The following is a 144,179-nucleotide window of genomic DNA, read 5'->3' as shown; positions in this document are numbered from 1 at the left end:
TTTGGTTTCATAGAAAACAAACAGTAAAAAGTTTCTACATGTTAAAATTCACCACTCTTGGGACGCCTATCTGGCTCAGGAAGTGGAGCATGTGAGTCTTGATCTCGGGTTGGAGAGTTCGAGCCCCACATTGGGGGCTGAGATTACATAACAAAAATCATCACTCTTTTATGCTTCCGGATTTTGTGTCATACTTTCTTTCCCATGAGGTTATAAAATGCTTCTCATCTTTCTGTCTCGTAATTCATGCTTTCATTGAAATCTTTTGCCTGTCAGAATCTATTATGATGTTAATAGCTAGCGAGGTGTCACCTTTACTTTTTTCTTCAGATGGATATCCAGTCAAACCAAGATCATTTAGTTAACATGCAAAATTCTCAAAAAACTGTCTTAAATCTATTTCTGAATTTTCTCTTTGGTTTTAGTGATCTTTGTTTCTATTCACGTTTTAATGATGTTGAATATTTTTTTATATATGGTAGATTTAACCTTCCTTGTTACTTTAATTTTTGCAAAATGTTCCTGGCTATTCTTGGTAATTTTTCCATATGAAATTTAGAACCAGCTAGTCTAGTTCCAAAAAAATACCCTTTTGGTATTTTTATTGGGATGGCATTAAATTTACAGATGAACTGTCTTTGACAGCTTTATGGCATTGAGAATCCAAGGACACTTTGTGCCTCTGCATTGTTAAATCTTTTGTGTCTTTCAGTAGCACTAAAATTGTAAATTATAGAGCCTGCATTTCTTGGTAAGTTAGTCTCAGGATTTAAAATTTTAAAAACCAATTTTTTTTTCTATTCTAAATAAGGTCTTTGCTTTCTTTGCCTTTTCTAATAGGGTACTTTTGTAGATATGAGTGTTACTTGATTTCCATATATACACAAGGGGAATTTATTGAATTCTGAGTTTGTTATATTTTCCTTTAATTCTCCTTTTTCCAGGTATACAAAGGATCTGCAGACTACTGCCTCTGGGACAAGGCCAGCCATGGACTATTTTTATACCACTGAGAACTAAAATTTTATTTGTTTATATTTTGTTGACATTTTGAAAGAATTGTTTTTTAAAAAAGGAAGATGAAAAAAATGCAACAGAGTTCATTTACTATCTGGTCCTTTAACATACAAGTTCAGTGACCTTTGAAGCATACAATTGTATTTAATGGTAATTGCCTTTAAGGGTAATTGATGTCTACCTTTCTGATTTCTCTTTCTCCTTTAACCACCTTTTCTGGGATCTGATGATAATGGGTATTTGTGTCTTGTTCTTAATTCTTTTTCACATTTGTGTGTTTAGGAGGGTACTGGCTTTTAGGTTATGATAGGTTTATGCTATCATGTTAAGGAAGTACCAGAACACCTGTGTGGCTCCATTGGTTAAGCTTCTGATTCTTGATTTCAGCTCAGGTCATGGCCTCAGAGTTCATGAGATGGAGCCCCGAATCAGGTCTGTGCTCACAGCACAGGGTCTGCTTGGGATTCTCCCTCTCCCTCTCTCTCTCTGCTCCTCTGCCACTTGCATTCTCTTTCTCTTTCTCAAAATAAATAAATATTAAATAAAGAAAGTACCTATCTATCCTTACTTTCTTAAGCATTTTACAGAAACAAAAAGATGTTTAATTTTATTTTTCAGCATCTACAGAGAATGTTATTTTTTTCTCTATTAAAATGGAGAATCATATAAAGAGCTTTCAATAGTGAATCATTTTTATAGTTCTGGAATCAACACTTTGCTTTCGTATTCATAAGTGAGAGTGGTTTTTTTTTTATTTTTATAAAAACTCTGTCAGGTTTACTTTATCTATAAATATCATTTGAAAACTTTCTAAAAGTCAAAGACATGGGATGCCTGGTTGGCTCAGTTAATTGAGTGTCCATCTCTTGATTTTGGCTCAGATCATGATCCTAGGGTTGTGAGATAGAGCTTTGGGTGGGGCTCTGTGCTCACAGCTTGGAGCCTGCTTGGGATTCTGCCCCTCTCTCTCTGCCCCTTCCCTGCTCATGCACATGCATGTGCATACTCTCTCTCTCTCTAAATAAATAAATAAACTTAAAAAATATTTTAAAAAATAAAATAAAAAATAGAAATAAAAGTAAAAGACATAGATACAAACGATTTAAAGAAGCAGAACTTTGCAAGATTTACTGGAAGAAAGAGAACGCACCTGTTCCACTCCTCATCTTACCTCCTCTCTCTAGAAGCAATCACTTCTCAAGCCCTCTGTATCAGCCTCCTAGGATGCTTTAACAAATTACCATCAGTGTGATGGCATAACAACAGGACTTGATTCTCTAACAGTTCTTGAGCCTGGAAGTCTGCAGTGAAAGTGTCAACAGGACCATACTCCTTGGGGAGGTGGGGAAGGGGGGACGGGGAGCAGGGCTCTCGGGAAGAACCCTTCCTTGCCTCTTCCTAGTTTCTGGTGGGTTGCTGGTAATCCTTGGTGTTCTTGTTTGCAACTGTGACACTACAATCTCTGCCTGTGTCACCAGTGGCTTTCCCCTGTGGCTGATTCACAATCTCCCTATGTGGGCTTCTCCTGTGTCTGTGTCTCTGTGTCCCTATGAAGACACCCCTGATAAAAATCTATCAGTGGATTGAGGCCCTTCATCACCCACTACAACCTCATTTTAACTTGATTACAGCTGCAAAGACCTTATATTTAAATAAGATCACATTATCAGGTCTTGGGTGGGCATGAATTTGGGGAGACTCTTGAACCCAGTACAGTCCTCCCTTTAGGCCCCCCAAAACTCATGTTTGTCCATGTGCAAACTGCATTATCCCCATCTCAGTATCTCCTGAAGTCTCAACTCATTAGCATCTACTTTAAGTCTAGAATCTAAATGTCGTCAAGTGAAAATGCCCCAAATCTCCTCATTTAGATCATCTAAATTTGGTGTGGATGAGCCTCTGGGGTGTGATCCATCCTGGGTCAAAATTCCTCTCCCTCTGTGAACATGTGAAACTGGAGAATTAGTTTTCTGCTTCCAAAATTAAATGTTGGGCCAGGCATAGGATAAATATTCCCATTCCAAAAGGGAAGAAATGGAAGTGATGAAGGGTTCACTTGTCCTGAGCAAGTCTCAAACGCAGCAGGGAAAATTCCATTTAGGTCTCAAGGCCTGAGAATGAGGCTATGTAGCTCAGTGCTCTCTGCCTTCTATGCCTGTGGAGGCCCCAGCCTCTAGGTCTCTGGTTCTGCCCGTTCTGGCCTCTCTATCAGTGACTCTATCCTGTGTATTATAGGATACCAAGCTCCTCTTCAAAGATCATCCATCATGTCATTAAAAAAATTTTTTTTAATATTTACTTAGAGAGACAGAGCACAAGCGGGGAAGGGGCACAAAGAGAGAGGGAGACACAGAATTTGAACCAGGCTCCAGGCTCTGAGCTGTCAGCACAGAACCTGATGCAGAGCATGAATCCACAAGCATCGAGATCATGACCTGAGCTGAAGTCGGATGCTCAACCGACTGAGCCACCCAAACGCCCCTCCTTCATTTCATTTTATCTCTGCCCCTCTCTGTCCAGGCTGATGGTGTTGAAGCTGGTCCAAAATTCTCTAAACCCTTGTTGGTCTTCTGTGAATGTCAAGAGGACCCATGCTATTAGACATGACCGGGTCTCTGCAGAGCTTTGAAGATAACCTCATCTCTATTCCTGGCTCCTGCTGAGGTGGCTGGTTGAATCCATTGTCACACACCACAGGGGTGTCCAATGGCACTGTGGGTGCTGTCTACATGAGAACATGCTTTCTCATCTTTTCTAGTATGGATGGCTGAGAATTTTCCAAATCATCCGGTTCTGGTTCCTTTTTACTTAACAGTTCCTTCCTCAACTTATCTCTCTTCTGTACTATACTGTACACTATAAGTATACTATAAGCAGTGAGGAAAAACCCAGCCTTCAATACTTTGTTTGGAAGACTGCAGGTCAGGGGTGCCTGGGTGGCTCAATCTGTTAAGCGTCTGACTTCAGCTCAGGTCATGATCTCATGGTTCGTGGGTTCAAGCCCTGTGTCAGGCTTGATGTTGACAGTGCAGATTCTGTCTCCTTCTCTCTCTGCCCACCCCCCATATACTCTCTCTCTCTCTCTCTCTCTCTCTCTCTCTCTCTCTCAAAAATAAATGAACACTTAAAAATAAATAAATAGCAATCCCTATCAAAATAACACCAGCATTCTTTACAGAGCCAGAACAAACAATCCTAAAGTTTGTATGGAACCAGAAAAGACCCTGAATAGCCAAAGCAATCTTGAAAAAGAAAAGTAAAGCTGGAGGCATCACAATCCTGGACTTCAAGCTGTGTTTGTTGCAAAGCTGTAATCATCAAGACAGTATGGTACTGGCACAAAAACAGACGCTCAGATCAATGGAACAGAATAGAGAACCCAGAAATGGATCCACAAACGTATGGCCAACTAATCTTCGAAAAGCAGGAAAGAATATCCCATGGAATAAAGACAGTCTCTTCAGCAAGTGGTGCTGAGAAAACTGGACAGTGACATGCAGAAGAATGAACCTGGACCACTTTCTTACTTCATACACAAAAATAAACTCAAAATGGATGAAAGACCTAAATGTAAGACAGGAAGGCATCAAAATCCCAGAGGACAAAGCAGGCAAAACCTCTGTGACCTCAGCTGCAGCAACTTCTTACTCAACATGTCTCCGCAGGCAAGGGAAACAAAAGCAAAAATGAACTATTGGGGCCTCATCAAAATAAAAAGCTTCTGCACAGTGAAGGAAACAATCAGCGAAACTAAAAGGCAACCGACAGAATGGGAGAAGATATTTGCAAATCACATATCAGATAAATGGTTAGTATCCAAAATCTATAAAGAACTTATCAAACCCAATACCCAAAAAACAAATAATTCAGTGAAGAAATGGGCAAAAGACATGATAGACATTTCTCAAAAGAAGACATCCAGATGGCCAACCGATACATGAAAAAATGATCAACATCACTCATCACCAGGGAAATACAAATCAAAATCACAATGAGATACCACCTCACACCTGTCAGAATGGCTAACATTAACAACTCAGGCAACAACAGATGTTGACGGAGATGCGGAGAACAAGGATCTCTTTTGCACTGCTTGTGGGAATGTAAACTGGTGCAGCCACTCTGGAAAACAGTATGGAGGTTCCTCAAAAAATTAAAAATAGAACTATCCTATGACCCAGCAATTGCATTACCAGGTATCTATCCAAGGGATACAGGTGTGCGGCTTCTAAGGGGCACATGCACCCTATAGCAGCACTATCAACAATAGCCAAAGTATGGAAAGATCCCAAATGTCCATTGATGGATGAATGGATAAAGAAGATGTGGTATATATATATATACAATGGGGTATTACTCGGCAATCAAAAAGAATGAAATCTTGCCATTTGCAACCACATGGATGGAAAGGGAGGGTATTATGCTAAGCGAAATTAGTCAGAGAAAGACAAATATCATGACTTTACTCATATGAGGACTTTAAGAGACAAAACAGATGAACACAGGGAAGGGAAGCAAAAATAATATAAAAAACAGGGAGGGGGACAAAACATATATTTAAGAGACTCTTAAATATAGAGAACAAACAGAGGGTTGCTGGAGGGGTTGTGGGGGGGGGATGGGCTAAATGAGTAAGGGGCATTAAGGAATCTACTCCTGAAATTATTGTTGCACTATATGCTAACTAACTTGGATGTAAATTAAAAGATAAATAAAATAAAAATAAATAAATAAATAAATAAATAAATAAATAAACAAACAAACATTCCAGTTCATTACTGCCAAGCTCTACCTTCCATCCAACAGTATAACACAATCCAGCCAAATTTTGACATTCATAACAAAGGGCATATTTCCTCTAGAGTCCCATAGCATACTCCTCACTTCCTTCAAAGGCCTTACCAGAAGTCCCTTTAATATTTCTGCTGACATTCTTTTTATAATGATATATATTTTTTCCAAGATGATAGATGCTTGTCTACCATTCTTTTCACTTCCTGTGAGCCCTTACCAGAATTGTCTGTAACATCCACGTTTCCACCAATTGTCTCTTCAAGGCAATCCTGGCTTTTTCTAGAGTGCACCTCAAAATTCTTCCAGCCTTGTTACTCAGTTTCAAAGCCACTTCCACATTTTTAGGTATGTGGTACAGCAGCACCCCACTTCCTGGTAACAGAATCTAGATCGATCAGGACTCTTGAGAGAAATGGAACCAATTTATTTAAAGGAGTTGGCTTACTTGATTGCAGAGAGAGAGGCAAGTCTGAAATCCATAGGGCAGACCAGCAGTGTGGAAACTGAGACAGGTGTTGATGCTGCAGTCTTTTTTCTTTTCTTTTTTTTTTTTTTGAGTTTATTTCTTTTTGAGAGAGAGCAAGTGGAGGAGGGGCAGGCAGAGAGGGAGACAGAGAATCTCAAGCAGGCTCCTCACTGCCAGCACAGAGCCCAATGTGGGACTCAAACCCATGAATCGTGAGATCACGACACAAACTGAAATCAAGAGTCAGACGCTTAACGGACTGAGCCACCCGGGTGTCCTGATGCTGCAGTCTTAGGCAGAATTTCGCCTTCTCTGGGAAATCTGTTTTTGCCCTTAAGGCCTTAACTGATTGGATGAGCCCCATCCACATGATCAAGGATAGTCTCTTTCACTTAAAGTCAACTGACTGTAGATATTCACCACACCTGTAAAAAGCTTCATAGTAACATCTAGATTAGTATTTGATTAAACAAATGGGTATTGGAGCTTAACCAAGGTAACACAGAAAACGAACCATCACATACACCCACACCCACTAAGGAGCAGTCCAAAATTAAGATGTTTTACTTACCTACTTGTTTACTTACTTACTTACTTTATGTATGTATGTATGTATGTATGTATTTACTTATTTATTTATTTAAGTAATCTCATGCCGAATGTGTGGTTTGAACTCTAGACCCAGAGACCAAGAGTCATATGCTCTACCAACTGAGCCAGCCAGGTACCCCAAGGTGTACAGAAAATGACAGTCTTTCCAAAAAAATTTACTTTACATCCACGTTTTCAGAAACTATAAATTGTGGATTATGAGGTACAATATAGACCTCATAAAGTCAAAGTCAAAATGAAAATCATGCAACTTCTTTTTTTTTAAGTTTTGAACTGTAAAAAACATTCAAAGGAGGGTATCTGGGTGGCTCAGTCAGTTAAGTGTCCAACTTTGACTCAGGTCATGATCTCACAGTTCTCGGGTTTGAGCCCCATGTTGGGCTTTGCCTGGTTGGGATTCTCTCTCTCCCTCTCTTTGCCCCTCCCCCTCTCATGCTTTCTCTCTCTCTCAAAATAAATAAAACTTAAAAAAAAAAAAAAGAATGCTGGGGCATCTGGGTGCCTCACCTAGCAGTTTGTGAATTTGAGCCCCGAGTCGGGCTCTGTGCTGACAGATCAGAGCCTGTAGCCTGCTTCAGATTCTGTGTCTCCCTCTCTCTGTGCCCTCTCCCACTCATACTCTGTCTCTCTCTCCCTCAAAAATAAATAAATATTTTAAAAAATTAGCACTCTAAAAAAATAATTCCCACTTAAAAAAACATACAAAGGAATATAAGAAAAAGCATTTATACAATTTTAAGAAAAATAATAAAATAAACTTTTGGGCACTCACCGTTATAGGACAAGAAATCGAACATTATTACCACTCAGACATACATTCTCCTATGCTCTTTACTAATTGCACTTTCTGTCCTCCTTCCTCACACAGAGCAAATTTTGTGCTAATTATTTTCTTTCTTTTCTTTAGCAATTTTACTTCCTAAGTAGTGCTATCATTTATATTATTATCTATTTATTGGAGCACCTGGGTGGTTCAGTCAGTGAAGTGTCCGACTTTGGCTTGGGTCATGATCTCCTGGTTCATGAGTTCAAGCCCTGAGTCGGGCTTTGTGCTGACAGCTCAGAGACTGGAGCTGGCTTCAGGTTCTGTGTCTCCCTTTCTCTGCCCCTCCCCTGCTCGTGTTCTGTATCTATTTCAATAATAAAATAAACATTAAAACATTTATTAATAATAAATAAATATCTATTTATTTACTTTATATGAGTACAATTCTACTGCATGCAGACTTGCTTCTTTTGCCCATGTCATACTTTTAAAAAATATTTATTTATTTATTGAGAGAGACAGAGAGAAAGCAGGGGAGGAGCAGAGAGAGGGACAGAAGATCCAAAGCAAGCTCTGTGCTGGCAGCAGTGAGTCCAATGTGGGGCTCCAACTCACAAACCATGAGATCATGACTTGAGCCAAAGTCCTTCGCTTAACTGACTGAGCCACCCAGATGCGCCACCCCTGTCATATTTAAAAAAAAAAAATTTTTTTTTTCAACGTTTATTTATTTTTAGGACAGAGAGAGACAGAGCATGAACGGGGGAGGGGCAGAGAGAGAGGGAGACACAAAATCGGAAACAGGATCCAGGCTCTGAGCCATCAGCCCAGAGCCTGACGCGGGGCTCGAACTCACGGACCGCGAGATCGTGACCTGGCTGAAGTCGGACGCTTAACCGACGCCACCCAGGCGCCCCACCCATGTCATATTTTTAAGATTTGCCCATTCTGGTGCACATGGCTATCTCATAGTTTTTACTCTCAGAGAGTATCCCTGTGTATGACAATACCTCAAGTAACCTATCTACTGTTGATGGACATTTGGTTTGCTTCCATTTTTTTCTTTCACCAACAATGCCACTATAAACCTTCTTGTAAAAGTCTTCTGGTGCATATGTGCAAGAGCTAAATAGTTTCACACAATGATGCTGACATTTTGAATTCCCATCAGCAATTAGATGAGAGTTCCATTGCTTCATATTCTCACTAACCCTTGGGATTGGCAGAATTTTTAATATTTGCTAATTGGTAGGTATAAAGTATATGTTGTTGTAATTTTAATTTGCATTTTCCTGACTGCTGATGGTTGAAGATAGTTTTATATATGTTTGGAAAATTCGTGCCTCTGGGATTTTTGTGAATTAATTTTGCCAAATTTGCGGCTGAGGCTGTTTGTCTTCTTCCTACTGATTTGGGGGATTTTTTTAAATGTTTATTTTTGAGAGACAGAGAGAGGCAGAGCACAAGCGGAGGAGGGGCAGAGAAAGAGGGAGAGAGGGAGACCCAGAATCCAGCTGTCAGCACAGAGCCCGATGTGGGGCTCGGAGCCATGAACCGTGAGATCTTGACCTGAGCTGAAGTTGGACACTTAACAGACTGAGCCCTGGGAGTTTTTGTATTTTGGATAATAATCTTTTTAGGTCTTATTATTTAAATGTAGTTTTTGATAGTGCCTTTTGATGAATAGATGATTTTAACTTTAAGAAGATAATGAGTTTTCTTATGGCATATGAACTTCTTTTCAAATGCTTACTGGCCATTTGGATATCATCTTTCCTGAGGTTTCTGTTCAAGCCTCTTGTCCATTTTAAAAACATTTATTATGGGATGTACTTGGGTGGCTCAGTCGATTAAGCATCCGACTCTTGATTTCAGTTCAGGTCACAGTCTCAACAATTGGTGAGACTGAGCCCCGAGCTGGGCTCTGCACAGACAACAGGGACCCTGCTTGGGATTCTCTCTCTCCCTTTCTCTCTGTGCCTCCCCCTCACTCTCTCTCTCTTTCTCAGAATAAATAAACTTAAAAAAAATAAAAAATAAAAAATTTTCTTTTTGTCTTTTCCCTATTCCTTTATAGGAGTTTTTAATATAACTTGAATATTTGTCCTTTCTCAAATATATATATTGTGGATAATTTCTCCCAATCTGTGACTTGCCTTTTCACTTTTTCGATGTCTTTTGATGAGCACAAATTTTGAATTTTGATGAATCCAATCGATCATTTAAAACATTTTATAGTTAGTACTTTTTGCATCCTGTTTAAAAATATTTTCCCACTCTAAGTTCATGAAGATGTTTTCCTATGCAATCTCCTAGAAACTTTATAGTTTTAGTTATCATGCATGGCTGTATGATTCATCTTCAATTAACTTTTGTGTATGCGATGAAATTGGGGTCATGCTTAATTTTTTTCCTATATGAATACCCAGTTGTTCTAGCACCACATATTGAAAAGTTTGTTTTCTCCCCATTGAATCATATTGGCACCTTTTTCAAAAATCAAGCAATTGTATTTATGTGGTTTCATTTCTAGACTTCTCTATTCTATTCCACTATTTGTTATGACAATACCATGCTGCGTTAATATCTATAACTTTATGTTGTCCTAAAATATGACAGTGTAAGTTCTCCAATTTTCCTTTCTTCTTCAAAATTTTAGAATAAGCATGTCAACTTTTTCAAAAAGGCTGCTGGGGTTTTGACTGAGATTTCATTGAAACTAGAGATCTATAAATCAGTTTGGGACAAACTAACATCTTCATAATAGTGAGCATCCCCATTGATGAACATGGCATATCTCTACATTTATTTAGGTCTTATATTTTTTCCTCAGAAATATTTAAAAAATTATCATTATAAATTTCTCGCATATATTGTTATATTTGTTTCCAAGAATTTGATTTTTTTAATCATTATGGTAAATGATTTTACTTTTTAGTTTTGTTTTCCAACTGTTCACTGTTAGTATAGAAAATAGTATAGAAAATATATAATTATATAACTATATATAAATATAGTATATATAAATACATATAAATATAATTGATTTATGTATATTAATCAGTGACCTTGCTAAATTCACTTACTAGTTAAAGCAGTTTGTTTTTAGATTTGTTTAGATTTTTTTCTATGTGTGGTTTCATAGATAAAATTCTACTTTTTTTCCTAATACTTATGCATTTTTTTTCTCTTTCTTGCCTTATTGTGCTGACTATGACCTCCAGTATAATGTTAAACAGAAGTGGTGAGAGTGGACATCCTAGCCTGCTCTTAGAGGAAACTATTCAGTATTTGACTATTAAGTTTCATGTTACTATAGGTTTTTAGAAAATATTTTATCATTGAAGAAGTTCCTTCTTACTCTCAATTTTCTGAGATTATGGGCAGATACTGAATTTACTCAATGTTTTGTATTTTTATTCTGTCAAGGTGATTATATCGTTTCTTCCTTTATTCTGTTAATGTGATATATGTTGTTTTTCAAATGTTAATCTAATCTTGCCATCCTGGGATAAATCCCACTCAGTCATGATATAATGTTCTTTTCACATCTTGCTGAATTTGATTTGCTAATACTTTTATGAGAACTTTTTAAACTTTTTTTTAAAGTTTCTTTATTTATTTTTGAGAGAGAGACAGTGTGAGCAGGGGAGGGGCAGACAGAAAGAGAGAGAGTGAGAGAGGATCCCAAGCAGGCTCCGTGCTGCCAGCAGAGAACCCGACGTGAGGCTTGAACTCAGGAAACTGTGAGATCATGACCTGAGCTGAAACTGAGTCAGATGCTTAACTGACTGAGCCACCCAGGTACCCCAAGGGCTTTTTAATATGTGTAACTATGTTTGTAAGGGATATTGGTTTGTATTTTCTTTTTTTGTAATGTCCTTGTCTGGTTTTATTATCAGTGTTATTGTTGGCTTCATAAAATTAGTTGAGAAGCATTCCCTTTTTACTGAACAAATTTGAATAAGATTAACATTATTATTATTTAAAAAAAATTTTCTTTAACGTTTATTTATCTTTGAGACAGAGAGAGACAGAGCATGAATGGGGGAGGGTCAGAGAGAGGGAGACACAGAATCTAAAACAGGCTCCAGGCTCTGAGCTGTCAGCAGAGAGCCTGACGTGGGGCTCGAACTCATGGAATGCGAGATCATGACCTGAGCCGAAGTCGGCTGCTTAACCGACTGAGCCACCCAGGCGCCCCATGATTAATATTATTTTTTTTGGCAAATTTTGGCAAAATTCACTATAAAATTATCAGCATCTAGAGTTGTCTCTTTACGAGATTTCTCTTTACAAATACCTTAACAGATCTAGAGCTATTCACATTTTATATTTCTTCTTGTATCTGTTTCACAGTGAGTGGTGTTTCTCAAAAAACTTTATCCACTCATCTAAGTTGTCAAACTTATTGGCATAAAGTTATCAGCATAATATCCTTCTATTTTTCTTTAATATCTGTAGTTTGAAATAATATCTCCTTTTCATTCCTGATACTGGAAATTTGTGTTTTTTTTCTTCTCAATCAGTCTTGCTGTGGCTTTATCAATCTTACTCATCTTTGTTTTAGATCTTCATATATCTGTTTTCTCATTGTTTAATTTATGTTCTTATCTATATTATTTCCATCTTTCCATTTCCTTTGATTTTCATTTATTTTCTAGTTCCTAAATGGATGCATTTAAAGTTATAAATTTCTAACTAAATTCTAAATTTCTAAAGCTATAAATTGCTGGTTTAGTGGCATCCCAAATTTCTGTGTTAAATTTACATTATTATTCAAATTGAAATGTTTTCTAATTTTAATTCTGATTTCTTCTTTGGCTCATAAATTATTTAAAAATATAATGCTTAATTTTCAAACATTTGAAGATATTCCATTATTTTTTCTATTATTTTCTATTAGTTTTTGTTGTTAATTTTTAGCTTAATCCTATTGTGGCCTGAGATCATTCTTGAATGATTTCAGTTCTTTGGATTTTATTAATATTTATTTTATAGCTAAGCATATAGTCTGGGTTAGTGAATATTCAATGTGTATTTGGAAGAATGAATATTCTGAAGTTGTTGAATGTAATGTTCTCTAGATATATCAATTGGGTCAAGTTGAATAAAACTGTTGTTCACCTCTTTTATAGATTTGCTGTTTTTCAGTCTGTCTATTCTATCAATTATTCCCCAGCCCCAGCCCCTTTAGCTCTGCCCATTTTTGCTCTACTTATTTTGGAGTTCTATTATTAAATGCATATGAGTTTTAGATTGCTATGCCTTTATGATGAATTGATCTTTTTTATAATTCTTAAATGCCTTTCTTTAACTCTGGAAATAATTTTTGTCATAAAGTTTAGTTTCCTCTGATGTTAATCAAACCCAGCCAAATACATATGGGTATATATATAAAATTATATATTTTTTCATATATAACTGTGTTTATTTTCAACCTGTGTTCATATATTTAAAGTATGTCTCCTGTAAACAGCACATAGCACATAGTGGGGTTATGGGTTTTTTTTTTAATCTATTTGAAAATCTCTGTATTTTAATTGGTGTTTTTCAGTCCACTTATACTTATTATAACCACTGATATGATTTAATTCTACTATCTTGCTATTTATTTTGGCTTGTCACATTTGTTTTTTTGTTCCTCATCTCTACTTTATTTTTGATTTATCGACTTTTTTGTTATTCAATTTTATTCCCATCCTTTTGCTTTTAATCTTTCATTTTTATGCTTTTGGTTTGTATCTAGTAAGAAGCATATTCCTGGACTTTTTGTTCAATTTTTGCTCACTATGACAATCAATTTTGTCACTTACAGTATTTTAAATATGAATATATCTTAATTTTTTTCTCTACCATTTTTTAAATATTTTCTACTTTTCCTGCCTGTTCTGTGTTTACATGTCTTTCTTTTGCATTGATATATATATTTTTCCATTTCCTCCTCAACTGGTCTGGAAGTTTTATACTATGTTTGTATTCCAGATGATTACTCCAGAAATTTTAATATTTATACTTACAAAATCTGGGGAGGTTTATATTTTTGTTCTCTTCTTGTTCCAGAGCCTTGGCACACTACATATCCTATATAGTCTATATGTTAATTTTATCATAGAAGAATTAATTATAGAAGGAACAAAAAATAGTGCTGAAAACTGTCAGTGACATGTAAAATGAACATTAAAAATTAATTAAAATATAAAAAAGAAAAGAAATATTTTAAGGACATGAGAGAAAATGACAGACAAGGAAAATAAGGACAATCCAAGAAATGAACAATGAGTTTCTGTAAGGAAAAGAATATTGGAAATGAAAGAGAAAAATAGTAAATAGATGATAGATGAAAACACTTCTTAAAAGATATGAATGTGTTGATTGTAACTGTGTTCCAGGAAAATCTTTAATAATAAACTGTCAAAACTGTTATGTATTTCAATAAAGTTCATGGAATTCTAGGATTAAGAATTTTTTAAGTAAAAAAGATAAAAATAATAAATAATCCTATGGGCACCTAAGCAAGAATTCTCGTCATTTATGAAGAAAATACTATCAGGCTGGCTTGATATTTCTACAGTAACATTCTAATATTGGAAAAAAGGAGGGGCACCTGGGTGGCTCATTCAGTTAAATGTCGAATCTTGATTTCGGCTCAGGTCAAGATCCCAGTATCATGAGATCGAGTCCTGCCTCAGGCTCTGTGCTGAGCATGGAGCCTCCTTTAGATTCTCTCTCTCCCTCTCCCCTTCCTGCTGCCCCTCCCCCACTTGTGGGCAAGCTCTCTCTGTCTCTCAAAAATACATACATACATACAGAAAGAAAGAAAGAAAGCAAAAGAAGATCTACAAACCCTCAAGGAAAAAGTGTCACACAAGAATCTTACGCACAAAAAACTTTCACTTTATCTGAAGGCAGTGACAGATATTTTAAAAATCCTCTTGACTGGGGTGCCTGGGTGGCTCAGTCAGTTAGGTATCCAACTTCAGCTCAGGTCATGATCTCATGGTTCGTGAGATCAAGCCCTGCATTGGTCTCTGTGCTGACAGCTCGGAGCCTGGAGCCTGCTTTATTTTTTTTTTTTTATTTTTTTTTTAACGTTTATTTATTTTTGGGACAGAGAGAGACAGAGCATGAACGGGCGAGGGGCAGAGAGAGAGGGAGACACAGAATCGGAAACAGGCTCCAGGCTGTGAGCCATCAGCCCAGAGCCCGACGCGGGGCTCAAACTCACCGACCGCGAGATCGTGACCTGGCTGAAGTCGGACGCTTAACCGACTGCGCCACCCAGGCGCCCCTGGAGCCTGCTTTAGATTCTGGGTCTCCCTCTCTCTCTGTGTCTCCCCTACTTGTACCCTGTCTCTGAAAAATAAGTAAACATTAAAGAAAAAAATCCTCTTGACTATCTACTAGATTGAGCATATTAAATTTGCATTTTTCTAGGTAAAACGGGTCAAATATTGGCAATTTCATGTAGTTTAACCTAACATCTGGTGACAAAAAGATAAATGGAAAACCCACATTAAAAGGATTTAAATATACAGTGACAGTTTAGGCTTGCCTGGCTGGCTCAGTCAGAAGAGCATGTGACTCGTAATCTCGGGGTCGTGAGTTTGAACCCCATGTTGGAGGGCCCATGTTTAGAGATTACTTAAAAATAAAATCTTGAAAGAAAGAAATAAAACCAGTTCAAAATGTGTACAAATTACTATTTCAGAAAAGAGTATAAACACTTGCAATTTGGCAATGTAGGAATAATAATATAAGTAATGAAAATATTGAGATGGAAAAAAGGGGAGAGATAAGAAGTTTACGCTTATTTCTTCATCCTTAATATGAGGACAGGGAGGTCTGGAATGAATAGAATACTGTAAAACCTTGGATTGCGAGTAACTTGTTCTGCGAGTGTTCTGCAAGACGAGCAAACATTTCTAGTAAATTTTAACTTGATAAATGAGCAATATCTTGCCATACGAGTAGTACGTGATGCTGAATGTCACCTGATCACAACTGAGACAATGGTTCTTGAAATTCACTTTGATATACGAGTGCTTTGGATTACAAGCATGTTTCCAGCATGTTCCAAGCTTTCAAACCAAGGTTTTAATGTACATGTGAAGCTGGGAACATGTATGAACTGGGTAGCTCCAACTTGTTTGTCATCATGTTTTCTTTCCCCTTCTTTAATAGAAGATGGAAAGCTAAAATTCTAGCTATACTTTAACCCCTTGCAACTAGTTAACAGCAGGATAGCACTATTTCTTTTTTATAGTTTATTCATTTATTTTGAGACAGCGAGCATGACACGCATAAGTGGAGGACAGGCAGGGAGAAAGGAAGAGAGAGAGAATCCCAAGCAGGCTCTGCACTGTCAGTGGGGCTTGAACTCACAAACTGTGAGATCTGGACCTGAGCAGAAAGTCGGACACTTAACCAACTGACCCACCTAGGCGCCCCAGATAACACCATTTCCAATCAAAGAGCTGTAAGTGCAAATCTGCTTGGAGAGGATTTCTTTTCTGGATAAAGAGACAAAATCACAAAAGGAAAGGAGACTTTGGCCCTGTTTTTTCCTTCTTGGAATATGGGTGAGACCCCAGAGGGGCAGCAGTCACTCACCAACACGGAAGTTGGTAGAACTCAAAGATGGAATGAGCTTGGGGCTTGGATGAAATTGGGCGGCCACTACCATATCCCAGGACTGACTGCCTGTCCTAAGAACTTTTATTTAAGCCTTTTGTATTTAAACCCTGGTTGTTGGTTGTTAAAGCCAAACTCAATCTTCATAGATCCTGATTTTGGTATCCTCAGGTAACAGAGTCTAAAATGTAGACCTGGCTGAGTGGGGGAAGCACAAATATAGTTTTAAGGGCATCAATCTGAAGCAAACAAGCCTGTGTTTGTATCCTGGTGCTGCCACTTACTGGCTATGTGACCCCACACAAATTGCTTAACCTCGCTTAGTTTCTTAAATCTGGATAGTGGAAACGCTTAATTTTAACATTATTTTGCACATCCAAAAAGAAATGCATGTATATAGCTTAGTGTAGTGACTGGCACATAATTGTGTCAATTAGTTGTGGCTCTCTAAAAGCCAAATGTCAGCCAGGGCCACTCTGCCTCTCTAAGATATGATTAAACCTGGCACGAACCCCTATTCCACAGTGCTATGAAAGTCCAGAGTCTATTTGTGGTAGGCAGACCTCTAAGGTGGCCTCAGTGATCCCTGCCTCTTGGTGTCCGTGCCCTTGTATAACTCCCTCCCCTGAGCCTGAGCTGGCCCAAGTAATTTGCCTTTAATTGATAAGAGTATGGCAAAATTGAAGGGATGTCACTTCTCTGGTTAGGTTACAAATGACTGTGACCTCGGTCTTGCTGTTAGACTCCATTGCCTTCATGGTTCGTGTGTGTATCAAGTTACCATGTTGGAGAGGCTCATGTGGCAAGGAGCTGAGCACAGCCTCTAGCTCATAACCAGAGAGGGGTTGACAATCGGTAACAATTGCGTGAGTGTAGAGGAGGATCTTTTTCCAGGGGAGCTTGCAGATGACACCCCAGCTTTGGATGACACTATGATCATGATTGTAATTGATTGTAAGAGACCCTGAGACAGAGGACTTGGCTGAGCCATGCCTGGATCCTGCCTCCCAGAAAATGAAAAATTATAAAAAATGTGCTGTTTTAAACCACTATGTTTTGGGGGTAATTTATTATGCAATAGATGACTAATGACTTCCCTTAGAATCTTGATATTGGTCATATTTCTCTGCTTTAGCAATCTAGTGTCTCTGCCCCTTCAGTATTTTCCACAGAAATATCCGGTCAGACCCAAATATTTTTTGAGTGAGGTATTTTTAATGAGGATTTGGGGCTAGGGAAAACTTCATCTCTTCTTTCCTTCTTTTTCTTCATCTGCTCTGAGCAACGGACGATAGCAGTTCTACCCATGGTCAGGCCCAAGCACCTGTCAAAAATACGTTTCCTTCCTAAGAGAAGCTCTGGAAAATACAGGCTTCTCCATTTTGTTACATGGTAGTATTATTGTTGTTGGTAGACCCAAACAAAATGCAAAGGGACCGTGGGCAAATAGAATAGAAGGCTGAGGTGTGAGACCAATCTTTAAACTCAAGGTAAGGGCCATAAAGAAACTTCTCTGTACAGATAGAGGATGGGTGGGGGTGGGGAAGAGTTTTCACTTTTTGGTGAGAGATAGAGCAGCCAAGACCTCTTTCCTGTAAGGCAGCAAGTTGCAGGTTATCTAGAATCTTTGAGGTATTGTTCTTTTGAAGGCCAGAGAAAGATGTGACCTTCCCAGCAGATTTCCACCAACCTTCTGAAGAACAAAACATCGGTCTGAACTCAAATGTGAAAGATCAGAGAAAAGAATCTCTGGGACCACTTAGCATGGGGCCTTGGGCCTTGGTCCCCATGTTACCTGACTCTTGTGCTGTCCCCTAGATCTTGCTGCCTGACTGGGTTTCAAAGGAGGAGGCCAGAGGATTGTCTCCTTATTCTCTTTCTTAAATTGTCAAGGGTGGGGAGGGGGGTGAATTAGCTGAAAGGAGACACATCTTGGAAATAAAAGATTTGTATGTGGAAAATAGGGAAGTACTTATACTGGCTATGTGGGAGTGGTCACAACCTGGTGCCTGAACACTAAAGTTCCGGGCAAAATGCTGGAAGATTGGGACTAAGGAGAAGAGATAGGGGCTGAAGACTCAGGATGAGGCATTAGTACTGAAGATGGTGTGGTTGTAAGTTGGGAACGGTGTGCTCAGGCACAGACCTTTCCTTTCCTGCCCTGGTGTCTTTACCTCAAGTTCAGGTTAGTGAGTGGTGGGGCTGGGATTCTCCTCAGGCCTCCCGACCCCAGTCCAGAGCATTTTCTGTGGGTATGGGGAGGACTACAAATGCTGTGGACCATTAGTGAGAAATCCGATCTCCCTTTGCATGAGAGAAGTGGAATTACCAGAACACCCAGAAAACCCCAAACATACCAAGTGTGGGAACTAGTGCAAGTCTTTCTCTTTCTCCCCAGATGTCTGCAAAGATTATTCACTTTCCCTTGACTTTCAGGATGCCTCCACTTCCACCTTACTGTCTTCTGATGATACTAACTATGACTTGAAAGGGAAAAAGGAGAAGCCTTCCAATGGAACTCACTATGGACACCAAGCCTCTTCCTCCCTCCCTCTTCCATCTCAGGTCTATAGTGACCTCTCCCCATTTGCTGGGGAGTCTATCTTTCCTGCCTTCCTGGCCACCTTGGGGCTACTGATGATTTTTCTTGTCTCTTGTTTCTTCAATTTCTTTCTCCTCCTCTAAACACTTCTCATAAATATTCAACTCCCTTTTCCATACAGAAACTTTCCTTTGATCCCACACCCTCCTCTTGTCTTCTCTTTCTCTGTCCCTTCACAGCCAATGTCTTCGAAAGAGATATCTAAAACCATTGTACTCTTTGTCTCATGCCTCATTTACTCCTGAGTGCCCTACAAGTTGGGTTTCATCCCAATCATTTCAGTGAAACTCTGGTCCCCAAGATCATGTTGGACCCCCATGTCATTAATTCAATGGAGGCTTTCCAGTACTCTTATTTGACATCTCTGCAACATCTGACACAGCCACCCACTTGCTCCTGGAAACTCTTCTCACCCTGGATTCCATGAGCCCACACTCCAAAACTCAACTGGTGTCTCCTTCTTTTCTGCCTGTTCTTTGACCTATGTGCAATTCCTCAAACTCTCTCTCACAAAACAGGCTCAGTCCTGAGCCTTTTCTGCCCTCACTTGGCACACTCTCCCTTGCAGCTTTATAATGACCTGCCAGAGGGGCACCTGGGTGGCTTAGTCGGTTAAGCATCCGACTTCAGCTCAGGTCATGATCTCATGATTCATGGGTTCTAGCCCCGTGCTAGGCTCTGTGCTGACAGCTCAGAGTCTGGAGCCTACTTCAGACTCTGTGTCTCCCTCTCTCTCTCTGCCGCTCCCCCACTCACACTCTGTCTCTCTTTGTCTCTTTCACAAACAAATAAACATTATAATGACCTGCCAGTAACTCCAAAATCTATACTTTTAACACACATTTCTTTCATTGAAATCCAACTGTCCACTAAAGTTTTCATTTGGAGCTATCTCTGGAAACTTAAATTCAACATAGTCAAAATGGAGCTCACGTTTCTCCCCAACCTGCTCCTCCTTTTGTGTTTTGTCTCTTGCTAAATGACACGAGCACCCACTCGGTTGTCTAAGCCAGAAACCTAGACATCACTCTTGCCTGTTCTTTTTTCCTTACCCTTCACAGCCAATCAGGTAGAAAATCCTGTGATTCTAGATCCAGAATATCTTCCAAATGCTTCTGTTTCTATCCTTGTCCAGTGCCACGACCTTCGACCAAGCCCATGTTTCTCACCCTTGTTACCACGATCATTTTTTTGAACTGATCTTCTTCCTAACACTGCTGATTCCTTTCCATTGATTCTCCATATTGCAGCCAGAGTGGTCCTCCTAAGGTTAGAAACCTGATCATATATGAAAGCCCTTCAATGGTCTTTCATTGCCATTTGGTCTTCTTAGCTGGCCTTGGAACTTTTCTCATGCTCCAGCCTCTACTTTTGCTCACTGCTAGCCACATCCAGCCTCACACTTTATATGCGTTTTAACCCAATGCTCCCAGACTGGCTACCCATTGGCCCATTAAAACCCACAGGTGTGTTTTATTTGGCACACACAGTATTTTTTTTTAAGTTGAGCCAACATTTAAACTCAGAGAATTTCTCATAAAAGTCCAGGTTTCTAAATTCTTTTGAAAAATTGGAATATACATTAACACCCCTCCTCCCACCATTCTTGCATGGCCACAATATGTTGGAGCTGAATACTGGCTGTCCCTTTCGATGGGGCAGAGCTCTTCCATTCCCTGCTGCCGGCAAGATGTCAAGGCTGGGTACCAAGTTAACATGCACAAAGGCAAATAACTGGAGGGAAAGCGTTAAGAGCTCTGGTAAATGTGCGCGTGCAGGTACAATAGAAATACACTTGCTGAAGTGCTGGTTTCTGCTCAAGGAATCAGGAAAAGTCAGTAAGAAGAAAGGACGTATGTGGTGCATCTTGTTGGAGAGGCAAACCCACCACAATGGAAAGCTTAGAAGGGCAGCGGGAAGGACGTAGCCTGAGTCCACCCTAATTTTATAGGTTAAAAAGAATTACGGTAACAGAGTTTCCCAATACGTTAAGTAAATCTGATAGGACTGAAAGAAGAAGTAGGCAATTCCACAAGGATTGCTGGTGATTCCTGGGCTCCTTTGTTACCAAAGCTTGCCCTGGAAAAAATCACTGAAACTTTTGCAGACTTAGTTTGCTCATCTGTAAAGTGGAGCAGTGCTATTCCATGCTTACTTTTTAAACTGAGGGAGTGAAATAGACACGGAAGAACTTAGTAGTCTTTCAAGAGCTTTATACAGGTAAGATTGATCACTTTCTCTCTGTGTAAAACACAATGTTCTTCTTGTCATCATGCAGCAAATGGACAGGTCAGTAAACTCTTGAATCCTTACTTTCTGTCAGGTACTAGGCTAGCTGCTGAGTTCTAGAGAGGGTTTGGACAATGTTAACACCCTTGGGTAGCTCACAGTCTGGTGCAGAAGGCAGGCACTGGTAATTATATGTTGTATATTTATATGTTATATGTATATATAATTATATATATTATATATGGTGTATATGTTTATACATTATAAATAATAGTTTATTGTGAAATGTTTTAACATAGAAGGATTCAGGGGCACTAGTCATCACCAACACTTAGCATTTCTCCCCTCCTTTGCTTATTCAACAAATCCATACCTACCGGGTGCAGGCCCATTCTAGGGCTGTATAAATGGTAAGTGAGGCTGCCAATGTCCCTTCATTTACGGAGCTCACATTCTTGGGGACTGAGTGGGGGAGGTGATGGTACTGATCAGATCATAAATAAGTAAACAAATACACCCATGAGATCAAATAAAAAATGACAAGTTTTTGGAAGGAAATAAAGACGACCCTCTAAGAGACACTGGGGGGCGAGGGGGGCAGCTCTAGATAGCCTCGTTGGAAGCGACCTCCTTGAAAAAGACCTGAACTGTAAAGACTCTGCTGAGTGAATGGTGGCCAGGGTGGTGGGCATGTGTGTGTGCAGAGAGGACACGTGCGTGGAGAGCATTTGAGATAGGGATCAGCAACTGTGGCTATAGTCATTATATTCTATTATTTTCTATTCACTGTGGTTGGGTGATTAACTTGCAGGAAGCATACCCAGGAATAAAGCTGTCTCTGCAAGCTTGCTGGGGTGGGGGCAGCATCCCACAAGGCAGGGGCCTTCTCTCAGTGGCCCAGATGGGAGCCCACCTTGGGCAGCGCTCTGAGGAGCTGCAGGTAGGGAGCAGCGCCTCCAGCCACCCTTGCAAACCATGCTTAGCAGCCAGCTCCCTGCTTGAAGGCACCTACCTGGCTCAGTGCTTCGGGGTGGGGAATGCTTTGGTCAGGTCAGGGAAAGGGCCATTCCCCCACCCCCGCTCCTTGGAAGCCTTGCTCCTTCATCCATTTACTCCTCAAGACCCCAAAGGAATTTATCTCCAACATCTATAGAAATTTCAGGTATCATTTCAAGAGGACAGCATGCTATCTTCTGCGGCGGGAGAAAAAAGAGAGGCCCAGCAATGTGCTGCTACGCTGCCAGCCTCAGAATAGACCCGGAGCTCTGAAGATGGGGCTCCCAGCCCTGGGGATCGCATCCAGCCTGGAGACTCTGGGATGCCCAAGGCTTCCGTCCTTCGTCCTCGTCCGGATAGTGCGGTGAGGGGAAGATGGAGGAGAAAAGGGCTTTGGTCTTAATTCAGGCTCCCGGTTGTGTCGGGGCCCGCGGGAGTTAGGGGTGTGTGTGGGGGGGAGGTGGGGAGCTGTGCGGGTGTGAGAGTGTGCTGTGTGCACAGCTCTGTGCACGGGATCCCAGTCTGGGGAACGTTCAACAGAAAGTGAACGTCTAGCCAAGTCCATTTCCGCTCCTGTTGCCCCCCCCCCCCAGCCCCCTCCCCGGCTCAAAACCGCGGCGTCCCCTCCCTCGAAGCCGAGCCCCCGGGGTGTGCGCGCCCCTCCTGCACGCGGACTGGGGCCTGGGTGGGAGCACGGGGGCACCCCTGGGCTCAGATGCCACGCGAATGAGGTCACATCCTCTCCCTCCCGGCCCCTCGGCGGATGAAAGGCGAGAGCGGACGGAAATGCACGCGGCGCGGGGAGGCGGGCTTGGCTTGGCGGGGCCGGATTACATAAGAGAGAGGGGGGCCGGCCGCCTTCAGCTGGCCCCGGCGCCGGGGGAGGGCGCGCGGGGGGCCGGGCTGGGGGGGGGGTGGCGCGCGGGGGGCCGGGCTGGGGGGCGGGGGGCGCGGCCTCCAGCGCTGTCCCTGCAGTCTGTTAGCCGGCCCGGGAAGTGGTGACAAATTAGATGGCTGGGACGTCGCAGAGCAAAACGTTCTCTTGCAAAGGGTGTGAAAGCCAGGGAAGGAGGGGGCCACCGAGGGGGGCGGGAGGGAGGCCGGGGGTGGGGGTGGGGGGCGGGGCGCGGTTCGGCCTCACAACGGGGGACAGGGGACAGCCTTGGGACTGAGCAAGGAGTCGCCCAAGTGGGACGCACCCGACACAGCCCTAGGCAGGCGTTGCCCCGAGGGAGAAGCACGGCCTTTGCATCCTCCTGAGATCATTTCGAACCTAAGTTTGAACAGGACCATTTTAAGCATCTAGAATTTCTCATCATGACTTTACTTAGTTGTAAGCATTGTAACTCTTACCCTGTTGACATTTCATGGACATTTAAAAATATACCTGGGTGCGTCACTTTAAAACGCATCAAATAGAATCTAGCTACCTGACCCGGATCATCATTCGTTTAAAAAATACATTTATAAGCTCTTAAAGGTCGAAAGGTTTATGCTGTTCTCTTTTCTCCTTGAACCCCGCAGAATTTTATCTGTGCGTGATTATTTTTATGGCAGAAAATGTTTCATTGATCATCCTGTTATGTTTCTCTGCCGCAAAAGTATGTGTATAAGTTGAAATGAAATTTTCCCTATGACTTTACACAATACACCTAGTTTTATAATGATTAAATAAAGGGTAAACTTTTATTGGAAATTAATTGGAAATTTTTATTCTCCATTAGGCCATGTTTCCGCTGATGAATATTACTTATGTGACTCAACATCCATTCCATTGGGATTTTTCACTTTTTTGGACATTTTGTTCACGTAAAAAATAGATGACAAGGGAAGAAGTTTTATTATGGCAGAGTCACTCAATTCTTTAAATGAGTTCCAAGTTATTTGACAAAACATCACATCGTGATGTGTCATCAAAACTATGTTCTGTCAGTTGATGATTTATCAACTGATAAGTTATGTCCTCCACCAATATGTTGAAAACAAAGAAATAAAAACCATTTGACTTATGAGTGGATTTGTTATTCACATACTAGAGTCAATGCTTTCGATTTCTGGGACTTCAGATACAAAGGCTTTACCCAGACATGTTAAGTGACCCTAAGTCATACCTGTTACCTTTTCACTTAAAGGCAGCTGTTCAACCAGTTCAACTCAAACAGCTTCAGGAAAGAGAAATATTTGTTAATTTCAATATACCCTTCCCAATACATCGTTGAATTAAAAATGCTTTCGTTTTTGTCATGTGCTTTAAATCTATTTTCATCAGAACCTTGGTAGCACAGATTTATCTCATTCAATTTGTGAAAAATTTTTAATGAATTGCCAATCAGCCAAATCAGACAGTTTTCTATTGGAAAGAGCTTGCTGTCATTTCTCCATTTTAGGAACGCTTTTTAACATCGTTGTCCCTTCTGAATTCTAAAGGGGGGTGGGGAGAAATGACAAGTAGATCTGCCACGAGTGTGTCACATGGTTGAAAGAGGAAGGCAGCACCGTTCACACACCCCACTGAGGGTCTCTGGGCCTTGCTCTCACAGGATTGCCCCTCAGAAGATGTGCAGCCTTTGGCAACAGTGGGAAGGAAGAGGTCATTCAATGAAAATCACTATCGTTCCAGTCCCATTCTACAATGTGTGAATTGAGAGAGAACATCCCATCATTGCCCAAAATATCCCATTATTAGGAGCAAGTTTTGTCCTTAACAGAAACATGTATGAAACAGAAAGAGGGGACATGCTGGTGCTTTGATCAAAGACCTCACCGACCCCAATTTTTCAAACTGCTCCCCTTTTGGGTGCCTGCACAAGGGTGACACAGTGCCCTTATTTGTGGACTGGGTGAAGGGCAACAGAGGAGGGACAGGTGGGCGAAGACACTCAGCCACTGAGTGATGGCAGGTACTGTAGTCTTCAACGGGTCCGTTTTAGCAAAGCTTCTATGAGGAGATCCAGGGTCTGGAGACTGAGTCCTTTCAACTTATCCATGTTCACACGCTCTGGCAAAGCCTGCGTGTACCCTAAAGGGCCAAATCACTGGAATGGTGAATTCCACGTGGACCACTGCTTTTGTCCTGAGATCTTGCCCTGCCCCTTTCTTCTCTGTGCCTGGTGTCCCTCTTTATGAGGACTGTGCGGGAGGCAACACTGTGCCCCAGTCTTCTCTAGCCCCATTCCATCAGTCACTGGGGCTACTTATTTTGTAAAAACAGTATTCTTGTGTTTGCTTTTAAATGTTTTAAATGTTTATTTACTTTTTGAGAGAGACAGAGACAGAATGCGAGTGGGTTAGGGGCAGAGAGAGAGGGAGACACAGAATCTGAAGCAGGCTCCAGGCTCTGAGCTGTCAGCACAGAGCCCCATGTGGGGCTCGAACTCACGAGCTGTGAGATCATGACCTGAGCCAAAGTCAGTCGTTCAACAGACTGAGCCACCCAGGCGCCCCAGTATTCTTGTTTTTAAACTGGACAATGCTACTTTTAATATTTTCTTTATTTTTTTTAAAATGTTTATTAATTTCTGAGAGACAGAGAGTGAGCAGGGGAGGGGCAGAGAGAGAGGGAGACACAGAATCCCAAGCATGCTCTGCGATGTCAGAACAGAGCCCCCCGTGGGGCTCGAATTCCCAAACCTTGAGATCATGACCTGAGTTGAAACCAAGAGTCGAACACTTAGCGGACTGAGCTGCGCAGGAGCCCCTCCCCCCAGCACTCTTCAACTGCCATCGACACCATCTTTGCTTTAGTTCCAAGCCTCACTATCTGTCACACCATCCACACCAGGACTTTGCAGTGGAGCTTGCTGGCTCTGTTGCACCCATTTTCCACACTGTTACGGAGTAGTTGGGCTAAAATGCCAGTTTGACCAGGTTACTCCCCATCCCCATAGGATAAAGTGCAAATTCCCCATTGCAGCATGCCAGGACTCTGCCTGCATTTCTAGTGTGATGTCTTATCTCTCCTACTTTCCATCATGTGTCCTTGCTGTGGAAAGTGTAACTTCTCATGGTGACCTTCACATCTCACAACGACCTGGGCACCGAACAGCCCCCGTTTTAGGCAGTTGGTGCTTACCCACATGACATTATTTGAGGGCTATAAGATCTTTCTGTTCACTCTCACTGGCTAAAATTACATTACACTTTTATCACTTTGACCTCAGGTCTTACTCTCATCAGTTGCCTTCTTTCAAAATACACATATCCCTGAGAGAGATAATGCATGTTGTCATTAACAACGCACCTCAGGGGGGATGAACTGTCATCCAGGCATTGCCCAGACAATTAGCTGGGGTGCAATCAAACAAGGGGAAAACAAGGGGCGCCTGGGTGGCTTAGTCGATTAAGCATCTGACTTTGGCTCAGGTTATGATTTCGCAGTTCGTGGTTTGAACCCCATGTCCCGCTCTGTGCTGACAGCTCAGAGCCTGGAGCCTGCTTCAGATTCTGTGTCTCCCTCTTTTCTCCACCCCTCCCCTGCTCATGCTTCCTCTCTCTCTGTCTCAAAAATAAATAAACATTAAAAATTTTTTTTTAGAAAGAGGGCAAAACAATTTTGGAATATGGAGTGTTGTCTAAGATGGGTTGGTTATCTATGAGTTGGGGTATCATGATGGCAGCAAGAACACCAACTGGGGGTAGTGATAGATCCCTAGGAGGGCCTTAGTCAAAGGGGACCTTTACCTGCTATTTGTCACATCTGGATTTGGGGTCTGGTTACTTTGGTAATATTAGAAGTGGGAATTGTCATAGTAAGCCTTCCAGACAGGAAGCCTGTTCTTTGTCCTTCTTATAGATTGACAGTGAGACATGAGACTGTATCATCTTTTTTTAAAAAAGTTTTTATTTATTTATTTTGACAGAGAAAGAGAGTGGGGGACAGGCAGAGAGAGAGAGAGAGAGAGAGAGAGAAGGAGACAGAGAGAGAGTGAGAATCCCAAGCAGGCTTCACATTGTCAGCACAGACCTTGGTGCGGGGCTCAAACTCACAAACTGTGAGATCATGACCTGAGCCGAAACCAAGAGCCAGAAGCTCAATTGACTGAGCCACCCAGGTGCCCTGAGACTGTATCATCTTAAAGAGAATATCTCTCCACTGGTTTCCACAGCAGAGCAGGATTGGGGCAGGTCAGGTGAGCAACAGCAGTATATGTGGTGAGAATATCTGATAAGCCACTTGGTGGATATTTATGTAGGTAAAAGCCCAAGGGACACATTCAAGTAACAACTAATCGCCTCTAATCTTCCTTCAAGGAAGGTGTTGTTAACTACAGTAGTCCCCCTTGTCCATAGTTGCACTGTCTGCAGTTTGGGTCAACTGTCCTCTGGAAAGCAGAGGGTCCTCCTTCTGATGTAGCCTAATGCCATGGCACAGTGCCTATGTCATTCACCTCACTTAATCTCACCGCATCAGTATTGTCTGATCTCACATCATCACAAGAAGAAGGATGAGTGAGTACAGTGTAGTATGATACTTTGAGAGAGAGCTCACATTCATAGAACTTTCACTGCAGTATATTGTTATAATTGTTCTACTTTATTATCAGTTATTGTTGTGGATCTCTTACAGTGCCTGACTTATAAATTAAACTTTATTATAGGTGTGTGTGTCTAGAGAAAAATCATAGTATCTATGGGGCTCGGCAGTGTCCGAAGTTTCAGGCATCTGCTGGGGGTCTTGGAATATATCCCCCACAGATAAGAGAGGACTCTTGTACTCAGCTCTTCCTGATTAAGGGTATGCAAGTATGGCCCCAGAGCTGACTTATGCAGAGTGATGGACGGCATCTTCCTCCACCCCCAGCTTTCTTGAGATATATAATTGACATGTAACACTGTGGAAGTTTCAGGTGTACATGGTGTTGATTTGATACATTTATAAGTTGCAAAATAATTGCCACTATAGCATTAGCTGAGGCTTCTATCATGTCACAGAATTATCATTTGTGTGTGTGTGTGTGTGTGTGTGTGTGTGTGTGTATGTGTGTGTGGTGAGAACTTTTAAGATTAAGTCTCTTAACAACTTTCAAGTATATAATACAGTGTTATTAACTATTACAACCATGCTGTATATTAGATTCTGAGAAATTATCTTGTAACTAGAAAATCTGTATCCTTTTTAAAAAATTTATTTTAGGGGCGCCTGGCTGGCTCAGTCAGTTAAGCATCCGACTTTGGCTCAGGTCATGATCTCATGGTTTCTGAGTTCAAGCCCCGCATCAGGCTCTGTGCTGACAGCTCAGAGCCTGGAGCCTGCTTCAGATTCTGTGTCTCCCTCTCTGTCTGCCCCTCCCCTGCTCATACTCTCTCTGTCTCAAAAATAAACAAACACACACAAACATTTTTTTAAAATTAAAGAAAAAATTTTAAAGTTTATTTATTTATTTTAAGAGATAGAGAATCCTAAGCAGGCTCTACACTCTCAGGGCAGAACTTGATGTGGGGGCTCGATCTTACGAACTGTGAGATTGTGACCTGAGCCAAATGAAATCAAGAGTTGGAGGCTCAACCAAGTCAGCCAGGTGTCCCCAAATTTGTATCCTTTGACCAACACCTCCCCATCTCCCTCACCCATCAGTCCCCAGGAATAACCACTCTACTCGATTTCTTTTTTTTTTTTTCCACTCTATTTCTATGAGTTTGGCTTTTTCAGATTCCACATACAGTCAGATCATCCATATTTGTCTTTCGCTGATAGTGTCTTTGCTGCATTTCCCCAGGAAGCACCTAGCACCTCTATGCAAATTTTGAACATCTTTTGGATCAGTGTGATCTTACCTGTTCTTGGTTAAACAGTAAGCATCTTAAGACAGATTCTAGCCCCTGTTAGGGAGGTTTGTAGTGTGGGGGAATAAGTTCAATTCTCAGGCAGTTATTAGCAGGCTAATTTGGCATGATTTAAATCATATCATCTAAAGTAGCTTTATCAGCAGGCAAGGCAGAATTCTGATATCAATTTGTTTGAGTGTAATATTTAATCTCTTAGTTTAGAACTAGGGCAGGAAAAAGGGAGTGTTATATATTTGGCCCCCTGTGTTAGCTTCCTAGGGCCACCATAACAAATTCCTACCAGCTGATTGGCTTAACCCAACAGAAACATATTCCTTCGCAGTTCTGGAGGTCACGAGTCTGAACTCAAAGCATTGGCAGAGCCAAAATCACTCTGAAGGCTCTCAGGGGAGAATCCTTCCTTGCTTCCTCCAGTTTCTTTTGGGGGCTTCTGGTGTTCTTTGGTCTGTGGCAGCATTCCTCTGCCTCCATCTTTACATGGCCTTCTTCCCTGTAGCTCTTCCTGTGTGTCTTTGTCTCAAACCTCTCTCTTCTTTTTCTCATAAGGATGCCAGTCACTGGGTTTAGGGACAACTGCAAATTGAGGATGATCTAATTTCAGGATCTTTAACTTAATTACATCTACAAAGACCCCATTTCCAAATACGATCATATTCATAAATGTTTGGGGTTAAGACCTGGACGGATCCTTTTAGGGGACACAATTCAACCCACTCTACTCCTCCAAACCCTAACATCTCATTAAGGAGTAGAGAATATGAAAAATGGATAACAACAGTTATTTGTGGAAGACCTTACATGTGTGGATGGGGGTTTGGGCATGGCCAGGAGGCAAGGTGTTAGGCTTTTGCAACTGGGATGGTCAGGGTTTTGACCTTGGCAATTGTTAGTAGTGCTTACATGATGTCATGTAGCTGGTTTTGATGGCTGTGCTGTTGGCTTAAAAAAAAATGAACCTTTTATTGAAGTACACATATCACAGGTGTGAAGAGTGATTAATTTTTACAAAGTGAACACTCTTATGTAAGCAGCTCCTGGATCAAGAAATAGAATATCACCAGCACCCCAGAAGCGCTGCTATACCACTGACTACCTATGAAATACCATTCTGGCTTTTGACAGCATGAAGATTGCTTCTGTTTGCTTTGTTGGTTTATATAAATACAATCATATGTATGAGCTTCTCTGTGTCCACCTTCTTTCACTCAACTTACATTTATCAGATCACCCATATTGTCACACGTAGTTGTATATCCCTCATTCTCATTGCTTTGTAACACAATTGGCTTTTAACAGGCATGGCCTGGGCAGGTGGCATTAGGCTTTTGTAAGCATGGGCCACAGGGGACCCTACCTCAGTGAATGTTTTACACAAACATAGAGGCAGGCTGGATGCTAGCAAGTGGGTGGCTTTCAGATGGGCTTAGGAACTAGAAACATCAAGGATTTGATTAAGAGGAGGCATTAAGGGGGCACCTGGGTGGCTCAGTCGGTTAAGTGTCCAACTTTGGCTCAGGTCATGATCTTGAAGTTTGTGAGTATGAGCCTGGCATAAGGCTCTGTGCTGACAGCTCAGAGCCTGGAGCCTGCTTCAGATTCTGTGTCTCCCTCTCTCTTTCTGCCCCTCCCCCACTCACATTCTGTCTCTCTCAACAATAAATAAACATTAAAAAAAAAAAGAGGAGGCATTAAGGAGGATTAAGAAGGAAGAAAGGGTTTGATTAAAGAGAAAAGAGAGCATTTCATGAGGTGTTTTAGGTGTTAGGGAGCAGGACAATTTTATCACGTTCCCCAACAAGATCTTCAGGCCAAGAGGCCAGGACTTTAAACCGAGGTTCTACAAAGTTTGCAGACTAGCAGTGAATTTTGCACTTTAAAGTGTTAGTGGCAGGTATCTTTAGGCAAAAGGAGATAAACTACTCCCCAGTTCTGTTCTATTTCTTATATTGCTTTGAATGTGCTTCAGGACCAAGATAGAGGACTGCAGAGGAACTAAGTTTTAATTCCTGTAACTTGCCCACAAGTTCAAGGGAAACCCCCATTCTGTGATTTAGAAGTGGTTCCAGATTTGTTACTCTTACATACTTTGTGGCTCTAAATGTCAGGGACCCAAACTGTGGCTTCCCCCACAGAAGGATAGTAGATTTTATTAAGAGAGAGAGAGAAAAGAAATGAGGCCCTTTATCATGAAAAGAATACAATCTTCCAAATTTGTGGTAGAGAAACAGATCTATATTATTGAAAGTTCAAGGTGATTTGTTCTTAAGGAAGAAATTGAAGCGATGGGCATATTTTAGATGTGCCTATAACAGAAACAGCGTTTGGATTCCAGTGAAGTCCAATGGAAGAAGAGAAGCAATTTTTTACCAAAAGCAGACTGGAATGACTTTTGCAGGGGCAGCCAGGATCCAGGAAAATTTGAGGAGTGTCTGTCTTAGATCTACAGAGAGAAAAACTACAGAGCAAAAGTCGTTATAAAAATGATTGGTAACAGGGGCGCCCGGGGTGGTTCAGTCTGTCAGCTCAGGTCTCTCAGATTGTGGGTTCCAGTGCCACAGTGGGCTCTGCACTGACAGTGTGGAGCCTTCTTGGGATTCTCTCTCACCCTCTCTGTCTCTCTCTGAAAATAAATAAGTAAACTTTTTAAAAAAGTGATTGGCAACTGTTCTTTGAAGGATGGGACAGATATCCAAAATGGTTATCAAAATGCAGACAGATTTACAATGAAGAAGAAATATCAATTTAAAGTCCTAAAAAAAAAAATCATTCCATGAACTACATTGTAACCTAAGAAACACCCGAGCCTAAAGGAATACTCACAAAATTTGTGGCATTTGGTTTCTCAAGGAAAGCCCGGGAAAAGTGAGATGTTCTGAAGTGTAGCTGGGCAGGACAGACGGAACCCACCCAGGCTGGAGTGAAGGCTGGATTGGTGGGAGGAGACCTTTGGGTGGGATTTTCCAACCCAGTAAGGGGAGGGTGTGCAAGGTTTGTCTGAACAGTGGTTGCTTTTAACAGACCCAGAATTAAGAAGTTCATATCAGTGTGGGAAATCCCGTAAGAAAAAAGTTGGTGGGTTATGTTCAGAAAACAGTTATTGGAAAACAAAACAGAGGGCTGGGTTGTTTTGTTTTGTTTCAAATAAAGTGGCCGGGGTGCCGGGGTGGCTCAGTCGGTTAAGTGTCCGACTTCAGCTCAGGTCATGATCTCACAGTCTGTGAGTTCAAGCCCTGTGTCTGGCTCTGTGCTGACAGCTCAGAGCCTGGAGCCTGTTTCAGATTCTGTGTCCCTCTCTCTCTGCCCCTCCCCTGCTCATGCTCTGTCTCAAAAATAAAAAACAAAACAAACAAACCCCAAATAAAGTGGCCAAGTTAAAAAGCAGGTTAAACTGATACAGAGCTGAACCTTCCTGAAAGGAGTGTGGGGTAGTCCAGAGGAAGACTGCACGAGGGCAGTATCTCACCACAGCAGAAAAAGGGTATGACAGAAAAACCTGCTATCTAAAGGGCTGAACACATTTTAAAAATCTATGAAGAGTGTCTTAAGAAGTACCTACAGAGTAGAATCATCAATGCAGCTTTAGTTTGGGATTTGTCCAAAGTAGTTTTGGCCCATTTGTTCCAAATGGGGGATGAGGGAGTATCTTCCTGAGGAGACAGGATTCTCTTGCCCTTCCACAGCAGGAGGTAATGGACACCCTTGGTGGGATGCTCCCCCAAATGTCTGCCCACAACAGGGAGTGGAGGCAGTCATGCTCAAGGAGGTGCTGGAGCCCAAAAAGAAATGGACATTAAGAGGTTTTGGCAATCCTAGCTAGGAAAGGAAGGTACGTCAGGGAAGAAGACCTGGTGACTGGAGCTGCCACGATCACACATTGCTGAACTCAGCATGAAGGCAATGAAGTCTCAAATCCATCATCTCAGAGAGCAGTTTGCATGGTTCCCCCCACCCCATATGGCACCTGCAGAGTGGCAAAAGGAACCTCTCCAGGGGAGATTTGACCCTATTGAGTTTAAGTGGACTCCAGACTCCTGGCTACCATTGCCTGATCGGCATCCTGGCAGAATGGAAGATGTTCTTGCTCCGTATGGTGTTTTCCTCACATCCTCTGGGCCTCTTCCATGGTCTCTGCAGCAATGCACAGGGGACCCAGGGGATATGCTTTTGCCTGTGGTAACTGTTTCAAGAGCTGGGGGTCTGTTGCATGGCTGGCGCAGCATTAATCTGTTGAGTTCACCGTGTTAGCCCTTTGGATGCTTTTAAGATGAGGCTCATGAAAGCCTTGGTCACCATCATTTCTAAGGTGCTGACGGAAGCCCACTCATTCCTACTAAAGATGGCTGAGGCTGTTGAAGGAACCCTAACTCAGACCTTCTTCAGCTGTGCAGACTCGGGAACTGGGAGGGGCTTCAGTTCATCTAAACTTTAAAACTTCAGATGTGGGACTTCATGTGATTTTAGATTTTAATTTTTTTGAACTTCACTCAGTAAGAAGATTTAAAATTGGGTTTTAATGTGTCCCACAGAAATTCACAATGGGAATGAATTTATGTGTTTATTTATTCATGATTTATTTATATCAGTATGAACTCATGAACATTTATCCTATTCAATTCTACTGGTTATAATCTATACCTATTATTTATTTCATTACTCAGTGTTCACAGGTCCATACCATATAAATAAATCACTGAATAAACATATGCATCAATAGAAAAATAACAGCTCTTTCTCAGTAGAATTCCAATTAGTAAGTGTAGAAGGAATGAGAGAAGTAGAAAACCACAACTTGGCAACATCACATTCAGAATTGTGGTGGGTATTAATCATCAATGGATACTGAAAGTACAAGGTGAACATATGATAGAAAACAGGATATATGCCTAGTCTCAAAGTATTTCCTCACAAGACATTTATTGACTATGAAGGAAAAACAATAAATTTACAGTGGAGAAACCCAGCAGACACCACCTTAATCAAGAGGTCAAAGTTAACATCACCAGTAATAAGAAATATGGATGTCATGCAGCTCCTGATGTGATGCGTTAAGAAGAACACAGTATCATATCTGTGTTAGTCTTGCCAAAAATATGTAACCTCAGTCTTTTCTTATTTTTATTTTTTTTTTTGAAGTAGGTTCCATGCCCAGCGCAGAGCCCAACATGGGGCTCACACTCAAGACCCTGAGATCAAGACCTGAGCTGAGATCAAGAGTCAGATGCTTAGCTGACTGAGCCACCCAGGCACCTCTATACAGCCTCAATCTAATCATGAGGAAACATCAGGCAAAACCAAATGGAAGGGCATTCTATTGGCATTCTAGCCAATATTTTTGGCTAGAAAAAGTGTCAATGTCCTGAAACTAAAAAGAGAGAAAGACTAAGGAACTGTATCGATTAAAGGAGATTAAAGTGTCAATGTCCTGAAACTAAAAAGAGAGAAAGACTAAGTAACTGTATAGATTAAAGGAGATTAAAGAGACATGGCAACTACATTCACAAACATGGAATGTAGCGTCTAGGATTGGATCCTGGACCCAAAGAAAGACATTAGTGAAACAAATCGGTGAAGTTGAATAGGTCTGTGATTAGATGATAGAGTTGTATCAGTGTAAATTTCCTGGTTCTGACCATTGGACTATAGTTATTTTTTTTAAGCTTGTATTTATTTATGTTGAGAAAGGGAAAGAGAGAGAGAGAGAGAGGGAGAAAGAGAATCCCAAGCAGGTTCCACAGTTAGTGCAGAGCCTGATGCCTGGCTTAAACTTGAGAACCATGAGATCATGACCTGAGCCAAAATCAAGAGTCAGGCTGACTCTCGACTGAGCCGCCCAGGCACCCCTGGACAGTAGTTATTTGTTACCAATAGTTGGGAACTCTGGGTGAAGGGTAGGAGGGAACTCTGTACTCTTTTTGCCATTTTTCTGAGTCCAAAATTATTTCAAAATGAGCAGTTAAAGAAAGAAAACAGTCTCTCAAGCATCGCTAGAGATGGTGCAATTGATCACATCCTCTTTTCTGCCTGTTCTCCACCCTGCCAGGTCACAGCTTTTCATAGTATTGATAACACTTCATCATACTTAGTTGCTTACTTGTTCATGTACCCCAGGTTCTTTATGCAAGGATGTTGTTTTTAATCTTTGAGTCTTTAGTGCATGTAAAAGTGATAAATACTTTTAAGGCACTAACAAATGCATTAGTTCATTCAACAACTTTAAGTGCCAGATTTTATGCTAGGGCCATGACACACAGTGATGGATTTCTCTCAAGGTAGCTTCCAGTCTATGTTGAGTCAGACCAATCCAGAGAGAACCCTAATAGAATGTGGTGGGTGAAGTGATAGAGTGAAGGAAGGCTGCCATGTGGGTCCATGACTGACAACACTGGGGAGAGGCTCCCCCAGGAAGTGACAGCTAAGGACATAATGGAAGGATGGTCAAGAATTACATGGCCAAAGCAGGGTGGAGAAAGAATGTTCTAAGCAGGAAAACAAAACAAGAGAATGTACAAAAATCCAGAGGTGAAAGGGAGCAGAGAACTTAGAAAATTGCATATGTGGCTGCAGGGTCCAGGGAGAGAAGGATGGCAAGAAATGCAGCTGGGCAAGCATCAGGGCTGGGTCCCAAAGGAGCTGTGTGCCAGCACAGGGGATTTGCACTGTAAGAGGAGGATTCAGTGAGGTTTCTACCATAGCAGGAAAACTCTGGCTACATGTGGAGAATGACTGGGGCACATCTTGGAGGCAATGGGCCAGTTGGGAAGCTGTTTTATGATTGATTGATACGCATAGTGAGGGGGGCAACAATGAAAAACAAAACTCCCGAGCTTCTGGCTTAGACAACTGCAGAAGGCATATGGCTCCATTCAGAGGGAAAAGAAGATGTAACAGTGATGGCCAGAAGTTACCGGGTGCTCATGCCATGCCGGCAACTATGCTAAGAACAAGTGTTTCCCACCTTCTGATTTTTGTCACTATGTCTCCAAACTCAGTTTTCAGAAAAGACCCCCAGAAGTCCATGTCTCATCTGCTTCAATCAGCTGTGATAGTGGTCTTCTCATCACTGTGCCTGGGGGTAGAGGTAGAACAGGATTAAGGAAAGTGTCAAGGTTCTCTGGTACAAGTAAGGTTACCCGGATGTATCCCTTCCATGGGGGAGGAGGGAGTGGATTCTCAGAAATGTGGGTTTATGTAGAAAAGACACCCCAGTAAGTAAGATGTCCACGTGTGAGTCAGGTAGTCCCATTGGATGCTCAGAGGACAGATGTGAGATCCAGATGTTTGCATTTAGAAATCTTCAGCCTGTAGGCAGGTGACACCAGGGAAGCTGCTGACTTTATGTAGGCAAAGGGTGTAGGCGTAACTTGACAGGGGGCGGGGGAGGATAGAAGCCCCAGGAAAAGATACATCTGAGGAATGGGTTAAGGAAGGGAGCCAGCAAAGGCAACAGGGAAGAGGTAACTTCCAGCAAAGGGGACTCAGAAAAGGGAAGGAATGTTGTAGTCACCAAGAAAGGTGGGAAGCGTCCATTGTGCTGAAAATGCTGGAAGCAATGGAACCAGGGGCTGGGACAGAGGAACCCGAGAGTCAGAAGTGGGGTCATAGCTTCCGGTGGGATAGGATGGAAGGGAGGGGTCAGGGAGGCTGCAGATGAGTGGTAGGAAGATTGTCACCTGCTAAGGCTGTGTGGGGAGGTGGTGAGAGAGGTCTGAGGAGGGTCAGCACAAGTTTGAAAAAGCTGTTGTGGAGAAAAGGGTAAAGAAAACCAAGAAACGAAAAATAATTTCCGAGCAGTCAGTGAGGGCCTGAGGTTGGAGATCCTGAACCTGAAACAACACCAGTTTCTGTGCTGTGTGGTTTTCTTCCTTCGGGGCTCAGCTGCCTGGGAGAGGGAACCGAGGCCAGGAGCTGCTCCATCTGATTGGGTTTGGAGGGCGTAGGTGCACTGGCCTAGGTTTTGTGGCTCCTATAAGATGATGACATCCACACAAGCTGTCCCCTTCGTGTGACGTCTTTGTCCCCTCTCCCTTCGCTCCTGTGTGTTGGCAGAGTGATCCTGCCCCCTCCTCAGGACTTAGTTCAGATGGCTTCTCCCCTGTGAAAATGATTCTCCTTCATCAAACTCCTCAGCGCTATGTACTGAGATTATAGCACGTGGGTTATGTCCTGTCTCCTAACATGTGGAGAGACTATGACCTGTTTCTTCTCTGGGTCTTCTCTGTTTTAGCACTCAGCATCCCTAGTCCCAGAAAGCCTGCTGGGCCCAGAGGTTCAGTGTCAAACACCCATTACAATGCTGCCATCAGAGTGGGCTTTCCTTCAGGTTGAAACCACCTGAGTGATTGTGTGCAGACCGAGCTGCATTGCAATTCTAATGCCTTTGGGGGATTGATGCTGGGGTGGGGGAGGGGGAAGGGGAAGTCCATTTATTTGCCTATGCGGCTTCCCTCCCCAGGGACATTAGAGTCACCTTGTTAGACAATTTCATTTCATAGATAAAGAAACTGAAATAAAGGTCTAGGAAGCTGAAGCATTACCCAAGGCAATACAACCGCTTTTTTTTTTTTTTTAATTAGTAGAACTTTTTGGAGAAATTTTAGGCTTACCGAAAAATTGAGGGGTAAGTCAGAAAGTTCCCATATATGTCTCACCCCTACCTCCAGATTGGCCCTATTATTAACACCTTGCATTAGTGCGGTACATTTCTTAAAAATGATGAGACAACATTGATATATTCTTAGCTAAAGTTCACAGTTCACATTAGGGTTTATTCTTTCTTGTGTTCATTCTGTGAGTTTTGACAAGTGTGTAATGACATGTGTGCATTGTTACGGTGTCGTATGGAATGGTCTCACTGCCCCCACAATGTCTGTGCCATCCGATCAACCCTCCTCCCAATCACTGGCAATCTTAGAGTCATACAGTGTATGGTGTTTTCAGATTGGCTTCTTTTATTTAACTTAAGATTCCTTTTTATGACACGATAACTCATTTTTTTTTTTCAGTGCTGAATTGTATCCCATTGTACGGAATGTGCCACAGTTTGTTTATCCACTCATCCATCGAAGGGCATCCTAGTTGTTCTCCAGTTTTGGCAATTATGAACAGAACTGTTATAAAAATTTGTGCAGGTTGGGGCGCCTGGGTGGCTCAGTCAGTCAAGTGTCCGACTTCGGCTCAGGTCATGATCTCGCAGTTTGTGAGTACAGTCCCGCATAAGGTTCTGTGCTGACAGCTCAGAGCCTGCAGCCCGCTTCAGATTCTGTGTCTCCCTCTCTCTCTCTGCTCCTCCCCTGCTTGCACCCTCCCTATCTCTGTCTCTGTCTCTCTCTCTCAAAAATAAATAAATATTTTTAAAAAAGGTTTTATTTTTAAGTAATCTCTACACCCAACATGGGGTTTGAACTTAACAACCCTGAGATCAAGAGTCATGTGTTCTACTGACTGAGTCAACCAGGCGTCCCGAGAGTTCTTCGTATTTTTTGGATACCAGTCCTTTATCAGACATGTGTTTTGCAAAAATTTTCTCCCAGTGTGTGGCTTGTCTTTCCATTCCCTTACTACAATTACTTTTTGTAGAAGAATTATACACACACACACATACACACAAACATATATATGTATGTATATGTTTTGTATATATATGTGTGTGCGTTGTCCAAAGCATAAGTGTAGAGTTCTAAATATAATTAAATGTCTTTATATATGTACTTAACATAAGTGTATAAGAAGTGTACAGTTTATAAGTGCACTTAATTTTTACAAAGTGCATACCTGCGGGTAACCACACCCAGATCAAGGCAGAATACTGCCAGCCACCCCTAAAACCATCACCATGCCCCCTTCCAGTTACTACCGGAGGCACTCATGACAACTATACTGACCTCTAACAACAGAGATTCAGGCTGCCTGTTTTGAATTCAGCATAAATTGAATTGTACACAATATTGCCTGCCGTGTCTGACTTCACTTACTCAAGAGTCTGTTTACGAGACTCATCCACGTTGTTGTGTATAGCAATCCTTCCTCCATCCTGCTTTTCCTTTTAATTATATATTATATAAGCCATGCAAGTGTTGGGTGTTTGCATATACGTGTGCACACGTGTGTGCATGTGTGTACACGTAGGTGTGTCTGTGTGTGTGTTGTGTTCCGTGTATTGCCTTCCCCTGTTTGTGGCTCTCCATCTGTCTCTGACTCACTGGGTTTACCCAACATTTCAAGTTCCTCTGGGTCATGGATTGTTCGCCTAAGACAGCACCTTCTGCACTCTGTGTTTTGTAACGAGCACATGCCAGCCCCACATACTCTCCCATTCACCCTCATGTGTCCCTGACACACAAGGAAGAGCTGTGGAGAGAGGGCCAGGGAGGCACAGGAAGCTGGGAATGTGGCCAGAGGTGCCTCACCCTGGGGCTGGGAGAAGGGTGGCACTCTCCCCTTCCATTTGTCCTTCCACATGCTGGGGCCCATGACAGGGAAGCTGGATAGAGGAAGGAGAGGGAATTATAAATCCAGTAGAGGCTTTTTCTAAAAGTTTATTTATTTTCAGAGAGACAGAGACAGAGTGAGTTGGGGAGGGGTAGAGAGAGAAGGAGAGAGAGGATCCCAAGCAGGCTCCATGCTGTCAGTGCAGAGCCTGATATGGGGTTCAAACTCATGAAGCTGTGAGATCATGACCTGACCCGAGACCAAGAGCTGGATGCTTAACTGACTGATCCACCCAGGTGCCCTGCAACTTTTTTGCTTGTGGACTTTTTGAGATTTTTTTTTTAATGTTTATTTTTGAGAGAGACACAGAGTGAGAGCAGGGGAGGGGCAGAGAGAGAGACAGAGACACAGAATCTGAAGCAGGCTCCAGGCTCTGAGCTGTCAGCACAGAGCCTGATGCGGGGCTTGAACTCACAAACTGTGAGATCCTGACCTGAACTGAAGTTGGACGCTTAACCAACTGAGCCACCCAGGTGCCCCTGAGATATTTTTTATAGGTGTTTGGGACCTGTGGAATATTCTTGTACTGAGTGCTGAGGAATCTCTCCCCAGGGAGGGGTCTGTAATTCAGATACGGGCTGAGATGCACGAGAAAACTGGGAGCTTAGTGAAGAAAGCCCGCATGAACTGAGGACTGATAGGCACCAGGAGCTTTAGGCACATTGGCTTTGATTCTGTCTTCAACTCTAGGAGACAGGTACTACTTCCCTCCATCTAACACCAAGGAAACCTAGGCGCAGAGAGATTCAATAATCTGTCCAGATCACACAGCTGGTAAGTAGGAGAGCCAGGATTTGAAAGCAGGTGCAACTGCTTTCACTCCAATCCTTTCCTTGACAGCGGAAAGCTGGGAGAGACCTAGTGCAGAATTTGGGGAGGGATTCAGATATGCACAGGGCTGGCACCTCCCGCTCCGGCACGGTGGGTGGGATAGAGGGGGGAAGAGACCCCGCAGCCAGCACCACCGAGTCTGGGCTGCTGAGCGTGCCTCCATAACACCCACGTCTCCTAGACACTTGAACCAAAGCTCACCAAATCTGTTCGATTTTTGAGACAGTTGTGTGAAATAGGCAGGTCTGTGTCATTCTTTTTCTCAGGGAAGAAACCAAGCATCTATAAGCAGCTTGCATTAGGGGGACAGTTCCAGTGCTGCCCCATCTTGTCCACGGTGTGTCTAAGAATTGCCTATTACAGCACTGGATAATGCGGGCAAAGTGGTCTCTAAGTCACCTTGTAAACTTGGGTGTCAGGAGAAGGGTGATCACAAAGAAACTCTGCTGGCCCCTGGTAGGGACCACGAAGCAAATGTAGCAACATCTACCCCCCAGCCTCTCTTCAGGTTTAACGGAGCCCCTGCCAGAAGGTGTGGTATGAATTCCACTCAGCGCATTGTCTCCCATCTTCTTCTCCAAGAGTCCAGTCCTCCACTCCACTCCCTCCAAGATTCCTCACCTGCAACACCACCTTCCCTCTGCAGCTGCCCTGGCTCAGACATCCACAAGCTCTTTTGAATGAGAATCACCCCCAAAGTGTTCCCAGGTTCTCCACAGCCCTGCTCTGCCTGTCTAGCCTGTATTGTCTGCTGTACCTCTCTTGCTCAGTAAGCACTAGGCGAGCCTCCTCCCAATCTCATCTCCCCCAGAGCCTCTGTGTCCCCCAAGCTGCCCCTCACCCACAGAGCCTTCCCTCCTGCAACCTTATAACCTTCCTCATTAGTTGTTCCTAACTGCTGATAGCTGTGCCCAGCCTGGAGCTGGGAGGGTTTCCACGTTGAGTCTGATGGGGGACCAGAGCTCACTGTGCCTGAGCCTTTCCCCAAAGCCTTGAAGTGCTCCCGTCTCTTTCACAGACTCGACAGGAGGATAGGTATGCCTGGGCCCCTCATAGAAGGAGGGTGCAGTCTGGACTCTGAGCCTAGAGCATCAAATCTTGTGCCCTTAGACTTCCGGGACCCTGAGTGCGTATGTGTGTGTTAGTTCAAGAGGCTTTACTTTCTCCTACTGAGTGCTTTGTTTTTTTTTTTTTTTTTTACAGTTGAATTAACATTATCATTTATTTTTATTTTGGGGGTGCCTGGGTGGCTCAGTCGGTTGAGCATCCGACTTCAGCTCAGGTCATGATCTCATGGTTCATGAACTTGAGCCCCACATCAGGCTCTGCACTGATAGTGTGGAGCCTGCTGGAAATTCTCTCTCTCCTCCCCTTCCTCACTCATGCTTTCTCTCTCTCTCAAAATAAAGAAACTTAAAACAAGCACAAGAACAACAACAAACAACAACAACAAATTATCATCTATGTTTAACTATTTCTATACAAGGCCCCTGACCTTGATCAATGGGGTTAGAGTCCAGATCTTGGGGACAAACATGAAGAACATATAGGAGGGGGACAGATGGAAACCCAATGAGTCTAGATTGAGTGTCATATAGCTGTCGGGATCCCCCTGGGCAGGGATGAGTCCGTGGGTGCCCCATATCAATGAAAGGGGTGGAAGCAGATGATAACATGCATTCATCCACTTACACATTTCTTTCAAGGTATCTATGGAATGCCTACCACGTGTCCAGCATAGTGATAGGAACTAGGGATGGAAAAAAGGAGATTTTGTCTTTCAAGTACAGCAATATAATGGGATCTATGAATTGTTAAAACTGAAGCTTATGCAGTGACCTGTCGAGGGTCAAGAATAGAAGCCCCTAAGTCACTGGGATGAAAAGGACAGCCCAGGCAGTATAATCAGTGGTATTATAATGGCGTTGTGTGGTGACAGATGGTGGCTATGCTTGTGGTGAGCACAGCATGATGTATAGAGATGTCGAATCACTATGTTGTACACTGGAAACTAATGGAACACTGTGTGTCAACTACACTTTGAATTAAAAAAAAGAATAAAGAATAAAAAAGAACAGAAATCCTTAAGCCATCCTAGGGAGCCAGGAAAGACTTCCCGGAGGAGGTGACTTCTGAGCTGAACCCCTGGAATGAGTCCTTACACTTTCATGGCACTTTATGGGTTATGGATTGCTTTTACATTCATTATCTTATATCATTTTCATCACAACCTTTTGATCTTACCTTGAAATAAAGTATTATTCCAATTTACACGTGGGAGGGTAGTCAGCTGTGTCCAGGGCTAAGTAGATTGCCCAAAGTCATACTCATTCACACACACACACACACACACACACACACCCTAAATGGCCAGCTTCCTGCTTCCTGGTTTTGGGCTCTTTCAGTTCAATACCAGGTGGCCTGCCCCCTACACCCCACCCCCCACCTCAGTTTTGTTGAACGCAGCTGAAGACAAGACAGCAATTTTCTGATAATCCCAGGCCGGCTTCCTGGAACTGGTGTGGGGGAGCTAGGGGACACCTCAGAATAGCCCAGGGGCCTTGCCCAGGGCTCCACCCCTAGGAAATCCCCTGGTATGTGGCCCGTCTGACAGCGGGGTTTGACCATCTGCCCTGATGCACTGTGATCCAGGGCCCGTTCAGGGCCGGTTCCTGGAGGCTTGGCCATGTGCTGGATGTGAGGCTGTGAGTGGAAGTGGTGTGGAAAGTCTACCAATTGCTGTAGCCTTTGCTTCTGGGGGATTCCACCCTCACCCCCATGGCCCTCTACAGCCATTAAAATATGCTTTCTTTCTTTAAAATTAGGAAGTAATTGACACCTGTCACTTAGAGTAATCAGAGCGCTGTTCCCCTTCTGTCTTCATTTTCCCCCCTTCTCCTCCCCACCTAGGCCCCAGGAGCCACAACCCACATTCATCATTAAAGACTCTGTTAATTCCAATCTCTGGATGAATAAGGAATATTCAAATTATTTTTAATATGTTTTAATTAACTGTTAAGTACATAAGCAATGCGAAAATAATTGTCCCTGTAAAACTTGAAGCTTGGGGTAAAATCCTGCAGAACCAGATGGAACCCTCTCCTTCTCCTGGTGCTCAGGGCTGCCTCCAATGTATGTGGGCCTCAGGAGTGCCAGGGGGGTCTCTTGCTCTCACAGATCTTCCCAGCCCTGGCTCTCTTGGGCCAAGGCTGTGCATGAAGGCAGCAGCTGTCCAGGGAATAGATCCAGAAAGGGGGTCCTTCAAGACAGGAAGTGGGTTCAGGACTCCTAGGAAGAGAATGCTGGGGTCTTGAGTTTGAGTGTGGTCTGGAGTGAGAACGTGTTAAGCTGAGGATTCCTCGGTCAGAGGGAAGAGTCTGGAGGGGCAGGAGCAGGGCCCCACTCACCCGGCTATAAGGGCAATGCTGTGGTACCCTCTTCCCCATCCCACTAAGAGACACAAGTGCTTACTAGGCTTCCCTTTAACTTACCCCCATATGGAATATATATACCCATGGGAACTAAAAGGTGCTATTTTGAAGGTTATTCCCCGCCCCCCTCCCATGAATAATATCACACCGTATATATTGTTTGGCAACTTGTTTTTTTCACTTGCTCTGCAGTGAGGATTTTTCCACATAGCTCTACATTTTTAGTTTTAACTGTGGCTTGGTAGCCTGTGGGTAGGATTATATTATAGTTCAGTTAAAGATAAATAGTATTTGTTAAGCAGTTCTTTGTGCCATAATATGGAAATTCCTAAAAATCCTTGCATTCTGAAAAATCACACACTAAAAATAACAGGCTAAAAACAATGGGGTTGAGCAGACCTTTAAAATGTATGCATCGAGGTGAGAGAACAAGACCCAAGGCAGTAATGGATGGCTTGGGAGAAAGCCTGGGCAGCTCAGGCATGCAGCTGTCCACCGTGGGCTGCCTCCGGCTAAAGCCACACAAAACCAAGTCCCACTGCCATGCAGGTGACAGGGCAGTGCAGATGGAAGAGAACTCAGAGACAGGTGGGTGCAGGAGGAAGTGCAACCTGCTTCCTGGGATGAGTCTCTCTGGGGACCAAACCCCAGGTGCATGCACACATTTTAAAGTTTCTTAAAATAGAGCTGGCAGGGCCCAAGCCTCCACAGAAGTGAAGCAGAGGGCTTCTCCCTTTCTTTCCGAAGGGTACTGCTCTATCCTGCTATTCTGGTGCTTGGCGCTAGGGAGAATTCCATAGGAACCAAAGCCAACAGCCACAGAGTTTCCCTGTTTACCAGTTGTGGATGAGGTCTTTGGTTGCAGACGAAAGGGCAGTATAAAAGTGACTACTACATTTTACATGCTCCTAAATATTAGTAAAGAGAGAGAGGGAGAGAAGGAAGGAAGGAAAGGAGGGAGGGAGGGCCAAAGGAAAAGAAGGGAGGAGGGAGGGAGGAGGGAGTTGGGAGGGAAGAGGGAAGGACTGAAGAATCCTATAAGGAAACAGATAGAAAACACCTTCAGTTAAGAGGGCCCACTCACTGGGGCACCTGGGTGGCTCAGTTGGTTAAGTGTCCAACTTTGGCTCAGGTCATGATCTCATGGTTCATGGGTTCGAGTCCCACATTGGGCTCTGTGCTGACAGCTTGGAGCCTGGAGCCTGCTTTAGAGTCTGTGTCTCCCTCTCTCTCTGCCCCTTCTCTGCTCATGCTCTGTCTCTCTCTCAGAAAATAAACATTAAAAAAAAAAGAGGGCCCACTTTCCATCACCAGGTTCATTCCCAAATGAGGGTCCACAATGGGCTTCCTTGAAGAAATCATTGCTGGTTTGAGGGGAAATAAAGACTGTGTGTGTGTGTGTGTGTGTGTGTGTGTGTGTAGAACACTCCTCGAAAGAGTGTCTTTATTTTGGGATTGTCTTACTTTTTGTTTTTATTTATTTATTTTTAGAGTTTTATTTATTTATTTTGAAAGAGTGTGAGCAGGGGAGAGGCAGAGAGAGGGAGAGAGAATCCCTAGCAGGCTCTAAACAGTGCAGAGCCCAATGCAGGGCTCAAACCCATGATCTAGAGATCATGACCTGGGCCGAAATCAAGAGTTAGATGGTTAACTGACTGAGCCACCCAGGCACCCCACTTTTTGTTTTTAAAATAGTGTTTCGGGGCGCCTGGGTGGCTCAGTCAGTTGGGCGACCGACTTTGGCTCAGGTCATGATCTCATGGTTTGTGAGTTCGAGCCCCGCATCGGGCTCTGTGCTGACAGCTCAGAGCCCGGAACCTGTTTCAGATTCTGTGTCTCTGTCTCTCTCTGACCCTCCCCCCTTCATGCTCTCTCTCTGTCTCAAAAATAAACCTTAAAAAAAAATAAAAAAAAATAAAATAGTGTTTCTTCGGGAAACAATAGTTGTAACCAACAGTATTTCCATATCTGTGTCTAACCAGCTACATATTCTTATTTGGCAAAATACAAAGTCATCACCTTTTTATTGGTCCTCAGATTTTGGTCGTGATGTTTTGCTGATCAGGAGCAAAAGCCTCGAAACCACTTAGGCCATCTCTGACCTCCAAGTAAAATGGTCCCTAAACCACCCTGGAAAAAATGGTAGAAGATGTTTTCCACTGATCCTAGGTTCCTTGCAGCGTGCCAGAGGAGAACTCTTACACTTCAGTGTTCTGGCCTCAAGGTAACGTTTATGTAACATGGTCCCCCTAAGTAGTTCTGTTTGCTCCAGGAAGAAGGGTTACTTTAAATCTTGTTTGAATTTCATGCATTGGAAGTTTCCTTCAAGCATAACTTCTTACTTTTCATAATGTAAATGGGGAAGATCTGGAGGCTAGAGGCCCAAACAGTAAACTGAACCCCTAGAGCCCCCTCACATCCCCTTGATCACTAGCCCACCCTCTGGGTGTCTCTTATGGTCTCCTGGAATTGGCATGGTGGTCCCTTGGCCTGCATGGAGGCAAGGCCAGGGCAGAGGCTGGAACAGAGTCTTAGGGAAACTGTGCTCTTGAACTTAACATGCTGTCCCTAAGCATAGGACCAAAGGTGCGTACCCAGATTTCTCTCTGCTTAAACGAAATCAAAATCAAGCCAGGGGTTTTCCCCAGCGTTTGTGGCCCAGGGTACTGCCCTGCCATCACCTCCAGGTCTGGCCTACCCCTTCCAGTAGTCCTTTGTCATGAATCCTGTTCTTTATTTTTTTAAATTTATTATTGAGATTGTGCAAGTGGGGGAGGGACGGGGGGAGGTTCAGACAATCTGAAGTGGCATCTGTGCTGACAGCAGCAAGCCTGATGTGGGGCTTGAACTCATGAACCTTGAAATCATGACCTGAGCTGAAGTTGGATGCTCAACTGACTGAGACACCCAGGTGCCCCATGAGTCCTGTTCTTGAAGGCTCCTGGGCTTATGCTGGCAGGGGTGGTCTGATCAGTCACCCCACTCTGGGTTTTGGGGTACTTACCTGTAGGTGGAGGAGAGTGCCTGCATGATCTCTAAGTCTGTTCCAGCTTTTCCTTCCCACTGCCCTCCTGCCCCCTAACCACAGGGGCCCTCCCACCACCAAACCAAAAAGAGCTACTTAAGGACAGGTTCTGTCAAGAGCACAGGACTTTTCAAAGTCAGTTACAAAGTCCCATGCACAGAGAGAAAGAGAGGGGGAGAGAGAGAGAGAGAGAGAGAGAAAGACTTCAAAATATTTATTTAGTTAGTTTAAAAGCAAAGTGCAAAACAATGGTATGTTGCCATTTGTGATAAAGGGAGTGTACAAAAGAATCTTTATATGTATTAAAATGCATATGCAGAAAATAGCTTTGGAATGGTATATAAGAGATAGACTTACCTTGCAACCTGCAGGGAAGGGGGTGGTGCTGGAGACAGGGATGGGAGGGGGGCTTTTCACTGCATGCAGTTTTGTAACACGAATTTTGAACTAATTGAACTTTTGAAATAAACTTACAAAGAACATCCTGGCTCAGCCGTTTAGTAACTATTGGTCTTTCGGCAAATGACCTAACTTCCAGTTTTAGTTCCCTATCTAGAAAATGAAGATGGTCACCCCCATCATGTTATGAGCACGAATTAAATGGGAAAATGAGACATAAAGAGCTGAACCCAGTGTCTGACGAGTCACAAGGCTTCCCTAAGCAGTAACCGATTCCTTGTGAGATAGGGGATTTCAGCTCCGAGTCTCCAGCGAGCTCACAGACAAGCTGGGAGAGGACAATCTCAGCATGGAGCCGTTAACCTCTGTGCAGGGCACGAGTGTTTACAAGGACATGTCTCCCATGTCACTGCATTTCCTCCTTACCCAGGCTGGTGGTGGGCAGGGATGGCACCGGAGACGGGGGCAGACTTGTTGAAGGTCACACCTTGGGATGGCAGGGCAGGATCTAGGAATCAGGTCTTACAACCTTCTGTCCTGACTTCTTTGGGTCGTATTTCCCTTGAGTTCAGGCCATTCTGTATTGGTTGCAGAATTGGGGTCAGGTTAGGAGAGAGGCCTGGAATGTTCTGCTCCTTGCCCTGTCCCTCCCGTGCGTGTGGGCGGGACTGGTTGGCAGGTGTCTGACTTGAGGCTGGTGGACAGCAGCCCAGGACCAGGCTGAGGAACAACTCGGTGTGGCTTCATTGCTTAAAATCAGCCCAGGGACACCCTCTCTGGCTTCCTGTCCCCTATTGTCATTTGCATGTCCTTCATGGGGCCCCTCCTAATTCCTATTTCCACTCTGGGTGGAATCAACTCTGGGAGCTACACAGGTAGTTTCCTCAACATTAAAGGAAGAGTGTTGAGTTAATCAGAATATTTGAATCCTAGGATGCAAGGCTGCAAGGGTATGAGAAGCATCCAGCCACTAGGTCCCCAGTATTACAGAGAAAGAAGTGGGGGTCTGAAGGATGAGTGTGATATGATCAGGGTCACACATCACTTAGTACAATGCCGAGACTTGAACCCAGATCTTCTGACTCTAGAACAAGTGGCAGTAGAGGTTCTCAAGCTTCTTTGCTGCAGAAATCAGTGCCAGAATATTTTATGAGGGTTCAGCTGTGTCCCTGCAGAGGTATGAGGGGGCTGGGATAAACAAGCATGTACTGGTACTAACTTGCCAGGCAGGGTGCCAAGTACAAGCCCTTAAACCTCACTACAGTTTAGAGAGGTAAACACTGCTCTCTCCATTGCAGAGATGAGAAAACTGAGATTTAGAGAGCTTAAGTCAGCTTCCCAGGGCCTCACACATAGGAAGTGGTAAAACCAGGATTCAAGCCCACATCCATCTGCTCTGAAGCATATCATGCTTTCCATTACAATAAAGCTTGAAGATAAAGCTTGCAGGTAGAAACAGGGCTTGGAGAGGCACCTGGGTGGCTCAGTTGGTTAAGCGTCTGACTCTTGATTTCAGGGCAGGTCATGATCTTGCGTTCATGGGTTGAAGTCCCAAGTCAGGCTGTGCACTGACAGGGTGGAGCCTGCTTGGGATTCTCTCTCTTCCTCTCTCTTTGCCCCTCCCCTGCTCTCTCTCTCCTCCTCTCTCTGCCCCTCCCCCCACTCTCTCTCTCAAAATAAATAAATAAACTTAAAAAAAAAAAAAAGAAACAGGGCCTGGAGTTTTCCATTAAAGTCCACTCACAGGCTTTGCAAATGAGATCAGAGTGTGGTTATTGCATTGGAGCTGGTAGATTTGTTTTTTTTTTTTTTTTGTGCCTGACCAAGACACGGCAAGTGGGTCTCTGAAAGCCCGGGGACTGCCGGCGAAATCCCCTTCGAAGGTGGAGGTTTGGGGTTCCTGGATTGATGAAAAGTGAAATGAAGAACTGGTTCTCAGACTTGAATGTGAGCTAGAGTGAGCTAGGATGCTCTAAGGACCATGCACACTTGTCACCGTCAGTTCTTCTTCAGCCGGTGGCCATGCTCTGTGAGCTCTGCTCTCCTGGTCACAGAAGACTGGCCAGTGGCTTGGTGCCCAAGCCAGTGGCCTGGCTCCTTCTGGGTGGCTTGGCAAAAAGACTCTGTGTCATAGGGGTCTTCTGTATGGAATGGTGACAGCATGACCCAGGTGGTTCCTTTCTCTGGGAAATTGTGAGTACAAGGAGTATCTGGGAGCTGTGTCCTGAGCAATGATGAACCAGCTGTGAGTACCCAGGAGGCTGATGAGGTGCCTCTCAGCACAGTTGCCAGGTTTCTTCTGAGGACTCTTCTTCCTCATAAATCCTCATGTAACCCAAGTCTCCCAATATCCTTCAGCCTTCAAGGAGCACCCTTCCCTTTTGTAACACCAGCTGGAGTCCCCTCTTCCCTGTAGGTGCAGGGAGTCCTGGTGTTTCTGAGAAGCCTCAGGAATGTTTACATTTTTCATAAACCCCACCCCAGGGGTCTCTTGATGGCTTGGCCAGTTGCCTCAAGTCTCTCAGCACACATCTTGCTATGATGAAGCAAGAGGAAGGTAAGAAATTGAGGACATCCACGAGGGAGTGAGCCTAGTGACTGGCCAGGGACTCCAGGGCAGGTGAGGAAAGAGGAGTGAGGTCAGTGAAAAGGAGGTAAGGTCAATGGATAGGAGGATCTGGTGGGATCTAGTGTTATTGGAACTGAGCTTCTAGAGGGAGTAAGCTGGAAAGATAGGATCTAGGATTAGAGTGGAAGGCAAGAAATGGAAATTATGGTGGCATGGAAATCATTGGTAATAACTTTAGTATGTGTCTGGGATAGGGTAGAGGACAGGGTCAGTAGAAAAGAGGTGTTCAGGGCACTTGGGTGTCTCAGTCAGTTAAGCATCTGACTCTTGATCTCAGCTCAAGTCTTGATCTCATGGCTGTGAGTTCAAGCCCTGCGCTGGGTTCCACGCTGGGCATGAAACCTACTTAAGAAAAAGGAAAGAAAAGAAAAGAAGAGAAGTGTTCAAGGAACCATGTTTACTGCATATTAAAATCCTCCAGACTTAAGAGATAGGAATAATGACTACAGAGAGTGACAGTGAGCTAGGATCTCCGAGGAGATCTCATGGAGAAATAACAGAGCCAGTCAGACAGGTAGGTGTTAGTACATGTCCCTGGGATGACCATCTCTTTTCTGAATTCTGATTTTAAGACAGATTGTTAGAAAAGGCATGCACTTGCTGTGAGTTTGCCTCCTGGATGATATAAGGTGACAATCTCTTTAATAGTTCATCCTGATACCTGTCAGCTTTGCTCTTATGAGCTTGGGCTTCTTCCTGGGGCAAGGTTTTGTTTGTTTGTTTTTTGTTTTGTTTTGTTTTTTGGACTGCTGTAGGAAGAAAGAAGAGGTAAGCTTGTTAAATAAAAATTGTCATCAATTTAATGTATGCTATGAGTGACAAAAGCACCCCCATTTCTAACATGGACTTTTGATCTTGAATTGATGCATAAGACTAGGGCCTGGAGTAAGAAAGCTTCTCCTGATGCCGACATTCTGCTTAGTCTCTTCTTCACTGCCCTGGGGTGTTGGTACCTGGGACACAGTAAGATGCTCCCATGAAGTGGGACAAGGGCGATTGTGGAAGGGCAGTGCAGACAGATCCAGATGAGAATGAGCACATACATGGAAGTGGAAGGTCAGGAAATTGGGTCCTTCAAACCATTCAGGCTCATATATCTTTTGGGAATCCTTCCTGCAGCCCACTAAGAAGACCACTGGTCTATTTCACACTGGTCCTCTGCATCTGTTTTTATATCTGTACAATCAAGAGACTCAGGGATCCCTGAATTACATTCCAAGCTTTAAACATTTAACTCCAACCATCAGGCCAGGCTACCGGGTATTTTGTGTATTTTCTGAGGCTGCTCCTGTCTCCTAGAGAAATGTCGAATAGTAGGGGGCAGTCCTGCTACTCCTAAGTGAACTAGGCTCCCACTGCCTCCCTCACTAGTAGCAAGTTGTTGGTTCTGTGTTTCTCTCTTTTCTTGCCACACCACTGAATGGCTCTGCCAGCTCCTAGCTGGGTCATCTTGGGAAAATTCACTAAATTTCTGGGAGCCTCAGGTAACAATGTGCCTTCAATCACATTCGCACTGCACAGACTACAATCCAGCATTAAAAGAAGCATAAACTAGGAGCACCTGGGTGGCTCAGTCAGTTGAGTGTCTGACTCTTGATTTTGGCTCAGGTCATGATCCCATCCATGGTCATGAGATAGAGCTCCGCGTCTGGTTCTGCACTGAGTGTGGAGCCAGCTTAAGGTTCTCTCTCTCTCCCCCCCGCCCTCTGGCCCTCTCCCCTGTTCCTGTGTGAGCTCGCTCTCAAATATATAAATAAATAAATAAATAAAACAACCCTGAACTATTAAAGGAGGTGGCTTGGAGGATGGTATTATAGGAACTATGTCTTTTATTTCTGCCGTGCTTGAGTTTTTGCTATGGGAATGTATACTGCTTTTGTGTATGTGCTAACACCTGTATTAGCATGTATATTTATTTTTGTATTATTAATATTATGTTTCAGTTTTTGACTTGAATGGTGCCAACTCAGTGTTGAAACAGCCTTATAATCAGCTAAGAAGCTTTAGCCATTATGTATTTCTGATGTTTTTTTTTTCTTTTTTACGTGGAAGAATTGGTTCTTATTTAGTAAATGAAGTCAGAGCATAAAAAGGAGTCAGGATCAGTAAGGGGGCTGGGTGTCCCCCCCTGCACGAAAAGGGCATCTCCTCCACCACACTGCTGCCCCTGACTTGTGGGTAGGTTGTGAGGGAGGGGAAGAACAATCGAGTCTTCCAGGCAGCCTGGTGGAGGCATCAGTGGGGCCTGGGCCAGGAAGCCAGAGGCAAGGGCAAGGCCCCTAAGACAGGAGCGGCTTAGCTGAACTCAGCACTTGTTGGGGGGAAGTGGGTGGTTTGAGCTTTACTTTCAGTTTTCAATCAAAGTCATTTTAGGATGAAACCCATTTAACGGTCCGATCTCTCAGCCAGATTTCTCAGCAAACCTGTGCTCCACCCTAGCCCAGGCTGCTAAACTTGAGATGAAGGATGGGCTGGGGAAGGTGAGCAGTGGGAGCAAGGCTGTTTGCAAGGTGGTGTCCTGGACCCTGTGTATCAGCAGACTGTCACCGTAGGGGCCCTCAGTACCAATTCTATCACCACATTTGGATGATGGTGGCAAGTCATTCCACCTCTCTATGCCACAAATGGGCATCTAGAAAGGGTCTCTGAACCATCCTTCAGTACCCAGTGTGTCCCAGGCTGGCACTGTCTTCAGAGATGAATAAAACCCAACCCTTGCTCCCCAGTTTGCTCACAGGGTAGAGAGAAGGAGAAGGAAACAAAGAGGTACAGCGTGAGGAGAGCTGCCATTTGTGGGGGCCCAGTCTGTGCCAGGGGCTTTACTTATGTTATTTCCATAGTGCTTAGTATGGCTCCAAGACAATGTTTCTTGACGTTTGAGCCATGAACCATCGAACACCTATGCAGATTCCTAGGACACCAACCCCCCCCCCCACTGCCCCCTCCAGCCACTGGGCCAGACTTATGAGGGTTGGGTTGGGGTAGGCATCTTCACCTTTGACAAACATCTTGAATGACTCTCCGGTCCTCCAAAAACCAAGATCTGTCACCCTAGGCAGTAGATATTTTACCTTAGTGGGTTTTACCAATAAGAACCTAAGCTCAAAATAATTAAATTCCTCTGAATCAGCCAAGGTGCATGTTGGAAAGACTCGATTCAAACCCAGAGCGAGGGTGACCAGCATCCCACTGTGCCTGGGAAAATTCTGCTTCATGCCTGTTGCCCCACATAATTAACAGCAGCTCTTTTCACTCTCAAAAGCATCCTACATTGGATAATAAATTACACTGCTACCCTATTGGGAGCCCCTGGCCATTACTCTGTCCCATGCTACTGCCTCTTCAAAAAGGTCAGCTAATGTGGTTATGGGAACAAGCAGAAGGTGGAGGGGGATAACCTGGCTGGTGAGGCAGAGTGGAGGTGGAGGGAGAAGAAAGTCAGGGAAGACATCCCAACAGTGATCCCCAAATCCTCTCTCTGCCTTTAGGACAGTGGAACAAACGGTGGGGATTTTAAAAAAGGAAAGTGGTAAACAACCAATTTCTACCTCTACTGAAAGCTGCAACCTCTGTAGCAATTATAAAACAACCAAAACAACTTATGGACTGATCACTGGTGCCCAGCGCCATTCCAACCACTTTGCATGTATCGCGTAGAAAGGCTTAGGCTGAGGAGCAGCCAGAAGCATTACTCTGGGAGACTTGGGATCATGGTGCACTGTTGACCAAGGACCCAGGAGTCCAGACATCCAGCTTAGGCACAAAGCAGTTTCTGATGTAGCTTCTATAAACTGTGACCTTCCTGGAGGATGAAAAAGTCAATGTCAAGATTCTGAGCCTAATATTCAGTGAAAAGGAGCTCATTTTTCCTTCTCCAGGGACCTTTAAGAATAGAGCTGCCTGCACATCTTGACTAGTTTAGATACAGTCCTGCCAGGAAGCAGGAGAATGGAAGGAGATGACCTCTGAGGTCCCTTGGAGCCTAAGGGGTCTGTGATCATTACAACCACATGTCAGGACCCGGAGACGTTCTGGTTTCCTGCTCCTTCACCTGGGGCCTCGGGCTGAAGGACCCCTTTGCCTGTGTATTTAGTAGGTCATGCCCTTTCTCTTGGGCGCCCAGCCTCCTCTTTAGTGAAGGTTTCACTGTCCCCCCACCAGCAGGTCCCTCTGCTCTGCCTTTACCTGGATCTCCCTCGCACTCTATCTGTAGAAGGAGCTAGAGCGTGGGTTCAGGACATGGGTCCCCCTTCTTTTTCTCTGCTTCATCTCCAACACACATCTGGATTTTCCAAGCCAAGCCTAGGTCTTTCCTGGTACCAAACTCTTTCAGTGACACGGAGCAGGAATGCCCTCTCTTAAAGGAGAGCCAAGACACTCTCCATACCTACCCTTGCAGACTTGCATTCTCTCTGGGTGGCAGAACTGGTGGCCACAGCATTCGAGGCCGTGGTCGGATGTGCCCAAACTGGCCAGATGTGTGGCCCCAGCCAAGTGCAGATCTTCTCTGCATGTGCTTTTTAACCCAGAAGACCAATGAAGGCCATACCCTGAAGACACTAGGCCTACACATACATTTCTTATTTAGATCATCCTGAATTGGGCAGCTGGAGGAAGGGATTGGCCCAGGGCCCAGCCAAACAGAGGTTCCTTGGAGCCAGCTGCTTGGCTGGAGCAAAACTGACAGCTCAACAGATGGGAAGAAAGCCTGGTTAGGGGGATTCCGGGGAGAGGGTAAGGGAGTGAGGGAGAGAGGGAAGGAGTGTGGAGCAGAGAGGATGAAAATGAGGAAGAGAAGAGAGAGGGAGGGGGTGGATGTAGGGGGAAGGGAGGATTTGGGGCGGAGGCTTCATCTTGGGGCTGTAGGCAATTGAAGGGGTGGGGGCGGAGGGAGGGTTAGGGATGGAGGGAGCAGTGAACTATGGTTTAAGCATATTGTACTCTTACAGTAGAATCTCAGTGTCTCCCGAACTCAGCTTTGGGGGACTCTGGACACAGGCTTTATGGTGAGATGGGGGGGATGTTGGGGAGAAGAGAGAAAGAATGTTAGAATAACTCACAGGTGCGTGCATTCAGCTCAGCTCACACTTTTTATGCACGTCTATTTTATGTGCCAAGCTCCATAAGAGGCTTGAATGAGAGGCTGTTTCTGGAAGCCCTCTGGGGAGCACCTGCAGTGTGCCCCGTGGGCAGGTGTGGGCTCACACGAGGCATGGGCTCAGGGTGCCACAGTCCTCCCAGAAAAAGAGGAAAATGAGCTAGAGGATCCAGGAGTAGAAAGGTCAACTTGTGGGGTGGCTCCTGAAACCAGCCAGACCACAGCTTCCTTCTCACATGCCAGCAGGTCCCTGAAGAGCAGTTCTCTCCCTTGTCCCGGGAACAGGGCGGGAGCAGAGAGGGTCACTGGCTCCGTGGGTCAGACAAGGAACTTCAAATCACATGAAATTGAACGAAGATTTTTTGCCTCAATTTTTTTGAGCTTTTCTTTTTTCTCTTCATTTTGTTTTTTTTGTTAGCTTGCTTTTGGTTTTGAACAGAAGACTTCTCAAAGCCTTTAATATGTAAATGTCAAAGACTTGGGCAGTTTGAGCTTTTTCAGGCTGCAGTATATCTTGTGGCTTACTGTGAGTTCTTCTGCCATGGTGGTGGAGAGAACTTTCCTCTGTTGAAGTAGAAAAAAAAGCTCTGGATGGGGACCCTGATCTCCTGGGAGGTCTGAGCCTCTCCTCTGCCATTTCACCTGTCCCCAAAAGCTCTTTGAAAACCCTTCAACTAGATTAAAGCTTTGATGAACTTGCCTTTGTTCTCAGTGATTTGACCTTGGGTGAACTGCTCCAATTCTTTATGGCCCTTCCATTTTCTCCTCATTGAATTGGGATAATGGACCTCAATTGTCCCTGTCTTTAGGGGCAATCTGTCCCCAAAGCATTTCTGTGTTGCATTATTAGCATCCATTTCCCCCGAATTGTTCTGTATCATTTCCTCTATAGGTTCTGGCCTCAGCTAGGTTGAAGCTCCCTGAGGGCAGAGGTCCTTCTTACCATAGGTTCTATGTCCCCCCCACCCCCCAACAGTGAGACAAGATGGAACAGCATGCCATCCCAAACTGGGGGATGGGATTTGCTTCCCCCACTCTGCCCCTTAAGCTCCCAGAGGCTTATTCATTTTATGAAAAAATGGGGTTAAATGAGCTGAGGGAAAGTTATCTATAAACTGATTCCACGTACTCCTAGTTATTTTTATTCAACATTTAGCCAACCCATGCTGTGGTAGAGGCGCTGTGCAAGATGTTGAAGATCCAGAGAAAAGCTGTTGGTTTCCCTGCCTCCTCTCGGTTGGGTGGTAAGTTGATAAGGTGGTGGTGGTGGAAAATCATGCTTACAAAGCTTATGAAAACATCAGCATTGTGAATAGGGAAATAGGTATATTTAAAATGCAGGAGTAATGGGTGCTATTTCATGAGCTCTGGTCCCCAAGCCATCTCCTCCTCTTAGTGGCAGCCATCCCCATGATCAAGAGCAAGCACGTGGGACACTTTCTTTTTTACTGTAAAAGGAGAATTGGAAAGAAGTATTTTTTCATGCTCAGGTGACCTGGAAGTTGGGGATGTTGGGGGGAAGGGGAGGGGAAAGAAGGGGATGAATGGAGGTGGGAGAGGCTGGCGGCAGAGCAGACAGACCCTGGCACAGATGTCTGACCGAAACAAGGGAATGTTGTGAAGCAGCGGGTCCCTCGTGGTTCCATCCTGGCCCCCTTAAGGACCACCCTGGGAAGTCCTCTCGAAAACCCATCCATCATGGACAACAGTCTGCTTTCTTTCCCCCTGCTTCAATATCCATAGCACAAAAATGTGCTTCACTAATGGAAACCTTGTGCTGACCTCTCAGAGGATTGTGGCAGTGAGCAGCAGAAGAGGAAGCCGGTGTGTGTGAAAGAACACACAGAAACAGGCCAGAGCTCCCACATATGTGCGTGCATGCACACACCGCACCCCCCCCTCCCTCCCCCCCCCACCCCAGGCATGGACACAGAGACAGGGACAGGGAAAACCTTGCTTGCACTGCATACTGTGACAGTGATGGCGAAGAGGCAAGGCTAATGTAGGACTTGCCTTCCAGCTCCCCAGATCACCAGGCAGGATCAACGACGCCTTATTCTGTGTTTCTCAATGATTCAGAGGCTGCTTAGTATGTCTGGCTGGGGTTTTCGCTGGCTCTCATACCCTGTTGGAGGGGGGAAAAAAAAAGAAAGAAAGAAAAAGATCAAATTTCAGTTCCCCTCAATTGCCCTGGGTTTGTGCAACCAACTAACGGTCATTGTGAGACTGTCATCGTGAGACTGTCTATCTAAGTCCTCAAGGGGGCCTGCCCATCGTGAAGGACAGCCCACTCATCGAAACTCCCCAGTCTACCGCTCTGACCACTGCATTCACCCACGGGGTTGTCTGAAGGAAGAGACAGTCAATAAATACTTCCATGCATGTGAATAAACACCAAGTGTGGGTATGGAATGAGTCCTGACCCAAGTTTTAGGAGACTTGAGCTCTAGTCCTGGATCTGTAAGAACTGGCTGTGTGATCTTAGTCAGGTCTCTGACCCTCTCTGAGGTTAGAGCAGACTACTGAACATGGTGTAGAGCAGACAAGCCAGTCTCTGTGGCTCTCCATTTCTGACCTTCAATGGGAATCCTGTCCACTGGCGGTTATCTGCATAAATGAAGAGTTGCAGAGGCATGGATAATGCAAAACAGTGGTGACCTAACTTTAATTTTTTTTAAATTTTATTTTCTGTTTGCCTCTGGAATGTAACTGGAGCACACATTCAGACACAAACTTCCTCTCTTGGCCTGCTCCCCCCTCTTTGCTCCTCTGTTTAGCCCTCCTGGCCAGGGGTGGGGGTGGAAGAATGTACTGCTGATGGGGGTGGGCAGTGGTGGATGCGGTGGATGTAGGAGAGGGAGGTTTCTGCTTGGGGGCAGGAGGCTGTGGGGGAGGGGTGCTCCAGGCACTGGAGAATTGATCAGCTATAAGATCATTCTAATCCCTTCCCCTATTCAAAAAGGTAAGAGATTGTGAATAGAACATTCCTCACATGAGATACCGTATATACTTGCCTACGAGAAGCCCTGGGGAAAACAGGAGTGTGTGTTTAAATGATGGAAAATAATCAGAGAAGTCCCTCTTGTCAATGACATACTTTAGCCTTAGTTTCCAGCCAAGGTGTGGCCCCTGCGAAACTGGATTGCTAGGGCAGTAGTCACAGACTGGAGAGGAAGACAAGACTTTAATGGGAATATCAATGTGCTGTTGCTGCCATTTTTATTTCACCAGGGCTTGGCAATAGAGGACACGTTTCTTTTGCAGAAGCATCTTCTATGTGAGCATATACGGTAACTGAAGCATTCCAGAGGCCAGCTGCCAGCCAATCAGGAGTTGGGGCCTTTCTGAATATTTTTTTTTCTTTAAGGAAAAGTTTTGGGTCCTCTAAGGAGCAGCAAATCAACTGCAGTCTACTGAGTTGTCATCCCCTCCCCCCTCCCCCCTCCCCCCTGCTGGCGTGTGTGTGTGTGTGTGTGTGTGTGTGTGTGTGTGTGTGTGTCTCTCCCACTGATGCCCTCCCTAGAGGCCTGGACAAGTGGCAAGGTGGTGGGAAGTGTAAGCAGTATAAGCAGCTTGATTCAGGAAGGGAAAGGCAGCAGCTGTTACCCCAAGAGAAGGTGGGGGGGCAGCTGTAAGCTGGGAGGGGCCTGATGACAAGGTTGCCACCAGCTGCAGGGTGGACAAGGAAAGGAAGACTGGGTGCCATGGGCTGAGGGGGCTGGCCAGCCTCAGGTCTCCCTCCTGCTCTCCAAATCCAGGTCCTGACTCTCCTACCCTCCCTCCTTATTAGGCTTGACTCAACTCTGCACCTCTGCCTGGGCTCTGTGGCTCTGACCTGTGCTCCACTTCCAGGCTTGGTTCTCTATTTTCTCTCTAAAGCTTCTAATGGCCTTGTCTCACCACTTCCAGTTGCCCTCCTGTTTCTTCTTCACTTCTCCTTCACTTAGTTCTCCTTTTGTTTGAGGTCAGACAGGCCCCAAAGGCAGTGAGGCAACTGGCTGCAGCCTGGAAACATGGCACATGTCTTGGTCTGAGCACCTGAAATACTGGGCTCCCTTAAGTGTTTCGTTAAGGTGGACTCTCACCCAGAGGAGCAGTAAAATTAGCAGCTCCCTACTTGGGCACACTCACCGTTCAGTGAACACCTGCCATGCACTAGGATCTGGGACCATAGAGGGGAGAATGTTCGAGCCCTAATCTAAGCTACCGCCTGGACTCCTGTCCTGAAAGTGGTCGGTCCTTTGACCAGCAGCAGCAGCAGCAGCATAATTAGGATCTTCTTAGAAATGCAAATTCTCAGGTCCCACCCCAGACCAGCTGCACCAGCAACTCCAGGAGCAGTGCCCAGAGACCTGTGTCCACCTCTTCTCCCCAGGATCATGATGCTCACCACCATTTAAGAAGCACTGCCCTAGACTGTGGTCTCCCGAGATCTTCCTTGCTTGGGGACAGGGTCTGGGCCACACAAACACTTGAGGTCAATTTTCTCGCTCCAAGATTCCTCTTTCAATGGCTTTACCACGGAAGGAAGTTGAATATTTATCCACAGCAGGCCTGGGTGTAACTCCCATTTTTAGATGCAGTGACCTCAGCCCTTCACCCTTTGCCTGGCCTTTTGAGAATGAGGATGGCTAACTGCAGCTCATTTTACTCCCTGTTCCTTCTTTCCCTCGATGATTTTAGGCTTTTCCTGTGGCAAAAGTTTTCAGAGTGTTTTTCAGATGTGGCATTTTTAAGGATTTCAAGTCTAGGAAGGCATATCATTTGGAAGAGAGTTTCTATAACATAGAAGAACAGGAAATACAGCAGGAGAGAATTAGGTTAGATGATCGATCACTGGGTACCATGGTAGCATTGATCTGGATTTTTTTGAGGCAGAGAGTCTCAATTTTAAACCCAACACCCTAAAATTCACACAGGTACAGTTATACTTGTGAGATGACTTTTGTTTAATTTTCATTTGATTATTAGGAAAGGGATTACTATATAGTTGGAAGATAAATTAATGCATTATGGAGGGAACATATCTTCAAGAACTAGGGAAGATGTCTCATGGTGAGATCCTGTGTGGTTCACAACCTGCATGATATGGAAGCATAGAATATTTGGTAATGGGCCTTTTTGGGCAAAGAGTCTAAGGATGGGGCTAGAGATTTAGGGGGCTTAGGTGTTTTAGGTCTGACTCTTCTCACTGATGTATGATGTAGGCAAGTCTCTTAACTTTTCTGTGATCCAATTTTTCAGTTTCAACATAGAGATAAAAACACCTTTCTTAAGCCTTCAAATTTGTTTTCTTTAGATATTTTTTTTAACTTTTCATTTTGAGATTGTTAGGAGACAGTGGATCTTTTCCATGGATCTGTCTTATTTCTGCACATTTTGTAAAGAAAAGCATGTACAGCCTTTTGTTCTGGACTATTGTTTTAAGAATATTTGTATAGGAACAGCCTCGGATGATAGAGAGACTGTCTCTCTTTGGTGAATAGGGTTTATTTGTTCTGCAGTAAAATAAAGGTAATGTCTTTGTCCAGGACAAAATTTGGGTAGGTTTGCTTACAGCCTCTTATAAGAGCTTATAATTTCTTAAGCCTGTGATACAAACTCACTGCCCATGTAACATCTTTCTACGACTACCTGTGTTACCTCTCTGGGACTTGGGAGGATGGGTGGAATCAGTGTGATCATGAAGCTTATGTTACTTGGGTTGCCATGAGTAATAAAGTCCTTCGTGTCTGACCCAGGGATATCATGTCTTCTTCCAGCATCAGTGAAAATGTAGTAGCTTAAGTTGTTAGTTTACAAGCAGGGTAAAATCTTAGATCCTTCACAGTTCTTGACAAATAACTTCAGACTTGCAAAAAAAATACAATGCATTCTCATTTATCCTTCACTCAGCTTTCCCATGTGTTAACTTACATAACCACAGCACAGTGATCAAAGCCAGGAAATTAACATACTATTAACTAATATTATTAATTAATCTAGATCTTATTTAAATTACATCAGTTATGCTACCTATGTCCCCTTTCTGGACCAGAATCTAATCCTGAGTGACACAGTGCAGTTGGTTGTCATGGTTCTTCTACTATCCCTTAATCTAGGTTGATTCCACAGATTTTCTTTGTCTTTCATGACCCTGACACTTTGAAGAGTATTAGCTAATTTTTTGTAGAAAGACCCTCAATTTGATTTGACTGATGTTTCCACATGATTAGTGCATTTAATGGGGGCAGGGGGGAAGAAGAGGACCACAGCAATGATATTGTGCTTTTCTCAATGTGTCATATTAGGAAGCCCATGATGTCAATATGTTTCGTTAGTGATAATGTGACTTTTATTGTGGTGTCTTCCAGGAGTCATCTTTATAAAGTTACTGACTTTTTCTTTGTAATGAATAAATATCTTGTGGTGAGATACTTTGAGACTATGCAAATACTGTTTCTCATCATAACTTTGCCAACTAATTTTGGAGACATTAGTTTAACAATACTATTTAAATGTACAACTTAGCAAGTGGGACAACAAAGGAAGACCACAGAAGCCAGAAATGAGAATAACCTAGAATCCAGGAGAATGAGCAAGTATTAGTACTTGCATTTGCCACTAGTGATCTAGCATAGTTTTTAATGAGCCATACACTGATGACAGAAGACAAAACATAGGGTCCATTCAAGGTGAGTCCAAACTGGAGATCCACTCAGAAACCAGGGCATCCTTAAAGGTTCATTTTAAGTGGGCAAACCAAAAAATCCCAACTCACCTCTTAGAAGAAAATAGTAGGACGTCTGCCTTGGTACTGCACAAAAGAGAATAAAGGAAAAACTCTGACCTGATAATCTGTAATTGCATGCTCATTCCCTCATATATTTTGATCTGACATTAAAAAAACTTTCAGCTAAAACTTTAGTTAAAAGTGGCCCTAGAATGAGAGTTTCCCTAAGTACCTGGAAGACACTCTCCAAAGAAATACACATTAAATCTTAGCCTCAAAAAATTCTCTCTTAAAAATGAATATGAGCACACAATTAAACAGATTTTTTTAAAACAAAACAATCAGAAAACCATGAACTGAAAACAAAAAGATTCAGACACATAAAATCTACAACTATTTTAATGATGAGATACTTACATAATATAAGTTAATTTCTATACTTAAAAATAATAAAGAAGGTATTTAGAATATGATTGGAGAAAACAGTGCCTACCAGCATTGACCAGACACATTAAAAAAAAAAAAAGAATCAAATAGAATTTGTAAAAAAAAAAAAAAAAAAAAAAAAAGGAAAAATGATTGAAATGAAAATTCAATGGGTAGATTAAACAGTAGGTTAGAACTAAGGAGAGAGTTGGTAAATTGGAAGATATACCTAAGGAAATCACACAGAATATAATAAGGAGAGACAAAGATGGAAAATATGAGACAGACGTGAAAGCAGAGTAAAAAGTTTCAATATGTTTTAATTCAAGTTACCAATGGAAAGGGAAGAAAGAGAAGGAGGAAAAATGAATATTGGAAGAGATAATGACTGAGAATTTTCCTTAATTGGTGAATGACAATGGCTCTTCAGAGCCCAGAAGTCCCATAAATCCCAGGCAGGATAAATCCTGTCATATTCATAGTAAAATTACAAAATACTACAGACAAAGAGAAGATGTTAATAGCTAGAAGGAAAGGATTGTTAATAGCTACAGAATGACTTTTTAGCAGAAATAAAGGAAGCTAAGAAAGCCTCTATGTGATGAAAGAAAATTGCTCTCAATCTAGATATATATATATACTTAGCAAAACAATCTTTCAGAAATGGATAAAATAAAGGTAGTTTCAACAAATAAAAACTAGCTGAGTTTACTACACATAGATGCTCACTAAAGGACCTTTTAGACTAGGATATATTTAAGGAAGAAGGAATTATTCCAGAAGAAAGAATTGAGATGACAGAAGGAATAGAGACTGAAGAAAAGGATGAACACATGCGTAATACTAAACATTGAACAAAGCAGAAATAATAATGAACAATTTGTGGAGTTTAAAAAGGAGACAGAACTAAAATAGGCCAAAAAGGCAAAGTAGTACTGAGGTACAATAACTAGAGTTGAAACATGCTAAGGTCCATATATTGATTAGGAGATAAGTCAAAATGTTAACTTTTGATTTTAAGGTAAATAGCTACTTAAAGAACAGAAATGAAAGAGTGTAACTTTCTAACTAGTAGAAGGAAAAATTGAATACATTTTTTTAATTAAAAAAGGCAAAAAAAGGGGGAGTAACGAAGAAGAATATGGTAGAAATAAATTCAACTATATCAGTAATCACTATAAATGTAAATGAGCTAAACTCTCCCATATAAAGAAATGGAAAAAATAGTAGACTAAATTTTGCTGTGAAGGGGCAACTTAGGCTACATTCAATTTAAATATCTAATTTATGCTGTTCTCCAGAGATACAGTTCAAACATGAAGACACTTAAAGGGTAAAAACAAAAGCATGGGAAAAGATATACTTGACAAAGAATAATAAAAGAGGAAGCTATATAGTTATATTAAGATCAGACAAAATTTACTATAAGGCAAAAAGCTTGATTAGACATAAAGACAGATATTACATAATGATAAAAAGTTCAATTTACAAGGAAGATATAACAGGCTTGAACCAGTAACCAGTAATAGCTTCCAAATATATAAAACAAAATTGTAAGAAGCACAAGGAGATATTAACAAATCTACATCAGAGTAGAAAGCTTTAAAATTTCCTCTCAATATTTGATAGCTTAAGCAACAAGAAAGTAAAAAATAGATATGGATAATACAATTAACAAGCGAGATCTAATGGATGTATATAGAATTCTGTAATACCTGAGAAATGGAAAAGAGACATTTTTTCAAGCATACTTGGAACATTTAAGAGAATTGTCTACATTATATGGCATAAACCAAGTCTCAAGAAGTTTCAGTATCTTAAAGCATAATATGACCACAAATAAATTAAGTAGTAAAAAACAAAACAATGACAAAAAAATAATTCTATGCTTGGAAACTTAAAGCCACATTTCTAAAGAACTCTAGAGTCAAAGAAGAAATCATAATAAATTAGAAAATGCTTAACATTGATAAGGATAATATTGCAAATTAAAATCTAGGGAATAAAGTTAAAACAGTGGTTAGAGGTGGTTAGAAATTGGTTAGAGGAAAATTTATAGCTCATATGCTTATATATTAGGAAAGAAGAAAGTCAGAATAGCAGCAAGGTAAACATCCAAATTAAAAAAGAATAACCTTGTAAAAAGTAGAAGGAATGATTAATAAAAATAATTAATGGAACAAACAAAAAGATAAAAATAAGATTAATAAAGCTTAAAGATGCTTCTTTGAAAAGATTAATAAAATGAGAACTGCCAGCAAGAATAAGAAATAAGGAGAAAAAACACAAACAGCATTAGAAATGAGAAAGAGGATTTGACTGCTTGTTATGGGTTGAACTGTGTACCCATATGTTTAACCCCAGAACCTGTGAATGTAACCTTATTAAGGAAATAGGGTCTTTGCAGTTGTAATGAACTTAAGACGCTGTAGGCTTTAATCCACTATGACTGGTGTCCTTATAAGAAGGGAAGAGACAAAGATATAGACACAAGGAGAACACCATGTAAAGATAAAAGCAGAGATTGGAGTGATGTGTCTGCAAGCCAAGGAACGCCCCAAATTGCTAACCATCATCAGAAACTATAAGAGAGGCATAGAACAGATTCTCCTTCAGAGCCCTCAGAAGAACTCAGTTCTGGTGACCCCTTGATTTCAGATTTCTAGCCTTCAGAAGTTTTAAATAATAAATTTTTGTTGTTTTAAGGCACCCAGGTTCTGACATTTTGTTACAGCAGCGCTTGGAAACTAATATACTACCGATGCAGCAGGAAAGAAAATACGAGAAAACATTATAAGTCATTTGTTGGCCATAAATTTGAAAACTTAAATGAAAGGGACAAATTACCAACAAAATATTAATTGCCAAAATGGACTCAAGAGGAAATGGAAAACCATTAAATTTAGGTAATGAGTAGTTAACAATATATTTACATAAAAAATATCAACCCCAGATGATATTTTTATGGGTATGCCAAACAGCAGAGAAGAAAATAACTCCAATATTATTTTAGTCCTTCTATAGAGTAGAAGAAAAGAAAACACTTCTTGAGACATTCTATGAGGCCAATATAATGTTGATCAAAATCAGACATCATTATCAAAGAAAACAAATCACAGAACCATTTCACTATGAAAATAGATGTAAAAATCCTAAACATAGCATTGACATATTGACACTAGCCATGTAGAAAAAAGGTAATAAGTATGGTCAAGTTGGATTCCCTTCAGCAGTGCAAATTTAAGTCAGTTCTCTAGATTCAGAAAATGTCTAAATTTAGTTCACTTAGGTAATGGTTTATTAAAAGAAAAAAAAAACATATGATCATCTTGATAGAGACAGAAATTGTCTGATAACATTCAATATTTGATAAAACTCCTAGTCCTGGCTTAGCTAGGAATCAAAGGTGACTTCCTTAACCTGATAAGGTGCTTTTTTAGCACACACTCAAGGATGTGTGAGCTTGTGAGGACCTGGGTGGCTCAGTTGGTTAAGCATTTGACTCTTGGTTTCGGTCATAATCTTGCAGTTTCATGAGTTCAAGCTCCACGTTGTGCTCTGCATTGGTGGTGCAGGGCCCACTTGGGATTCTCTCTCTCTTTCTCTCTCTTCTCTTTCAGCAGCCCCCTTCTCATGCTGTCTTTCTCAAAAAAGAAAAAAATAAGTTAAAATATTAAAGAAAAAAAGATGTGTGAGCTTTTGTGCACACACACAGGGTTATAGTAATCACATACTCAAGAATAAAATATTTTAAAATTTCCCTTTGGGTTCAGTAAAAAGCTAAGGCTATTTGTTCATTATTTTTATTCAATGTGGTTGTGAGTCCTAGATGGTACAATAGGAAAGAAAAAGAAATTATGTTATAAAGAATGGAAAAAGCAAAACTGTCATATTTGCACATTATATGATTGTCTACATAGAAAACCTAAACTATCCTTCCCACAAATTCCTAGAATGAATAGGAAAGTTTATCAAAGTTGTCAGATAAAAGATCACTACACAAAAGTTGGCGTTTATGCACCATCAAAACCTGAGAAATTTAATTTAAAAAAGATAACATAGGGTAACAAAAAACAAGCTACTCAGGAATATGTTTAACAGATGTGCAAGACTTTTATGAGGAAAAATATGAAAAGTTATCAAACTTCATTTGGAATACCTAAGTAAAATGAAGAGACAAGCCATGGCTCTGGATAGGAGGATGTAGTCGTGTACCAGTACAGATTCTTCTCATTTTGATTTAGTTTTAGATTCAAAGAAATTGTAATAAAAATCCCAATAGGTGGGGATTTTTTCTTTCTCATGGAATGTGACCACCTGATTCCAAAACATATTTGAAGCACAAGAGTTGAGAAACTCCTGAAGAAGTCAAAGTGAGGAACTTATCTCGTTAGATATCAAGACTCATAAGAAATGATGGTAATTAGTGGGTATTGATGAAGGGACAAATAGGGCAATGGAACAGGATAAAGCCCAGAAACCAATTCATACAGATATAAGACCCCAAGATATGATAGAACTGCCATTGAAAATCAGTGTGAGGGACTCCTGGGTGGCTCAGTCGATTAAGCATTGGACTTTGGCTGAGGTCACGAACTCACAGTTCATGAAGTTTGGGCCCTGCATCGAGGTCAGTGCTGACATCTCAGAGCCCGGAGCTTGCTTTGGATTCTGTCTCTCTCTCTGTCTGCCCCTTCCCTGCTCACACTCTCTCTCAGTGTCTCAAAAATAAATAAAAAATGTTGAAAAAAAATTAAATTGAAAAAAAAAGGAAGTCAGTGTGAAAGTAATAGATAATCCAATACATAATGTAGGGATAATTGGTTATCCATAAAAAATTATTTCTGTATTTTACACTGTATATGCACATACATTTCAGATGAATTAAAAATTTATTTATTTATAAGGCTTATTTATTTATTTGAGAGAGAGAGAGAGAGAGAGAGAGAGAGCACTATGCATGAACATGCAAACATGAGTCAGGGAGGGTCAGAGAGACAGGGAGAGAATTCCAAGCAGGCTCATGCTGTTAGTACCGACTCTGACACGGGGTTTGAACTCATGAACCATGAGATCATGACCTGAGCTGAAATTCAGAGTTGGACACCTACCTGACTGAATCACCCAGGTCCTCCCCACAGATGAATTAAAAATTTAAATGTGAAAATCAAAATGTTAAATTGTTTACAAGAAAATACTGGCAAGTGTCTTTATGAATTTATGTTATGGAAATACTTTACAAGCAAAGCACAACAAGCAAAATGAAAAAAAGAATGGACTGATAATTTTGACCATGTTATAATGAAGAACGTCTGGTCATCAAAAATCACCACTAAAAAGACAAAGGTACACACTGTAAGAAATGATTCCTATACAACAAAAAGGATTAATATGCAGAATATATAAAGAATTCATCAAATTATTAGGAAAATACACTTTAGAAAAATGAGCAAAAGACATAAACAGGCCTTTCACAGAAAAGGAAAGCTGAGTGGTCAAAAAGCATGAGAAAGAACATTCAGCTTTCCTAATATCATGGAAATGCAAATTAAAACTATAACGAGGTACAACTTTAAGTTAAAAAGTCTGACAATACCTTGTGCTGTAGATGTGGGACAATGAAAACTCTCATGCACTACTGTTGAGGGTAAAACCTGGTCCAATCACTTCCGGTAACAGCTTGGTCTTATCGAGCAAAGATGAAGATTCATATGCTCAGAGACCTAGTAATTCCACACATAAATTCAAACCCTGGAGAAATTCTTACACACAGACACTATTAGACATGTATAAGAACATTCATAGAAACATAGTTTGGGGTAGCTGAAACCTATATATGATCTATATGTTAACCAAGAATAGACTGATAAAGACTGTAATATAGACACACAAGGGAATACTATACAGTAGTGAAAATGAAGGGACTAGTCATATGTACACCAACAGGGATGGATCTCAAAATTATTGTAGTAGAAAAGTAAATGAAGCATACATACAGTCTTATTCTATTTATATAAGTATCAAAAAAATGAACAATATCCTAGTTTCTATGCTTACTATAAAGTCACAATAATCAAGACTTTGCAGTTTGGGCCTTGGATGGAATAGACACATAGATCTGTGAGCAAAATAGGGAGTCAGAAATAGATGCACACACATGTGGTGAACTCATTTTTTACAAAAGTCCCAAGGCAATTCAGTGAGAAAGGGTAGATTTTTCAATAAATGGCATTGGGACATTTGACATCTATATATATTAAAAAAGAATAAACCTTGATTCATACCCTACACCATAAATAAGAACTACCTCAAAATGGATCATAGACCTAAACCTAAAACTTCTAGAATAAAATAGGAGAAAATCTTTGTGACTTAGGGTTATGCAAAGAGTTCACAAAAAGCATTCACCATAGGGGCACCTGGGTGGCTCAGTCGGTTAAGCATCCAACTCTTGTTTTGGGTTTGGGTCATGATCTCACAGTTATTTTAAGTTTGGGCTCCAAGATTGGCTCTGTGCTGACAGTGCAGAGACTTCTTGGGATTCTGTCTCTCCTCTGTCTGCCCCTCCCCTCCTCGCCTGCTCTCTCTGTCTCCCAAAATAAATAAACTTAAAAAAAAAAAGTAGCACTTACCACAAAAGAAAAAAAATGACAAAATGGACTTCATCAAAAATAAAAACTTCTGGGAGCACTTGGGTGGCTCAGTCAGTTAAGTGTCAGACTTTGGCTCAGGTCATAATCTCAAGGTTGGTGAGTTTGAGCCCACCATCAGGCTCTCTGCTGTCAGCACGGAGCCTGTTTCATATCTTGTTTCCCTCTCTCTGGCCCTTCCCCACGTGTGTGTTTGTGTGTGTGTGGGTGTGTGGGTGTCTGCATGTGCACACATACTCTCTCTCTCTCTCAAAAATAAATAAAAATTAAAAAAATAAAATCTTCTGTTCTTTGAAAGACACTGTTAGGATAGTAAAAATACAAGCCACAGACTGAGGGAAAATATTCGCAAAAGATATATTTGGTAAAGTATTGGTGCCCAGAATATAGAAAAAATATAACGTAATAATTAAAAAAAAAAACAACAACACCAATAAAAGAGTAGGCACAGAAGATTCCAACAAATAATTTCCCAAGGAAGAGCTACAAATTGCAAAAAAGCACATGAAAAAAATATTCAAGATCATTAGTCGTTAGGAATATGCAAATTTAAATGAAAACTTAAAGTGAAAACTGACAATAAGAAATGGTGGCAACTAGAGCTCTTATGCATGTTTGGTATGAATGCAAAATGAGTACAGCAAGTTTAGGAAATGGTTTGGTCATTTCTTATAAAATTAAACATGTATTTGCCATCTGACCCAGCAATCACATCATTGGGCATTTACCCAGGAGACTTGAAAAGTTATGTTCACACAAAAACTTGGGCACAAATGTTACAGCGGCTTTTTTTTTTCAATATATGAAGTTTATTGTCAAATTGGTTTCCATACAACACCCAGTGCTCATCCCAAAAGGTGCCCTCCTCAATACCCATCACCCACCCTCCCCTCCCTCCCACCCCCCATCAACCCTCAGTTTGTTCTCAGTTTTATAGCGGCTTTTTTCATAATTCTCAAAAACTGGGAACAACTCAAATGATCAATGGTGGATAGATAAGCAAACTGATATGTTGGAATACTACTCATCAACAAAAAGGATTTAAGTATTGGGGTGCCTCGGTGGCTCAGTTGGTTAAGCCTCCAACTTGATTTTGACTCAGGTCATGATCTCATGGTTCATGAGTTCAAGCCCTGCAGTGGGCTCTGCACTGACAGTGTGAGATTCTCACTCTCCCTCTTTCTGCCCCTCCCCATGCTCACTCTCTGTCAAAATAAATACAAAAACTTAAAAAAAAAAAAAAAGGAATGCAGGATTGATGGGCATAATGTTCAAAAGCAATTTGCCAAGCAAGAAAAGCCAGGGTCAAAGTTTACATCCTGTATGATTCCATTTTAGATGACATTCTGGAAAAGGCAAAATGATGTAGCTAGAAAACAAGTAAGCAGTTGCCAAGACCTAGGTGGTGGGGAGGGAGCTGTCCCTAAAGGAACACAAGGAACTTTTGGGGTGATAAAAATGGTCTACATTTGGTTTGTGGTAATGGGTACCCAGTGAGGTTTATCAAAATTCACAGAGCCCTAAAAAGGGTGAATTTTACTGAATGCAAATTATATCTCATCCACCCTGATGTTTAAAGAAAGCAACAATATATTACTTAGGGACACATCCATCCATGAATGGCAAAGCTATTTTTTTTTTAACTTAATGTTAAAAAAAAAAAGTTTATTTATTTATTTTGACAGAGACCACGTGCATGTGAGTTGGGGTGGGGCAGAAAGAGAGGAAGAGAGAGAATCCCAAGCAGACTCCTTGCTATCAGCGCAGAGCCTGACTTGGGGCTGGAACCGAGGAACTGTGAGATCATCATCTGATCCGAAATCAGGAGTCGGACACTCAACCGACTGAGCCACCCAGGAGCCCCAAAGCTATTTTTAAAAGCAAGTTACTTTTGACAGCAAAGGAGTTCAACAGGATTTGGGAGAGACACGGGTGACCTCAAAGGTTTGATAGAGATCCATGTCTTAGAGTGGGATGGAATGTAAGTGAATTGTTAAAGCAAGATTATATTATTTGGGAGAAAGTGATGAAATACTAATCCTGTCCTCCCGGTGTGGAGTCATTCATCCACCTGCAAGGGACTCAGGGGAATTGGGAGTGACTAAGGGCTGGAATCATGGGCATAAAAGGAAGGGGCTGCCACTGTTCATTGTCTCCATGCCTCCTTGCTGAGCAGTTGCAGGGGCAGCTGGGTATCTATATTCCCTTAGTTCCTCCCCCACCCTGCCCTTGGGATTGAAGAAGGCAACCCATCACAGAAGGAGTCTCATGCAGGTGACCATATGGTCTCTCTCCTCCACCTTACCCACCAAACACAATTTCTTAATTTTTAAAAATTATTAAAAAAAATTGTTTTAGGTAAGCTCTACATCCAACGTGGGGCATGAACTCATGACACTGAGATTGAGACTCACATGCTCTACTGACTGTGAGCCAGCCAGGCACCTCCACATTTCTTCCTTAAAGACATGCTGGAGAGGAAAGTCCTTGAAGGCAGGGGTGGCATGGAGTAATGGAAAGAACACGAACTTTAGAGTCAGAGCAAATTTGGAATCCAGACTGGTTTATTAACTTGCATGCCTTTGCACAAGTTAATGAACCCTTTGGAATCTCTATTTCCTTGTTGTAAAAATGGGCAGAAAAACACATACCTAACTTGCAGGGCATTGATGTATTCTGATGTATTTTTAAATAGATGTAGTCTGAAAGCTCAATAGGAGGGGGCAGGAAAGGTGGGGCTTCCTGGGAAGACAAGCTAATGATGGCGGACATTGGTGGACATCTGGCTCTCCAGCCTCTTGCTCAAGCACTGGATCCCACAGGATCCCAAGGATCCTGAGGGCCTGGCTCAGCCTGACATGGACAGCTGTGGACATCTAAATACAACTGTTGACAGGCTAAGATCCGTTCTCTTTTTGAGGATAAAGTACCCTGGAAGTCAGGTTACAGTCATATGGCAGCATGGTGAACATAAAATGAAAACACAGAAGTTAGTTATAAAGTTAAAATGCTTAAAGATAGGTGTGCCTGGGTGGCTCAGTCAGTTGAGTGTTGGACTCTGGATTTTGGCTGGGGCTATGATCCTAGGGTCGTGGGACTGACTTCCATGCGGGTTTCTGTGCTGAATGTGGAGCCTGCTCGGGATTCTCTCTCTCTCTTTGCTTCTGTCCCAACCCCACTAGTGTTGTCTCCCTGTCTCTAAAAAAATGTTTAAGGGTATCATGTGATGATAATTTGATGTGTCCATCTCTATAAGAAAGACACAGCTGCCTTTTGGACAAGGATTCTCTCTTTCTCCAGGCCTGTGCTCTGGATTTTCTCTAGGGCCCCTTTCCCTATGTTTCTATGGTTGACAAATCTCCCCCTTCAGACTGACCATCTTTTCTGTAGATAGCCTACCAAATAAGTCCAAGTGAAGGCTAGATGCCTGGAGAATCATTCTCTGTTTAAGGTAATCACAAGTTGTGCTCTGATGCAGTGTGGGTTCATTTCATGGTGTTACTCTCTCAGAGTTTTATTCCCCTCATTTCCAAATTCCTGGGGGCAGAGTAGGTGGGAAAAGGCTGCATGCCAGTGTTCACTGTAGGTACCATCCACTCAGTATGCTCTTGAAAGATGTTCTCTTTCCACATATGTAAGGGACCCATTCATTCATCACGTAAGTTATTTACTGAGTGTGTGTGTGTGTGTGTGTGTGTGTGCGCGCGCGTGTGCGTGCGCCCAGCATTATGCAGGTTTCTGGCACAATGCTGGCTATTGATCATGCTGCTTGAGACTTTTCTGTTGGTGAAGTAAAGACCACTGCACCACCAGCATGATATAGCTCACTGTCTTGAAAACAGAGAGATGGTCTGTAAGAACAGAGTCACATCTTCATACTTTCCAACCAGTGCACCCAGACACCAAGACAGGAGGAAATAATGGCTGCCAATTACCACAACACTGTGGAGTAGGTATTCTCATGCCCATTCTATACATGACAGAACCGCGGTTCAGAGGGGTTAAAACAGCCTGTTTAGGCTCACACTGCCAGTAACAGTGAAGCTGGGGTTCAAACCCAGGTCTGCCCCACACCAAAGCTGTTCATCAATGTTTTCCATCATGCCCAGAACAGCTCACCAGCTATCAGGAATGCTGCAGCCACAAGATAGCCACAGAGACCACCCTCCTCCCTCTGCTTTTCCAAACACCACCCCCTGACACATGGTGTGAGCCATGACCTCTCCATGGCCTGCAGGATCGAGGTGAGTCCCTCACCAGTCACTCCGGCACCTTCCCCCCTCAAGGTCCAAGATCCCCTTCTAATCTCCTCTTGTTTATAAACCACAACTTCTGTGGCATACCGCTTGCCTTTCCCAGGGTCTCTTGGACTTACGGCCTCTTTAACCGGCACCAGACATTTGCTCCTGGAGTCCTTTTGGCTCTAGATGGTCACCAGCCATGATCCTGGGGCCTGCTAACGTTTCCACATCTGGCGCAGGCTGTGCCTCACCAGGCAGCCCCTGGGACCTTGTCTGTCTCGAACCAGTCACACCAGTCACCCTGGGTGTTTACCACTTATTTATTTTTCAAAGCCACAAAAAGAAGGGGGAGACAGGACGGAGAGAATAGGCCTGAGCTAACCGGGTAATCCCCCCTCCCCGAAGGTCTGGGAACACTTACTCTGGGGGCTGCTCCATTTATCATTGCTCTCCAACAGCCACATATCTAGCAGAAGTTAGGAATGGTGTTTAAAGTATTTTGTTCTTCCTCAACATAGAGCACATGCTGACCACATGGTAGATTTCTGGTCCTTACTTAAGGGTATGAATGAAATGAACAAGTGAAGAATTCCTGACAGACAGGAAGAGGGGGGCTACATAATACCAGCTGTTACAAGATGGCGGTTAGTGCCTGAATACTGGTGGGCCTGCTGGGAGGAAAGACGCCGCTGGGGGCACTCATGGGACAGCTTAGAGTCTGACAGGATCTGAATCTGAACTCTAGGGACGTCTGGGTGGCTCAATAGGTTACATGTCCAACTTCAGCTCAGGTCATGATCTCATGGTTCGTGAATTCGAGCCCTGGGTCAGGCTCTGTGCTGACAGCTCGGAGCCTGGAGCCTCCTTCGGATTCTGTGTCTCCCTCTCTGCCCCTCCCCTGCTCGTGTTCTCTCTCTCTCTCAAAAATAAATAAACATTAAAAAAAAAAAAACCACATTGAATCTGAACTCTGCCACTTCATGGCTGTGTGACACTGGCTGAGTGACTTTACTTCTGTCATCTGTAAGAAGGGCCGTGATGATGATTGAATAAACCAATTTGTGTAAGAGCCTGGCATAGAGTGAATGATCCACACAAATCGTTCAGTGTGGTTAGAGGAGGAGAAGGGAATGAAGAAGACATTTGGAGGAAGACCACATGTAGGGAGTTTTGGAAGGACTGTCTAGTGATGTCCCAGCCTGGCTCTGTGACCATCAGTGTCTTCATTGCCTTGGCAAGGACGTCCTGGAGCCCCAACTCTGGTTGTGGATCTCTCTGGTTTCAGGAAGCAGTGGCAGCAGCTGTGTGCGGGGTGGTGCCAGGGGTGGGGGTCCGTGGAAGGGGTTGTTGCTAGGAGGGTGGAGAATATTCAGGTGGATGGTGGGGGGAAAGGATACGGGTGGGGGTGCACTGCAACTGAACCGTTGGTTTATTTCAAGGCTGCAATCCCTCCAACCCACTCTTCCTATAGGTTGCCCTGACACGAGGGCAGAGGAGCTGAACACAGAACAGATGTTTCCTCTCTTTCACTATCAATGGACGGCTTGAGGACAAGGGGTGGGGTGGGGGGTGGGGGGAGAGGGGGAAGGAGATGAAGGCTGAGAGAGATCCCTTAGCTGGGAACCCCTCCCTCCCCACTCTGATCTGCAGGCTTGGAGGGTCTCCCCCCTACGGTTCTAGGAAGCACTTAATGAATGTTAATTGCACGGCCAAACCTAGGGTCAAATCGAACCAAGGGCAGGGGTGTGGGTTGACCCGTTTCCTGGAGGGGACTTGGAGGGTGGTTAGAAGCTCCAGCTCAAGGAAGAGTAACTGGGGACAGGAGAGAAGAAAAAACAGCTGCCTGTGTTGTCTGCACCTCTTGGAGTGACCACCTATGTGGCCGGCAGGCTTGGAGGAGTCCAGCAGCTTCACAGCACCACCAAGATATCTCTGGACATCAGTTTTCTGGTCTCCAGATGACTTTATTCCTTCACTGGGAGGACTTCCTCAATAATCATTGTCATGGTGCTGCTTTACCAATATGCAGGATCAGCGAGAATGAGGTTTCATGGCGCATCAGCGGCACAGGGGATGTCATTTACAGGCGGGGAAAGTACCTAAGTGCTCTTCCACTTGCTGTGCCCATGGGGGGGGGGGTGCAGCTGTGGGGACAGGTGCGCCTCCTCCCAGATTACTCTGAAATCATTGTGGGTGCCCGGTAAGCACTTCTTGGCTAGAGTCTGAGAGAAACAATGAAAAGCTGGTTGGGACTTAAAATCTCCTGCACCAATTAATCATTTGGAGGACTTTGGCTTAATCTCCTTCCCTGAGATACATCTTCTTTCTCATGCGAATGGCTGTGAGGCCCCAGGGAATCAGAGAGGGAGTCAAGCTGAGCTGGGCATATATTTTTTTCTTGGTTGTCATCCCAGTTTCTACTTTTTTTTTTTTTAAGTTTATTTATTTTGAGAGAGAGCAAACGCGCGCACAAGCTAGAGCAGGGGAGGGGCAAGCAGACAGAGAGAATCCCAAGTAGGCCTCCACGCCATCAGCACAGAGCCCGACGTGGGGCTTGAACCCATGAACCATGAGATCATGACCTGAGTTGAGATCAAGAGTCGCACGCTTAACCAACTGAGCCACCCAGGCGCCCCCCATTTTCTATTTCTAAAGGAGGTGCCTCCGTCTCTCCTGAAACACAGAAAGCCCAGCAAAGTTGGTACAGTGTTCACGGTGGGACTCAAAATGGAACAGATTGCCTCGAAAGGTAGTGAGCTCCCTGTCTCAGAGGTGTTCAACACCGCAGCATTTCCTGGTCCTTACACACCATGCTGGTATGGCCCCTGTGTATATTCTCTTGACCCCCGAGGGGCCTCCCCGAGGAGGACACTAGTATTAGCATCCCTGTTTTACAGATAGGGAGACTGAGGTTCCTGGGGGTTAGCTGGCCTCCTGTTTCACAGCTATGTGGTGGCCTTCTGAAAGCTTGGAAATCATGCCACTAGCGACGGGCATGGCCTGCCAGAGGTGCCACGTGGCCCACGGACACGGGGCCTAACTGAATGGTAGTGAGTTTCTCCCTAAAGGGAAAGTCTTGGGTTAAACCTCAGAAAAGTTCCCATGAGTCAGCCCCAAGCACCTTCCTGTTCCGCCTGTGACTGCGCTGGCCTTCCATCCAGGGCTGACTCTGCCATCTCAGGCCAAAGGGACTCGGTGGCGGGGGGTGGGGGTGGGGGAGCAGCAGGGCCTGGCAACTGGACAGCAGACTGCAAGTCTGACTTTTATCCTTTCACACTTGTGATACTGAATGCTGTGCGCATGTGCGTGTGTGTGTACACGTGCGTGTGTGCGTATGCGTGTGTGTGAGACAGAGGGGTTTCAGGGAGGGAGAGGGTATTGCCTTTGTATGAATCTTTCTTTCTTTCTTTCTTTCTTTCTTTCTTTCTTTCTTTCTTTCTTTCTTTCTTTCACAAACCACAAACCAGCTACACATTCTTTGGCAGTTTCCTGAGAATGAACTTTAGATTTTGTGGAGAAAGAGAAAGAAAGAAATAAAGAAAAAAAGAAAGGAAGAAAGAAAGAAAGAAGAAAAAAAGTAGAGAGAGAGAAAGAGAGAGGAAGGAAGGAAGGAAGGAAGGAAGGAAGGAAGGAAGGAAGGAGGGAGACAGAAAAGCAGTGAGCACACAAGCCCTCCACACACGACTCCTGGCAATAAGGAAGTGAGACTAGATCTTTTTCATGAATGGGCTTAACTCAGCCTTGCTGAACTTCCGCTCTCCCATTCACCAGCATTCAAATTTCACCTTCTGACCATCCAAGGCAGCTGGCTCCTGGCCCAGGAACTAGAAGCGGTTTGAGATCATCCCCCTGACCACAGGCAACTGTATGCTTACAAGAATCTTCTTTTCTGGGCTGGTAAATCCAAAATGATCAGGAAGTTTACAGGACACCAGGTTTGAGGGGCACTGGCCCCTGGATCCCACCCCACCCCCCACCCCCAACTACCCCCAGGGCTATTGCTTACACCCTGGGGAAGCTTAGAAATCGCTGCCGGCAGTGCAGGCAAAAGAAATGCTCCTGCCCAGGAGCTGCCCTTGGGGAAGAGTTAAGGGCTGCTTGAAAATTATGCTGGGAGAAGGCGGCACCATTTGGGAGAGGACACTTTAGAGTTTTTCCTGTTGGGGCTGTGGGGCAGTTAGCTGTGGCTTGTGGCCTGTGTGGGCGCCATTCTTTCACTTTGGACGGGGGTTGGATGATGAACAGGGAGCACTCAAATCTGTTGTCTTTTGAAAATCGGCCCCGGACGTTGCAGAAGGTTTGGCCAGGCGGTGGAAAGACTGGCCTGCAGGGTCTTGGGCAAGCCATTTAATTTTGCTGTGCCTCAGTTTCCTTGTTAGGAAAGGTGGGTAAGAACATCTCCCAGTGGGATTACTGTGACTGCTGAATGAGCTAAGGGCAAAAGACATGCCCCCCCCAACCCAGTGCAACCCCCCCTCCCCGGGCCCATGGGCTCTAAGTCAGGGAAGCCCCCTGCTGCCACCGCTCCTAGAACAAGGAGCTGCTCTGTGGCTGCCAGCTGCCAGGATGAGTGGCCTGGAAGAAGAGGGTCACACGGATGGCCTGTCCTGGACACCAAAGATGAAGGAGGAAGGAGAGTGGTGGGGGGGGGCAGGCACCCCACGTGAGGCTGAGCTGCTTTTTCTCGGTCTCCTTCACTCCTGCAGCCCCTTCCAGGAGAAGATCAAGGACACAAGGAGCGTCATTTTCCTGTCCTCACTCTGACTCCCCTGGTCCCTGGACTCGGATGGGTTAAAGGGGGACCCCAGACACCCATGTCTTAAAATATTTGGGCCCAGGGGCAGGGTACGGAGGAGAGTGACCTTCAGGGTGCCTCTCCACTTCCGAGCCAGGAGACTTTCCCGAAGGCAGAATCCAGGACAAAGTGCTGGCGAGCTGCATTCCACTCTTGCAGCTGCTGTGGCGGCCGGGCCGGCTCTGGGCACTGGGAATGGACTCGGAAATACCAGTGGGCTTTGTTGGGCTGATTACTCACAGCAAAGGAATGACATCCATTTCATTGGACTTTCTAGGAACTTGCCGGCAGCTGGAGCGTCCCTGTCCCTGGGTCCCTCTCCGGCACAGGGAGGCTGCTACCAGAAGCCCGGTACTGGGGAGGGAGGCGCAGCCCTGGAGGACCCGAGCCCGCGGGCCCCAGGAGGCACTGGTGGGATTCTCCTTTTATTAAGCTGGGTCCTGGGTCCTCCTCCACTGTGATAACTGGAAGCCACCTTTCCTGGCCTGTTTTTCTGATCTTCTCTGCCTGGGCTTTCCCCACCTCTCACAGAGCAAAGGAGGGCTGGGTTCCGGCCGGACAGCAGCCACGAAGGCATGGCAGTTGGCACGGTGGTGATGTGGCTGCGGGGGAGGTGATGCCCATTGATCTGGGCTGCTGCAGCCCCATGCACAGGCACAGAGATGGGCACAGGGAGCCTTGCAGGGGCGCGACGCTCTTCCCGGGTTACACACTCAGCAAGTGGCAGAGCTAGGGACGAAATCCATTTCTGCTCAGTTATGCAGCGTGTGTGGGGTTAGCTACCAGACCTGATTGGGTGTGTTCTTCATGAGCTCTACTTTTATGCGAATAAGAGTAAGCGCTCCCTGAGGGCCAAGGCCACGACTTCTGTTTCCTCTGTGTCTACGAGATCCCCACAGCTCCTTTGAAAAAACAGCTGCCAGATTGTGCTGAGGCAGTGGGGCCACAGCTGCCCGAGGAGGCTGTGTGGAGGCCACGGTGGCCGAAGGGACCCTCCTCAGCTGGGAACCTGTCCCTCTGCAGAGGCACCTCTTCCACGTGTGCTGGCCCACCTTCCTGCTGCTGGTCACCGCTTCCTCACATTCCCTTCCCATCTCCCTCATGGTCTGCCTGTTCATGGCTTTTCCTGACGTGTGGCTCTGTTACTGTCTTCTCTTTCCTAATGCCTCTGCACCTCCTTAACTATTTATCATTAACGCTGCTAACACAGGACTGATTTTCTTTCCACTCTCTTTCCTGTGCCATGAGGGTTCTGTTTACAAATGGCTTCTATGCCTCCTTCTCCCTGCCTCTAGGTTTCTGGACTAACCTCACCCTCTGTGCCCTCTCAGACTCTCTCCCGTGCAGAAGTCCTGTCAGAAGCCCCGATGGCTTACTGACTATCCCATCTAGACCTTTCAGGCAGCTGGCATTCAACAGAGGACTGTGAGAGACCATTGTGGACCCAAATTGTTGTGGCCAGGGTGGCAAGGCCACATGGTTCCAGAAGGTATGGAATCAGTTTGATTATCCTCGATATAAAGATGAGGGACCCAAAGCTCAGAGAGGTTAAGCAGCTTGCCTGAGGTCACACATTGAGAAGACAGTGGAATCTAGAATCTTGAACACAAGGTTGAGAATTTTCTATTATATTGTGAATTATATTCTGAATTATATATTATATTGTGGGAATATATTGTGAATTATATATTATATTGTGGGGATTTTCTTCCCAAGAAAAACTTCATTGTGTCTGGTTTCGGTTTTTGTATTGAAAGTAATTCATCACATTAAAAAAAATGTTTACTTAGTTTGAGGCGGGGGAGGTGTGGTGGGGGGAGGAATCCTAAGTGGACTCTGAGCTGTCAGCACAGAGCCTGATGTGGGGCTCGATCCCATGAACAGTGTGATTTGACCTGAGCCAGAATCAAGAGTCAGACACTTAACTGACAGAGCCACCTAGGCACCCCAATAATTCATTACATTTTAAATTATAGAAAGATCATAGTTTCTGCAAAAGGTATTTCACTCAGTAGATGGTCTTTCACCCTGGAACTACCATCATTCTGGATCCATGAAGCATATTATCATGGGTGTTGATGTTAATTTTAAATAAAACCCGCGCATTAAGTCTGACATAGACTTGCTTGATAATACTGTTAGTAATAGTATTGTTCATAATACACTAATTATTGCAGTTTGAAAAAAGAAAAAACAACAGAGCTTCTAATAATAATGCTGCAGAAGCCTAGTTAGTCCAAAACTGATGAGAAAGCACTGGCCCTTGGGTAAGAGGCTTGACTCTTTAACTACCAGCAGTTGGCTATGTGGCCTGGGGCGAGATGATGACCCTTGGGGTTTCATCAAATGAGTGGCTCATTCCTTAAATACAGGGCTGGGTCTAAATTATCTCTATGACTCCTTTCACCTCCAAACTTCACCAAGTCTGGAAATTTGGCTTTGTGACCTCGTCAGCGGCAGAAGCAAGTATGGAAACATGTGAACCCATGCCACTAGACCTCCCCGCCCCAGCATTTGGGGTGGTCCTCCCAGAACCTGACTGCAGGAACATGGAGAAGTTCTTGCTGCAAGTCTGAAGAGTTCTTGTCTGAACCATGCTAGCTGGTTGACCTTTAGGGACTCAAAAACTTCCTCCACGTTAAGGTTGACATAAACAGGTCATACCCGCGGCCAAGGCCACTCCCTCTGTTCTCATCTGTTGGACTTGATGGGTAGCAGAATTTCCATCCGCTCCAGCAGCTGCTGATGGCTGCAGGGTCTGGGGTGGTCTCTGTTAACCTGCCAGCTGCTTAAACAGCAGGCGGAGGGAGCTTCCTCTGGCTTCCTCTGGTCTGCAGCTGTTCAGAGCATCACTGGAACAATGGTTGACTTCCACGACAAGAATGTGTCAAAACCGATTTTTTTTTAATGCAGAAAATTATTTCAGGTTGACTTATAAGCTGGTCTGAATATGTTCTCTGGAATATAAAACATGGTGATAAAAGTGCCCCAAATCATGCCTCACACATAGCAAGCACTCTGGTCATGGTAGCTTGTGGTTGTTAATATCAGATCTCATGGAATAATGAGACTAAAATGGTGATGATCTCCCAGCTTGACTAACCCTTCTAAGACCAACTCAGACCGCCTTTCCTCCAGGAATTCTTTCTGGACTCCTCGGCCTGTATTCATTTCTGGCATTCATTCACTGATTCATTCATTCAGCAAACGCTTTTCAAGTGCTGGGGTTCTAGGTGTTGAGGATATCCTGGCAAATGTATTCTGGTAGGGGAAGACAGATAACAGGCAACATACCAATTAAAAAAAAAAGTCAACATTCATTCATTCAGTCAATCAAAAATGAACTGAGCACTGGGGCACCTGGGTGGTTCAGTTGGTTGAGCCTCTGACTCTTGAGTTCGGCTCAGGTCATGATTCCAGGATCGTGGGATTGAGCCCTATGTCAGGCTCTGAGCTGAGTGTGGAGCCTTAAGATTTTCTCTCTCTCTCTCTCCCTCTGCCCCCCTTCCCTGATTACGCTCTCATAAATAAATAAATAAATAAATAAATAAATAAATACTGAGCACTTACTATGTGTCAGATACAGTATTATATAAGATAACCATGGCTTCTCAACTTTTTAGTAGAGAGAGGGACAATGAGCAAATTGATTACAAAGTTTAGACATGGTACATATTTGAAGAAAATGCAACAGGGGCCTGAACTCATGGTGAAGCAGAAGGGGATGGGGTGCTGCTTTAACCAAGGATGTGAGGTTTTAATCATTTCAGAAGAAGTCCAATCAAAATGAACAATGTCTCCTGCACTCACTGCTGGGGTCACTTATCTACCTTTATCATATTGTTAAAGACTTTCCCGTTTAAACATGGTTGGCTTGGGGTGGCCACTGGCTGCATTTGAAGGATTTCTAAACAGACTTTAGTAGAGAATAGGGAGAACTTCTCTTTAACTTGATTGAAGATACTTTGGCAGGGTCTGTTACAAAGTCTTCAGGGTCTGGGAGCTTGTGGAAGCAGGAACAAGTGTGGGGAAAAGAGCTTATGGTAGGGGCACTGGAGACTCTACAGAAGCACTAAAACATGAAGTCTCAATTTCCAGTGAAAAGCACTACATGACATCATGGACAGCTGGAGCAAAGCCTGGCTCTTTCCCAACCCTGCCATCTGATTTTCAGTCCTAACAAACCACTGCCTCACTTCTGTATCAAGATTTTAACTCGCAGAACCGTTTTCTTGTGAGCTTGAGGTTTACAGCATCCTTGAAAGATAAAAGTGACAAATACTATTATCTGTGTTTGAGAGTTGAGCAAACTGAGAGAGAAAGGTCAAAAGTCTTATCCAAGGCCACCCAGTAAGTTGGGGGAGAAACCAGGAATAGACCTCATTCAGAGTCCTTTGTTCTTCCCACCACGTTGCTTGTCAGTACCCAAATTTGCCAAATCTGCATGAAATGTGCATCCGTTCTTAGCTCTTGTGCATTCAGAATAATGATCTGACTTGGAACTTTTCTTCGAAGACTGAACGTTCCTTCTCTTGGACTCCCTAACTGCCGCCTGCAATTCCTTGTCTTAGGCCCCCAGCTTCCCACACCTTCCTCTGGGTGGTGGGGAAGGGGCCAATAGTGACGGGCAATGTAGGAGGTGGACACTTGGGGCTACAGCTCTGGACAGCTGTCCTTGATTATAGATGGGTGCGCGAGAGCCCCCAGGCACGCCCTGCTCGACACTGTCTCGGAACTGCTGAATGCAGACTGGAAAACCTCACCAAGAGTGTTGACCAGAACAGATAGATGCTGGCGGGTCATGCTGGAGGAGACCTACAGTAGGTCCCAAGCCTATCTCCCATCTTCCCCTCCTGGGTTTCCTCCCCCTTCAGGAAGATGCACACTAGTGGGTGTGGGTGGGCAGTGCCTTGTGAACCATTTGGAAAGAGGGCAATTTCCTACTCCTGTGCCAACCTCTGCACTGGTCTCCTAGTGTCTTCTCTCCATTCCCTCCATTCTGATGTCCACACAGCAATTACAGCAATCTTTGAAAATCTAGAAGTCTTCATTTTTCTCCCCTGCTCAAAACCCTACAACTCCACCACCCTGCTCCATGCCCCCTTCTTCTAAGGACAAAATCTCAACATGGGTTATAACTGCTTGGTCCCTCCTGCTTAGTTTGCCACCTTACTTCAGATCAGCTCCTCTTTGCCACTCTGACGTCAGCCACACTGGCCTTTCTGAGCCTCAAAAGAGCCAAAGTCTTTCTGCCTCAGGACTTCTGTATAGACTGTTCCCTCTGCCTGGAACGCTCTCCCCTTCTTGTCCCCTACTTGTTGGCTGAATACTTCTTACTCAGCTTTCGGGTCACAGCTTAAATGTCACCTCCTGGATTCCTTAGACTAGATTATAGCCCCCTTATATAGCACTTTTTCACTTCTGTAAGATAGTAGCTAATTGTACTAAAAAAAAACAAACCCAATTGTTTAATTGCTTAGTAGGTTCTCCTCTGCCCCCTCTCTCTCCTCACTCCCTTCTCCCACTCTTCCTTTTGGTAACACGATCTCTCATTGTGCCTAGGATACTGCCTGGCACCCCACCCATGTCTGTTGAATGACTAAACGACCCATGTGCCCCATGGGTTGGGAGGACGTGTAAGATCATTGAATCCAATGTATCTCCTTTACAGCATTCCTGCCGGATGTCCCTCACCTCCACCTCAATGCCTCTGTGTTTGTGTCAGGGAACTTGCTGCCTCTGAGGGCAGCCCGTTCAGTTGAAGTAGGAAGGGGCCTCGCCAGTGGTTAAATGCTCACCCTCAGTATGTTAACGCCACTATACCTTTGTTTCCTCATCTGTAAATGGTGATCTCAATATCACCCACTTCACAGAAATGGTGTAATTAGTATTATTTTTTGAAATTGTTATTTATTTATTTTGAGAGACAGATAGAGAGTGAGCAGGGGAGGAGTGGAGAGAGAGAGAGAGAGAGAGAGAGAGAGAGAGAGAGAGAGAATCCCAAGCAGGCGCCAAGCTGTCAGCGCAGGGCCCTATTTGGACTCAAACTCATGAACTGTGAGATGGACCTTCCCCAAACCAAGAGGCGGACACTTAATCAACTGAGCCACTCAGGCGCCCCTAGAAATGTTGTAATTATTAAATGATATCAGGCACGTGAAACATAGTAAGTTTTTCACCATGATGGTTCAACAATTGTAAATTATTATGATTATTACTATCATTATTATATAATCATCATCACAGAGGGTGAAATTTTCCTTACATCCCATTGTGATCGATTTCTCTGTACGTGTGGTTCTGCCTGTGGGCTTGCACCGAATGTGTCTGTCACATTTCCCATGACAGCCAGTGAAGGCGTTGAAGACAGTATGTTGCTGAATAGGTCCTGTCTTCTCCAGTGTGCTCCAGGTCAGGAGCTGTGCCAGTTTCCAGCTTCTCGCCATCTTGGCCCCTCTTTGAATAATTCCTCCTTGTCTATGTCCTCTCACTTCTCCAGCCATCCTAGAGACGAAAAAGGTGCTAGTCCGAACAGATCCAAGGCCATGGACAACAGAGTAGAGAATGAGAAGGAATTATCTAGTCTCTGGACCTGACCCAGGTGTGAGAAGCTTTATGGGCTTTTCAGCAAACATTTGGGGTCTCAGTCTTCCATTGTGAGATGGGAGCTGAAGGAAACCTTGTAGGGATTCCAGGTCTGATCTCAGGAAAGTTGATCTGCTCCAGTCTACCATTTATTTTCTTCCTGCTTTCTTTTCAAGGCTACAAGTCAGGTACCTACATGCTACTCCAGCTTATACATAGAATGTCCTACGTAAACAACCACCAAAGCTGTGCAGATCCTCTTGTTAGAACTTACCAGTCTTTTAAAATATTTTTTCAATGTCTTTTCTTTCCTGAGTTGGAATACCATACTAGTTTCTGCTAAAGTGTTAATGACTAACCTCAGTTCCCCTTCCTGCCTGCCATCCACTCCCTCTGCCCCTAAGGGTTGGGAAAATTTGAATTTTAGACATAAATGGAAGGGTCTATGAGGAAGTTAATTTTGGGCAGGTGGAGATCGAACCTAGGGCTCTGCAATTCACAATGTGCAGGGAGCTTCCCACTGTGCCTATGCATTAAACTAACCAAGCCTACAAATATAATCTTGTAGAAAGGAGGGCAGGTCCAGTGAAGTCAGTTAATATGAAGACCGCCATCTACTGGTAGATGGTATCTAATAGACCTATTGGTGTGCTCAGTAAGTTCTTGCTACTGCATGGAGTTTCCTGATTGGATTGCGTTAATGAGGAAGACCCGTAGTCTCCCCTATTCCTGTTCTCTAATCTTCCTTTTAAATTATTTATTTTTTTAAACTTCGATTCCATACTCTATATAAAATTCCACAGAGCCTTTGAGCTGGAAGGGATCTTTGAGCTGAAGGGCATACCTGTTGTGTAAGCCATTAACACTTTAGTATAAATTAATACATTTGATTACCACCAACCTGGAAATTGAGCTGAAATTCTAAGGAGATGACAAATTGGTTGTATTTCTTCCTTCCTCCCTCCCTTCCTTCCTTTCTTCCTTCCTTCCTCCTTCCTTCTTTTCTTCTTTCACACCCCCTCCCTCTTTTCTTTCTTCTTTCTCTCTTGCTCCCTCCGTCCCTCTCTCTGTCCTGCTGTCTCTCCCCTCTCTTTGTCCTATTGTTGAATATAAAAGGCTGGTTCAAAAACAAAATGTTACCTATGAATAGGAAAGAATGGCAAACATTTTCATTTACCAAGAGATAGCTACAGATATTTTTAAAAGGTATTAGTCCACAGGCTTTACTTACCCTATCAAAACTCATATGTGCTTATTTCTGAGTCTCTGAAATGAAACAAATGCAGCTCCTCCTGAAATTTCCCCAATCTTCAAGAGCCCTTATTTCCAGTTCCTTCAACCCCTCTAGCAATCTCCTCTCTCCCTTTCAATAGGAAGTGTAAATATTTTTGCCATATTCTTATGCACCTTTCACGTGTGATATATTTGCTTCATGCATGTCTCTCTGGCCTCTTCTCATGGACTATTACTTCCTGAAAACATTTGGCTTCTCTTTCTTAGTTGCTCATCATGGCACTAAGCATAAATTCAGTGCTGGCCACCCAACCAGGCATGTTCATTGGTTCGGGCTTACACAGTGGTGAAATGATGGGCAACAAGGTCTTTGTTAAGTTCAGATAACATTCTAGGTCTCCATACACCTACTTCTATGTGTGGGTTGTGAGAGGGAGAATAATGGCTTACCAACTGGAGTGTGAGTGTGCCTGAGGAGATAGGAAGACTTCCAAGGGATATTCAGGCAGGAGTTGATTTGAGGGAATCAATTTCCAGATCTTCAATTCCATTTCAATCCTTTTCTAAAGTTGATCTGCTTGAAAGTGCACCTGCATTGGCTGGTTCTCTGCTTCTGCCTCTTCTTTCTCAATAGCCTTTGCTCACTTTATAAAAAGGAAAAAAAAAATACTAACGTTTATTCATCCCGAACCTTACTATGGTGCATTAGGCCAAGTATAAAAACCTCCATGGCATCGAGGGACAACTGAAATTACCAAGGAAGACAACATAAATCTCTGAAGCTTTGTGTCTTTCCCTGTCTTATACGTATTTCTGTTAAGGGCAAAGCATGGCATTAGAATGGGGTACTTTGCCCCATTTGGAGGATATTTTGAATTCAGACATATTGCACAGTGAGGTAGCAAATGGGATATTTTTGTTTAATGAATCTCCTCATCTATTCCCCAGTGATGATCAAGGAAAATATTGCCATCATGCAAATCCCATGAAAATAAAGTGAGTGGAGATAGGAAATAGTGAAGGTGGTGGTACATTACTTTATCCAGGTGATAAATGGTATATTTCTGGTGAGATTTCAAGCTCTCTCTCTTCTCTATATCTATCTATTTATCTATCTGTCTATCATCTATCATCTATCTATATCTATCTATCTGATATCTTTCTTTCTTTCTTTCTTTCTTTCTTTCTTTCTTTCTTTCTATCATCTATATCTATCTATCTATATCTATCTATCTATCTATCTATCTATCATCTATCTATCCATCATCTTAGAATGAGGACATATATTAACACATATTGATTTGGATTAAAAAGTGAAGACCAAGTGGGGTGTTTTGGTTTTTGTTTGGACAGAGAATAAATCTACCCTGGGTGATTAATTTTACAATGATGACTGCTTTCAATGCTTAGGCTATGATTTGTGAATGTGTGTGAATGATTGTGGACGTTATTCATAAACTGTATTAAAGCTGAAGCTTAAAATTAAAATATCTGCATCTTTGAAAGGTTTGGCAACAATAAGAAGTAAGCATATGATAATACAAAATAATTTTATGTAAGTTTTTGGCATATGTGTATTGGAGTTAACAATATTTCAATTTATGTAACTCTTTCAATGAAATTAGAAGGTGCCTCCAAGAAAAAGAATAACAAGGATACTTAATCTTTTGATGAGTTTTGGCAAAGCATTTTTGGTGACCCTTCAGAAACAGAGAAGGTTAATGACTGAAAAGACTGGACGGTAGGTATTTGTAAGTCAGATGTCTTCCAATTCTTTGCTTTCAACGATATCAGAGGAGGACCTAATCGAGTTGTCAGCTGATAGATTATTAAAAATAATTCTTGATGATAGAGCAGTATGTTATTTTTGGCATAGAACTTGGAAAGAGTTCAGACAGTTAAATCATATTGCTATAATAAAACTCCGTCCAAACTTATTTATGTGAGCAAAGTTTCCCAGCGCTCCTTCTATAAAAGTGGAAAGCAGGAATAAAATAGATACTGCTCCCTGTTTGATTCTAATAACAAGTAATATCATGCATGGGTACATAAAGTAATTAGAAATAAAAGCCTTATCCATTTCATTAGGAAATAATGTTCTAGTAAAAATTTCTTAATGGAACTTCTTATTTGGAGGAAGCAGATTCACATGCAGTTGTAAGAAATAATGCAGATAGCCTGTGTAGCTTTTATCCAATGGTAACATCTTATAACACTATAGTATAATATCATAACCAGGACACTGATATTGATATAGTCAAGATACAGAATATTTCCATCACCATGAGGACTGTTCATGTTGCCTTTTTGTAACCACACCTACCTTTCTTCTATCCCACTCCTCTTTTTTTTTTTTTTTCAGAGAGAACAGAAGTGTGAGTGGGGGACAGGGGCAGAAGGAGAGAGAGGGAGAGAAAGAGAGAGAGAGAGAGAGAGAGAGAGAGAGAGAGAGAATGAGAATCTTAAGCAGACTCCATGCTCAGCACAGAGCCCGAAGTGGGGCTCGATCCTGGGCTGTGAGATCATGACCTGAGCCAAAATCAAGAGTGGGATGCTCAAACGACCATGCCACCCAGACATGCCATTCCACCTCTCCTTAACCACTACTTTGGTCTCCATTTCTGTTATTCTGTCATTTCAAGAATGTTCTATAATAGAATCATAAACTATGCAACCATTTGGGATTGACTTTTTTCACTCAGCAATGTTCTCTGGAGATTTATTCAGGCTGTTGTGTTTAGCAATAGTCTGTTCCTTTTTATTGCTGAGTGATATGCTATGGTATGGATGTACCACAATCTGTTTAACCATTTACACAAAGAAGGACATCTGGGCTGTTTCCACTGCAGAGCTATTACAAATAAAGCCTCTATGAGCACTCACATACAGGTTTCTGTGTGAACGTAAGTTTTCTTTTCTCTGGCATAAATATCCAGGAGTGCAAGTGTGGGATCACATAGTAGTTGCATGTTTAATTTTTTAAAAACTGCCAAATGGTCTTCCAGAGTGACTGTATCCTCTTTCAATTCCACCAGCAATGTATGAGGGATCCAGTTTGTCTGCATCTTCACCAGCCGTCAGTGGTGTTACTTTTTTAAACACATCATTTTGTAATAAGAGTTCAAATTTTAGAATCACTTTAGATAGAAAAGTTGCAAAGATAGGACAGAGAGTTCCATGTACCCCTCACTCAATTTCCCCTATTGCTAACATCTTACACCCTGACAGATTTTTTTTTTTTAGTTTATTTATTTTGAGAGGGGGAGGTAGGAGCAGAGAGAAAGGGAGGGAGAGAGAATCCAAGCAGGCTCCACACTGTCAGCACAGAGCCCAATTCGGGACTTGAATTCAGAACTCACTAACTGCAAGATCGTGACCTGAGCTGAAGTCGGCACTTAACCAACTGAGCCACCCAGGCACCCCTTGACACGTCACTTTTAACTAAATGCCACAGTTTATTTAGATTCCACTAGCGTGTCCCTGGTGTTCTTCTGCTAGGGGATTCCACCCAGGGTACCACATTACTTTTAACCGTCATGTCTCCTTAGCCTTTTCTGGTAACAGTTTCTCAGATTTCCCTTGTTTTTGAAGACCTTAACGTTTGAAGTGTGGTGGCCAGGTACTTTATAGAATATCCTTCAATTTGGATTTGTTTTGTCTTTCTCAAGGTTAGACTGAGGTCATGGGTTTGGGGAGGATTACCACAGAGGTGAAGTGCCATTGCCATGACATCATATCAAGGGTACTTGCAACCCACGTGACTGATGATTTAACCTTGATCACCTGGGTGAGGGAGTGTATGCTGGTTTCACCACTGTCAAGTTACTCTGTTTCTCCCTTTCCATAGTTTACTCTTTAGAAGCCAGTTACCAAGGGCAGACCACCCTTAAGGGGTTAGGTGTTAAGCTCCACCTCTTTGAGGGAGGAGTTCCTGCATACATTTTTTGGAATGCTTCTTTATGGGAGATCTCACTTAAAAAAATGATAAACATTATTTTTAGAGCAATTTTAAGGTTTCAAAAAAAACTAAGCAGAATACAGAAAATTTCCATAGACCTATCCCCTCCCCCCCTCTTCTCCCCCCTCCCCAGCATACAATTTCCCCTATTATTAACATATTACATTAATGGAGTACATTTATTACAATTGATGAATAAATATTGATACATCATTACTAACTAAAGTCCATATTTTATTTTATTGTTTTATTATTTTTCAATATAATTTATTGTCAAAATGGTTTATATATAACACCCAGTGCTCATCCCAACAAGTGCCCTCCTCAATGTCCATCACCCATTTTCCCCTCTCTCCCACCCCTGCCAATCAACCCTCAGTTTGTTCTCTGTATTTGAGAGTGTCTTATGGTTTGCCCTCTTCCCTCTCTGTTTGTAACTATTTTTTCCCCTTCCCCTCCCCCATGATCTTCTGTTAAGTTTCTCAAGATCCACATATGAGTAAAAACATATGGTATCTGTTTTAATCTGACTGACTTATTTCACTTAGAATAATACCCTCCAGTTCCATCCACATTGCTACAAATGGCCAGATTTCATTCTTTCTCATTGCCAAGTAGTATTCCATTGTATATGTAAACCACATCTTCTTTATCCATTCATCAGACTCAGATGCTCTTCAGACATTTAGGCTCTTTCCATAATTTGGCTATAGTTGAACGTGCTGCTATAAACATTGGGGTACATGTGCCTCAGGGATACAGCCCTCCTATATCTCTTGGGTAAATTCCTAGCAGTGCTATTGCTGGATCATAGGGCAGTTCTATTTTTAATTTATTGAGGAATCTCCACACTGTTTTCCAGAGTGGCTGCACCAGTTTGCATTCCCACCACAAGCCAGAGGGTTCCTGCTTCTCCACATCCTCGCCAGCATCTATAGTCTCCTGACTTGTTCATTTTAGCCACTGTGACCAGTGTGAGGTGGTATCTCAGTGTGGCTTTGATTTGTATTTCCCTGATGATGAGTAAAATCCATATTTTACATTAGGATTCACTCTTCTTTTACAGTTCTTTGGGTTTTGATAAATTCATAATGTTGTGCATCTGTCATTACAGTGTCAAAATACAGTGTTCAAAATAGCTTCATTGCCCTAAAAATTCTTGTACACCCTCCTTCCCTCCCACCAAATCCCTTACAAACAATGATCTTTTAACTGTCTCCATAGTTTTGCTTTTTTAGAATGTCACATATTTAGAATCATACAGTGTGTGGTCTTTTCAGATTTCTTTCCTTAGCAATATGATTTTAAGGTTTTTTCATGTCTTTTCATAGCTTGATAACTCATTTCTTTTTAGCACTGAATAATAATACTTTTTATAGATGTACAATTTGTTTATTTAATCACTCATTGGAGAACAATCATTATTTGGAAATTATGAAGAAAGCTGCTATAAACATTTGTGCACAGAGTTTTGTGTGGACATAAGTTTTCAATTCATTTGGGTAAAGACCAAGGAGGAGTGCAATTGCTGGATTGTATGGCAAGACTACCTTTAGCTTTGTAAGAAGCTCCCAGAATGTCTTACGAAGTAACTGAGCCATTTTGTATTCCTACCAGCAATGAATGAGACTTCCTATACTTCAAGCTCCTCTAGCCTTTGGTGTTGTCAGTGTTTGGGATTTTAACCATTCTAATAGGTACATAGTACCTGCTTTTTAGATTTCATTTCCCTGGGGCACCTGGGTGGCTCAGTCAGTTGAGCATCTGAGTCTGACTTCGGCTCAGGTCATGATGTCATCGTTCCTGTCAAGCCCTGTTCCAGGCTCTGTGCTGTCAGCTCAGAGCTTGGAGCCTGCTTTGGATTCTGTGTCTCCCTTTCTCTCTGCCCCTCTCCTGCTCACACCCTGTTTCTCTTGTCTCTCTCTCTCTATCAAAAATAAATAAACATTGGGGTGCCTGAGAGGCTCTGTCAGTTAAACGTCCGACTTTGGTTCAGGTCATGATCTTGCAGTCCTGAGTTTGAGCCCCATGTTGGGCTCTGTGCTAACAGCTCAGAGCCTGGAGTCTGCCTCAGATTTTGTGTATCCCTCTTTCTCTGCCCCTCCCTTGCTCGTGCTCTGCCTCTCTCTCTCAAAAAATAAACATTAAAATAAACAAACATTAAAATTTTTAAAAAAAATTTACATTTCCCAAATGATGTATTATGTTGAACACCCTTTGTTTATTTGCAATCATACATCTTTTGTTGGTGAAGTGTTAGATCTTTTGCCCACTTTTTTAATTGGGCTGTTTGTTTTCCTATTGTTGGGTTTTAATACTGTGTGTGTGTATTTGTATATTTTAGATTACAGTTCTCTATCAGATGTGTGTTGCCAAAGATTTTCTCCCAGTCTCTGACTTGGCTTTTCATTTCTTTATTTTTTTATTTTTTTTATTTTTTGACGTTTATTTATTTTTGAGACAGAGAGAGACAGAGCATGAACGGGAGAGGGTCAGAGAGAGGGAGACACAGAATCTGAAACAGGCTCCAGGCTCTGAGCTGTCAGCACAGAGCCTGACGTGGGGCTCGAACTCACGGACCTTGAGATCATGACCTGAGCCGAAGTCGGCCGCTTAACCGACTGAGCCACCCAGGTGCCCCAGGCTTTTCATTTCTTAACAGTGTCTTTCACAGAATAGAAGTTCTTAATTTAAATGAAGTCCCACTTACCAGATTTTTTTGTTCATGGATTGTGGTTTTGGTGTTACATCTGAAAATCATGGCCAAATCTGATGTCAGCTAGATTTTTTTCATGTTATCTTGTAGCTGTTTTATAGTTTTGCATTTTAAATTTAGGTTTATGACCCATTTTGAGTTAACTTTTGTGGAAGTTATAAAGTATGTGTCTAGATTACCTTTTTTGCATGAATATGTACAACTGTTCTCAGCAATTTTGTTGAAAATACTATCTTTTCTCTATTGAATTTTCATTGGTCCTTTACCAGATATCAATTGACTATATTTGTATAGGTCTATTTTGTTCCACTGATCTGTTTGTGTATACTTTCACCAACACCACACTGTCTTGATTACTGTAGCCTTATAGTGGCTGTTGAAGTCGGGTAGTACCCACTTCCTGACTTTGTTCTTCTCCACTTTTGTGTTGGCTATCTGGCTTTTTTGTCTTTCCATATAAACTTAGAAACAGTTTGTTGATATCCATGAAATAACTTGCTGGGATTTTGAGATTTAAAAAAAAATTTTTTTTAATGTTTATGTTTGAGAGAGACAGAGATAGAGATGAGTTAGGGAGGGGCAGAGAGAGAGGGAGACACAGAATCCGAAGCAGGCTCCGGGCTCTGAGCTGTGAGCACAGTGCCCGACGTGGGGCTCAAACCCACAGACTGTGGGATCATGACCTGAGCTGAAGCTGGACGCTTAACCAACTGTGCAACCCAGGCGCCCCTGGGATTTTGAGATTTTGTTACATCTGTAGATCATTTGAGAAGAACTTTGGAATTTGAACAATATTGAGTCTGTCTATCTATGAACATGGAATATCTGTCTATCATCTATCTATCTATTTATTTAATGTTTTATTTATTTTTGAGAGAGAAAGCATGAGTGGAGGAGGAGCAGAGTGGGGAGTGCTTGAAGCATTTGAAGCAGGCCTGGTGCTGACGGCAGCAAGCCTGATATAGGACTCAAACTCATGAACTGCGAGATCATGACCCAAGCTGAAGTCAGACACTCAACCGATTGAGCCACTCAGGTGCCCCTTTCTTTACTTTTTTAGATGTTTGATTTTTTTTTTTTTTTGGTCACAGTCTTATATTTTTTCTCATATAGATCTCTTATACATTTTGTTAGATTTATATCTAAGTATTTCATTTTGGGGGGTGCTAATGTAAATGGTGGTTGGTTTTTACTTTTTCTATTGCAAACATTCATTGCTGGTATATAGGAAAGCAGGTGACTTTTTTTTTTTTTAATTTTTTTTTCAACATTTATTATTTATTTTGGGGACAGAGAGAGACAGAGCGTGAACAGGGCAGGGGCAGAGAGAGAGGGAGACACAGAATCGGAAACAGGCTCCAGGCTTTGAGCCATCAGCCCAGAGCCCGACGCGGGGCTCGAACTCACGGACCGCAAGATCGTGACCTGGCTGAAGTCGGACGCTTAACCGACTGCGCCACCCAGGCGCCCCAGCAGGTGACTTTTGTATACTAACCTTGTATCCTGCAGTCTTTTTATAATCACTTATTAGTCCACAGGTTTTATTTTCTTAATTCTTAGGGATCTTCTACATAGATAATCATGTCATCTGAAAACAAAGAAAGTTATATTTCTTCCTTCTAAATATGTATACCTTTTACTTTCTTTCTTGTCTTATTGCATTACCTGGGACTTCCAAGTGTGATGTTGGAGTGAAAATAGCTTTACCTTGTTGATTCAAGTGTATTTTATTTTAACGATTCTGAAGTGTTTGTAATGATATCTCATGATTTCACTTACATTTCCTTAATGGCTAATGATATTGAATATCTTTTCATGTGGTTCTTTGTTGTCTGTATATTCTCTTTGGCAGAATGCCTTTTTATGTCTTTTGCCCACTTTCTAATTGGGTTGTTTGCTTTCTTTTTACTGTTACATTTTGAGAGCTCTTTACACCTTCTAGATACCAGTAATCTGTCAGTTTGCAAACATTTTCTTCCTATCTTTAGCTTGACTTTATCCTCTTAACAGGGTCTTCTGCAGAGCAAAAGTTTTAAAGTTGGATAAAATCTAATCAGTTTTTCCTTTCATGGATCACACTTTCACTATTAGGTCTAAGAATTCTTTGCTTAGTCCTAGGTCCTGGTGATTTTCTTTTTTCCTAAAAATTCTATAGTTTTAGAATTTACAGTTAAATCTGTGATCCATTTTGAATTAATTTTTGTATAAGACATGAAACTTAAGTTGATTTGTTTTGTTTGTTTTGTTTTTAATATATCTATGGCTATCTGATTGCTCCAGCACCATTTGTTGAAAAGGTTACCTTTCTTCCACTGTGTGGCTTTTGCACCTTTGACAAAAAGAAGTTGGACACATTTGTGTGGGCCTATTTTTGTGTCTTCTATTCTGTTCTATTCATCTCTATCTGTTCTTCCACCAATAACACAGTCTTGATTATTGATTTATTGTACCTATAAAGTAAATCTTTCTTTTTTTTTTTTAAATTCTTAGTGTTGTTTAGTGTTTTTTTTTTTTAACGTTTTACTTATTTTTGAGACAGAGAGAGACAGAGCATGAACGGGGGAGGGGCAGAGAGAGAGGGAGACACAGAATCGGAAGCAGGCTCCAGGCTCTGAGCCATCAGCCCAGAGCCCGACGCGGGGCTCAAACTCACGGACCGCAAGATCGTGACCTGAGCCCAAGTCGGACGCTTAACCGACTGAGACACCCAGGCGCCCCTAAAGTAAATCTTTCAAATTAAGGAGTATTATTTTTTCTCAATTTCTTTTTTTTTTAATTTTTAAACATTTATTTATTTCTGAGAGAGAGAGACAGAGACAGAGACAGAGTGTGAGTGGGGGATAGAGAAGAGAGAGGGAGACAGAATCTGAAACAGGCTCCAGACTCTGGGCTGTTAGCACAGAGCCAGACGCAGGGCTTGAACCCACAAACCATAAGATCATGACCTGAGCCAAAGTCAGATGCTTAACCGACTGAGCCACCCAGGCACCCCTCTTTTTCTTTTTCAAAATTGTTCTGGCTGTTCTAGTTCCTTTGCCTTCCCATGTAAATTTTAGAATAATCTTGTGACTAGTTTGCAAAAATCTTGTTGGGATTTGGACAAGAAATGTGTCGTGCCTATACATCAATTTGGGGAGAATTGACACATTCACTGTGTCTAGTCTTCTAATATATACACACAGCATGTCCCTCCATTTAGGTCTTATTGATTTCTTTCATCAGCATTGTATAACTTTATGTGTATAATTCTTGTACATGTTCTGTTGGATTTATACATAAGTATTTTGGCTTTTTGATCAATTGTAACATGGCATTATATTTCTTATTTTGGTGCCCCCTTGTTTATTGCTGGTATATGGGAATCAATTTATTGATTTGTGTATGTTTATCTCATAGTTTGTGACCTTGCCGAACTCCTTGTTTGTTTTGGTAGTCTTTTGTAGATTCCTTGGGATTTTCTTCATAGACAATCATGTGATCTGCAAATATGGATAATTTTATTTCTTTTTCCTGATCTATATGATTTTTGTTTCTTTTTCTTTGTTTATTGTCCTGGCAAGAAGTTCTAGCACTACATTGGATAAGAGCAGTGAAAACAGACATCACTGTCCTATTCCCAATCTTAGGGGGAAAGCATTTAGTCTTTCACCTTTAAGTATGATGTTACATGTGTTTTGTGGATTTTCTTCATCAAGTTGAGGAAGTTCCTCCCTATTCTTTTTTTATTTTTTCTGAAAGTTTTTATTGTGAATGGATATTGAATTTTGTGAAATGCTTTTTCTGCATTGGTTGATACGATCATATATTTTCTTCCTTTAAATTTTTTAAAATGTTTATTTATTTTGGAGAGACAGAGCGTGAGCAGAGAGGGACAGAGAGAGGGAGACACAGAATCCGAAGCAGGCTTCAGGCTCTGAGCTGCCAACACAAAGCCCAACACAGGGCTCGAACTCACGAACCACGAGATCATGACCTGAGCCAAAGTTAGACGCTTAACTGACTGAGCCACCCAGGCAACCCATGATCATATGTTTTCTTCTTTAACTGGTTAATATGGCTGATTACTTTGATGATTTTAAAATTTTGAACCAGATTTGCATCTCTGGAATAATCCCCACTTGGTAATGGTGTATGATTCTTTTTATATGCTGTTGAATTCTATTTGCTAATATTTTATTAAGAATTTTTATCTATACTTATGAGATTTATTGGTTTAGAATGTGTTTCTTCATCTTATATTTTCTGGAAGAGATTATATAGAATTGTTGTTAATTCTTTTTTTAATATTTGGTAAATTTCTCCAGTGAAACTATCTGGGTCTAGAGATTTTTTGGCAGGGGGGTTAAAATTATGAACTCTTAATTGTCACAGGGTTTTTTGGATTATCTATTTCATATTGGGTGACTTGTAATTTTATAATTACTTATCAGTTTGTGTTTTTTGAGGATTTGGCCCATTTCATCTAAGATGTCAAGTTTATGACAGTAGAATTGTTTGTGGAATCCCTTTTTGATCATTTTGATGTCTTCAGACTCCATAGTGATAGTCCCCTTTTCATTCCACATATTGGTCATTTGTGTCTTTTATTTTTTTTCTTTGTCAGTCTTGCTGGAGGTTTGTCAATTTTATTAACTTTCTAAAGTATCACCTCTTTCTTTCACAAATTTTATTTATTGCTTTTCTGCCTTTAAATTTCATTGATTTCTCCTTTCACTGTTATCATTTACTTTCTTCTTCTTGCCTTTGGGTTAATCTGCTTTTCATTTTCTAGGTTCTTGAATTGGGGGATTTGATTATGAACATGAGCCTTTCCTCTTTTCTAATGTAAGCATGTAGTGTGACATATTTCCCTCTTAGCACTGCTTAGCTGTGTCCCCTAACTTTTGATGTGCTGTATTTCATTTCCTTTCAGTTCAATGTATTTTTGGATTTCCCTTGAGACTTCTGCTCTTCCCATGGATTATGTAGGAGTGTTGTGATATTTTCCTGTTATCTTTTTACTATTGATTTCTAGTTTGATGTCACTGTGGTTGGACAACAGAGTCTATATTATTTTAATTCTTTTAAATTTATTGAGGTTTGTTTTATGACCCAGGATATGGCCTGTATTGCTACTTTTCATAGAAGTTTCTTTTCTTATTGAATTGGGTAATATTTTATATTGATTTGATCAATTGTTTACTACTAATAATTGTTATTATAACGTAATACATAATAATAATTTTGAAAATTAGAACATACCAGTCACATGAATTTTGAAAAATTATGCTTCTGAACATAGTTTTGTTGAATAAAATTGTAACAGGTGAAGTAGAAATGCCACAAAGAAGAATTTGTTCATAAAGTTTTAAATGGGTGATGTTGTGTATCAAATAATTATGGTAACTATTTTCCACTGGGTACATGTAAAAGTGTGACTTAAGAATTTTATTTTTAGGGGTGCCTGGGTGGCTCAGTCGGTTAAACGTCCAACTTGGCCTCAGGTCACGATCTCATGGTTTGTGAGTTTGAGCCCCATGATGTACTCTGTGCTGACAGCTCAGAGCCTGGAGCCCGCTTTGGATTCTGTGTCTCCTTCTCTCTCTGCCTCTCCCGCACTCTCACTGTGTGTTTCTCTCTCAAAAATAAATATTCAAAAAAATTTAAAAAAAGAATTTTCTTTTTAAATGCTAATATTTAAATATTGAAAATATTTTTAAATTTTAATAAATTAGTATAATTTTATAAATTATTAAAATAAAATATTAAAAGTATTTTTGATATTTAAAAATTTATAATACTCGGAGATTATATCCATCTTAATTACTTATTTAAACTTCTGATATAATTTTTTGGATATTGACTTACAAATGAAAGAGAGAATAAATAATGTTTAAAATTCTGTGTGTGTGTGTGGGGGGGTGTTAAGTAAACAAGTGACATCTAGAGACCACTGTTCTGGAACACAATGCTGAGATCAGTGAAGGGGCGTGGATTAAGAGTAGTATGAGATTAAGATGGTCTTGTTGGGGTATTTATTCACTCATTCAATCAGCCATATTTATTAAGTAACACTCATTGTTATATGCAACTTCCCTGCTAAACGCTAGGAAGGTATAGTTGACTGATTCAAGGTCCCAGCCCTCAAGCTGAGCATCACTTAGCAAGAATCGATCAGTAACACCAGTGTTCAGCAGGAGTGTCTGTGTCTATCCCTGTCCTCTGGCCTTAACTGCTGCAATGGGACAGTGGATGAGGGCTTGCAGGCCTATCTTTTAAAAAATTTTTTTAAGTTTATTTATTTATTTAGTCACTTATCTATTTACTTATTAGTAATCTCTACATCCAACGTGGGGCTCGAAAGCACCATCCTGAGATCAAGTGTCACATGCTCCTCTGAGCCAGACAGAAGTTCCAGGTCTATCATTTTTTTTTTTAATTTTTTTTTTCAACGTTTATTTATTTTTGGGACAGAGAGAGACAGAGCATGAACGGGGGAGGGGCAGAGAGAGGGAGACACAGAATCGGAAACAGGCTCCAGGCTCTGAGCCATCAGCCCAGAGCCTGACGCGGGGCTCGAACTCCGGGACCGCGAGATCGTGACCAGGTCTATCATTTTTTAAACCTAGACCATGGAACTATATAGCCCACCTCACCCATATAGTCAAACTCATGCACACACAACACCTCATTATTGGTACTAGTTTGCACAGCAAGAAGAATAATCGCATAGGAGCTATCAAGACTTAAGCAAATTATGGTCACACGGCTTAGTCACGGAAGTTAGGCTTAGGCTGGCTTACCAACAAATGAAACCTGGCTTCTCATTGCAGCTCTCCTCCACCTCAGGCCAGCTGGACTTCTCCCTGCATGGCTGCTGCTCCTTGAGGAAGAAGCACAGTGCAGAGCAGTGAGGTGGGAGGGGCTCGGTGAGAACCAAAGCACTAGATTCTTGTCCCAACTGCAGCTTTGTGTCACCTTAAACAAGTGAACCCCTTTCTGAGCCCCCATGCCTTTATTTGCAAAAGCAAGGGGTTGGACTGGATGATTTATAGGGCTCTTCAGTGTGAGGACTCTGTGATTCTAAGTCTCTTCTGGCTGATTCCACAACACTCCCCAAGTTCCAAGCACTCTTCTCAGTATTGGCTAGAGTTCCTCACTCTGAATTAAGTTCCTTGCCTAGAGTCTTTTTAATTCAGCTCTTCCTTAGTCCAAGTTCTGCCAACTTATTGTCTCTCCCTGCCAGCGTTCTCTGAGAGTATCAGTATTTCTCCATGTTCTCTGCTCTGGCTACTGCCTCAAGCTGCCTCCCACAGCACACAGGGTCTGTTCCTGGCTCCTTCTTGACTTGGCTCATACTTCTTGCCTCTGCTACGCCACTCTGGTACGAGAGTCAGCCAGGTACTTTCTAATTCCTGGATCATTAGCTCATGAATGTGGTCCACACCCACAAGATAACACTCAAGGGAAAAATTGCCTACACCTACAAATGGACATGAGCTCTTCACCACACCTTGGGAGTGACTCTTCTCCCTTACCCACACAAAGGAGGCTTTTGGACCCCAAAGACTATAGCCCTATTGAAGCTGAAAATCTGTGGTTTTCCCATTTAATGCAGATTAGTCTTTAAACCTGACACTCAAGGGGTGTCTGGGTGGCTCAGTCGGTTGAGTGTCCAACTCTTGATTTTGGCTCAGGTCATGATCCAAGGGTCATGGGATCAAGTGCCATGTAGGCTCCATGCTGAATGTGGAGCCTGCCTAAGATTCTTTCTCTCTTTGTCTCTCTCTCCCTCTTCTCCTCTCTCCCGCTCGCACCTGTGCATGCTCTCTCTGTCTCTAAAATGAAAACAACAGGGGCGCCTGGGTGGCGCAGTCGGTTAAGCGTCCGACTTCAGCCAGGTCACGATCTCGTGGTCTGTGAGTTCGGGCCCCGAGTCGGGCTCTGGGCTGATGGCTCAGAGCCTGGAGCCTGTTTCCGATTCTGTGTCTCCCTCTCTCTCTGCCCCTCTCCCGCTCATGCTCTGTCTCTCTCTGTCCCAAAAATAAATAAACGTTGAAAAAAACATTTTATAAAAAAAATAAAAAAATAAAAAAATAAAATGAAAACAACAAAAATAACAAAACAAAACAAAACAAAATACTGGCACTCAAGAGAATATAGCATATAGTCCAGATAACCTGAGACAATATGGGATTTAAATATTCCCTTTTGTGTCTATAAGCCATCAAGATATCTGGGAGCCATCTAAACACATCAATGTCTCTCTGCATTACAGTTGGACAAGCAGAGGGCCACCTGGCTGGCTCAGTCAGTGGAGCCTGTGACTCTTGATCTTAGAGTAGTGAGTTTGAGCCCCATGTGGGGTATAGAGAATATCTGAAAAAAATAAAACAAAATCGGACCAGATAGTGTGAATCTGAAGGGATGCAATGGGAAGAATACTGCAGCATCTGTGTGGTGTTCTTGCTGGATACATGAACTTCATCAAACTTTTGGTGCTATATGTTTACAAGAAGTACAGGAGATAGAAGAACAAGATAAATACACCACACAGAAGCAGTCCAGCAAGTCCAGATTGTGAAACATTTGTCCGGGCAGTGGACACAGTTTCTTTACTAACCAATAACACGGAAAAGCAAAAGAGAGGATGAAAATGCAAATTAAGAAACTTAGGAGACATGAGACCAAATGCAGTACATGCGTCTTGTTTTGTATCCTGATTTAAACAAGTTAAATCTAAAGAGGCATTTTTGAGATGGGAGGAAAACAGAGCTGAAGTGGGTATTGGGTATATGAAGAAATTACTATCTTTGTGAGGTGTTTGGTTTTGTGATTCTGTAAGAAATCGCTCCTTCCCCTCTCCTTCCCCCTTTTCAGAGCTACATATGGAAGTATTTAGGGGCAAAATGACACCATGTCAGGAATTTTCTTTAAAGTGCTATAGAAAAAAAAAAGAAAAAGAAGAAATGGATAGATGAAGTATGGCAAAATGTTGGTAATTGGTGGACCTGGGGGGTGGGAGCTCATTTCCTATTCTGTGGTTTTTCTCTATGATTAAAAACTTTCAGTGTAAAAAAAAAAAAAAAACAAAAAACAAAAAAAAGGGGGGTTTCTGGGAAATGCCAGTGTTTTGGTGTCAAAATGATACGTAACTATTGGCAAAGCCCATAATTACATCTCTGAGTTTAGTGTTATCATAAAGAGAATGAATGCTGGAGTCAGGACGAGACGGCAAGACTGGCTTTGCCACTTAACTGGCCGTGTGATCTTAGACAACTTGCTAAATGTCTCTGAACCTCATTTCCTCACGTGCTTGCTGTGGGAGCAAATGATGCATATCAGGTGCTCAGCAACAGAGATATTTAGTAAGTAGTCTACATAGAAGCTATTATCATCGAGGGGCGCCTGGGTGGCTCAGTTGGTTAAGCATCTGACTTCCACTCAGGTCAAGATCTCACGGCTAGTGGGTTCGAGCCCCGAGTTGGGCTCTGTGCTGACAGCTCAGAGCCTGGAGCCTGTTTCGGATTCTGTGTCTCCCTCTCCTTCTGCTCCTCCCCCATTCATGCTCTGTCTCTCTCAAAAATAAATAACATTAAAAAATTAAAAAAAAAAAAAAAAGAAGCTACTATCATCGTTAATCTTAAGCCCAAAGCATCAGAGAAATCCTGTCAAGCCATGCATCCAAAGTTGAGTTCAGAAAATAGAAATTCACAGAAGTAAGAATCAGGAAAAAACGTGCAACAGGTGGCCCACACTCTCAGGGCTGCACAAGGGTCCGAACTCCCCAAGGACAAAGCTATGACTCCTCGCTGTGGCCTCATGACCCTCAGGTAGGGAGGAGGTAGCATTCTGCAGATGAAGCCCAGCCCAGGCTTCAAGCAGAATAGTGAACCAATTAACAGCCCAGGAGAGGGATGGGGGGCCCAGGACTCCTGGTTTGCACTGCACCCACTAGGAGCATTAGTTGCTGGGAAGAATCTAAATATATAGTGTGTTGTTGAAATGTTTCTTTCTGACAGCCCACTGCGCATTTTCTCTCATGGAGCTCATATTCCCCAAACTGGAAAGTGAAATCGTTTGCAGACTCCCATGGGAAGCTAGAGCCCCGGATTCATTTTTCCCTAGAGAAAGCACGTTTGCTGGAAATTAGAGAAGGTAATTGGAGAGGCCGAGGGAAGAAAGGGACCTGCAGGGGTCATGCGGTCCATCCCCTAGCCTCCCAGCAGGAGTGAGACTAACCCATTCCAGATGGCAGTTGTCCTTGTCTGCTGAAGACCTCCGAGAGAGACCCTCGAAGCCTGACTCAGCAGCTCATTCCAAGAGAGACCCTCGAAGCCTGACTCAGCAGCTCATTCCAGAGCAGGGCCGAGTGAGTGCGCGGACCTTGAGTCTAATCTCAGGCCAGACACTGACTCGCTGTGGGTCTTGAATGAGTCATCAGTCTTGGACCCCAGTTTTCCAGTCCACAAAACGAGGGAAGCTGTCACTGCCTGGCTCTTCTGGGATTAAATCCTAGTACAAAATGGAAACAAGCTTTGTGCCCAGGAAGGGGCCGGTATGTAAAAGGCCCGGCAGCATTCCATTGTCCGCTCTTTGAAGAGGTTTAAAAAAATCTTTTAGAGCTTGTCGGAATAAATAGCTTCTCCTCACTGTTCCTTTTTTCGTCATAGGATACTATGAGAGGTGGCCAATTGTTCCTTGCCTCCCCCACCCCCACCCAGAGGGAAAAAACCCACTGGTTCCACAAAAGTAGTGTATCAGTATCATTGGCCCAGAACAAATGGAGGCCTCTGGCAGTGAGAAAATACCCAGAGGCCTTGTTGCCAGGGCAACAACCATGTTAAAGTAGAACTCAGGACCCACAGCTTGAGCCAGGTCTGTTGTTCCCACCGAGTCTGGGGAGCTGAGGAAGACAACTGAGCGGAGAGCCGAAGTCTGGAGACTGAGACCCCAGGAGGTTCAAAAACACAGCCCTGAAGGGGCGGAAGGGGACTGGAGCCAGAGTTGGCTTTTTGTTGCTGTGGTGGTTTAGTTTTTATTATTATTTTATTGAAGTAGAGTTGACGTACAATGTAGCATTAGTTTCAGGTGTACAACATGGTGATTTGGCAAGTGCGGCCGCCGTCTGTCACCATCCACGCTATTACGCACCACTGACGATGAACCAGATCTCATTTACGGAGTCCCTGCTACCAGGCACTGTGGTGTGGGGGGTGAAAAAGATGGTCTGGCTCTCAGCAAGCTTAGAGGTTAATGGGGAAGACAGACATCCAACAGCCTGTAAACGTTGCAAAGGAGAAGCACAGGGGCTATGACAGCTTGTAAAAAGGCAACGTGGCCGACCAGCCTTTCCAAGTCCTGGGTGCCTGAGGAAGCTTTATTAGTACAACCCTTACTGTCGGTGCCTTGCACTTGGCCCTTGGCCCTAATCATACCTGGGTTCCTGTCAATCTCTTCTACAGTTATTCAACTCTGGTATCTTTTAAATTATTATTTTTTTTTATTAAAGTGAAATTCACAGAGCATAAGCTTAACTACTTTAAAGTGAAAATTCAGTGGCATTTAGTACATTCCCAATGTTGTGCAACCACTGCCTCTATCTACTTCCAGAACATTTCATCCCCCCAAAGGAAACCCCATACCATTAAGCAGTTGCTCCCTATCCCTCCCTGGCCCCAGCCCCTGGCAACCACCAATCTGCTTTCTGTTTCTACGGAGTTGCCTATTCTGGATATTCCACACGCATGGAGTCATACAATATGTGACCTTTTGTGTCTGGCTTCTTTCGCTTAGTGTAATGTTTCTGAGGTTCATGCACGTTGTAGCATGTATCAAACCTTCATTCCTTTTTACGGCTGAATAATAACTCTGGTATTTTAATAAAGGTTAACAAATGGATATTCGAGAGAACACTGGACTCAAGAAGAAGAAACGTGGCTCTACGAAATATACCAAATACACCAAATATAACCAATTACCCTGCACCTCCATCTTCTCATCTACAAATTAAATGGTTACCCCTGGCCATTTGCAGAATGGCTGGAAGGCAAATGATGACATACTTATAAATAATAATACATTTTCCAAATAAAGCTATTTAAAGCTCCTAATAGTAACTATTAATTAACATCCCATGTGTACCTCTTATCTCTTCAACTGCCTTTTAAGTTCCTTGGGGGGAATGACTGTGTCATATCCATTTCTACCCTCACAATGTTTAGAATGAAGCCCGTCTTTCACTAGCTGTTCAATAAATGCCTCTCGGGTAGGTAACTACTTGAATGAATGAATGGATGAATGGATGAGACGCCACCTGACCTGTGAGGGAAACTGCTTTCTTCCAGGTCACTCGATTGATATTCGTTGAATGAATAAATGAATGAATGAGTGGGTGGAAAGGAAGCATTCCCATCTGGCCTGGAATTATAAGACTCTGCCTTCCCTCCATCTACCCGGGTAGCACCGGTCCCAGCCTGGCCTACAGTCCAAAGAGGAAGGCTGATGAAAATAATCAGGGTACAAAGGGAACATAGACTTTCAGTCTGAAAATGCTGTCCTAGGCAAAGAAAAGTAGGGGTTCTGACACCATCCTCTCCTGCACAGAGTCCGTCCCAACTGTCCCGTCTCCAAAGAGGATCAGTATGGGGGCTGCCAGCTTAGATGCCTTACTTAAGAAATAATCCAACCTAACCAGACCTCCCTGGGACTGACTAGGAGTAAGGAGGCATGGGGAGGAACATGTTATCTGAAAACTCACTGTCCCCACCCTTGAGTTAGGAGATAAACTGGGGTGGGGGTGGGGGGTTGGAGTGGAAATGTCATTCCAACACAAAAAGACTCATCCAGGAACTGGTGTCTTTTAAAATTAGTTTGTCCTCGGGGCTCCTGGGCAGCTCTGTTGTTGAGCATCTGAGTCCATTTCAGCTCAGGTCATGATCTCACTGTTCATAGGTTTGAGCCCCGCGTCAGGCTCTGTGCTGACAGCGCAAGCCTGCTTAAGATTCTCTCTCTCCCTCTCTCTCTCTGCCCCTCAACCCCTAAAATAAGTAAACATTAAAAAATAAAATTAGTTCACCTCAAATATTCTTTTTCTCCCCAGATATTCCGTTTTAATCCAAGTATACCTTCACAAAATAAAATCGCAAACCTTGCAACAGATACTGAGTGAGCTCAGGTGGCCGGGAGTGGTGTCAGGGGACTATTCAGATCGCAGGTGGAGCCAGCTGGAGAGGACCTGGCTGAGGTGGTCGGTGACCAGGTACAGAGGGGCCACAGAGAGGGTGTCGGGCTTCCAAAGAGAAAGATTTTAGTATCCAAGGGTTAAAGAAGGGCCCCTGAGGTCATTGTTTAAGGACTCTGTACAACTCCATTTTGAAAGGCAAAAATTCATTGAAAGATTTCACCATAAAATTGAGCAAGAAAAACCTTGCCCCCCCAAATCAATTTTTGACTATTTATTCTATGATTTTGCACGTAGTAGCAACTATAACCACATTTTATTTTCTTCAGTGCATATTTTCATAACCTGCCATTTAATTTTCTTTGGTTACTATTTCTTATGATATCCCAGGATCTAATTTTAATGGTCCCTTTCTGGTTCTAATTCTGCTTTGTGATGAGAAGCCCCCATTTTATTTACAGAAGGGGACTGTCGTAACTCTGTGGTCACTGGAATTGACGCATGTGGCCCTGAGTTAGAGTTAAAGAGAAATGTATTTTGGTTCTGCTTTTGGTTTACTGTGTGATGTTGGCAAAGCAGCCCAACATCTTTGTGTCCCCATTTCCACGTCCACCAAAATTAAGATACCAGTCCCTGACTTCCCTGTACTCCACAGGGACCTCGGTGGGACTTGTACTATGATCTTCGCAAAAGTAAATGGTGGACTTCGTAAGAGGATGTTGCCACTATCTTATCAACCGTACAGGGCCAGAAAACCCGGAACAATAGATGTTCTGAACATGATTTCTATTTCGTTTTGGTATTGTTATAATAAATGAACCTTAAGCTTTCTTTCAGCTCTGAAATTCTATGACATATGTCTTCACAGCAGATTTATCTTCCTAATTACCGTTTATACAGGGTGGCTTTATAATTCTATTTCCTCAGCACACTCCCACTGATGGAGTGGGGAGGAAGCCCGTGTTGGACTGGGGCTGTTATGAATGATTTACGTGCTGACTTTCAAGGGCCCCCGGGACATTCTGGGAAGGATTGCCATTATTCTGTCACTCACTTTGCCCCATAACGTGCTAGGAGGTCAGAGATGCCAGGCTTTTCTCCCCTATTTGATAGATCGGGGAATCAACAAAGCCACTCACTCACCTTGGGCTGCGTCTCTGGATCCCCAGTTTTCCCATCTGGTCTATCGCCTCCTTTGCAAGATTGAAGGAGAAGAAACCAAAAACAGCTAGGGCCCTGACCACTGACCCACAGCATTGTGGCACTGCCCTGGGAAGCAGGGGAGGCACTGACATCTGGGGCAAGGGGTCACCGGGGGCAGAGGCAGGAGGTCACCCAGGGCCTTGGGCAGCTTCCCCAGAGCTTGGAGCTGAACCCCACCCCAACCCCCGTGGTGCCAAGCCCTTTTCTCTCAATTGTTCTAGCTTTACGAGCATTTGGGAGGAAAATGTCATCCAGCTGGTCTGGATTTCTCAGCACATAAGGGATCCAAAGAGTGTTTTGTAAGTTCTCTTGGATGACCATTCTGGGTTTCTGTGAGAGATCAACTGAGCCCCTTTGCATTAAGTGAAGGAAGTTACATTTTACCAGCTGTCCCAGGGCGGAGGTGGAAGAGGCTGCCTGGAGGAAGTGGAGAAAGGGGCATGGAGAAGGTTGAGCTCACAGAGCAAGGATGGGGGCTCTTTGCAATTCCCTCTGCTAGCTGGGCATTCTCCTTACAACAAGAGCCACAGGCCGAGAAAGCCATTCTGTTCCTGCTCCACCTACCTGGCAGAAGGACCACCCAGATTTGGGAAACTGAGGCAGAAGAAGCGGAGTCCCTGAAGGGACTTTCATGGCATCACTGAACAAGCAGTGACTGGAGATAAATCGGCTGCTCCAAAGCCTCCATCACCTGGGTTCAAATCTTGCTTCTTTGTGATGTTGGGAAATTACCAAATTATCACAAAACTTCACTTTGCTCACCTACAAAGTGGGGACAATAATACCTCTTTCATAGAATGTTGGCAATATTAAAAGAAGAGGATATACACAAAATACCCAGCACGTTGCCAAGCAAATGGTAGTTAGTTAAACTATGATGATATGTATCAACAAGGAAATGTCCCCAGGCTGATGATGGCAGCACACTGTGCTGGGCATGACCCAGAGGTCTGAGGTGAGTCTGGTGCCACAGGGAGCTTGCGGGGTAGTTGGGAAGGTGTAGGAAGACTTGACTTAAATTATACTAGCAAGAGACCTTAGGTAACAAAACAAAGCAGCTTGTGTATGAGTGTTAGACACAATGAGTGTTCCAGATGTCAAGAGGAGAGTTCATCGTGAATTGGGCAGATCAAGGAGGGCTTCTTGGAGGAAGCAGAAATGGACTTTCTTGTCTTATTTGCCCCAGACAATTTAAGTTGGCTCTTTAGTGACCCAGCGAAGCACATATAGTGTTGAACTCTTATAGCAACTGGTTACCTTCTCACACTTGCACATATCTTTAGGGCGGGAAGGGGCAGAATATTTGGAGCCTCTGCTCAAACTCTGCTGAAATGTTGGGGGCATGGGTGGCCGGCTGGATGAGCTCATTCCACTGGGGCTAGGAGGAGGCTTGAGCGAACCAAATCTCCTGTCATTGGCACTGATGGCAATTGGGCCAGAAGTTAAGGATTTTTACCAAGCTCTCAGGCATCTTGGCCACTATTACCAAGAAGTCCCCAAAGCAAGCTTATCTCAAGATATGTCCTTCCCTGGAGATACTTGTGAGCAGAAGCCTTTGTGCAAGAAGAGGGGCAGTGGGGCCTGGGGATACGGAACCAGAAAGGTAACCAAGACGGTGGTCCTGGAGAGAAATGCTCTCCAGAAAGCAAATCCCCACAGAAGGGAGTTCGTTTTACAGGGTAGTGTCTTCAAATGTGTGAATGTGTATATGAGAGAGAAAGAGGGGGGCAGAGAGGGGAAAAGCAAGCAGTAACACCAAGCACAACATTGGAAAGTTTGTTTTCCACACGGCCCCTTTATCTGGTAGCAAATATATCTCCTGGGAAAAGAAAACATTTCTCAGGGCAATCCCTCAGGACCATTTTTTTCCCCCTCCTCCCTATGTGATTTACGTTGGGGCTGCTGGGGGCACCCAGGGGTCCCCCTGGGGAGCATGAGGGCTTGGTGGGCAGGCAGAGGAAGGGAGGGAATAACAACCCTCACCCCCACCCTCCCTGACGGTCTACACGGAGCACCCGGGAGCTCCACTGGCAGCGTGTGAACGTGTGAGAAGGGCCTCCTCAGGAGGGGCACCCACTCTTCTGAGGGACTCATCCCCATATAGAGAGCCTTGGTACGGGTTGGCCAAGCTGTGTTCCGGCCCTCGTCCCCCCATCAATCACTGCTACCACTCAGTTTCCACAGCTGTAAAGTGACATCGACAGGAACCGCTCTGTCTCCCTCACACGGTCACCATGGGGATCTAATGAGACTGTGGAGGCGCATTAGAAAACAGACAGGGACATAAGTGGCCATTAGCTCAATGGTGGAAAGCAAGGAGCTTGAGGTTGGATTCCGAAGATCTGGAATCCCAGCCCTACTGCAGTGTGGCCACGGGCCAGTCACTGCCAACGGGTTTAACCATCTTCACCGGGAAAGGGGATAAAACCATTCACCGCCTCTCACTGGGTCATGACCACAAAGGTGCTTTGTATGGTCAATTGCCATAGAAAGCATTCAGGTTAATTCTGCTGGAGGTTCTATTTCGGGCTAGGCCCGCTCAGAGGACAAGTGGGAACTTGAATGCAGCACCGATATTTTCTGCCCTTTAATGGAATCCCTGGACTTTCCCAGCGGCCTGGCAACTTGAGAAGGCTCTTGCTTTGAATGAAATAATTTGACCATGGATATGACCACGTTCTTTCAAAACGTTCTTTCAAACGTGTGACTATTGGAAATCCCTAGTTATAGTAAAGAGGGCACAAGTTAATTTGTAGCATTTTTGTTGCAGATGCTGGGATAGTCTGCCAAATAGCCCTTTTCCCCTTCTTCCTTGCTAACAACCCTGTTGGGAGTATGGAGGTGGCAGTGAGCTCAGGCAAAACAAAGGCCGTTTTCCACTCCCACTGGCATATAGGGGAACCGTGTGGCTGACTCTGGGCCAGTGCAATGTAGGCACTGGGGAGGCTGTAGGAGGTTCTTCCAAAGCAGGGACTAACTGAGCCCGTGGCGGCCTTTAACTTGATCTCTTCACTTTCTTAGTGTCTGGAATGTAGAAACGGTGGCTGGAGCTCCAATGGCCATTTTGTGATCAGGGTGCTGTCTTGAGGGTAGTAGCAATATATTAAGGATCAGGCAGCAGAATGGCAAAAGAGTCTGGTATACTCCTGGCAGTATTGAACTTCCATTCTGGCCTTAGACCTCCGGACCTCTTTTATGCGAGGAAAAATAAACAGATTTATTTAAGCTGCTTTCCACCCATCCCCCTAGCACCCCCCCCCCCACAAGGTTTCTGTTGTAACTGAATGTAGTTCCTAATTGGATACTATTTTATCCTATCCTATTATCTTTGTATGGTAGGCCCACATGACTATTCTCTTAGGAGCTAAATATGCTTTACCAATAACGTCTCTCTTATTCCTGAAAGAATTCTTCAAACATAAGATTTACTGACTGGTAAGCTGAGGCCTAAAGAATAATATCAGCTGAAGAAAATCAGGAGAAAGCATAGGTGTTAACTTCCAGGTCAGCTATAGCTTCCTCAAGCGAAATGACTATCTTTCTAAATCTTCCTACTATTTTTTGACAGAGGAAAGGCTACAAGGCATTACAATTATCATTTTGCAATTTGAAACAGCAAATCAGACAGGCTAAATTTGTAGACTAATATTTTGTCACTTCTTTTTTTTTTTTTTTTGATGTTTATTTATTTTTGAGAGGAGGGGAGGGGCAGAGAAAGAGGGAGACACAGGATCCGAAGCAGCCTCCAGGCTCCGAGCTGTCAGCACAGAGCCCGATGCGGGGCTTGAACTTATGAATGGTGAGATCATGACCTGAGCAGAAGTCGGTTGGACGCTCAACTGACTGAGCCACCCAGGTGCCCCATCACTTCTTTTTAACGTTTATTTATTCATTTTGAGAGAGAAGAAGCATGTGTGCACCCATGCGTGAGCAGGGGAAGGGCAGAGAGAGAGGGAGAGAGAGAATCCCAAGCAGGCTCCTTGCTGTCTGTGCAGAGCCCAACCCAGGGCTTGATCTCACCAACCCTGAGGTCATGACCTGAGCTGAGATCCAGAATCTGGTGCTTACCTGACTGAGCCACCCAGGACTCCCAATATTTTGTCACTTTTACAATGAAGAACACATGCAGAGAGAGACCTGATGATCCGAAGGTCCTCAAAATTCCTGCCCTTTCATTAAGTGGCAGAGAGACGAAGAATGGGGAGGGAGGCAGCTGAAAGGCAAGAAGAAAGCCACAGAATCTCAGGGGGGCACAGCACCAAGCCCACACCATTTCAGACACCCCGATTAAAGCCACACAGCACTTTGGGGCACCTGGGTAGCTCAGTCGGTTGAGCGTCCAGCTTCGCCTCAGGTCATGATCTCACGGTCCATGGGTTCGAGCCCCACATCAGGCTCTGTGCTGATGGCTCAGGGCCTGGAGCCCGCTTCAGATTCTGTGTCTCCCTGTCTCTCTGTCCTTCCCCTGCTCATGCTCTGTCTCTCTCTGTCTCTCAATAATAAATAAACGTTAAAAAGTAAATAAAAAAGGGGCGTCTGGGCGGCTCAGTCAGTTAAGCATCTGACTTCGGCTCAAGTCACGATCTTGTGGTCCATGGGTTCAAGCCCCGCGTCAGCTCTGTGCTGACAGCTCAGAGCCTGGAGCCAGCTTCGGATTCTGTGTCTCCCTCTCTCTCTGCCCCTCCCCTGCTCACGCTCTGTCTCTGTCTCAAAAGTAAATAAACTTAAAAAAAAAAAAAGCCACACAACACCTTACACGAACAGTGTACATAGCCCTTCATCCCTCAAAGCTCTGTGACACGGAGACTGTATTTATCACAATGCCAACACACCTGAATAAAAATGGAAACACCTAGATCTCTGTTATGTCCAGAGCAGATGGAGTGTTTCTTTGAAAACACCTGGAGGACTGGTGAACTTTTCTTTCTTGAAAGAAATGTCCTCACACACGGAGTTTGGCACCATGTCCTCAGAGCCTCAGTCCACATGGGGATACAGGATGGTGCATTTATGCAATAGGCTCCCCGTGATACGAATCTCTGACCAAACCTACTAAACGAATTGGCAGAACTGAGTATTGTGGTGATATCATGGAAATAAGTCCTGCATACGCAAATTTACAAAAACAAAACCAAAACCAAAAACGAAATAGCTCATACAACTCTCAGTTAATTTCAAACCTCCAGGTGTTGAAGCAAGAGTACCATGTTGTCTATCCAAACAAAATAGCTCACGATACACATGAACGTACAGATGTCTGCCCTGTCTTGCTTCTGTTCCATTTCTTCCTTGAATCCTTCCTGACCTGATGTTCTGACACTGCACAAGTAAGCCCTGAATTAAATTTTGTCTCATACTGATCCCTACTTCACGTGTGTTAATTTTGTCCCTTCAATGTAACAGTATACTTCTTAAGTGTAAGAGATCCTATGACACGTCACTCAGGTTACTTAAATGACTTTAAAGTGTTAAGTCTTGACTTCTACTTCCAGAAAGATGGAAGGGATGTACCTTTCCCTACTTTTCCCATTAAGTACAATGAAAAGCCCTGGACGTTATATATAAAACATTATACATAAAACAAATATAAGTAGACTCTGGAGGTGCCTGGGTGACTCAGCTGGTTGAGTGTCCAACTCTTGGTTTTGGTTCAGGTCATGATCTCACAGTGTCATGAGTTCAAGCCCCGCATGTATTCTGTGCTGACATTGAGGAGCCTACTTGAGATTCTCCCCCTTTCTCTGGCCCTCCCCCACAGAGACTCTCTCTGTCTCTCTCAAAATAAATAAATGAATTAACTTAAAAAAAAATAACATGAGTAGACTCTGAAAGGTGGAGAGAAGACAGACCTGCTAGGGATCCTGGACCCAAAGAACAGCGTGGTGTTGAGCTCCCTGAGTGGTGGTGGTGGGGGTTCCAAGTCTGGGATAGACTGGTGAAGCTGATGACCTAGAAATACCAACAGACACAGACAAAGCCAACAAAACCTACTCTTTCTAGCCAGTGGGGCTGTCTAACAATATGGAGAACATTCAGACAATGACCATACTACCTTAGCCAAAACCACAGAAAAAACCTATGGTCCCCTCTCCACCCAGGGCAGCAAAGGCTGAATAGTGATACTAGACCCCCATTCTTTCCCAGCTGTAACAAGGCAGCAGGAATGGAGCAGGAGATATCACTAGAGAGCCTACCAACATCAAAAAGATATTAATAGAAAACTGCAGGATAACAGACACATGAAAAGATGCTCAACATCACTCATCATCAGGCAAATACAAATCAAAACCACAATGCGATACCACCTCACACCAATCAGAATGGCTAAAATTAACAACTCAGGCAATGTCAGATGTTGGTGAGGAAGTGGGGAAAGAGGAACACTTTTGCACTACTGATGGGACTGCAAACTGGTGCAGCCACTCTGGAAAGCAGTGTGGAGGCTCTTCAAAAAATTAAAAACAGAACTACTCTACCACCCAGCAATTGTACTACTAGGCATTTATCCAAAGGATAAATGGCTGTTTCAAAGGGGCACACACATCCCAATGTTTATTACTATAAAGAGCACTATTGATGATAGCCAAAGTATGGAAAGTGCCCAAATGTCCATGGATGGATGAATGGATATAGAAGATGTGGTATATATATACAATGGAATATCACTCGGCGATCAAAAAGAATGAAATCTTGCCATTTGCAACAATGTAGATGGAACTAGAGTGTATTATGCTAAACCAGATTAGTCAGAGAAAGACAAATATCATATGACTTCATTCATATGTGGGATTTAAGATATAAAACAGATGAACATAAGGGAAAGGAAGCAAAAATAATACAAAAACAGGGAGAGGGGACAAAACATAAGAGACTTTTGAAAACATAGAGAACAAACTCAGGGTTACTGGAAGGGTTGCGGGAGGGGGAATGGACTAAATGGGCAAGGGACAATAAGGAGGGCACTTGTTGGGATGAGCAATGGGTGTTATATGTGGGGAATGAATCACTGGATGCTACTGAAATCATTATTGCACTATATGCTAACTAACTTGGATGTAAATTAAAAAAAATAATGGAATACTACACATTGAAATTTGAAAATTCAGATGAAATGGACAACTTCCTTGAAAATACAAACCACCACCACTCACTCAACATGAAATTCAAAGTCTGAATAGCCCTGTGACTATTAAGATAATGGAATTTGTAATTTTAAAAACTCCAAAGAAAGAAATCTCCAGAGCCAGACGGTTTCGCTGGAGAATTCTACAAAAACATTCAAAGAATTAACACTAATTCTACACAATATTTTCCAGAAAATAAAAGAGGAAGAAACATTTCCTAATTTATTTTATGAAGTTAATAACTCTGATCAGAAAACCAAATACACTACCAACCCACCCCCACCAAAACAAAAACATTACGGATCAATATTTCAACACATACTCCTTTGCAAAATATTAACAGAAAGAATTCAGCAATAGGTAAAATAGAATGTATACCAAGTGGGGTTTATTCTAGAGACACAATGCTGGTTCAATATTTGAAAGTTAATCCACCACACTGACAGGCAAAAGAAGAAAAATATCACATGATCCTACTAATCACAGTAGAAAGCATTTGACAAAATTCAATATCCATCTATGTTAAAAACTCTCAGAAAAAAATTTTTAAAAATCAGAGAATGGAACTTCTTCAACATGATAAAAAGCATCTACAAAAAACTTACAGCTGGGGCACCTGGGTGGCTCAATCCATTAAGTGTCTGACTTCGGCTCAGGTCATGATCTCTCACTGCTTGAGTCTGACCCCTGCATCAGGCTCCACACTGACAGTGCAGAGCCTGCTTGGGACTCTCTCTCTCTCAAAATAAATAAACAAACAAATAAACAACAACAACAAAAACCCCTTACAGCTAACATCATAATTGATGATTAAAGACTGAATGCTTTCCCTCAAGATCAGGAACATGGGCAAGGATATTCACTCTCACCACAAAGAAAGAAATAAAAGTGCTTCTATGTGCAGATGATATGATTGTCTACAGAGAAAATCCCAAGTAATGTATGGAAAAATTTCTAAATTAGTAAGTTCAACAAAATTTCAGGATACAAGATAAACACATGGAAATCAGTTGTATTTCTACCTACTAGCACTGAACACATGGGCACCAAAATCAGTAATACAATACTACTTACCCTTACTAAATAAATTCAATGCTTAGGTGTAAGTCTAATGAAATACGTATAGGATTCTATGTTGAAAAGTATCAAGTGCCAAAAGAAATCAAAGAAGGCTGAAATAAATGGAGAGATGTACTAGGTTTATTCATTGAAAAATTCCACACAGTAAAGATATCAATTCTTCCCAAACCGATACAGAGATTTTAAATAATTCTTGTCAAAATCTCAGCAAGATGTTTGGTGACATTATTGTTCTAAAACTTATATGGAAAAGCAGAGGATAGAATAGTCAGAACAATTATGAAAAGGAAGAATAATGTGGGAGAAATCAGTCTACTCAATTTTAAGCCTTATTATGTAGCTGGAGTAATCAAAATTATGTGTTATTGGCAGAAAGATAGACACAGAGATCAGTGGAACAGAAAGGAGATCCAAGTAACAGATGCACAAAAATATGCTCCATTTCTCTTTGACAAAGATTCAAAAGTTCAGCGGGAGGAAAGGTAGTGTTTTCACCAAAAGGTGCTGAAGCAGTTGGATATTCATAGACTTTTACATCTATGCACCTTGACTTAAGTCTCACACCTTATACAAAAAATTAACTCTGAATGGGTCACAGACTTACATGTAAATCTTTTACAAAGATTTTAGGTAAAAACATAGGCAAAAATCTTTATATCCAGGGCTAGGCAAAGAGTTCTCAGATTTGGCACCAAAGTGTGATCCATAAAAGAGAAAATCGATAAATTAGACTACACAAAAAAACTTTCGCTGTGTGAAAGACCATGCTAAGAGGATGAAAAGAGAAGCTACAGACTGGGAGAAAATATCTGCAAACGTCATATCTGAAATAGATCAGTATCTAGAAGGTACGAAAACCTCCCTGAACTCAACAGTAAAACAAACAAAAACAACAACAATCCAATTAGAAAATGGACGAGACATTCCACTGAAAAGGATTATAGGTGGTAACTAAGCACATGAAAAGATGTTCAATATCATTAGCCATTAGGGAAATGCAAATTAAAATCATGAGATATTATTACATATCTATCAGAATGGCAAGAATAATGGGACATCTGGGTGGCTCAGTTGGTTAAGCGTCTGACTTCAGCTCAGTTCATGATCTCGCAGTTCATAAGTTCGATCCCTGTGTCGGGCTCTGTGCTGACTGCTGAGAGCCTGGAACCTGCTTCAGATTCTGTGTCTCTCTCTCTCTCTCTGTCATCCCCTGCTCATGCTCTGTCTCTCTTTCTCTCTCAAAAATAAACATAAAAAAAAAAAGAATGGCAAAAATAAAAGTACAGAAGAATTCCAAATAATTTATGTAGCTACTTACTTCTCAAAGAGATGGAGTTTAACTCCCAACCCCATGAGCGTGGGCTATGCTGAGGATTTGTTTTCAAAGACTAAGGTTGGGAGGAGGACAGGGAAGTTAACTTGACAGTGGAAACCTGGCAGACACACCCTCATGCAGGTGGTCAACACTGACATTGACATCATCAGTCTGTGTGATTACATGCACCTTTGATATGATGTGATGGCAACGGCACTGTGTCTTTGTGGTAACCCTCCCCAAACTCATGATCTCAGTCTAACCATGAGAAAAACAAACCCGAACTGAAGGATATTCTATAAAATACTTGGCCAGCATGCCTCAAAACTCTCAAAGTCCTCAAAAACGAGGAAAGTCTGAAAAACTATCACAGACCAGAAAAGGTTAAGAAAACGTGACAAACAAAAGTCATGTGGTACTCTGGGTGGGATCCTCTGTCAGAAGAAGGACAGAACATTGGAGACTCTCATATGATCTCTGCAACTTTTCTGTCTATTGAAACTGATTCTAAAATTTAAAGATTATAACAAAATAATGTGTAAAAAAACGTGACAGCACTGGAGCGCCTGGGTGGCTCACGTGGTTGAGCATCTGACTCTTGATTTCAGCTCAGGTCATGATCTCATGATTTGTGAGTTCAGGCCCACATGGAGCTCTGCACTGACAGTACAGAGTCTGCTTGGGATTCTCTGTCTCTCTGTCTCTGTCTCTCTCTCTGCCCCTCCCCTACTTGCACTTGCTCTCTCTTTCTCTCAAAATGAATAAATAGGGGCGTCTGGGTGGCTCAGTCGGTTGAGCGGCCAACTTTGGCTCAGGTCATGATCTCGCGGTCCGTGAGTTCGAGCCCTGCGTCGGGCTCTGTGCTGACAGCTCAGAGCCTGGAGCCTGTTTCAGATTCTGTGTCTCCCTCTCTCTGACCCTCCCCCGTTCATGCTCTGTCTCTCCCTGTCTCAAAAATAAATAAAACGTTAAAATAAATAACATTGGAGACAAACTAGTGAAATCCGAATAAACTGTGGCATTAGTTAAAAATGACGTGTCGACGTTGGTTTTCCAGTTGTGACAAAGATGCCAACAGATGTGAGGTACAAACAACAGAGAAAATTGAGTAGAAACTGAGGGAAATTTCTCTGTTGTGTTAAAATAAATAAATAAATAAATCAACCTAAAAAAATTTTAAAAACCCAGCAAAATGTGACAGCACTAAATGCTGGTGAAGATGCCAAGAAACTAGGCCCCTCATACGCTTCTGGTGGGAATGTAAAACAGTACAGCCACTCTGGAAGACAATTTGGCAGTTTCTTCTAAAATTAAATATGCAACTATTACATGAGCCAGTGATTGCATTCCTGGTTGTTTATATGAGAAATGAAAACTTATGTTCACATAAAAACCCATACAGAAATATTTATAGTGGCTTTGTTTGTAATAGCCTTCAAATGGCAACAACCCAGGTGTCCTCTATTGTGTGAATAAACAAACAGTGGTATATCCACACCATGGAATATCACTACCCAATAAAAAAAGGGATAAACTACTGTCCATGTAACAACCCCTGGATCAATGTCTAGAGCATTATGTCGAGTGAAAAAAGCCAATTCCAAAGTGTTACATACTATATGATTCCATTTATAATGATATTTTTTGAAATGACAGAATTATTGAAATGGAGAAGAAATTAGTGGTTGTCAGGAATTACCAGTGGGTGATTGGGGGAGGGAAGTGGGGATGGCTATAAAAAAGTAGCATGGGGCGCCTGGGTGGCTCAGTCGGTGAAGTGTCTAACTTCAGCTCAGGTCATGATCTCGGCATTCCTGAGTTTGAGCCCCATGTCCACGATGCAGAGACTGCTTGGGATTCTTGCTCTCTCCTCTCTCTCTGCCCCTCCCCCACTTGCACTTTCTCTCTCTCAAAATAAATACTCTTAAAAAAATGGGAATAAAACATTAGATCAGAACACCAGGAAACATTCACAGAAGGAAAAATTGACAGGCAATAGGAAAGGAAGGAAGAGGAGAAGAAGGTAAGAAAATAATAATGAATGACTCTGAAAAACACTTGTCCTTGGCCTCTCTGAAGTAGTCACTCTGGGAGATGGGTCACTTATCCTGGGAGCTGCCATCGCTAAGAACGGTTTTGAAATATCCTCTAACACACCTTGGAGTCTACATCATGTAAAAAGCACAGGGCACAAGTCTGCCATCTAAAGTGGATTTTATTTTTCTGAAACCAGTGAACATGAGAGGAGGCATTATGATATATTGCGGTGAGCATTGCCTGGGGGCAGTGAGGACCAGGTTTAAGTACACTCTCTGCCACTAGGTGACTATGTGGCTTTAGGCATCTCACTTAATCTTTATCAATGTCAGTTTCAGAATCTGTGGAATAGAGCTAATTATGCCCATCTCTCAGGATTTGTGTAGGATTAAGTGTGACCATGAATGTGAAGCATCTAGCCCTGTGCCTGGCTCAGAGTCAAAGCTCACATTTAAAGAGCTTGTGAATGTGGTTGTCAGGCACAAGTTGATTTTCTTGTGAGATTTCCTTGTGAGGATCACCAAAGACCCATTCAAAAATGTGCTGAGTTGCATCAATCAACTTCTTTGGAATAGGCTGATAGTGTCTTAAGTTGTACAAAGAACAAGTCACATTTTGTTGAAGAAGTTCTGGCATGTTTGTTATAAAACCAATTTTATTTCCTTAGAGTCATATCTCACAGTCACAGGCATCATTTATTAAAAAGGTGGTATACGGGGCGCCTGGGTGGCTCAGTCAGTTAAGTGTCCGACTTCGGCTCAGGTCATGATCTCATGGTTCACAAGTTCGAGCCCCGCGTCGGGCTCTGCGCTGACAGCTTGGAGCCTGGAGCCTGCTTCCGATTCTGTGTCTCCCTCTCTCTCTGACCCTCCCTCCATTCATGCTCTGTCTCTCTCTATCTCAGAAATAAATAAACTTACAAAAATTTTTAAAAGGTGGTATCTTTTCCCTCATCAGACCCAAAGAGAATCATGAGTATTTATAAGATGACACTCAAGACTTAGCAAAAAAACAAAAAAACAAAAACAAAAAAACAAATTTTGGGTGGTGGGCTCAATAGTTTTTTAAAATGTTTTACTTATTTTTGATAGAGAGTGAGAAAGAGGCAGGGGAGGAGCAGAGAGAGAGGAAGACAGAGGATCTGAAGCTGGCTCTGCACTGACAGCACTGAGCCTGATGCTGGGGCTCAAACTCATGAACCTTGAGATCATGACCTGAGCCGAGGTTGGATGCTCAACTAAGCACCCAGGCGTCCCTCAAAAGGTTTTGTGTAAAACCACCAGGATGCATTTCTGACATAGCCCCATACAAAATGGCTCAAATATGTGTTCTTTTTTTTAAAAAAGAGTTGTATTAAAGATAGGGCAGTTTGAACATTAAGAATAACAATTATTGCATCAAATATATAAAAACTTATGAGTTAAGAGAACATATTTACAATCTACATATCAGACAAATGACTTATGCTCAGAATATACAACTCAATAATAATAAGACAAACAGCCCAATAAAAAATGAGTGAAATATCTGAATGTTCACAAAAGAAGATATATAAATGGTCAATAAGTTCATGAAAGGATGCTCCAAACTTCATTTGTCATCAGGAAATGCAAATTAAAAACTCAACAAGTGGGGCACCTGGTGGCTCAGTCAGTTAAGCATCCATCTCTTGATTTCAGCTCTGCTAATGATCTCACTATCGTGGGATTGAGCCCTGTGTCCAGCTCAGCACAGACTGTGGAGCCTGCTTGGGATTCTCTCTTCATGCCCCTCCTCCTCTTGTGCTCTCTCAAAACAAAGAAACTTTAAAGCCTCAATGAGATATCATTTCACACCTTCTAGAATGGCTAAAATTAAAAAGACTGACAAAACCAAGTGTTGCCAAAGATGAAGAACAGCTGGAACTCTTACACGTTGCTGGCGGGGATGCGAGAGTTCTCTCTGCAAAACAGTTTGGCAGTTTCTTACAGAGTTCAATAGTCACCTGCCATACAACTCAGCAATTCTAATCCAAGCAATTTACCCAAGAGAAATGAAAGAAATATTCCAGAAGGAGATTTCATAGACAAGTGTTTACAGCAGCTTTATTTGTAATAACCTCAAACTGGAAACACCACAAATGCCCATCAATAGATAAACAGATTTAAAAAAAACTATGGTATATCTATAAGATGGAATGCTACTCAGTTCTAAGAAAGAAAGAAACTATTGATGCATGTAACACATGAATGAATCTCAAAAACATTATGCTATGTGAAGGAAGCCAAATACAAGAGTATGTACTGCATAATTCCATTTATATGGAAGGCTTGAACAGGCAAAACTAATTAATAAGTGAAAGAAGGCAGATCGATAGTTGTCTAGAGATGGAAATGTTACTGGGGGGCACTCTGGTCTCGCTCAAAAATAAATAAATAAAACAACTTAAAAAAAGCTGAAAAAACCAAAAAAATCAGTGACTCTTCTTTGATTCATAAGAGAAATTGGGTCACAGGGCAGATTGCTATACCTAAAATTGGAGAGAAAGGTAAATAGAGAGAATCATAACTTAGCAGAAATCCATGAGTAGAAACTTCTGTAGGGAAACCAGAACTGTAATCAATGAGTTGCTGGAGACTCATGTGGACAAATCTGAAAGATAAAAATCCCAGGGCAACCCAGTCACTGGGAGGTGTTCACATTTTTGTGAGTTATACCTTCTGGAACGACCAGCTTCTCACAGTGAATAAAGGAGAAAAAGCTCCTTATTGCTGTGGAGGGAGAGGGTAAAAGGAATAATTTTGAGATACGTCAAAGCATTCTGTTCTTAACAACGTATGCCCTCAGCTGAAGCTATTTTAACCAGAACCTGCTGGAATTTTATTGGAACTTCAGGTGGAAGTAGGAATACCCAACTCCAGCCCTCTTTAGCCATCCAGAACCTTTAAAGAGGGGAGAAAACCTGAGAACCTCTTGTGAAGTTCGGTCTAGAGGCAAAGGCTTATTAAAAGATTGAGTCCTAATCATAGAACTTCCCCTGCCCCTGCCCCTTACCACCACATTACTAAATGCCAGTATACCACAATTCCTTTAGCCCAACACATTATGTCTGGCAATCAGGACAAAAATATAATTATTGAAGGGCAAAAAACCCCTAAAAACAAGAAAACAAAAAAACAGTTTGAAGAGAAAAAGTAAGCATCACAGCCAGACTCAGATATAGCAGGGATGTTGGAATCATCGTACTGAGAATTAAAATAACAATAGGGGTGCCTGGGTGGCTCAGTTGAGTGTCTGACTCTTGGTTTCAGCTCAGATCATGATCCCAGGGTCCTGGGATTGAGCCCCGCATTGGGCTCTGTGGTGAGTGTGGAGCCTGCTTAAGATTCTTTCTCCTTCTGCCCCTCTCCCCAGCTTGTGTGTGCTTCGTTTCTCAAAAAATAAATAAATGAATAAATGAATAAATAAATAACTATGATTAATATGCCAAGGACTCTAATGTATAAAAAAGATAGCATGTAAAAACAGATGGGCAATGTAAGCAGAAAGAAGGCCATTCTAAAAAGCACCAAAAAGAAATGCTATAAATAAAAAAAACACTGTAACAGAAATGAAGAATGCCTTTGATGATGGAGAACAGAATGTCTGAGCTTGAGAATATCTCAGTGTAAATCCCCTAAACTGAGAAGCAAAGAGAAAAAAGACTGAAAACAAAAAACAACCCAAGACCTGTGAGATAGCTACAAATGGTGTAAAATGTGTATAAGGGAAATACCAGAAGGGGAAGAAATTGATAAAGAAAGGAAAGAAATATTTGAAACAATAATGACTGAGAACCCCACATTCAGTCAGAAATCAAACAACAGATCCAGGAAGCTCAGAGAACAAGCAGTAAAAATGCCAAAATAACTAAGCCTAGGCACATCATATGCAAACTACAGAAAATCAAAAATAAAGAAGAAAAAAAAAGCACTGAAAGAAGTCAGAGAATGCTTTTTGCCTATAGAGGATCAAAGATTAAAAAAAATTAACCTGACTTCTCCTCAGAAACCATGCAAACAAGAAAAGTGGCGTTAGATATTTAAAGTGTCGAGAGAAAAAAACCACCAGCCTAGAATTCTGCACCCTGCAAAATTATCCTTCAAAAGTGAGGGGAAAAATAAAGACTTCCTCAGAGAAACAAGAATTGAGAAGATTTGGTATCAGTAGACCTGCCTTGCAAGAAATGTTAGAAGTTCTACGGAAGAACTTCTCCTAGGGAAGAAGGGAAATGATATAGGTTAGAAACTCAGATCTATGTAAGGGAAGGAAGAGCACCAGAGAAGGAATTAGTGCAGGTAAAATTAAAAATTATATTTTTTTTAATTCTTAATTTATCTAAGATAAAAGTTTATTTAAAATTATAATAACAAAATAGTGGGAATGTATTTGCTTATATGTACTTATGCATATCCACGCTTATGTTTAAATGAAATGAATGACAGCAAATACACCAGAAAAGAGATGGAGGAATTAAGATTGTTTTGTTGTTATAAGACAGTCACCTTGCCTGTGAAGTGGTATAGTGTTATTTTCAAGTGGGCTTGAATTAGTTGCAACTGTATATTGCAAACTCCAGGGCAACCACTAAAAAAAAGCTTACAGAGCATATGCTATGACGTGGATGGAGCTAGAAAGTATTATGCTGAGCAAAATAAGTTAGTCAGAGAAGGACAAATACCATATGATTTCACTCATATGTGGAATGTAAGAAACAAAACAAAAGATCATAGTTGGGAAAAAAGAGAGGAAAATCAAGAAACAGACTCTTAACTGTAGAGAAAAACTGATGGGGGAGGGAGAAGGGAACGGGTGAAATAGGTGATGGGGATTAAGGATGGCATTTGTGACGGGCACCAGGTGATGTATGGAAGTGTTGAATCACTAGTTTATACACCCGAAATTAATATTACACTGTATGTTAACAAACTGGAATTGAAATAAAAACTAAAAACAAACAAACAACAACAACAAAACAACCAAACACACAAAGCATATGCTAAGAATGGAGAGAAAATGCAATCATATAAAATGCTCAATTTAAACCACAAAAGTGGAAAAAGAGGGGAAGGCAAAAATAGGGACAAAGAACAAAGATAGCAAATATAAAACCGTGACAAATATGGTAGATATTAATCCAACTATCCCAATAATTATATTGAATGTCAATGGGCTAAACACACAAATTAAAAGAGATTGTCAGAAAGGATCAAAAAACAAGACCCAAATATATGTTGTCTACAAGAAACCTATCTTAAATATAAAGACACATATAGACTAAGTAAATAGAGGGAGAAAAATATACCTTGCTAACACTAACCAGCAGAAAGCAAGAGTAGCTATATTAATTTCAGACAGAGCACACTTCAGAGCAGGGAGTTTTCAGCAATAAAGAAGGACATTACATAATGATAAAGGGGTCAATTCTCCAATAAGACATAACTATTCTTAAAATTATCTAACAAGAGGGCATCAAAATGCACGAAGCCAAAACTTATAGACTGCAAGGAGAAATAGAAAAATTCACTATCAGAGTTGGAGACTTCAGCACCCCTCTTTCAGAAATGGACAGATCCAGAAGACAGAAAATCAGTAAGGACATAGTTGAACACAACAGCACCATCAATCAACTGGATAAAATGGACCTCTACAGAATACTTCATCCAACAATAACTGAATACACATTCTTAAGCTTATATGGAACATTCACCATGATAGACCACATTCTTGTCCATAAAACACACCTTAACAAATTTAAAAGAATAGAAGTCACACAAAGTCTCCTCTCATACCATAATGGAATTGAACGAGAAAGCAATAACAGAAGGATAGTTGGAAAAATCCCCAAATACATAGGGATTAAACAACACATTTCTAAATAAGTCAAAGAAGAAATCTCAAGATAAAGTTAAAAATATTTTGAACAAGATAAAAATGAAAACACAACTTATCAAAATTTGGGGGGTGCAAAAAAAAAACAGTGCTTAGGGGGAAATTTTTAGAATTGAATGCATAAATTAGAAAAGAAGAAAGACCTAAAATCAATAATCTAAACTTCCACCTTAGGAAATTAGAAAAAGAAGAGTGGGTTAAATCCAAGCTAAGCAGAAGAAGAGAAATAATAAAAACTAGAGCATAAATCAATGAAATAGAAACAAGAAATCAATAGAGAAAATTAACAAAACCAAAAGCTAGTTTTTTGAGATCAATAAAATTGGTAAGTTTAAGCTAGTTTTTTGAGATCAATAAAATTGATAAGTTTCTAGCCTGGCTAAGAAAAATAGAGAAGACTCAAATGACTAATATCAGAAGTAAAAGAGGAGGGACACATAGGTGGCTCAGTCAGGTAAGCATACAACTCTTGATTTCAGCTCAGGTCATGATTTTGTGGTTTGTGGGTTTGAGAACTGCTGTCAGCACAGAGCCAGCTAGGGATTTTCTCTCTCCTTCTCTCTCTGCCCCTCCCCTGTTTGTGCTCTCTCTCTCTCTGTCTTTCAAAATAAATAAATAATCAAACTTTAAAAATAAAAAGAAGTAAAAGAGGAGACATCATACAGGTCCCATTTAAAGGATAATAAAGGGGGCACCTAGGTAGCTCTGTCGATTAATCCTCCAACTCTTGATTTTGGCTCAGGTCATGATATCACGGGTTGTGAGTTCAAGCCCTGCATCAGGCCCTGCACTGACAGTGTGGAGCCTGCTTAGGATTCTCTTTCTCTTCCTCTCTCTCTGCTCCTGCCCTGCTCATGTTCTCTGTCTCTCTCTCTTAAAATAAATAGATAAATTTTAAAAAAGTATAATAAAGGAATATTATGAAAAACTATGCCCATAGATTTGATAACCTAGATGAAATGGACCAATTCCTTGAAAGACTCACCCTGCCAAAACTCACACCAAGAAGAAAAGGACAACATGAAAAGGTTTATGTATATTAAAGAAATTGAATCAATAATTAATAACCATCCAAAATAGAAAGCATGGCCCAGATGGAGTCACTGGTGAATTGTATCAACATTCAAGGAAGAAATTATGGCAATTTCCCATAATTTCTTTCAGAAAATAGAAGCAGACAGAATACTTTTTAACTCATGTTATTGAGGCCAGCATTACCCTAATCCAAATCCAGACATAGATGTTACAAGAAAAGAAAACTTCAGACTAATATATCTCATAAATACAGGTGCAAAAGTCCTCATCAAAATATCAGCAAATCAAAACTGACAATGTATAAAAAGATTTGTACACTATGACCATGTGGGATCTATTTTAGATATACAAGGTTGGTTTAACATTTGCTAATCAGTAATGTAATCCATTATATCAACAGGCTAATGAAGAAAATTCACATGATCATATTGGTAAATAAAGAAAACACATTTGACAGAATTCAACACTGTTCATGATAAAAAAAAAAAACTCAGTATACTAGGAATACAGAGGAACTTCCTTAACTTCATAAAATATATCTGCAATAAACCTATGATTAACATACTTAATGGTGAGAAACTCAAAGCCTTCCCACAAAGATTGAGAACAAGGCAAGGATGTCCCTTTCACCACTGCTTTTCAACATTATACTAGAAGTCTTAGGTAATGCAATAAAACAAGAGAAGGAAATAAAAGATATACAGACTGGGAAGAGAGAAATAAAACTATCTTTGTTTGCAGGTAACATGATCATCTGTGTAGAAAATGTAGAAAACAAGCTACAAAAATAAAAATCCAAAGTTAATCACTTTTCTATATAGCAGCAATGAACAAGTGGAATTCAAAATTAAAAACAGTATACCATTTATATTAGCATGACCTCCCCCAAAGAAATACTTAGGTATAATTCTAATAATATATGTACATGGCTCTGTGAAGAAAACTACAAAGCTTTGATAAAAGAAATCAAAGAACTAAATGGGAGATACTCCATGTTCATGGATAGGAAGATTCAATATTGCCAAAATGCCGATTTTTCCCAACTTGACTTATAGATTCAATGTGATGTAATCAAAATCCCAGCAAATTCAGTTTGGCTCAGGTCATGACTCAGGCTCTGGTCTGACTTTGGCTCAGGTCATGATCTTGCAGTTTGTGAGTTCAAGCCCCACATCCGGCTCTGTGCTGACAGCTCAGAGCCTGGAGCCTGCCTCAGATTCTGTGTCTCCCTCTCTCTCTTCCCCTCCCTCCATGCATCTCACTCTCTCTCTCTCTCTCTCTCTCTCAAAAATAAATAGCATAAAAAAATAAAGCAAACAAAGTCCCAGCAAATTATTTTGTGGATATCAACAAACTGATTCTAAAGTTTATATGGAGAGGCTAAAACTCAGAATAGCAAACACAACATTGAAATAAAAAGATAGAGTTGGAGGACAGGGCTATCTGACTTCAAAACTTATAAAACTACAGTAATCAAGACAGTATGGTATTAGCAAATGAATAGACAAATAGGCCAATGAAAGAAAATAGAGAGGCCAGAAATAGACCCACATAAATATAGTCAGTCAATCTTTGACAAAGAAGCAAAGACGATGAAAGGGAGAAAAGACAGTCTTTTCAACAAATGGTGCTGGAACAATTGGACATGAATCTAGACCCAGACCTTGCACCTTTCATAATAGTTAACTCAAAATGGATCACATAGCTAAATGTAAAATGAAAAACTATAAAACTCCTACAAGTTAATACAGGAGAGAATCTAGATGGCATTGGTTTTGGTGATTTCTTTTTAGATACACTAATCTGCAAAAGAACTGATTGATAAGCTGGACTTCATTCAAATGAAAATTTTCAGTTCTGTGAGACAAGAGAATAAAAAGACAAGCCACAGAATGGGAGAAAATATTTGCAAAAGACAGAGCTGATAAAGGATAATTATACACACACACACAAAAACCCACACCTAAAACTCAACAATAAGAAAACAAACAACCCAATTTAAAAATGGGCCAAATATCTTAACAGTTACTTCATTAAAGAGGCATTCAGATGGCAAATAAGTACATAAAAGTATGTTCCACATCACATGTCATCAGGGTAATCTAAGTCTGAACAATGAGATAGCACTACACACTTATTAGAATGGCCAAAATCTCAAACATGGGCAACACCAAACATTGATGAGGAGATTGAACAATAGGAGCTTCTCATTCATTACTGGTGGAAATGCAAAAATGGTACAGCCACTTTGGAAGCTAGCTTGGCATTTTCTTGAAAAATTAAAAATATTCTACCATATGATCTAGCAATCACACAATTTGGCATTACCCAAAGGAATTGAAAACTTATGTCCACACATAATTCTGCATACAAATGTTTGTAGTAGCTTTGTTCCTAATTGCTAAAACTTGAAATCAACCAAGACGCCCTTCGGCAGGTGAATTGTTAAAGAAATGGTGGTATATCCTGACAATGGAATATTATTCTAGAATTAAGAAGAAACTATCAAACCATAAGAAGACATGAAGGAAACTTGGCCAATCTGAAAAAGCTACATATTGTATGATTCCAACTATATGACATTCTGGAAAAGGCAAAACTACGGAGACAGTAAAAAGATCAGTGGTTGCCAGGTGCTGGGCAGACAAGAGGGGAAGCAGAGAAGGGATGAATAGTCAGAGCACAGAGGGTTTTTAGGTCAGTGAAAATACTCTGTGTGATACTATAACGATGAATAAATGTCTACACATTTGTCCTAACCCATAGAATGTAGAATACCAAAAGTGAACCCTAACATGAACTTTGGACTTAGGGTGATTTTAATGGATCACTGTAGATTCATCATTTATAACAACTGTATCACTCTGGTGGAGGATGTTGATAATGGGGAGGCTATGCATGTGGGGGGAAGGGAGTTTATGGGAAATCTATCTTCTGTTCAATTTTTCTATGAACCTGAAACTCGTTGAAAAAATAGTCTATTAAAAAAAACCCAACCAGATTGTTGGGGGAATCCTAGAATGGAATGCAGACATTGAAAAATGAATCTACCTATGTTGCAAATGTATGAAATACCTCACTGAGGGGGAGTGAGAAAAAGGGGATCTGACCTAAGTAACTTGGACATGGTATTTTAAGTGGAAATTATAAGGCTAAAGACAAAAGAACTGTAAAAAAAAAAAAACCACTATATTCTTGTTGGAAAATTTGTTTCTCACAGAGATAGTGGTTAGCAATTCTGAAACTACTTTATGTGTATACTAGGGCTGAACAAGTAAGTATAAATTGTGGATAATGGGAGCCAAATTTCTCACTGTTTAAGAAAAAAGTTACAAGTTAGCTGGAGGGAAAGCTAGGGCCCAGGGTGCTGATTAGAGTTTATAAGTAAGATATCAGTAAGAACTCATTTATTTTAATATGTATACGGATCTACAGGTACAGAAATAGATATGTATATATACATGGGTTAGCACACATGCATATATTTCCTGACTCTGTGTGCAGAGAAGTCCCCAAAGTAGTGACATCCTTGGCAGCAACAAACACACCTAGCACTTGGATCCTTATTTCTAAATAACATTTTCCATAAAAGAAATCAAGGCTGTATTGGAACATGGCTGATTCTAGAGCTGGAACAGGGAGAATACAAGACAAGCCTGGAGCATCCTTTAGTGTCAGGAAGTAAGGAAGCACTAAAACACACACAGAGAGAAAGAGACAGAGACAGGGAGAGACCAAAAAAAGAAAAGAGAAGGAAAGAAAAGAGAAGATAAGGAAAGAAAAGGTAAGATGTGGATATGTTAAAAGGATACAGATACTAACCAAAGGAGCTCTCCATGGCCACAGCTAGAACAATTTGAGGAAATAAACAAGCAAATATACAAAGAAGTAATGAATAGATTCTAATCTAACGAATAAAATAAATATCCATGAGTCCATACTGATTGTATTGGATTGAATTGTGTCCCCTCAAAAATCATGTCTGCCAGAAGTGCTCAAGGTGAAGTTACTTGGAAATAAGATCTTTGCAGATGTAATTAGTTATGGAATTTGATAAAAAATCATTCTGGGGGTGCTTGGGTGGCTTAGTCAGTTAAAGATCCAACTCTTAATCTCAGCTTAGGTCTTGATCTCAGCATCATGAGTTTGAGCCCTGCATTGGGGGAACCTACTTAAAACAAAAAAACAAATGAAAAAATCATCCTGGATTTGGGGTGGGGCTTAAATCCAATGACTGGTGGTATCCTTATAAGAAGAGGAGAAGACAAAGAGATGCACAGAAAAGAAGGTGATATGAACATGGAGGTAGAAACTGGAGTGACACAGCTACAAGTCAAGAAACACCAAGCATTGCCAGCAACCACCAGAAGCCAGGAGAGAAGCATGGGACCGCTCTCTCTCAGAGCCTCCAGAAACACTCAACCCTGCTGACAGCTTGGTTTCAGACTTCATTCCTCTGGAATTGTGAAAGAACAAATGTCTCTTTTTTTGAGTCTCTTGGTTTGTGGTGATTTGTTAAGGCAGCCCCAAGAATCTAGCATACTAATATAAGTAAATCACTGAATAAATAAAGAGGAGGGAAGGGATACCCCTTCTTACAGGGAATAGGATCCTCTCTCCTGGAAGCAGAGCTTAATTCCTCTCCCCTTGAGCTTGGGCTGGACTGGGTGACTTGCTTCTAAAGAAGAGAGTATAGAAAGAGAAAAACAAAAACTATAGGGGAAAAAAATGTAACTCTACAGGAACACACCCCCTTAATCTAGTGATAAAGATTAATAATACCAATAATAAGTCGTGTTGATAGCATGCATCCCCCAATATGATGCAGGGAGAAGGGTACTTCACCTTCACAGTATCCTTCCCCAAACCCATAATTTCAGTCTAATCATGAGAAAACATCAGATAAACATAAATTGAGAGACATTCTACAAAATATCTATCACTCTTCAAAATAAGAAAAGACTGAGAAACCGACAGATCAAAGGAAACTAAGATCTGACAATAAACACAATGTGGGGTCCTTGACTGGATCCTGAAATGGAAGAAGGAAAGCAGTGCGGAAGTTGGTGACAATAAACTGTGGGGTTTGGTTAATAGTATTGTACCAATGTCAATTTCTTAGTTTTGACCAATGTACCATGGGTAAGTAAGATGCTAACCTTAGCGGAAGCCAGATAAAGAACATGCGGGAAATCTCTTTACTATCTTTGTAACATTTTGGTAAATCTAAAATTATTCCAAAGTATAGAAAGTTTAAAAAAATACAACTGTGAGTAAAAGATCTAGAAGTCAGTCAGCACTTTCTCTACCTTTACTTTCCATCTGTGGTTTTATTTCCTTTCTCTGAGATGGAAGAGAATCTTCACTCAACTTCTGTTTGCCTCCTCCCCTCCCCCAACCCCTTTCCCAGACTAATAAATAAATTTTATAAAAAAGAAAGTATGTAAATGAATGAACAAAGGAATAAACAAAGGGACAAATAAATAAATAAATAGAGTAGAATGAGGGCACCTGGCAGTTTGGTGGGAACAATTAGAAATGGTAAATATGTTGTCCTCACAGCTTGCCCCCCACAATGGCAACAGCCACACCAGCATAGGGTTTCAAAATGAAAGTTCAATATTTATTCTGTCTGCCTCATCCCTCATCCTCATCCTTGCACAGCTGGCTTTCAAATGGAGCCAAGGTTTCTTCTATTGGCCTTCTGGAGACAGATCTCCACATGTGTTATAGGTAAACAATCCTCTGGCTTCCACTCCATCTGACTGGCACTCAAAGAAGAAAGGCATGGTCTGAGGACAGGGAGTTCAGCTAATCTCCTCTTGGATATCCTCAGGAGGTTGTTGCACAGATCAGATGCACCAGATAAGGGATGTGAGTACCCTTTGTGACCTGAAAACACCACAGAATTGTTAGATGGTATTGTTGCTGTCATTCATCCCATGCCTTGGTTCTCTCTGGACTATTATGCTGTGCTTGCCACTAGCCCAGTGTGCTTCCAGATGAACCCCACAGGCATTGAACATGACAAGTTGGCCTGATTTGATTCCTCAGCCGCTGCAGTCCTGGACTCTGTGGCTTGAGCCACTTGATCCGTATGACTTTTGACTCAGCCAATATTCATCCATTCATTAAAAAAAATAATAATAATAATTGAACTCTGTGCTAGGCATCTCTGTGTTAGGTATAGGAACACAGAGATAAATAGGACACAATCCTTGACTTTGAGGGGTACATATTACTCTTGGCTGCTCACTGGCTTTGGTACTGAGCCCACTGGGGTATCCTTGCTTAGCCTTTCCTCTGCTCTCCAACTCTAGGCTTGTCTTTCTCTCCTTGGCTTGGTCCATCCGCATCTCCAGGTGATCTGATTCTCCAGTTTGGCTTTGAAATCTCTGTCTAGTGGGTCCCACCCAGCATGGGGGCAGTGTGGGCAAGGAGTGATAGTTCCAGTATCCAGCCTCTTGCTAATTCTCAGCCTTAGAGATTCAGGAGTCTGACAGTGTTGGCTATCCACTCTCCTGCCTGGACATCAAATTTCTAGAGTTGCTTGCTGCCTTTTTCCCTCACCTGTTGGGACATTCTGTCCACCTGTTGGGACATTTTTCTATTTTTGTCTTGGGCACTTTCACCAACATCCTGCCTGAATCCTTGTGGACTTTCTTATGTACCTGAGTGTTGTTTGCCCTTCTGATGCGACCTCCAAGCACCAACATGGGATCTGGCCTCCATCTCATGGTGTTCCCACTAAGGTTTGGAAATCTATTTCCAGATCATAGTTCCTCCACAGCTGATGGGAGGGTCCAGCTGAAAATGGCTGAACAGTATGCCAAATGGCAAGAGGAGGGCCCCATCCCAATTGGGAGAAGCAACACTACTTAGCACCTTTTGTCTTTTCCAAGAACTGTGACAAAAGATACACTCTTGCTCAGGTGTGAACAATTTCTCTGTGTCCTACCAAGTGATCAAAGCCTAGTTCTTAAAGCCAAAATGTGTCATCTTTGGCCATAAAGCATCCTTTAAAAATGTCCTCCTTTTTTTTTAAAGGTTGGGGTAAATAGCTGAGGACAGTTCCACTGGTCTGGAGGTTGACAGAGGTTAGGGTGCGAGGTGGTCCCAGTTGATTGAGATACAGCTTTCCCTCCGGTGTGCAGCAACTCAGTTTTAGATAGATATTGCTCCCCTCACCCCTCAAGATCAGTCACCTCTACAAAACAGCAGAGCACAGGTAGCTCCATTTACTGTGTGAATATCATCATACAAAACAGCAGAGCACAGGTAGCTCCATTTCCTGTGTGAATATCATCTTTCTTATTTGTTCCATGATGTGAAGAAGGTTGAGAGGCTCTCTTATTGGGTCAGACATAAACTACCACCTTCCTCATTGGTCTTGCTCAAACAACACCTTAGAATTCTGGAGTACAGCTGATCAGGGAGGAGGTGGGTGAACTAGCTCCTCTGGAGAGAGGTCCAGGAGCCATACATGATAAAGACAGTCCTTCACTTAACACTCTTAGAAATTCTGAAGCCAAGAGAGTGAAGAACCAAGCAGACCATAAGACCTAGGAGTCCAGCTCTCTCCCTGTATCAAGGGAACCAGTGGGTGGAGAGACTGAGTTTCTGAGCCAGATGTAAAAATCCAGAAAGTGAGGGTAGGGGGAGCTGATGAGAAGACCAGGGGAAGGAGGTCTGAGAGATGTTGCAACCTCTGTCAGACACTCACCTGGCACCAGAAAGAACTGAGAACTGGATACATCTCAAGGGCTGGGTGTGGGGTGTCAGAAAAGCCCATCACTATTAAGCCCTATGTTACTAGGGTCAGGAATGGGAAGTGTTCTTTCCCCTACCCTCCACCTCTTTAAATCCTACTCATCCTCAGAGGTCCAGCTCGAGACTGACCTCCTTGTGTAACACACCCTTTCCTCTGCACTCCTACCACCATTTTAATCCCCACCATGCACTTTGGCATGTAAGTACTGATGCATTGCATCATAAAGATTCGCGTGTACTGCCTTAGCTTGTTTCTCTCCTAGAAACAAGGCACCTTGCCTTAGGTCCTTCATAACTCTCACTGCACCTAGTGTTCTGCTTGGCTTAGTAAATCCTTGTGAAATGAAGACAGTAATCAAGTTATATTGACATTCTCAATGGCCCACATGTTTCACCAAACCTAACAGGCTCCGTGAAAATAAGCAAATGTCTATGAGTGGAAAGATTTCTCTAACATGTATCAACTAGTAGAGGCTAAACTTACTACTAGTAGGACATGCACGCCATGGGGCTTTCCAGTTGGACAGTAAATTATGCAGATCAGTAGTTCTCAACATTGGACTCCTGTTGGAATCATCTGGGAGCTTTCAAAAGCTCCATTCTGATTCAACTGGGTTAGGGTGGAGCCTGAACACCAGTGTGTTTTCTCTGGATGAGAACTTTGATTCATAGTTAAAGTTTTTTTAATATGCTTTTTATACTTTAGAGCTTCATCCCATCTGGTCCAGTTCACCCGCCCCATATCTAAACAGTGTTTTCAAGAATTTGATTTATTTACCAAGTATATAGGCAGATGTATTATGTGGCAGGGCGAAATAGAGAAAAACAAAGTGTTTGTCCTCAAGAAATTGACTATAAAGAGGGACACACTTTTATGGAAATAAATAAGAGTATAAGTAAACCTTGCTACCTAAGCTTGGGAACTTAATAGAGTCAGATAAATTTTTTTGACAATACCTTGCTATCTGGATTCTCACTACTTGCTACATGAAAGGCAGAAACCAAACAGATTATGTAGGAGCCCTTTCTTTGCAAGTTTATTATCCAACCTCTTGCTCTAGTTCAAGAACCAACCAGACTGCGATTGTACACTACCACACATACTATGTAGAAGAATGAGCCAAGAATGAATAGGAAGAATTGGCCATCTAGAGACATAAAGGACCCTGGCCTTGGGACCTTATAGCTCCCAACAGTCTGACTACATTAAAAGGAAGCTTTCCAGGTTAAAGCCATTGTCATATACCAGTGCTCAATCTCTGCTGGAGATGTGTTCTCTTTCCATTTAAGACTTTTGTGTCTTCAGTAGTGCCTAAATATGGTTACAAAGAAATGGCTGAGAATCTACATTGTCTGGTTCAGTTGAGGTGTGCAGATTGTCTGTGGGTAGAGAAATGCATGGCGGTGGTGGTGGGGGGGTTCTTCTGGTCAGAAAAATTGGGGGTATTGGAGAGGAAAAGTAGATACAGAGGAGAGGGCAACCATGAATGGTACTTAGCATTGTCCAAAAGGCCAAAGAGGAAGCTAGAATTCAAAGGCCAACAATGGGTCTTCTTGACTCCAGAAGCATGCTCTCCATGCTCCACACTCTCAGTTTATTCCCATGGTTCCTTCCTGGGGTACTTGAATGGTTTTTACAACCTCATCTATATCCCATCCCCTGTCTTACCCTTGACTTTTTTTTTTTTTACTTAAATATTTTTAAGACTTTTTAAAAAATAGAGGTAAAGATGTTATGTAACATGTAAGTTTCAGGTGTATGACATTATAATTTGACACCTGTATACACTACAAAGTGAACACCACCAAAAGCTAGTTACCATCTATCACCATACAATTGACTCATTTTACTCATTTCCATCATCCCACCAACACCCTTCCCCTCTGGGAATCACCCTTGACTTTGGCTATATCTGGGGTTACGAACATCCTGAACTTGTCCATCACTCATTCACCTCATAGTCTTATCATGAACATGATACAGGAAAGGGTTCCCAAAGTCATCTCCTTCTGTGCCCTCCCTTTGTGCATTACCCAAAAATGAGCAATGGAAAGACTAGCCCTTCTTCTGTGAGATCCCATGGTTGGAGATTCTCTAGTCTCCACCAAGGGTTGATATCTCACCCTATCTCCTGCCCTGATCTTGCCAATGAATCTCAGCCTCCAATTCATGGAATTCTAATATGTCTAAATTTTCTGAGGTAGTGGATGACTCTGTTCATCTGTACCCTTGTCTTTTCTTTTCTCTGGCCTCTCTCCTGCTTCAAAGTTAAGAATGCTCTGAGTTATGTCCCTCAGAATTATTTCCCAGGCCCTTCATCTGTTGGCCCACAAAGGAGGATCGATAAGAGAGTTCAAGAAAGCCGAAAGCCAGGATCATTCCCCATGCTGGACCGAGGAAAGGTTGAAGCAGACCAGGCACAAACCCTTTAGCTCCTTGTCAGCAGCCTTTGATCTCCGTGGCAGCTAACACGAAAGTAGAACTTGGCCCTCCAACTGTACAGGACAAGACTTGACAAGGAAATCAGTTTCCCTGACAATTTCAAAAGCCCCGACACTTTCGTCACTTGGCACTTGGCCACAGGGAATGGTGCTGTGGACACATCCGCACCCCACCAGAGAAGCCATTTTCCCAGGAAAGACTGGCAGTGCAAGTGCAGGCAAGTCCATGAGGAATGAAGGACAAGCTCCTCCCTGCCCTTCACTGAGGACAGGTGTTGGAGGAACCAGGAAGATTTTGATTGGACAGCTGCAGGAACTTCCTACTTATCTGGGTGGCAAGACACTAGAAGAGGTGGCCAGGGAGTCTGAAAAAAGTCTTGAAGTCTAAGGAACAAGCATATCTGCTGCTGGTCTCGTACAGTTTAAGCAAAAGATGCTGTAGCTGGCCTTTGGAGGATCAGTCCACATTTGCAAGGCTACCTGTGATTCGGAGGTGCACTTTTCAGCTTACCTCACTTGTTCTCAGATAAGCAAACCAAACTCCATTATGTTTGGTCTTTTCTTAAAATGTGTTCCTAACACGTGGCTTCCTGAGTGCTCTCGTCAGTTGACTTAACCTCTCTAGGCCGTTTTGTATGGGATTGAAACCAGACAGCTGAGGTGCTGGGCTTGAGGTTAGTTTAGGACCAATTCTTAGCAGTGAGACTGGAAGACATCATGAGTGTTCTTGACTAAAAAGTCAACCAAAGTGCAGCTAGCCATCAGGGACTACAAGGAGGGTTCTTATAGAGTGAGAAGGGGACTAACGACTTTAGAGCCCCCACTGACAGTCCTAGTCTATGCTATTCTTGTCTGATGATAAGCTCTGAGGATCAAGTCCAAGGGGATTCTGGAAGCCAGGCTCAAGAGGCAGCACTAAGTATTACCCCCAAAAAGAATGTGCCTGAAACTGAGTATATGGGGAATCAGTGAGAAACAGGAAGATCCTGGCTGGTGGTGAAGTGGGAGCACTCAGAAGGTGGGAGCAACACATATGCACCTATTCACACAGAAGGAACTCACAGTTAGTGTGTGGAGCTGCAGACATGGTGTCAGAACCACCCATGCAGGGAATGAAGAGCAAGAATAGAAGAGAGGGAACATGGATCCCGAAAGCCTTGTGACGGTGAACTGTAGCAAGGGTGTTGGAGGCCACTACTGAGTCATCCTGGGTTATTGAAAGGGGGACCCACTGTTGCAGGTCAGATTTCCAGGAAGCAGATTCTGAAATTAAGATTAGTGTGAAGGATGGGGTGCCTGGTTGGCTCAGTGGGTTAAGCGTCTAACTCACGGTTCTAGGGATTGAGCCCCACATCGGGCTCTGTGTTGACAGCGTGAAGCCTGCTTGGGATTCTCTCTGCTCCCCCCTCCACTCTCTATTTTAAAATAAGTAAATAAATAAATATTAAAAAAAGGTTAGTGTGAAGAAAACTTTATGGAATGTGCTCTATCAACCCCTATGAGGGAAGAGCAGGAAGCGGGGAGGAGCAGAGGGTGAAGCTGGGCTACAGTGCAATTGAAAGGCCTCAGCCCACCCATCCCTTACAGCTGTCATGGCCCTTTCAAGTTGTCCCAGATTGAGTCATGGGGCCAAGTGTTCACAACTGCGTATGCCTAGTCACCAGTCACAGCCTGCCTCCGGGAAGGGGGCACATGCATGGATGAGGCATCTCTCCTCAGCAAGGACAATTCCAGCTGAGCGTGGTAAGCCAGCCACATTCCCGGCAAGTGAGGGGAACAAATCCTTCCATCCTGAAGGGACATCTGGGCATGCAACACAACGATACCAATGAGACACTGCAGAGTTCACGTAGATCCTGCTCTCAGGGCTGGCCTTGGGGGAACTGGCAGAATTGTTAGAATTTTCCCATGGTGCCCCTCACGTTGCTTCCCAACATCCTTTATATCCACTCCTTTCAGCATCTTGGAGCCCCAGTTTCTCAATGTGAATCCATACTGAAGGTTCAGAACTCATTATGTCTCCATAATGACATCCCTTAAATGTCAAGGAGTGCTTCCAAGGCAATCATCAGGGGCACCATGATTAATTCAAAAGAAAGTACCATTAGTGGTACAATTTCTGTATCAATGTTAGAAGAGGTCTTTGCCCAGGCTTATTAAAAACCAGATTGTTAAAGAGAAATCAAAATTAGAATCCTTTCCCTCCAAAGTGAGTTGTTTCGGGGGATTTTACTTGCCCTGAAGACAATGTTCCCTGAACTTTGAGTGGGATCCAAAGCTGGTGAAAATTTCCCCTTCTGGGTAAGTTCCCAAGAAGGGTAATGACAGACTGTAGATGCTTGGCAGACGTGGAGGCTGGGCCGCCGGAGGGTGTGCGCTGGTGCCTCTGAACACACCACATAAATCATCATCCTCGGCAGGAGCAGCAACACTGCTCCCCGCCACCATCACCGTGACCACCAGAGCTGAGGGAGGCCTTCCTTAATTAAAGCGACTATCTTGCCTTCCCATCAGCGCAATTAGAATTTAACGAACTGGACTATTTCTTTTAAGGCTTCGAATTATAGCTGATATCAATATTCATGTACGGCAAAAAACAAAACAAAACAAAAGCCATCATCCATTCTGAAAACATGAGAGGTGGTAGAGCAATAGAGGTGAAAGAGATGGGGTCGTTCTATACTGGGGAGAGTAATAAGGGGAGATGACAGTGGCTCAAGAACAACCAGAAGAAAGGTGACCATTTCCCTTCAAGAGTCTGAAAGAATGAGGAAAACTTTTACCTTCCCAGTATGGGGGCAGGGGAGGTATATTAATTATTCAAATAACAAGCATGTATGTGACACCACTTTGAGCAGAGGCCCTCTGTTAGGTCCATGGAAGACTTGACAGGAAGGGAGATACGAAGATAAATAAGACACAGGTTCTATTTTAAGGAGCTCACAGTGTCCTTCCAGCTACACTTCAGGTGTGTATGCCAAAATGACAACAAATAAGGCCAAGGAAAGCCAAAGAAGGCCAAAGAAGGTCAATGAAAAAATGAAGAAAGTCTCAGCGGATGGTGACTTTGTGGTGAGCAACTGACTAATGTCTTGTGTTAATTGTACTTCAAGAATAAAAAAAAAACTAAACATTGGAGAAAAAAAATAAAAGAAAGAAAGTCACAGGAGTTCCAGAAGCCATGCTGTTTTGGAGGAGGCACAGCCCAAAGAGGTGGAGAGAAAGTGGAGAGTCTTCTAAGAGAAGAACAAAGCATAGCGTGGCAAGAAATGAGTCTGGGCTGTTCTGGCATCAGTGAGTAATAGTATGTAGCAAGCAAATGAGCCAGGCCCTGTTTGGGAAATTTAAGTCATTAAATGCTCACAATGACCTTACAAAGTCAGTCTTATTATTATCCCCATTTTACAGATGGGGAAATTGAAGCATGTAGGGATTAATTAACTTGCCCAAGGTCACACAGATAGGACTGAGATTCAAAGGCAGGTGCTTTCACTCTAATCGGTGCTGCAATGTGAGCTACAAATATTAGCCACGTATGTAATTTTAAATATTCTGGTAGCTGCATTAAAAATAGAAAGCAGGGGCGCCCAGGTGGCTCAGTTGGTTAAGTGTCCGACTTCGGCTCAGGTCATGATCTCCCAGTTTGAGTTTGAGCCACACGTCAGGCTCTGTGCTGACAGCTGGGAGCCTGGAGCCTGTTTAGGATTCTGTGTCTCCCTCGCTCTCTGCCCCTCTCCCACTCGTGCTCCATCTCTCAAATGTTAAAAAAAATTTAAAAAATAGAAAGTGGTAAGAGGTTAAATTGATTTTACTAATGTTTTATTGAGCCCATATTTCTAAATATGATCATTTCAATATGTCATCAACAGAAAAATTATTAATGTGGTATTGGACGTTGGGTTTGTTTTTTTTTTTTTTTTCCATACGAAGTCTTTGAAATCTGGTATGTGTTCTGCACTTACAGCACATTTCAATTTGGATATTTCAAGTGTCCATATGAGTGTCCATAGCCACACGAGACCAGGGGATACTGTATTAGACAGTGCCAAACCATAGTCTGTGCTCTTAACCACGCCGCAGTGATGCTTCCATGGTAGGTGGCTGTCCACAGATGGTCAGAGGGTGATGGGACTGGAAAGCAGGCAGGTTGGAGAAGGTCTCTAAGGACAAGTGAAAGAGTAAATGGCTTCTAGAAACCCCTTTGAACATAACAAATGCAGCGCTTCATACGTGAGGCAAGCTTGAACCCCTTCTGTGTGATCCACTCATTGGTACAAAGCAGTCACTGTGATGTGGATTTACGAGAGGTAACATGGTATGATGCAGGAGAGCCCTGACACTGGAGCCCAGCAGACTGGGGCATGGGCCCTGCCTGCACCACATACCAGTTGCGTGATCTTGGGCAAGGTACTTAATCTCGTTAAGCCTCAGATTCTGCATCTACAGCTGTAAAATGGGAATAATCGTGTTGATGTCACAGTTCTGTTGTGAGGGATTAAACAAGATAATAGATTTAAAGCTCTTAGTACAGCGGTTGACACAGTTGTAAATGCCCAAGAAATGTGAACAGTTCTTATTATCAGAAGTCTTCAGTTACACAGTTATAAATTTCCAGGTCACAAAGTCAGCCAGTCTCTGGATTGTCACCCAAGTCTCTGCACATTGCCTTTCTGTTTGGCCTCTTTCAGTGGTGGTACCAGGTAGAGGCCAGGTCAGACTGGGCAGTAAACTAGTATAATCCATGCAGTGACCTAGGAGGGGTGTGGTGAGAAGACCCAGAGGGCTCACTCAAGAGCCTACCATCTTGAGAAAATCTTCCAAGAGATAAAATGGAAAGGAAGAATGAGTAATGATGCCTGAACATGGGTTCTCATCCAGTCAAGAAAAGCCAGTTAAGATCCATGAACATCAGAGCAGAAAGGAGATCACCCAGGGTAGATTGACCTTTCTCTTTTTACAAATGAAGGAACTGAAATCCAACAAGGCAAAGGAATTGCCAGGGCCAGGCGGTTAGTTAGGAGCAGAAGCAGAGCCAGAAGCCAGGAATCTCAGCACCTGACCCTGGTCCACACTTAATGAATCATGCCTGTGACTGTCTTGTTCTCACATCAGCCCTGGCTTTATGTCAGAAATACCTGGAAAGCTTTCAAAATCTACAGATGTCAGGTTCCTCCACAGGACATTCCTCTGGACATGCTGCTTTATTTACACTGACCATTTCCTGACCCCTCCCCCTATTGTCAGACTCTCTATCCTCACCTTCAAAATCCAGTTCTCAGGGCATTTGCATGGCTCAGTAGGTTGAGTGCCTGACTCTTGATTTTGGCCTCAGATCATGATCCCAGGGTTGTGGGATCAAGATCCGCATTGGGCTCTGCACTGAGTGTGGAGCCTGCTTGGGATTCTCTCTCTTTCTCTCTCTCTCTCTCTCTCTCTCTCTCTCTCTCTCTCTCTCAAAAATAAAAATAAAAAATCCAGTTCTCTATATAGCTCTTCCATGAGGCTTTTTTCAGTTAGCTATGTTAATAACAGTAGTGATATCAATAATTAATGGCTAATGTTGGGGGTGCTCAAGGCATGGCATTAAATAGAAAGGGAAACCTAAACACATTCAATGGCAAAGGACTTTGCTCAAAACCAAACTGTTGTAAGGATGGAGACAGAATTTAAACCCATCATGAGCTCTGACTTTGGAGTCCATGCTTTTAAGCCCAATTCTACATACTCACCATACGACTTTATACTTAATAGGATCTGATTTTCACCTGGGTCGTTTCCTTGTGTATCTAGCTATCCTCTGTCTTCAACTCCCCTGGAGGCTCACCAAGTGTGGAGATGATTTCTTCTTCCTGGAATCTCTGCTCTTTGTCTCCGGCAGTGGTAGCTAAGTGAGCTCAGGGGCTGAAAGGAGGGGGCAGATAGTCACCAAGGAACAGGGGCTTCTGTAAGGGTGTCTATCCTGGAGCCCCTCTGGAAACTCAGTTCTCTATTTACTAGGCACTTTTGAAACAGAAAACTCATAAAAATAGAAAGTTTATGTATTATATTGGGATGAACAAGAGAGATTTAGTTCTGCCCCTATTTTGTAGACAGGGAAGCGGAGGTCTGTGAAAGTTAGGTAACCTAATTAGGTCACATTCAGAGTTGATGGCAGGAATAACACTGGAGTCTGGGAAATAAACACAAGAATTATCATCACAAAGTGGTATCAACCTAATATGTATCATACTCTTAACACAGATTACCTAATTTAGTCCACCTAACGAGGTAGGTATTTTAGCCACATGTTATGGATAAGGAAACCGAAGCACTGAAAGGTTAATTAACTTGTCCTGGCTCACACAGCCAGGAAGTGACAGGGCCAGTTGTTGAACTCCTATGTATTTCAACACTGGATTTCCCATTTCCTAGGCCATTATATAATATTTCTAGAACTTACTATGTGGTAGTTACTTTACATGCTTTTTAATAATCATCCCAGCAAATAACAAACTTCTTTTAATGTTTACTTATTTTGAGAGGGAGAGAGAGAAGGAGGGAGGGAGGGAGGGAGAGAGCACAACCAGGGGAGAGGTGGAGAGAGGAAGGCACAGAAGATCTGAAGTGGGCTCTGTGCTGACAGCGGAGAGCCCAATTTGGAGCTGGAACCCACAAATCATGTGATCGTGACCTGAGCCCAAATCAGACACTTAACGGACTGAGCCAGTCAGGCAACCAACAGACTCCAAGTTTAAAATGAAGTAACTCAGAGAAATCAGGAACATGCTTTGGCTTGGCCAGTAGTGGTGGAGCTGAGATTCAAACACAGGTGTGAGTCAAGTTCTTAAACTCTTTGCTACTGATATGCTGTGCCAGATGACTTGGACTCTAAGAGAGAACAAGGCTTGGGACCATTGTGAGATCCCACAAACACACTTCATTTGCTTTGGTTTGTGAAAATGAGCAGAAAGGGCTGTCCTGTCCTGCACACCAAGTGCCCCCTAACTGCTGGAAGCTTCCCCCCCACCCAGTGTGGACTTCAATGCTGACACTTCCCAGTAAAGGACACATCCCCTTGCATCCCTTACAAGCTTGAAAATGGACAATAGGAGGTCATACATTCCAAGAACATCCTCCTTGGGGCTGAGAGCCAGCTGGAGATATTTCAGTCCCAATTAGGTAATTTTGAGGGGTTAAGTTATAAGCCAATAAAAGTAAGCAGTCACAGCAATGATTTGCATGCAATCTTTATAAAGGATTCCAAGAATCCTCTTTATGAACATGGGTCACACTTTCTCCAGTGGCCTCACTCTGTTGAGTTCTAGGTACTTGTCCAACAGAAACTCATGAAGTCCTTCATCATCCCAGTGATAGTAAAGGGAAGGAGAAAGTGACTTAACGAGAGGAAGTATGCTTAAGGTCAAAGGAGGAGACTTTGCAAAACAATCTAGATCTGGTCCCCAGGCAAGGTTGGTTAGATCAACCCTAACTCTGCTGCATAAGTCACTCAAAAGCAAGAAGCTACATCTCCTTTGTGGCTGAAGACCAGACAATTTTATCTCTTTCTGTTAGGAAAAAATACATTAAAAGAAGAACTACTAAAAAGAAAAATCAGGGAAATGAAATAAGCAATTTTCATGTCTACCTTTTCATTTTTTTTAAGTTTTTAAATTTATTTTGAGGAACAGAGAGAGCACAACCAGGGGAGGGGCAGAGAGAGAGGGAGACAGAATCCCAAGCAAGCTCCACTCTGTCAGCTCAGAGCTAAATGTGGGGCTCGAACTCACAAACCGTGAGGTATTAACCCGAGCTGAAGTCAAGAGTTGGACGCTTAAAAGACTGAGCCACCCACGCACCCCAACTACCTTTTCACTTCTAAGATTCCAGACTTTTCTTGTCCCATTTGTTGTTCTGGAATTTTTTTTTTTTTTTTTTTGCATTTTTCTACATGTGCTTTCTTTTGGGGGAAGGGGGTCCTTTGTTTCTCAGTGTAGGTAGTTTGAGACACCTCGCTTTCTTCCCCCCACCCCCATTTAACCCAGTTCCTGTGTCTTTGGAATCTTTTTGTCCATTCCCTCCAAATATCTCATTCCATTCCTTCTCTATCTTTTAAAATTGGAGTGGTTTCTTCAAGCTCAAAGCAAATGCATTCCCTTGTTTTTTCTTCACCCTTTCCTTTCAGCTGCCTTCCTGAATTGCTGTTGCACCAATTCTGTTTTACCGACCACAATTGGTGCAGCTGGGATGGAGAAGCAGCAACTGAAAAAGAAATGCTAATCAGACCTTTTTGCAGAGTATAGTAAACACACGCACACACGCACAGGGCTCGGATTGAAGGAGAAAAGTCTCTTTTCTCAGTGTTCCACGTAGCTAGGATGGAAGAGTTTCCAAAGTTCCCCCAATACCTGTTTCCTCCATTGACCTGAGGAGGCCGGGGGGAAAAGCCATGGCATGGCTGGCCTCCTCTGCCGTCTCCTCCTTGAGTGAGTGATTTCAGACTGAGCTCAACATTCAGACGAGCAGGGCACATAGACTTGAAGGTACACTTACCAGGTCAGTGTCTGTGTGGAGACTGCCAGTGGAGAGAGAAATGGGTGCGAGGAGGAGGCCACAGAGGCAGGGATGGTGCAGTGAGGGCCAGGAGTAATGCAGAGAGCTCAATCAGACCTTTGCTCTGAGACCAGTCACGAATCATATTTTGTATAGGTTTTTTTGTCTTGCTTTGGTTTTTCACATGGGGAAACAGGAAGAGCAAGTGTCAAGGTCACTGCGGAGACTCCAAATCCCATGTGGCTTAAGAGCAAAGGTGTTCTACTGGATTTCCTTGAGAATGTTCCCCAACCCTTAGTGAGGGAACAGAGCCAAGGAGGGAGGGGAAACGGAAAGAAAAAAGGAGCCAACTGGAGGAAGCCTGTGAGAAAAAAAAAAAACCCAGACTTGCAAACAAGATCTCTGCAGTTCATGTAAGGTGTGGGGGACAATGTTTCCTCTCTCTGGGCTTTG

Source organism: Felis catus, chromosome B4 (assembly GCF_018350175.1).
Source record: "Felis catus isolate Fca126 chromosome B4, F.catus_Fca126_mat1.0, whole genome shotgun sequence".
Lineage (NCBI taxonomy): Eukaryota > Metazoa > Chordata > Mammalia > Carnivora > Felidae > Felis > Felis catus.
This window is presented reverse-complemented; position numbering follows the sequence as displayed.